Genomic DNA, 144,179 nt, shown 5'->3' on the forward strand with positions numbered 1-144,179 from the left:
TAAGCTTTTATAATTTGGGATATGTATACATCGTTGCAAAGTATGTCTCTATATGAGCCAGCACGCATTATGTCCGTGGCCAGCCAGTTATCATCCTTTCTATGCCTCTTTATTACGACGTGGTGAGAAATATTATCGAACTTCTGTATTTGCTCGAAGAAGATACTGCAAAGCTTATCTGGTGAATAAGAATAAGTTATAGCCATTCAATTAAAACTGCTGGTCATGCTATCTGAGACTCTTTGGTCAGTTACAGTGACCAAATTATTGAGTGTGGTGGTTCGAAGGGCGGTTGGCAAAGGAGAAGATCGTGATAAAGGACAGACGAAAAGATAGTGGTCCACAAAAGCAGAGAAGTAGTTAAGAGCACGTAAAGCGATGTGGTCTAGAAAAGACTTTGGTGAATGATCACTATTTCTTCACAGGCAGGAGTTCTTATTCTATTTGCAACACCATACGAGTACAAGAGGGACGAATAATCGGATAAGGAGCCCAGTGTAGGCCACAATATTCAAGTCTTCTACTAAACACTTTTGTTCCGTAGAATTCCACGAGTTCAACGTTTCCTAGAGTTTCAACAGAAAAAGAGTAACAATAATGCAAGGTGGCCGATATAAAGCTACCAAACATAAACACCGAGCGCGCCAAGTTATCCTCAGTGCTTTGCTCAGCGCGTCCCGCATTAGCAAAGTTCTCGTCAATGAGTGCAATATCAAACGTGTCTCCTACACAGCGATTCCGCCCCCTCATCGATGAGGCCGCGTCACATAGCGACAGTGATAGCCGGTTGTTAAACCATGCGCAAATAAGCGCCTGTAACATTAATTTCTCTCAAGACGAATACGTTCGCCGTGGTGGATCAGTAGCTATGGCCTTCGGCTGCTGGCCCGCAAGACGCAGGTTCGATCTGGACCGCGCCGGTACAATTTCTATGGAGGCGATATGCTAGAGGCCCGTGTAATGTACGATGTCGGTGTGTGTTGAAGAACTTCAAGTGGTCGAAATTTCCGGAGCCTTTCAATAAGGCGTACCCCATAGAATCAGTCGCTTTGAGACGTTAAGCCCCCATAAACCATAAACCATAAACGTCAGGAAATTCGATTCCTGGTTTGTCATCGAGCATAAATTCCTCCAAGTATTTTCAGAAGCTTCGTACAATTGTGCTTATGATAGTGAATTAATTCTCTAAACTCTGACCAAATGTATCTTTGAAAGATTTGAAGTTCGGGAGCTGGCAGCACGTGTTGGCCATCGCAATTAGAGAATTTGATTAAAGTGTGCTGGTCTAATAATTCACAGAAGGGACGGGCTTTCGATCTTTTTCACATTAATCTTGCCACGTTTAACCGACGCGCACGTCTACTCATTTTGTTTTGCCTTTTTCCTTGCACACCAGAAAATATCTTGTTTCAGTCTTGTCAATATGTAGTTGAGAAATGTGGTTCGGCTCTTTCCAGGTTAGCGAAGAATTCTAGGCTTCCTGCGGGCTTCGAATGACCTTTATCTGGAAGCAATGGAAGTGAAGGGCAGAGAAACCCTACGAATAGAACCATGTTTCCAAGGCAGCCGATGGATTGCTTGAACCTCCGTCAGTTTCTTCATTGAGACCGTATATTTACATGTTTATGTTTCCGCTGCGTTGTTCACTGCCATTTAGTTCAGCTCGTATCCATTCTAGCAGTTCGGTGTGCATCTGGACAGTTGTTCTTAGGCCGTATACTTCCCCATCTCGAGAAGTCGCTTGTTTCATAGCTGCTTTAATTTCTTCAAGAACAGAATCGTACTCTTCTTATATGAAGCTCACCGAGCTCCCCAATTCATGAACTGTTTCTGTAATGTGGCCACTTTGGTTCTCAAAAGCAGCAGCGAATCAACCTTCATATGAATCGCTGGTAAACATTGTAGGCTCTTTTTAACGTCGTGTAGTTGTAGCAGTTATTGTTATCATGTGTGATAATAAGTTACATTAATAAAAATATTGATAATATAGATATTGTTTAAAATAATAACTTTTATTTCCACCAACAAGGGCACCACAACAGAAACAGGCCGGCCTAAAGTTTCAGTTTTCTTTTATCTGTGTGTACACCCTTTGTCAAAACTTTAGAGCCCAGGTGGCCTGCTTCCGAGCCAGACCGTGTGGCTGGTTATGTACCCCAGAGTTCCGAGTCGCCTGAAGGTAGGGAGATTTATGGTCCTGCCCCCTGCAATGGGTAGAAATGCCATGAATGCAGCAACAGCCCCACTGCATGACTCAGAGGGAAACGCCGTGGGCTCTAAATTTCTCACAAAGGCTGTACAATACCACAATAGCAAATCAGCATCTTTGTGTGTACTGTACAGATGGTGATCTTAAATAGCGACCCATCAGTGTATGGACCGAGCAAAAAATACAAACTACAAGAAATGGAGAACACGATAGAAATGGGTAGACCTACACAAATTAAAACCTGAAAAACACTATATAACCACGCTGAAAATTTTCTGTACGCGTTAACAGTCATTTCAACCTTCATTCTTTAACAGATATTTCAAAATGCTATTACAAGTGGCAGAAAAGGTTTCATTTCGTAGCTTCTTGAAAATATCCGTGATAAAAATAGAGCGTCTGACAGCGCCATACCCTGTCGCTGAACTGGGAACAACATACTGGCAGTGTTTTCTAAGTTCGTGTGCACTGGTGTTTTCGGGTTTGAAACTGAGTTCCGACAACGTTTAACGACTACAGTGTCGATGCTCAAGGATTGGAAATTCGCGACCAAGTTCGTCCAAAATATTTAAAGTGTTAATACCGGAGAATTTCGGACAACAATTTTCAGAAAGTTTTTTTTTATAATGCTGTCGACCCTGGATCTGCAACGCCCGGAACAGAAACCAAAGACAGTAAAGTCATATCTCAACACACTCTAAGAAAAAGCATGGGCAATCATTTTCTTACAGACAGCGGCACACAAGTTTTGATCTTCAACAACAATCATGCCACTGATCTGACTTCTGAACAAACATACAATAACTGGTGTTACCAGGACCAGCTACTATCAAAAGGTGCCACAAGTTATTAACAAAAATTCATGTATGCAATAAGCGCACAGTCACAAAAATAATGTGTAAGAAGAGAGGCATTTTAATTATGGTAGTCTTGAGCGGCGAGCTGAAACAGAAAGGTTGTTTTTGGCGGGCATTGACAACAATTCCTTTCGCAGAGAACCAACGTATTGCATTGTGCACGTCATGTTGCAACATATTCGTGGTCTTTTTATAAGAAAGATGTTTTGCCAGCAACACAGCGTTGTGAGCTTGTCCTCTAGCGACCCCCCTAATCGAGTTTCGAAATACACCGTTAGATTTCGTGTAGACTTCCACCCCGAAGAAATACGGAGCACTTGCGGTTGGCGAAGAGAGCAGATTTGGTGTCTATTTTTACACCAAAAAATACGAAGCACTTGGGGTTAACAATGAGAGGTTTCAACAGCGGATATACACTGAGTGGTGGGTGCGGCGTTGTGTGTATGCAGGCGCCGAGATTTCGCAACGCCGGCATCCAGGAGGAGGAGGTGATGACAGCGGTCCGTTTTTCTGTATTCCATTTTTGCTCTTTTCTACAGCGCTACTAGAACTGCTAGCGACATAGGCAGAACGGTGCTAGTACGTTGATCACACTAATCAGGTTCGAGTGCGTTTTGTAATCCAGAACAAAGCCCAATCGAACCTCAATAGTGAGATATACCAACTAACCCCGTTCCGTCCATGCCGTTACGAAGTAATACTGTAAGGAACAGGGCAAAAATGCTGAATAGAAAGTGCATCGGACCGCTGTCTTCACCTCCTTCCCCTGTATGCCTGCTTTGCACGATCGTGGAGCCAAGCATACACACGACGTCGCAGTCGCGTCGCAGCGTATTGCCGGACATCGCGGAAACAAAACGAGACGAGGGGCGACGGCAAGGAAGCGTCTTTAATCTCACTCGGCTGCGTATACGGCACTACCGTAAAAAATACACAAACCACTGCTCTGCGCTAGCCGAAAGAATTTTGACGGGGTGGTCCGCAATGGGCAAGAAAAGCAGAGGGGGGAGACGGCATGCAATGAAACTGAAAACAAGGCCGTCTTAACGGATCTACGTACCAAATGCCTGCAACACATTCTTTTTTCTTCTCTGAAAAGTCTAACCTCTCTTCACTGTGGTGCAAAAACCGAATCTCTGATGTTAAAGATCCTTAACGGTTCACAAGGAAGCCACTTGCGGGCATCTCCCCATTGGACAAAAAATGTTTGCTATCTCTCTGCCCTTAGGAGTTTATAAAAGAATACTGTTGTATATTTTATGTGCAAAATCCGTTCATTACTGTCACTTATTTTTGCAGTCCTTAATGGACCTCTTTAAAAAAATAAAAATATAAAAGCACAAGCATTTGCAGTAAGGATCACACAAAAACATGGCATATAGCTTGTGTTCCGTGCTTTTATTTTCGAACAAAAATATAGTTGTTGGAATTTACCTTCATAGTGCAAGGTATCTCTGTAAGTTTGTTAGACATTTTTTTCTCCGAGACTGCAGTTTTAAGCACTTTACAAAACTTCGCTACTAGCACGCCCTCAAAACACTGTTCAAAATTTCACTTGTGCATGCGACATATATTCATTCCATTGGATGTTAGAAAACACTGGATAAGCCAGACCACTGTTTCAAATAGCACTGGATTATCACAAATGTCATTTACTAACCTACATATATACCTGAAATATGGACACCTGAAGCATTAAAAGGCTGCTTAACTATGGCATGTAAATTTTTTTCAATTGAAACGAAATTGAAGAGCCTGCGTAAAGTAAACAAAAGGTCACGAAGACCTGTAGATTACAATTTCATTTTCTTAAATGGAGGACAATAAACAACATTTGCAACAACAATTCTTGGACAGGTATCAGAGATAGGGACGAACTTGAAATCAGCCCCTAAAATTAACCAAAACGATAGAATAGCAAATCTTGAAAAATCATGCAGAGATGACTTCAGAACTTCTTCCCTACATTTCAAGTTAACTGGTGCACTCAGAAAAGATTAGCTACAAATATTTCAGGCACCACAAAATTATTAGTGGCTAATTCCAAGTGTCTAACTTCAAAGTGCATAATCTACAAACTACAGTAAAAGGAATACTGAACAGACATCCCAAAGCAGCCCACGAAACCTAGTGTAAATTATCACAAGTATCCGACCTCTAACTTTTGCGTTTGTTCTTGAGAAACACATAGGACGAACAAATACTTAGAAAATATATAAAAATACATTCAATTTAACACAAAATCATATAAAACACCATAAAACGAAACTTTACACTCAATATATGGAGGCCTAAGCTCTAGCGAAAGTTTATGTGCCCCGAAAATTATGTTAACCAACCATTTCAAGCAGCCTGTCGCAAATAAAGTGCAGCACTCATAACTTATTTGAAAAAAATTAGAATACACAAACACATGCACACATGAATTTCAGTCTAGCTAACAAGGGCTGACTAATGCTGTAACGCAAGGAAGTAGTCAACCTGGTATTACTTTGACAGTGGGAACTACAAACAAAGCAAATACACATGGCCAAAGGTCAAAGCGATAAGGGCACAGGCATTCTGTTTGATCAGGAGAAAGGCATTCATCCCATTCACTTCAGGACGAAGTGAAGTAAAATTCCAGAAAAGTTCCCATGGGAACTGATAAGACTAAAGGCAAGTAATTACCTTGTGATTAAATAAGTAATTGAATTTCTTAAAACCTGTGTCTAAGCAGATTTTTCCATGAAAACTTGGTTGTTCACCAAATCCTTAATCACTATTCATTTTTTTTTTCAAATTGCGGGATGTGTATAAATGCTAGCAACCAAGCCTATAAAAGCACTCTCAAGAAAGGTCGACAGACGGAGTGCCTTCTTTAGATTTCATAAATGGAACACCCAGAAGGCAGCAACCGCAGAAACCCCACAGAAGGGATGAAGTTTTCACTGCAAGGTGCTGGCCAATGAACAGGAAAACTGCGCCTTGATAGGTGAAAATGCATGCTGTGAGTACTTGGTCCTGCAACATTAAAAACTAACATTTACTAACACTTGTAGAAGTGCAAAAGAAATACAGTAGCATTTCACATGCATATTATGACTACACTATCCTAGAGATGAATTCATAAGGGGGTGGTCTCCCCTCCTCAAAGTGACAAATTTTACATTAAAAAACCATGCTCAACCCAATTTTTTCATGAATAAAGTCATAGAAATGCAAGGTGCAAACATATCAATTACCGATATTTAAAGACAATGGCGACCAGGCTAATGTACTCGGAGCTATCAACACTGTCTAGCTTCTACTTCGTTGCCCACCACTATGTGCAGGAGATCTTGGCGACAAGTTTTATATCAAAATTTTTCCATTCATGATTCATTATTATGAATGAATCCCTTTGTGGCAATTTTGCTTGAAAACCAATGTGTCCATATTACAGAGGCGCGACTGTACATAAGATATATCCATGAGAGCCATGATCACATTTAGTGGGCCACCACAACTATCCAAAAGTTAAACAAAATGCTGCAATGGCCTCCCTGCCAAAGATTTGAAAACTATGATCTAGCTGCAAGACAACTGAGCTGCTCAATCTCATTTAATTGCAACCAGTGGAGCAACAGCCTAACTGTAATCGAACTAGAGGCTAAAGAAACAAAGTTGAGCCACTGCCAACTGGGGAGCGTGATACAAAGTGCGTATTCGAAAGGTACAGCTGCACACGATAAAGATACCACTCTTGCTTTTTCTCTGACATTTCATACATATGGCAACTACAGGAATTTTCTCTGAGCATCGAAGAAGCAAATGTTCTCTAGGGAATCACATTTAGAGCAGCTATAACAGCCCGGGAAGCAACGATCAGTAGAGGCCATGAATCATGTTTGCTTGCGTAAAATGAAGACCTAAAAATACAAAAGTGGTATGGTATTGTTCAAAATGTGCATCGCCATTATACAGAGCTTGTGAAAAAGCACTCCACAAGGATTGGATGCCATCGAAGACTACAACACAAAGCACTCTTCACCAAATGAAAATAAAAAATAGGTGCACCGTATATAGACCCGATTACCATTCCTCATTAAAATGACAAAACCACAGTCGCAAAAGCAATTCATGGTGACCCCCTCTCCATAGTTTCGTGCAAGTCTAAAGAAACGACATGTGTCTCAACATTGGATTATTGGTTATTTGAAAAGAGTGATAGTGAACACGCTTGAAAATGAGACAGTAGCAATGCAAATCCCAAAATTGCAGCCTGTCAGTATGCTGTATCTGGCTTAGTCATCAATAGTACTCTATTTTCAGAACTGTGCATAGTTGCAGCAGTTACACTGGCTCCTTGTTCCTACTATTTCCTTTTTTTAATTGCACAAGTAACTTCGGCTAAATTTTAAAAAAAATCTCTTTGGAGTCAGCAACTCCTTACTGTTGCTGTTTACAATCCGCCTTTTTGCAAGACAACGAAACACCAGGGGTTTGTGCCAGCCTCATTCATAAATAAATAATCACAAAACCAAAACTTTGCTGAAATTTTTGACATCAATATTTAAATTTCAGTAATGTTTGCGCCAAATATGCAGTCATAAGATGCTCAGATAAATACTGAGCTGCTATTTTCGTAAAAAAATTTCAGTTCCTGGCTATGCCCACCAACAATTTGCACAAAAATACCTACAAGTATTGCAGGGAGCATCTTTCTTTGCGACTTAACTATGAACTGTTTGGTACTGCTAGTAGATTAAACTGATGGTACCTTGGAGTTCTTCATAGATTAGAACCTGGATATAACTATGCCCAGTCAGGTTTGATACCAAACAATTGATTATGAATAAAATGTATGTCGTTCGAATGACTGACTCCAACAGTGATAGGTGAACAAGGCAATGAAGTATGTGATGGTTTGAAATTAAAGCAGCTGGTATATTTTCACAAATAGTGACAACATGTTTATACTGCACCCTTCGAACTTATGCCGCAACAAACCGCAGAACATGAGGCAAGAACTGACAGCCGTTTCTTTCTCGCTTTCACTCGTGTTCCAGTCACAAATTGATTGCACCATAGTGCTAAAAGCAAGAAGTAATCAGATTGGAATTCTAAATGTGGCGGCCGATTGGCACATTCATTTGCTGCGACGCGCACGATGAGCAAAATTATGGTTTCTGCGGGGAACCGTGGCATTTTAGAAAAAGCTACCTGATTTTTTTTGTGTTAATAGCGATGCCGCATACCTCGTTCTGCGAACACGCACGAAAATAACAGTGGCGAAAAATGCTGCGCATATCCGAACTAAAATGAGACAAAATCTTCGGAGAGCACTAAAATAAAAATGCCGAAAAGCTACATCCACTTGCAAGGTGCACTTCACTGCAGACGTAAGCAGACTTGTACAGAGCGCTCGTGCGGTGCTTTGCGGAATGAAGGCGAACTTATAACGCAGGCAGTGGGATTGACTGACAATGCAGGCGCTCAAACGCTGGCGCATAGTCATATAAAACGACCCATACACTAGCAACGCGTCGTTAATGAAAATGCGCTAATATTTTGCTCCATTGCGCAGCACGTTGTTCCAGCGTTCCACACAAGCCTGCTCACGTCTTTATCGTACAACAATATTTAAGACGCAGAATCACTTACAATGACAGCGAGACGGATGTGAGACGGCAGGCATTCAAGAATATCCTTCCGGGCAGAAGTGTCCAGGTAGAAATTTCTCTCCCGCTGGCCAAGGAAGCGGCAAAGCCAGCGCTTGTCTCGATTCCCTCACAACGGCGCCATACCGCCATTCGCAAACCAGACCGAGGGACAAGCTCAGCCGTCGCTTAAGATATCCACTCCAGTGAACTCGGTTAAGTAGGCGTCTTTCCTTTCTCCGTCCCACATCGAAAAGCAGCAGCGGCCAACGCGCAGTCGCCGCTCACGATATATGTTCCGAGAGAGGCTCCATACAACCCGCCGTGCTCAATTCTGAGACGCAATCCGAGACGGCCCCACTGGTGCTCTTAGGCCTAGCGCCTACGCCGCTCACAGTCGCAGCGTCTGCACTCACGACTGTCTCTCCATCTTCTGATCGTTTGCGCCGCCTGCTGTTGATTGCATCTCGACCGAAACCAAAACTTGCTGCTTCGATCCGGAACTAAGCGAAACAGATAAAAGTACACAGTTCCACTGGCGCGTACTTTTGAACAGCAGCAGCAATTCTACCTCGCTCCGTCTCAGTTGCCGTAGGGTGTCTTTTTTTTCTACACCGTTCGGAAGGTTCGGAATGCCTGATAACCCTCCGTGAGAGACGGCTGATGAACGACTGCGGACCTCGTTAGCACGCCGTCCGTTCAAGCTGCTGTTACTTTGGTGTTTATGGTATCATGTGCGCCGTTTTACCGGTGTTCGCGTGTGGAGATGCGCAGTTTCAATGCGGACGAACACCGAAAAACCTCTCATATCGTGTCAATCGTGTTTAGTGTGTACAACAGTGCCACGCCCAGAAACAAAGCCAAAATTGCGACTTGTCAGGATTGAAAATTTGTTATGAACTGAAGACATTGTGTAGTAAAAAAAATTTTCTAAGACCTGAGCAATTCAAGGTAAGATAAAAATTGGCCCGTAGTTCTTGATCTTACTTTTCTTTCCTGCATTTTGTAGTCGTAAAACGGCCGCAGTTTTTAGGCATTCAGAAGCTTCATCACCCTCCATAAAACTATTAAGTATGCAAAGGATAATATCTGACTAAGCATTAAAATTGCTTCCGAGGATGTGTAATGATATTCCATCACACCTATGGGTTTGTTCGGACGCAAAGAGAATAAAATTTTGCCACTTCACACTTTGAAATTCTTGGAAAAAAAGCTGCCGCAGACATGAATCGCGCGTTGGAGAAACAACACCTTGGGATGCCGACACAAAAGTCGGCGCGGCACGGAAGGTATCTTGCCCGTGCGCGCCGTGGACGATTTGAGAAGCTTGGAGAAACAATCCCAGATTGTCGACTGAGAGTGAAAAACATTGAGCGTGCTGAGTGATACCAGCTCAACTTCGCTTGAACGCAGCTGCGCCGAGTCAGAGAAGTGACTCAAGCTTTCTGGAAGCCTCTCTCCACACTTGACCAGTAGAGACGCGATACACGGCGAGGGGGTGAGAGAGGGATTCTACTGTGGACCACATATGCAGGAAGTTTAGCGACGTCGGTCAGCCTGTGCCTTGGTCTACGCCTCTGCCGTCCAGCCACGGACCAGCGAGGGACGCACCCCCCTCTTGGGTACGACAACATCGTGATCCTCTGGTCGTCGGACTGACGTAGAGCATGGTGAACAAATTACTTTTATGTGCTTGCCTCTCTCATGTATTACAAGGCTGTTGCTGTAAGAGCTCTATAGTATTGCAGCCTCTGTTGAATATTGTGTCGCATTTGTTGCATTGTTTCAGGAAAGGCTGCGCATGTTTTATGAGCACTACGAGCGTGTAAGTCCTCTGTATCATTTCTTTGCTACATTAAGCTTGTTTTATTTTGGAACCTTTGACTGTTACCCATTCTCTGTCTTATGACCGACGAAAGCTTGGCACCAAACCACCACTCCCATTTGTGATTTGGTGATTGGTTTCTTACAGAGCTTGGCACGTGGACTCGAGGGCATCTTATGAGAGATCGGAAGCGGTAACCCCACAGGCTCTAATGGTGTCTGCGAGCACACGCCACCAGTTTACTTGGTGATAGGCGCCCTTAAAAAGTGCGTATTGAAAGCACCTGCCACTGTTGGCTGATGCAGTCGAAAAGAATAAATAAGAGAGCTTTTACTAAAACTAAACCCTCTGAAATGTTTTAACAAAGACTACGTTGGGGATATATTATTTCAAGGTTGCTGCAGTTTGCAAAAAAAAAAAACAACCGTAAGGGCGTATGGAGCCAAGCAAAAGGATGACAGCCCTATTTCTTGCAGACTTGTATTCTGATCGCAGTATTGGTTTTTCGTACTTCTGCTACGTTTCCACAAACTATATCTATACTAACTTGAACTAAGAATCTCCGTGTTCATCCAGCAGTGACCATTTCTCTTGCGGTTTAGCTACTAACTTGTCGCAAAGTAAGTCAAAATTTTTCACTTGCATAAATATCCCGTCATACGCTCTGCCCGCAGAATGTTTATTGGTCAAATGGTGCTGAATAAAAAAAGATAAGGTTATCTAGATTGTATTCATTAATTAAGGGGGAGAAGGCATTTGCTCAGTCCAAAAACAATTTCGACAGACGGAGTTACAGACGTATTTGGTGATACGAGACAGCTACGAAGTAGTGGTCAGCCAACCTTTGTTAAATAGTGCATGACTTAAATGAACATTTGGGAGGTCTGACCGCTTTACGATCTAAGCACGATTGCACTAGTCTGTAATTAACTAATTCCAACCTAGTAGGAGCTCCGATTCTACATTGTGGACTATAAGCGGAGCGCATTGATAGGTAGTCACAGTCAGATACTTTTGAAGAGCTTAAAATGCTAATATAAAGGTCCAAAATCAAAACAAAATTGGTTCACTGACCTCCCACGCCGAAAAATTTCTTCAGACTCTACGAGAAACCATGAAAGGCTGCAAGAGGCTGGTAAATAATGTGACAACAAATTCACAAAAACGACACCTAATAAAACTCGACTATCAGCTATTCAGCATGCACAATAGGTGCATCAGTGTTGAAACTTCACAGTCGTGGTTTACAAAGTGAGCAATACCTCCGCCACAGCGCCCACTCTGTGTAACAAACTGGGCGGAAAAGCCCTGTCATGAAAATGAATCAAGGCAAGACTGCGAAACATTGATATATGTTAGTACTAAAACGTCTTAAAGCCCGCAGCAGACCGACCTAGAAACATACTCTTCCCAGTATTTAGGCAGACATGAAATATTAACACTCACAATTGAGAACCTTTGGTCCATGAGTTGCATCCAAATACTGTTTTTAATGAGCAAAAATCTGATAGTTCACAGAAAAAAAGGCAAACAGTGTTTTCCAGGTCTGCTTGTGAACTAATTCCAATAGATGACGCAATCATCAGCTTCCATAAACTTAAAAACTGCGCAAAGAACGAGAAGAAAGAGAAGCAGCACACAGAATGAGCGCTCGTCACGTGTGCTTCTTATTTCCTGTCCTTAACGCAGTTTTTAAGTCTATTAAATATCACAAACTAGCCCCCTACCTGCACTCTTCATCAGCCTGCCTTTTATAGCGCTTAGAATTTTTATTAGTTGCAAAGTGTCAAAATGTGAGTGGTGAAGCATGTTTGCTTACCTTCTCTACGCATTAAACAGTCTCATATCTTGGCCTCGAAAATTATTGAACATCTATGACTTTTTCAAAAATACACCGAGCGATCACTCAATGAATTTATTCTGAGGTGATTAGTTTCGCAATTACAAGTATGCTGATTTTTCGCTCACGGATTTAGACCTAGTTGATATACCGGAACAGCAGTACTATCTCTAAAATATACAATCAACTCCTTTTTAAATGGTAATAAAATAGTCCTAGGAATTTTTTGGATCTCAAGAAAGCATTGGACACTGTCGACCGATCATGAAATTTTACTGAGGAAGCTAATGCATTATGGATTTAGAGGGATCAGCATAGCATTCTTTAGAAGTTTTCTTAATAACTGGCGCCAAATGGTCTAACTGGGTGGTACAAGGTCTACTTTTGAAGCAGTTACTGTAGCCGTGCCTCACGGTTCAGTCCTTGGTCTGATTCCTTTCTTATTGTATATAAATGACCTACCACACTTCACCAAAGAGTTTTGCTGTCATGCATGCTGACGACACAGGTCTTTTGTGTGCACATGAGTGTGCATCTGAAATACTTAGTTTAGATAACCGGAATTTAGAAATTTAGAGTAATTGGTTGACATCCAACATACTTGTTTTTAAATCTTAATAAAAGCAAAAAAACTATATATAAGAGCCCAACAAAAATCATTGTTTAAAACATTGGATTGCAGTGCAATGGCTGGGTAATCCTATTGAACCACTCAATAGTCACCTATCTCGGACTACTTGTCAACGAAAACTTGCACTGGAAGGCCTAAATTCAGGCAGTTAATTTCTAGAAACTTTGGTGCTGAATGCTTTTTACTGTATGAATGCCGTGAGTACTTGGACAAACACACCGTCAGAACTATTTGTTTTGCTATTTTTCAAAGCCAATTGTCATATTCCACTGAATCCTAGGGTCACCCCTACCAGTCTTATTTGGAGCCGCCCAGGGTTTTGCCGAAAAGGGCAATTTCTTTCATCATACAGTCGGAACTACAACGCGTACACTGCTCCTCTTTTCAAACAATGAATATTCTACCACTAAAACCACTTATTGAATATAGGACTCTACTGACGGTACATGCATGTCTTGTGGAGAATTACCCGTTACACTCATCCATTTTCACTCTGCCATAACATCGCACTCGTAATGCTATACATGGGAGTTTCCTTTTTCCGAAGACGAAAATATGTACGAAGGAAGGACCATAGCTCTTGTGGGGACAAAGCTGTGCAATGCCCTTACAGATGACGTGAAGCAAAGCAGTAATTTTCCAGTCCTGTAAAAAAAACATTATAAATCAAAGTGATGAGATTGTACTTTCTGTGTAATTTGTTTTTCTTTGTATGCCGGATTCTGTAGACACCTCGTATTTGTATATGTATATGTACATACAAAGACCACGGTGGGCCTTTCTCTGAGGAAACAAAGGAACGACACACTCGCTGACACAGACAGGCATTTATTGCTGCAACAACAATAACGCCAGCTAGCAACAAGACACACTAAGGAATCGAGATTGTCCGACTCACCAGCAAGGTTACCAGCGAATGTTAACCCTCGCTAGACGCAGGGGAGACTCCGCAGCCGGACGGGACGAAATTCGTGAGAACGGTCCTCCCCGGGAGGTCTCGCCCCGCTGGCCGAGAGCGGGGCGCCGCAAGCGAAACGTGCGCTCGCAACGATCTTCCCCAGCCCAGAACAGTGCTGTACCCGCGCGCGCGCAGCAAGCACTCTCCCTCTGCGACGCCATCGCCCTCTCTTGTTAGTTAAGTTAACCAGCGAGATTCACATGGCGCGCCCCGCATCGAGGGGAAGCTGTTGCTGCAAGGGTGCATCACGGGAAAGACAAACAAATGGGACGGCGGAGCAGAGTCCCCAGAGAATATATATATATATATATATATATATATATATATATATATATATATATATATATATATATATATATATATATATATATATATATATATATATATATATATATATATATATATATATATATATATATATATGTGTGTGTGTGTGTGTGTGTGTGAAGGGAGCCAGCAGTCACCGAAACCAAGGTGAATAGGGGAACGTTAATTTTTTTTTTAATGTGTTATGCTTATCAGTGGGATAATAATACTTAAATTAATAAATCGCTTAAAGAAAATTACTTATAAAGCAGCAGAAAAAACAACCATGCCGCCGGTGGGATCCGAACCCACGACCTCTGAATATCGCGTCCGGTGCTCTTACCAACTGAGCTACGGCGACGGCTGTCCAACCTCCACGACCTCCTGTCCACGACCTCCGAATATCCCGGGTTCGGATCGCACCGGCGGCATGGCTGTTTTTTCTGCTGCTTTATAAGTAATTTTCTTTAAGCGATTTATTAATCTAAGTATTATTATCCCACTGATAAGCATAACACATTAAAAAAAATGAACGTTCCCCTATGCACCTTGGTTTCGGTGACTGTTGGCTCCCTTCATAAATTTGTCAAACGGACCCCTCATTTCCTTTAACTTGACTGCTAATAGCTTAACGAGGGTCTCGGTTCTGGCAGTCTTGACGCGATAGGTAGCATAAGAGGGCGGTCGCACAGTTTTCACCCTCACCGTTAGATGACGTTCTACGTCACGCTCGCGGTATTACAGGACGTGCTACGTCCGCCGCTATGGTCGAGGGTGGCGCTGGTGAACACTCAAGGCTCGCTTACACCCAGTAAACAGAAATACCCACGAGAGCAGCAGATTGGACAGCCGTCGCTGTAGCTCAGTTGGTAAGAGCACCGGACGCGATATTCGGAGGTCGTGGGTTCGGACCCCACCTGCGGCATGGTTGTTTTTTCTGCTGCTTTATAAGTAGTTTTCTTTAAGCGATTTATTAATCTAAGTATTATTATCCCACTGATAAGCATAACACATTAAAAAAAAATTAACGTTCCCCTATGCACCTTGGTTTCGGTGACTGTTGGCTCCGTTCATAAATTTGTCAAACGGACCTCTCATTTCTTTTAACTTGTCTGCTAATATATATATATATATATATATATATATATATATATATATATGTGTGTGTGTGTGTGTGTGTGTGTGTGTGTGTGTGTGTGTGTGTGTGTGTGTGTGTGTGTGTGTGCGTGTGTGTGTGTGTTTTAGTTTATAGCTTCATTAGATAAGTAGATTTCAACCTTATATTTCAATGCAAGAGACTTTCGCACGTGTAATGTAAATAGTTTGCCCTTATGCCTGCCCTTAGTTTCACTAGATATGATTTGCATGGATCCCAACTAGCTTTTATCTAGGGATGCAGATGTTGTTTCAAACATGCTCTGTATAAATCTTCAGAAATAAAACTCAATTGAATAGTGCCAGTTGCATCTCTTTCACTCACGGATTCACTCAGACGCACTGTAGCGTGGCAATAAGGAACCGGGGGGAAATGTGGCACGTTAGGATTACAACTATAACTTTAGGATAATTTGTCATATTTTACTTGATGAACGAACTTTCTACTCACGCTTAGTGAAGCACGTGAAAAGTATTCTACAATATGATGCTAACACCTCATTTTTTAGTGAGACTTTCATTAGTACCGCATTCATTGCTAAAGTGTTCCATTGGCAATCAATAAATGAGTCCCGCACACGAACTGGTACTTCAGTTCTAGGTAATAAAGGGTCAAGAACGCAAGCTCATCTACACGCTCTCATTTTGAGCTGGGTAGCTGTTTGCCTAGTAGTAAATAACGATTCTAGGAACATAAAACATTAAAAGGTCCAAACACCTCCAATATCTGTTTAATTCACATTTCGCAATTGACACTATCAACGCACGCGCGGATGAAATTCAATAGTGAAGGAAATTTCATCTTGCGGCGACTCCAAGGCTTCCTGGGTCCAACTGCTCTCCCCTTCAGGACATATCCACACTCCCAAGAGTGGCCAGTTGCTCGGCCTACAGCGACTGCGTTAAGAAAAAGAGTAAGGAACAAGGCAGCAAAACCAAAGCCTGCATTTTGCATTCCAATTAGGCCAAAAATGCCTTTCCAACCACTTATCTTCCATGGCACCAGACAGCTGGTGAGTATCACGGAACGCGACGGAGATATTCGCCATATGTGTCAGTTGCCGTCGGAAGACTAGCTTCTCAGCATTCCGCATTGCTGACAGCGTTAAACCATGCTTGCGCCCTCGTGGATGAGTCAGTGGCGATGATTGTACTCTTCTGCACTGAAAGTCCCAGGCTCGATTCCTGGCTGATGTTGGCGCATTTCGATGAACACGAAATAGATCACTAAGCAAAGATTGGCATGGCATGGTAAAAAAAAACGATGACAGTGGACAAGAATTGCTTTGAGAACTCTGCTGTGACCCCCTTCCCTCCCCTTTAGAAGGTGTTCATAACACTCGTCCCTAGCAGTCGCAAATGTTTTTCTTATCTGAAAAAAAAAGTAACAAGCAGTGAAGTCGGTGTTTATTATGTGCTATCTCACGTATTTTGATCTGGAGTGCCATGATCCTTAATTTAAGTCACATTCTGAGAAAACAACTTTTTTCGAAGTTTGGAAGCATTTTTCTAAAAAATTGCTGTGTTTAACAATTTTATTTTATCTTCATCGTAAGCTACAGGGACAAAGGAAAGCAGGAAAAATTAATTTGGCTGAACATTTAACGACGTTTATGAAGAAATGGCTTAAAAGGCCATGCTTTTGCTTTTCTTCTGGATCAAGTACACAGAAAATTATTGAATAGCTTCATTAACGAAGTCAGAATAAATAACACCGCAAGTAAAATATTCGAAAGTTATGTTTGTCATTATACCCTGGTTGAGATCTAATTTCGCAAATGTTTTACTCCAACCAACATTTGCTTCTTCGCGGAAACATCAAAGAACGCGCACGTGAAAAGAACATTTTTTTTTCGAGGAAAACACTTCACGAAACTCCATTCGCATAATTACTAACTAGCCCTTTTTTTTTTTCAAAAAATCGGCGGTGGTCTCCTTTGCGGTCTGGGGCATTCCGCGTGGAATGACCCATTACGCACATAAGTCATTACCTTCAACATGAAATTTTATGTGTGAACTCGCGTGAACCCTGACGACATCCAAAAGCCTTATGAGTTAGTTTCCGGGTGCTCAACATTGTAATAGGCTCAGCCTGCGTGAGTATATATAGCTTGGACATCTTGGGGTTTGGCGAACCGCATAATAGCTTGGAAGCTCAACCTTACTTGGCGGAGCTGGCACGCGAGGTGATGTGAAGCTCCGCTCAATACCTGGCGGGAGCATTTTACAAATTCAATTCATTTTCTTCATTTCAATATGTATACGCATAAGTAATTAAAACCCCAAGTGTGCCGAAAAGTCCTCCTTTTGTCCTGCGACGACAAATCTGCAAGTGGTAAAAACGCATTTGCGTATCCTGAGTCACTACTGGATAATAAGAGACGCCTTGCTACATGTATCTGAGAGTACCTGGGCTATTTGTTATGCAGTGTACTCATATAATACCGAAATATCAAAAATATCTTCCTACACCGGTAGTCGAAATAAATATTTATGTTCATTTGCAAATATCTTCCCTAAGGTGAGCACAAGACACATCGCCCTGACCCAATGAGCGGTTACACTTGGAGCGTCAGCTGTGCATACACCACGCGTGAACCCGTAGCAGAGAGCAACCCATGACAGCAGCTGAATCTGCTTTACAGACACGACTCCTCTCCACATGGCTTTAAGTCTGCACCGATAAGAGGCACTTGTGTGGCAACTGAGGTGTATGTAAAAAGTCTGTTGCCCTTAGTTTGGGTCCAGCCTATCAGCAGAACATTTACATGTCGCTTTCACTAAACAAAACGTCTTTTACCTCCTAAATGAATTTCTCTATGAGCCAAACACAATGGAATACGAAGAAAGGTTTCGTTACATGTCATTTCCTTCTAAACAAGCAACTCATAAGCGCGTTGCAAAAACAAAAACAGCATTAACACTAAAGAGCCTGTGAGTCTTCAAGTGTATAGCATAGATAAACAGTATAAAAACTGGGACTGACCCGGAAGCACAATCTGTTCATCCTCACGCTTGCGTCATGCTTGCGACATTCGTTCCGGAGAGGCTATCGATGCTATCTCTCACCCCTTGTAGGTATTCACATGTGCTCTCCTAGGGTGTGTAGAGCCGATACACTTACAAATCCCCGTCCACGCCACGCGAGGACATATCGTCGGATCCTAAGGAAAGCAAAATTACTGTTTCTACATAACTAGTAGGCGAACTTAAAACTCGTAAAGCTTCGACGCCACTTACCGTACCATGTGTGCTCGAAAACGGAAAGCAGGTATGGACCTTTCCGCTGTCTATAACTTCTCTGAGCGCACGTCCTTTCTGGACTGGACTTTATCGACGTGGTTTCTGCCACTGTTGAATCGGCCAGTCGGAACGCTGCTGACACAGCGCCGTGGCACTATGGCTGCGCCCGGAAGGGTAAAGTTGAAAAGATATACTCTAACGACGAGCGCTGCACGCAATCTGGTGGGTTCTCTTCTGGATGCTTAGAAGATATGAATCCTGAAGCGAAGCCCACCTTTTTCGAAAATGTTAGATCGTGTGTGTTGCCTTCTTGGCAGTCCAGTGTCCTTCACTGAATTTTTCCATCTCGCTGAAATTTCCACGGCGATAGTAGGTTCCCAACTTTTTCGGCAATCGAAACAGACATTAACAGGGAAAGACACTGCAGCGCCAAGATTCCAACTCCTTGGGGATTAACCGAGACAAGGGCTTCAGCGCTCGTTGGCCGGAAATCGGGAATGACTGCATCTGCTTGACCGGCTGCGTACGACTAAATTACTGTCGCTAGCCACCTCCACACCACTCAACATATGCCATACGAGAATCAAGCAGATGATTAACTAAGCTGGAGTTGACGGTGACTCTAGCTTCGTTGCATCGCCCCTAAAAGACAGGATACCATATGCGCGCTTATGCGAGGGCGGTGTTCTGCACGTACTGAAATCTGGGCTGTGGCTACATGTTTGTGAGGTCATGCAATAAATGTCTGTTGCTAACTTTATGCTACAGTGAAGGCCATCTCCCAAGAACTTGGGAGCCCTCGATGCCTAAAGCACCAACACTGAGCATCGATATGTGGACTGCCTGAATAAATTTTACGTCCAGCGCTGGTCTTCTCCATGTATCTTCAGCGCATGGCTAAGGGTCGTTCAAAGAAAAAGTTAGTAGATCTAATTTTACATGCTTCAAGCATAAATCAGATAAATTCTATAAACTTAAAAACTCGTCAAAGGACGCTCGTCTCGTGTGCTTCTGTTTCCTGTGTCCCGTCCTTTGCGCAGTTTTTAAGTTTTTAGTATGTCGCACGAACGAGCCTCCAACCGCACGTTTCAGGAATCAAAGAAAGCTGATTGGCATTAGCAGCCTAGAGGTCTAGAGTGGCAGGCCGATGTTGACGTCTCACAGCCGACTGCACGGTTGGGCGCCTCACAGGCCCGTTTCGGTGTTTGTACGCTCATGCGCATACTCGGCCTTATGCTTGCGCTCCTCGGTTTGATAGCGTTGCTGGCACAGTTCATGGACTCCAGGGCCCGCTCGTATAGAGGAAACATACTGTCTAGTACCTAATGTTCTTATTCGCAGCGTAAGCCCTTCATTTATTTTGTGGAAAGGAAAGGTGCAGAACTGGCTCACTGACTAAGTGGCCGCCTTAATTGCGCTATGAGGTGGTTGTGGTGTGCATCTGCAAAGCCAGGCAGTTATACGGCTTTCGTTATCTTAAAACCAAGAGAGCGCTTAGACGGCGAATAAGAAACGCGTTGCACGTAATGCGTTACACGGCTGCTGTCGTACCCCCTTGGTGGCTTGTAGAAATCCTATGCAGCTTTCGCTGCAAAAACGCTTTAGTAATGAGAGAGGCGTCACGACAATGTCTCCGCATTCTGCACTGCTAGGCCCTTTACCACGAATGTTCCGATGGGAAGAATCAAAAGGAAAGGGAAATTGCGCAAACAGGCCGTGGCCCGGCTAAAAATATAGCCGCAAATTCAAAGAACTCTATTACTGTTGGGATGCAATAACATTCACCTTCGTCTCCAAGTGGACGTCGCAGTTTTCCGTTGCTGCACAAGGCGACATCTGCTGCAGCGTCTCTACAGCCTCCTGCGCATCTATCATGATAAAACCAGTGTCTGTTTTTATGAGCCTTTTTGGAAATTAACGCAATCCACAGTTCCTTTAATGCCAGGTTTACATCTCCACTAAATCACAAGCCAGACATGCACTTCTGCACAGATCTAATTAAGTGAAGCCTCTATGTTGTGCGCCACTTGAGGTGGAAAATAAGTTCAGGAAGGCTGTTCTTATCACCTGCGCATATTAAAACACACCAAAGATAAAAGGGAAGGGCATGACAGTTGTACGCAGCACGCAGCCGAGCGAACCTCACAGCGCAGGCTTAAACTAGCGAAGGCAGCTTGGAGTGTTCGCAAACTGGAAGCAGTCGCTGACGCTTGTATCGGATGCGGAAACATTACCTATATCTATGTAATTGCCAGTAATGGCGCGTTTGCTTTCACATTTCTATACCTCTGTATGGTGAAGGCGGCAGTGAGAAAAAGAACACAGGCTTGAGGAGTAGTCACTCACAAAACACTGCGATGCACTGCAGGAGCTCCCCACCAAAGCGCTATCTCCATCGATCAGCGCACTAAGATCGAAGGCCCGCCAGGCCCAACAGGTACACGATGCACGTGGAAGGTGGCCGCGTCGGCCGGAGTCGACGCCTGCAGGTTCGTCACAGTTTGCCGAGTGACCTGAGGAAGTGTTGGAAAGGACTCTGCAGCTTCGGCAATATGCTCCTCAAAAATACCATTCGTTTCCGGGCATACACACTGTCAGCTCCCAACGTTATGGCTGCTAGTTCCTTGCGTAAGCGACCGTGGCTCTTGAAATCAGTGCTTCCGCAGCTATTTCAATGAATTATCTCATGTTCTCTTCAAACAAGGACAGTTTAGTTGATGAAGTGGCCATCTGCGTTCCTGAGCTGTGCCTGAGAAGCAGCAACGCTGCTGTTCTTGCGTCAGGAGCCAGTAGCCATACACATTGAATGAGGTGCCGCTGTCGATCGCAAAGGTTTCCGCGAAACAGAACAGCAAAACTAGCCTCAGCGGAGACCACTGGAGAAAGCGAGGAAGAAGTTTGTCAACTGGGCTCACCTTTACCATTCCTCACAAAACAGCAAGGACTATGCCAGCAATTTTACTAAAAACAAGGTAGCTATGGGCTATTCCCTTGCAACGCACGGCGAAAACAACCTAAAAGTCGCCTTTTAGTTTTATCCTCCGTCTGCCTTCTCAAATAAACCGGTGTTTTCAAGACAAAAATATATAATAAAATGACACCACCACTACGCAATCAGGCGATATATTGTGGTTTTGCAGGTGTCCAGACAGTTCGGTCATCGCACATCTTGGAAAGTTATGACATGAGAAGTCTTAAGAAAGTAAATTAACTTAAAGGTTGCAAGATGCATGGTTAAACGCTGATACGGTGCACTTCCTGTTCCTGAACCTTCCGTGGCCCTTGACTTCGATGGCGTGGCTCGCAGCCGTCACAGGAACCGACGGGTCCGCATCCGCTTTTGCAGCATCGGACCCAGGCGACGAGGCGCTTGGCGAGCTCGGCGACCGGCGGCAGTGCGGCTGACGTCGTTGCAGGAGTCGAGGTGAGGCCGCAGCTCTCGCCGCAGAAGAGAGCTCCTTGACCACCGGCAGCGAGCAACACATGCTATAGTCTGTGCTGTAATCGAATCAATTTGCTTGAAGCCTCGGTGGTGAGCCTTGGGCTGATTCAAAGATGTCTGGTGGTCAGGATAGAGCCTCACACTGTCTCAACAAACGGTCGCTGGCTCTCAGTGGTCTTGGTACGAAATACGAGAGACGCGATCGAGCGAAGCTCCTGCCAAGAAAGTGCGCGAGCGATTGTTCTCTTTACTTCGTTTTCTTTGCAAGACGACAAAGCGAATCGCGTGCAAAAAAGCCACCAGGCCCTTGCACTGGGAAGAGTGAAGATGGAGATGAATGCAAGCATGGAAATAATTAAACGCATGTGCCATCTTTTGAAAGGCTAACAACAAGAAAAATGAACGCAATTCACAAAATACTGCCACGAGTAGATGTCGCCACTTCGCGCACTTTTGTGTGCGCTCCCAGGCACCCTTAGAGCGTGTGGAGGGTAGCGGACTCGGTCACAAAGAAGATGCCCTCGACTAAGCGTGGCAAGCTCAGCCGGAGACCAGCTACCAAGTGACAAGGGTCGTTTTGTGCCCGGCTTTCGCCGGTCGCAAGCTAGAGAATGGTTCGGAGCCAAAGGTTCACAAAACAAAACATTGTTTATACAGCGAAGAGACGATACAGAGGATTTCGCAATCACTCGTACGAGCGCATACAAAGTGATTTACAAATACAATGCAACTCGTGCAAAGTAACACTTGAGAGAGATTACAATTCAGCATAATCTTTGCACCTAAAGTTCACTAACAGAGAGAGAGAGACAATCAAACAAAACTAAATTTGTTGACAGGGCACTGCGACAGTCCGACGACCAGAGGAGCACGACGGGGCCGATCCGCAGAATGGCGCACGTTTCCTCGCTGGCCCGTGGCTGGGCGACTGGTTTTCTCCCGGGAGTCGAGTGGGGGCGCTTCTCAAAAGCTTAAACAGCGGCTCGGGCTAACAGACAGCGGTTGAAGCCCCTCATTTATAGGCGCAGTCCGCGTCTGTTTGTTCTTCGCGCTAAGGCAGGCGCGCACATAGACGCAGTATCAACTGCACAAGCTCCTTCTCGCTCTCGAGCCGGGCGCGCGACCCTATCGGTCGAGCGTGGAAACCGCCTTTCTAGAAAAATCTGGGTCATTCTCGCGACGCGAAGTCATCGGCGCAAGAGCGAAGGGGAGAGGGTATATCTTTAGCGCGGACAAGGTTACCCCTTTCCGTCGACAACGAGTAGAAATTACTCCGACATTATGGAACAATCGACGGCGCGCGCGGCCATGTCTCCGCTGGCGCCGCGCAGGCGAGCAAAACGGAAAGAGCAGCAGCACACGCAAAGTTGTGCGCTCTCCGGGGTTCTTTCGCCGCTGTTTTTCTTTTAATTTTATAGCGCGCGGGCGCGATTGCTTACGCGCAGCGCCGTTTTTTGAATATGTGCTGAATTTTGTGATACTGCCCCTTCCATTAATAATATTGTGCAACAATATTCACAAAACACAAAATTCGTGCGCTCACGAAGTCAGTGGTGAATGCCAAAATACACACATCGCTACAATGATGTCTGCACGCACATTACACTTAAGAACTGTCAAGATTCACTTCAATACAAGCCGCACTCCGGCAGCACATTAACATAACATTACATAGGGAGCACACAAGTACGATGTATACTTTCGCCTGTACTTCCACGTTGGGCGTGCATGAGTGTGTGACGGGACGGTTTTCCTCAAGTCTTCGATCGCACTCTTGATTCTCTTTCACACGCGACTCTGCTCGTTCTGCCAGTCGCGAGCTCTGCTCTTCTGCCTTTTACTGAGGCTTCTCTTCAGAACGCGGTTCTGACTCCGCATTTTACTCGTACTCCTCTGTGTGTTTCTGCTCGGACTTCGAGCCCTTCCTCTTTTCCTGCGGCTGGCGCGTCTGTTGCGAACAGATTTTGCGCCAGTTCACTCATGGCGGCTTCGCTTCTCGTTGTTTCTTTCTCGCAGTGCGCCCTTGTGTTTGCGATTGCGGCTCCAGATCGAGTCCTTGCTAAAGGCTGGGCTCGTTCGTCTGAGGTTTTTTATCACTTTGACGCGATGTTCGTGCAGCTCACTTGCAACCGACTTAGCTGCCTTCAGCTTAGTTCTCTTTCTTCCCAGTTTCTTCCTGAATTTTCTCTAAGGCTTCTGCTGTTCGGGTTCACCCGTTTCGGTGGAGTTCGAATCGCTTCTCCTTTTTTTTTACTTTCTTCCAAATTCTTCTACGGGGCCCGCCTGATTCATTTTCACTCGCATCATCCGAGATGGGTTCTCGCGATGAAGCCACTGGTTCAGTCCCCTTTTGTCCTTCGAGCACTGAACTTTTTTCCTGAGCTCCTCTCTTGAGCTCGTCAATTTCAGCGCACTGGTGCTTCATTCCTTGCACTCCACGTTCGACTTCTCACATGCAAAATTTCCATGACCTTCGTCATCGGGAAAGGCCTCCTCGCTGCTCAAGGGTTCACTCGAAACAGATTCCGGTTCTTCACTGAGGGTGCTCTCCTCAGCGGCAAGTGCGCCGGAGCTTTCGCCCTCTATGACATTCGACCACTCTGCCTCATGGTCGCTACTGCAACAATCAGGCGTGCAACACCCTGACTTCTCGGTGAAGCTCCTGCTTTTTTCCACAACGTCAGGCGCCTTCCTTAAGGTCTCCTCTGACTCAAGTGTCAGGTTGGCCTGCTCCTCACTGCCTATTGCCTCGGTGGCAGCTACTCTCTCACTTTCCATTGGAATGCTCGTGGGCTCCACCAGTCCCGGATTTCCGATTTACGGCACTACGTCTACGAGAATCACTTCCCCATTCTTTTGATTTGTGAACCGAAGACCCCGGCAATTTTGCGAATATCCGGTTACGAGGCATTTTCATCACCCACGTGCAACAGATCCAGCAAAGTCATCGTCTACATTCGACGTGAACTTACATATGTGCAACCTTCAGTTCCTCTGAACGAAGACAATCAGTACGTTTGCCTGACAGTGAAGGGCCGTGACCTGACGTTTGCGCTACCGGCGGTTTAATTGGCGCCATCAAGTCGTTTCGACGCCATAAGGTTGAGTGGTTTGATGGCAGCTACACCTGCTCCGTGGGTTATTATGGGTGACTTCAATGCTCATCACACCATGTGGGGAGGCGTTAGGATGGACGTTAGGGGAAGACAGCTTGTGTCCTTCGCCTCTGACCATGACCTCCAGTGCCTGAATGACGGAAGCCCGACCTATATACGAGGGGTGACTTATAGCAGCTGGTTGGACTTGACATTCGTTTCAAAGTGCCTTAACAACAGCGTCCGGTGGTTTTGTGATGTAGAAACTCATGGAAGCGACCATATTCCAACCTATCTGATTATTACCGGCCATTCCACATTTTCCCCAGCCACGTGTAGGCAGCGCATTGACTGGACAGTTTTTAAATTACTTATGGAGGCTGGTTGCGCAGAGGGCTTCTCTACCGGTCTTGAACAAAAAATTAAGGAGGCCATGGAACACGCCACCTGCCCCTTTCACCCTATCGCTAACAACACGGATTTTGACTTCAAATTGCAGCGACTGCGATCACAACGGCGCAGGGCAGAGCGCAGATACCGACGCACAAAGTCGCGCCTAGACCTAAGAGATGCTAGGCGCATACAGAAGATTCAGTGCAGAATTCAGGCACTGCAAACACAACGGTGGAGGACATTTTACCAAACACTTGATCCACGGAAGCCTTTGTCACGCGTTTGGAGTGTAATTCGGGGTCTTCGCACGTACCCTCAACAGCGCTACCCGTTCAAATCCGTAGCGCTCCACCAAAGGCGCAGTGTGGTTGAGGTAGCCGAAAATTTCTGCGAAAGAATAACAGGCCCTCCGATCCAGGCGCAACGCTGCACTGCAATCATGTTCCACCCTCATGGGATTCTCGGATGGATGCACTATTCTCCATGGAAGAACTTGATGCTGCGCTGGCTTGTTGTAGAAGGTCATCATCACCAGGGCCCGATGGTGTGACGTACTCCGCACTTGCCAACCTTGGCCAAGAAGCTCGACGGGCTCTTTTGGACAATTATAACAAGTCATGGACTGCTGGCATAGTTCCTCATGATTGGAAGACCAGTCGTCTGGTTCCACTTCTTGAGCCGGGGAAATCACCGCTCGATCTTTCATTATACCGTCCAATTGCACTCGCCAGCTGCGTCGGCAAAGTCATGGAAAGAATGCTGCTCACACGCGTGGAATGGTACTTGGAGCGATATCAGATTTATCTAACCTTCATATCTAGATTCCGACGGGGCCGCTCTTCTATCGACAACGTGATTGACCTTGTAACGTCGGTGCACCACAGCAAAAGTTTGAAAAGATTGACCGTGGCATTTTTTTTTATATCAAGGGCGCGTACGACAATGTAACGCATCAAGCCATTTTGGACGCAATGGAAGCTGCTGAGATCGGAGGCCGCGCGTTCAGCTGGATAGGCAGCTTTTTATCAGAGAGGTCGTTTTTATGCGTTGCATATTGCAATCACTCAGTTCAGCCCTTGGGCGCGGCCGGGCAGCGACCATTGACCTTTAGCGCAACCACGTAACGTGACGTCACGACAGCCGGAGGAAAAGCTGGGCCCCAACTCGCGCGGTCGCGCGCGGCCGCAGCCACCACCTGACTCCCGCTCCTCCCGCTAGGGGTGCTGCGCCGGCGCGTGACGTCACGGAGGAAAAGCTAAGCCCCAACTCGCGCGGTCGCGCGCGGCCGCAGCCACCACCTGACTCCTGCTCCTCCCGCTAGGGGCGCTGCGCTATGATTGACGTCACGGCATATGTATAAAAGAGCTGCGCTCCTTCGCCGGGACAGTCTTATACCCCTGTCACACGGGCATTTCGAGGGCCCTCGAATCGATAGTCTATCGACTCAAAGGCGATCGACCGCTGCTACACGGGAAGTTTAAATGGTGATCGAGTCAATAGCCTATCGAGTCAACCGAGCAGCACGGATCTCCATCGAGATATGGAACGCATTCTTGGCTTAACCAAGCTAAGCCTGGCCATTTTTTGTCCTGACTGCGGACGGACCAACGTCCTTACACCTAAATTCGCGCGGAGTCCCTCAGGGTGGAGTGCTGAGCCTAGTTCTCTTCAACCTTGCTCTCATCGGCCTGGTCGACGTATTGCCACAATCTGCTCAGATCTCGGTATATGCAGACGACATCTGTATTTGGGCATCAGGGGTTACCCGTCCTCAAGTTCGTGCAAGACTTCAAAAAGCGGCATCGATATTGAAATCTTATATTCGCTTGCAGGGCCTGAACATTTCGACCGAAAAGTGTTCACTTGTGGCGTTCATACGCAAAATAATGTCACATTGCACCATTCGCATCAATGGCGAAGCCATTCCCTATGAGAGAAGCCACAGATTCCTTGGTGTTATCATCGACAGGAATCTCTCGTGGAGTCCACATATCTACGACATGAGAAAGAGACTAGTTTCGATTGTCCACGTCCTCTCCTTCCTCAGGGGAAAGTCCTGGCCGACAGCCCTGCCTGTGAGAGCTGTGGTTGTGAGGAGACCATCGCTTATCTTCTCTGTGAGTGCCCTGCATTTGCGAGTGCAAGATATACACTGTGTTGTGCCCTGGACCGCCTCGATCCTCGCCCATTAACAGAGCAAAAGATCCTCGGTCCGTGGCCACAGCAGTCGACAGCCCTCAAGGCATTCAAGGAACTCTTCGCCTACTTGAGAGCGACTGGACTGAGTGACAAATTGTGACAGCGTTGTGCGTGTGTGCGTGTTATGCCTTTTTTTCCTTCTCTCTTCCTCTTTTTAGTCCCCTAATCCCTCTTCCCCATTGCAGGGTAGCCAACCGGGACCCCTTTCTGGTTAACATCCCTGCCTTACCCGCCTCCTCTTTATCTATCTATCTATCTATCTATCTATCTATCTATCTATCTATCTATCTATCTATCTATCTATCTATCTATCTATCTATCTATCTATCTATCTATCTATCTATCTATCTATCTATCTATCTATCTATCTATCTATCTATCTATCTATCTATCTATCTATCTATCTATCTATCTATCTATCTATCTATCTATCTATCTATCTATCTATCTATCTATCTATCTATCTATCTATCTATCTATCTATCTATCTATCTATCTATCTATCTATCTATCTATCTATCTATCTATCTATCTATCTATCTATCTATCTATCTATCTATCTATCTATCTATCTATCTATCTATCTATCTATCTATCTATCTATCTATCTATCTATCTATCTATCTATCTATCTATCTATCTATCTATCTATCTATCTATCTATCTATCTATCTATCTATCTATCTATCTATCTATCTATCTATCTATCTATCTATCTATCTATCTATCTATCTATCTATCTATCTATCTATCTATCTATCTATCTATCTATCTATCTATCTATCTATCTATCTATCTATCTATCTATCTATCTATCTATCTATCTATCTATCTATCTATCTATCTATCTATCTATCTATCTATCTATCTATCTATCTATCTATCTATCTATCTATCTATCTATCTATCTATCTATCTATCTATCTATCTATCTATCTATCTATCTATCTATCTATCTATCTATCTATCTATCTATCTATCTATCTATCTATCTATCTATCTATCTATCTATCTATCTATCTATCTATCTATCTATCTATCTATCTATCTATCTATCTATCTATCTATCTATCTATCTATCTATCTATCTATCTATCTATCTATCTATCTATCTATCTATCTATCTATCTATCTATCTATCTATCTATCTATCTATCTATCTATCTATCTATCTATCTATCTATCTATCTATCTATCTATCTATCTATCTATCTATCTATCTGCCTGCCTGCCTGCCTGCATTTGTTCTTGAACCAGGTGGGTAGAACAAAGCTATGTCTGTATATCATGCTTTAGACCGTGCTGCTTTCACACGAACGTTGTGCACGTGATGAGATCAGCTTAATTTGCTTTGGAAAGTAACACAGAAATGAATGGTCTTCCACTTGTTCTAGTGTAGTCGGAGCATACAACAGAGTGATATTATAAGCAGTCGGCTTATGTTTGACGCGGAAAAGAATAAAATTTGATTTCTTAGTATTTAGCTGGTTTATTCAAATATAACCAGGTATTTAGTACTTGTAGCTAAGCGTTCGACTTTCCTTCTTTAAATGACGGGTAGGACGCGACGAAGAAAGGCAAGAAAGTACGAGCACTAACTGACAACAGATGGCTGTATACTAATATCATGCACGAAGAAAAGCAGTGCGGAATTGTCTTTTTTGTCCCTTCCTTGCACGCTGTTTTACTGTGAAATGCAATACCAACAAGCCCAAAGTTCAACCTTGTTGTGATTCATCTGCACTTTGTAGTGAATAAGCGAGCTAAAATCAATATTATAAGTATTAAATAGTAATCCAAGAAGCGAGCAGTTAATCCTGGTTTGGCTGGTAAGTTTTATGTAAAAAATCAGACAAGCTTTCGAAAAGCACGAGGATACCTCTCTCCGCAGTGAATTCATATTCAGAGGACATGAACATGCTATGCTTCTCAGCGAAACTGTACAAAGCATCTGAAGCATGTTTTTTTGCTCCTTGAGGTAATATAAGAGGAACAGCTGTGGGACGATTATTTTCTGGTTTAACATGACCAAAAGAAATAATCATATAACTAACAATAGTGCTTTTTGCCATAAGAGACTATAAATGCAAATTACTGCGAGTCAGTCAGTGCCTCCAATGTTTTCCGCGACTAGGTACGGAAACGCCAAAAACTTGCTGGTTCAAAATCCTATCCGGCTATCTGGTTCAAAATTAGCTGCTATATAGCGCATTATATACGATATGGCAGAACAGAAAAATCGAGCAAATAAATCTCTGTTTCGTGCATCAGGCACAAAGCAGTGCAGCTATAAATAGAACATCTTGTATATTTCCTTCTAGCTTACATTCCCACTGGCGTATAAACCTGATTACATTAAAGAAATAAAATTGCAGGCTACACTACGCTACCGCTGAGTTAAACAGAACAGAAAGTTCGGCTAGTCAAAACCTGAGCAGATAGCCTACTTCCCTTCTAGATAGCGAGAGCAACGGCTTGATCGCGCAAGTTCCACACGAAACCATGTGGAATGCTTCCATCACTTCCCCGGTTCTTGGTTGCAGGTGGGGATGCAGGAGCTGTGTGGCCTCAAATATAGGCCACCAATTGTGGCCTCCGAGGTGTAGACTCACCCGTGGAGAACTGTCATTTTTGTGCTCGCTAAGGCGAATGTTCAGACACTGCCAGGTTTGGCCTATGTCCGCCATTCTGGAGAGAGAATGAATCTTATATACCACACCAGATTCACAGAGCATGAATTTCACTCGATGATTAACTTTGCAGGATTGAGAAGCGCTATCAACATTTTCTACCTTTCTTTGCACTAGAGGACAAAGTCTTCCTAATCTGCGGGGGGTCGATAGGACTGCTGCGACATAACTTTTCGCAACGTCTCTTAAGCCATGCGATAATCGGCAGATATAAGGAATGACAGCAAGCTTCTTCGAGTTTACTTCAGTGGGGAATGAACGTCCTTTGGCCCATTTCCTTAAAGAGACTGTGAGAAGAACTCTATCAAATTTTTTTTTGTTAGCAAAATCTGATAGTTCGGCACTTCATGGCTTTGTTCCCGCTTGTCCGGGAGAGAAAGATGCATTTATTTTAAAGAAATTTGGATGGGAAGTTGAAGACGTTTTTCTCGCCCTTCGATTCAAACTCGGCGCACTCTTATGACGTCACGGCGCCCTCTTATGACGTCACAGGACGGAGTGACGTGAAACGTGACGTAAGTGCAGACTCAGTGATTTCTGGCGGCTAGCGGTGCGGCCTAACAGCAGCAGAAATGAAAGCTACCGCCGCCGTACGTTGAAGGCATCTATCGGGGTCGCTACCGTCGCTTCGATTACGTTTGCACCGGCGTCTTGCCAGCGTTACGATGGATCCCGTTCACGAAGCCGCCAACGAAGTTCTCGCAAAAACTCCGGCCTACATTTCAGCGACCTCAGCCCCACAGAGCGTGCGATGCTTTTGAGGGAGCACGGTTAGGTTAGGCGCCGGCGGGTCGTTTCCCCCTTCCTCATTGAGCAGCCGTTCCTAATTAAATATCTTAACCCCAGTGCGGGGAGTCGCGAGGGGCGAGGACAAGGTCGGCACGTCGCGCCCATCGGAAGTTGGCCGAGGCTTTGGGGCCGATGGATTGTGATTCCTTGAAAGGCGCTGTTGCACGGTGCAGCAGGCGGCGTCGAGGAGGTTCCTTATGGTTGCAAGGGCCAGGTTATTTTTTTTTTGTTTTGCCACAAAAAAACGGATGGGTGCTCAAGAGAGCTCGTGTTTAAAGTTGGCGGCTTGAAAGTAAAACCGATGCATGACGCTTCAACGGGTTCCGCGCGTTTCCGGAGGTACGGTGTCCACTGGATCAGGTTCTCTCGCCCACTTTCATGTACCTTCAGATGTGTACTGTGAATGGATTAAATTAGCCGACAGCTCGAAGAGAACAGCTGCGCCCAACTGCCGAAGCTATTGAATGGAGCCGCAAACAAACGAGTTGGAGGAGAGTGAAGTCACGGTCCCCGTAGGTTCCAAATCTCTTTTAAAGCGAAAGCTTTACTGGCCGCAAGCCTGCGATTTCGCCTTGGTGGTGCTTCGAGGAGGCACATGAGATCACAAAGCGCGCCTCGCCGCGGAGCCGAATCGGTCTCACCTGGCCGGCGGCAGCTGGCTCACTCGGCGCGAAATAGAGACATGCTCCAAGTCTCCGCCAGTGCGGTCAGAGTGCGCCGAAGACGCCGAACGCGTCGGCGGTCAAGCGCAGTTGGAGTATAGAGGGTCGCGTTTTGGTCGACGTGACGTCGCCGTGCAGCGCGTGCGCGCGCGTTACGCAGGAGTGTAAAAGCGCCTTAACAGAGCCTGCGCTTAACCGCTAACCAACGTATTCGGTGGCGGCATCTATGGAAGCTGAGCTTTAGTTTGAGAGGACTAAACTAGGAAAGAAGCACAATATATCTATAGCCAAATAACTGAACTGAAAGAAATAGAGGGTAGTGTAATAGTGAACACACTGATGTATTGCAAGCAAGATATATGCATGATATATTGTAATATCCAACACTGCTATCACTGCCTTAGCCAACTACTTCATAAATAACAATAAATGCAGTATCACAAAAATACTGATACCGTACTATTAGTGTTAATGGTAGCAGTGCAGGTTCCATGAAAAAAAAGGGCCCAGTGCTGACTGTCGTACCCACAGCAGCCTTGTGACCAATGGCCGGTGTAAAGGAAAGAGGAGGAATGACTGAAAAGAGAAAGAGTCAGGGGGAAGGAAGATGGGTATAGAAGGGCTTAGGATATGATAGGCAAATAATGTTGTTTAGACAGTGAGCACAAAATAAACATTACCACACAAGTAAAGACATACAAGACCAACCATATATATCATTGTGCAGAGCGGCAAACTTGATGCCATTTAGCCCAAAATATGTTTTCAATAAAGTGATTATAAATATTAATAGCATAACTGACCAAGTGAAACCAAAACAGGGATGAACAGCGAATTTGTAATATTATGGCAGAAATTAAAAGAAGAAAATGGATCTGGCCAGGGCATACAATGCAGAGAATGAATCACCAATAGTATCTTAGGGCAACAGAATGAATTTGATGGATTTTAACGGCACAAGGGCATCTGTGGCCAAAGAGTGCCTTAGCACAAGTTAATTTTGTCTACTCAAGGTGAGATCAGAGACCCATTTCCCAAGCACCACAGGAGTTGCCTAGTGGTGTGAGGATCTGCCTCGCAAGCGGGAGGTGCGGAGTTCGATCCGCAGTGCCACCGGGTAACCAGCGGTGATACAATTGTCGTTTCAATGGCCAGCTTAAAACTTGAAATAACCATGCTGCCATATATACAAAAAATGATTTGTGTGCTCTCTCTTACATGACATCTGTTAATCATATCATAGTGTTGGTAGTACACAGAATGCACGTGCGGAACTTGTTCATATCTTACCTGCTATGTGCTGATATGGCATGTTATATGCTGGGAAAGCAACAGGTAGTGAGCAATGTTGTGTTGCAGCCTTTCTTCTGGTGGAATTTGAATCATGTGAAGTGCAGCTGAAAGAAATTGTTTCATACATAAGTATATTTCATGCAACACAACAAAAAGTGCACAGCCCCATCATGAGTTGTGGTTTAAACTAACAGCGAGCATTATACTACTCTATTTAACATATGATGCAAGTCAGTGATGCTATAGGCACAAAACTAAATACTGTGAGGTAACAAGAGCTAATATGAACAATCATGCCTTTAAGAGATATTGTCAATATACATTTTCCTGAATGAACTAAAGTTATCCTTAGAAGCATTCAGAGGAAGACAATTTTGCTAAATGCCTTTTGCCAGAATAGGCCTTTTATGAGCCAGTTGCAAATGAAAAGAAACTGACTTCAAGACCATGCTATGCATGATCTAACGCCAAAGTAGTTGCATACAAGCAATTTGTATACTATGCCCCTAGTTTTATGGTGGGCCTGTACTACACAATTTTCACGCAAGGTAGTGGAAAGTATGTGCCATGAAACAGACCCTTGCTTGCTGAAACTTACAAATAAATACTGAGTTTTTAAGGCAGGAAAGAAGTTACAAAGTTCCTTCTGCAGGTTTTGAACTTCAGGCTAGTTATTTGAAAAATATAAATCACTGACCTGCAATGATTGAAGTTTCAGCAAATAACATTTCCATTGTAACAGTCAAAACGCTCTCTTATTTGAGGAACGACTTTTCAAAAGCCTGCGTTTCATGGCGGCTGTCAAGTAGCCCTGATAAAGAGAAACCAGTCACGACACACAACCAAGCCCCTGTAGCACATTTTCAACTATACCCTCTTGATGTAGCTTTAAAGTAAGTGTTAAGCAATACAAATACAAATCCCTTGATTTCCTTCATGATTTACCACTGGTGTTACATACAAAGATAACCGTACAAGATGTAGAGTGCATGGTAGAGAGAGAGTAGGCAGATGGTTTCTTGACACAAAGTGAACAAGGGAAGGAAATATCTCAGGGTGCTTGCCAATGTTTCGACAAGACGACTTGTTTTCGTCTAGGGTCAACAAATACAGAGGTAACTTAGAATCTCTCAAGTACAGGGTTGTCCACTCTTAGTGCGAACACGCGAGCACATGGCTGTGCTCTTTGGGCCACTGCGTCTGACATTGCCGCAAATCGAAGTGTAGCAGATGACACGAAGCACCAGATCCAGGTTCATCTCCTCCTGCGCCATTTTGCAGCGATGAGTGGCTGCGCCGCACCGAGTGGACCTCTAAAGAGTGCGGCCATGCGCTCACATGTTTGCACTAAATGTGGCCAGCTCTGTACATTCCTGAATTGGCGTAATTATTTGAAAAGGCCTTGCACATGGTCAGAGGTTTCCAAACCCATAATTTTCCCCTCCTTTCCTGATTTTTTAAATTTATCGTTATACTTTAACCTTACGCCCTGCACCTCCTGACGTCACTTCTCGGAGCCTTGGCTCCCACACTCCTCCCCCCCCCCCTTGTTTTTGCCTTTTCTCCGAACCTGCCCTCATTTTCTCCCTTTCCTTGAAATTGTTTTGCCCCCCCCCCCTGGTATTTTATTCTGCCATGCTGCTTAATTCCTTTATCCTATTTTTTTCATGAAAAGGCAGCCAGCCATACAAAACCACCTGTTGCGGCTGGACATAAAGCCTTTCAAGCCCACTATCTCTCCACGCTCCATACCCTGAGATTCCTTTCTACTGAATTGGCCTTTTCTTTTCACAGTTTTGCACGTCAACCGGTTAATGTCCTTTAGCAGCCATCATGCCTGGTCAAGGTTCACGCTCCCCATCGTAACGCCCTTCCCATATCGCACCCTCGTCCCACACAACAGGCCTTTCTCCTCGAAGTGAAAATCTTATTTAGACCCCACCAATGATGAACGCTTTGCCAGGCAAAGACAAGTCCTCTTGTCGAAACGTCGGCAAGCACCCTGAGGCTTTTATCTCCCTTATTCAGTTTGTGAGATACCAGGGTCAGGTGTTCAAGCAGCCATACCACATTAATACCCCTGTCACACGGGCACCGCAAAGGCCTTTGAGAATCAGGTCCTTATATCCAAAGGCGTAAGGAGTGCAGCTACACGGTACAAATGTTGCGCCCTTGCCGCTATGGGCCTTGGAGGCGAAGGCGCTCAACCGAGACTTTCGGAGCCCGAAGGCGCGGCCTTCGAGAACCTGTGATCGCAGTGCCATCCAAAGTCAAAAAGTAAAAGCAATAAAAAAATATATACAGCTAATAATGTTTGAAATTTTTTTTTTCTAATACGAAAGGTGTGTCTGGCTTTCGTTTTTGTACGGGTGTTTATGTTTTATGTTCAAATTTCGAGACAGTGAAAGTGTTGCGGCTACACCGAGCGCCCTTGGTGGCCAAGGCAATACACGTACAAAACCTGCTCCTGCTGATGAGAGTAGCTGTTGCAGTACTTTTAAGGAAGCAATCAGAATTTAAAAAAATTTCAAAGCTCAACGAATGAACAGAACACATCACGTTAATTTTAGAACACTCACTTCAGCCACCTCGATTATAGAAGCGTGTGCTAAGACTGAACGACTTTCACCTTTGGGCTGCACCGTGTAGCTGCATCGCTGCCCCTTTAAGCTTTCGCTCCTTTGGTGAAAAATGGTGCCTTTGCTGGAAAATTCTTCGAGGAATGCCGTGTGACAGGGGTATAAAGCACATTTTTTTAGTGACACGAAAGGCTCAGTGCCTTTAGCTCTGACCACATTCTGAATCATGCTTTGGTGGCTTAGCATATCTAAATACTGGACATGACAAAAACAGCTAATTAGTGAGGGCTATTATTTGCTATAGGTGAAATTATATCATTCTCCTAAAATAATAAAAAGAAACCTCCAGCACTGACATCAATTAACAATTTGGCTGTAACATACTGACATGACAATCTAGTTACACGTAAATTCTCTTTTCGCACTTCAAAACTGCATACATTATTTCTAGAAAGCGCGAGAACAGAAACTCATACATAGTGCCAAAGAAAAGAGTGCATAGCAGTACCACTTATGAGGTGTTTATCGGCAACTGCAATGAGCAAGGCTATGTAAATGGCAATCCACAGTTATGTGTCTTACGAGCGCATGCACTTGAGAGGTGATAGCAGCTGTGGACGCAAGTGTCCATCGCCGTTTTGGGTCTGTCGAGATAACACATGGGGTAAGGTATTCCGTGTTTTGCTGCCGAAGGCAAAATCGTCCGCGAGTGGAGTTGCCTTGCTGTTCACTGAAAATATCTACTGCTCAATGTAAAGGAAACTAGGGTATAAAAAATACAGCATTTCCTATTATGCTTTGGCCAAATGCAGTGACAATGAAAAAGACTAGAGACTTGTCTTATGATGTTTGCACTCTTTACTTTGCACCAGAGGAAAATAAATTTGTGTACTGTTGACCTACTGCTAGCCACTGTCCTAGAAGAAATGAATCCAGGTCTCAGAAAGTCTACCGAGAGAATACTGATGCTGCATGTGCATTTCTCTGAACTGTTCTGAAATATGCCGATGTTACCCATTTTTTACTACCTGATTACATACTGTAATCTTTGCAAGGAATATGAGGTTAACGGACTGGGAAAAAAAGTCAGGAATGGTACTTTTGGTACTCGGCACTTGGACAAACAGATGACCCACTGGGCGTCCCCAGGAGCTCTGCTACCAGGCACCCGTAGCAACAGTAGTCAATTGTCCAGATCCAAAGAAGCCATGCGAATTATTGCCGAAAAGTCAAAATTAAGGACAGCAGATGCATGAAAACAAAATAGTTTTCCAACGTTGTTTCAGTGTGATAAATGATTTCAAATCTCTAGACTATATCTGGTAGTACACAAATTATCCGAAGACCATCTCCTGCGCAGAATCATCTCAAAACAATATCTATTAAATTTATATTTAATGCTATTTAATAGATATGCACCAACTAGCCCGTCAGAAAGTTCTACTACATCTCAAAACACATTCGACACGCAGTACCAACATGGACAGTTTGTGCTTAATTGAACCCAAAAGTTTATGCTGATCGACCAATGTTACTTCAAATAGAGACAGAAAGCGCATGCACGTTGTACTGATGTTATCGTGAACATAACATGCGACGAGACGCAGGGTTATAATACAAACAAAAACAGCTTTAAAAATTTGAGAACAAGAGGCTCACCTTCTCACAAGTTCACCAAACCGGAGACGTAGCCGAGTGGCTGCCGCCAAAGTCACTCGCAATGCACAGAAACAATAAAAATGCAGTGCCGCTGACTTTCCTTGAGCAATTTCAGTCGATTAAACTTCCAACTGTTCGCACCGACTACCTTTGCAAACATGTCTACAAGTTAGCGGCGCAGCCACGCCATTTGCAATTTACAGAGCTGCACGGGAATTTCATAGCTCCATTCGCGTATTCGCGTTCATCCTCACGTCGCTGATGTCGCAAAGGCGCACAACGGCAATAAAATATAATATGTATATAATTTTACGGTAGCTTTTTTACCTGACAACCTGAATGGTTTGATATATTAAGTTTTTTTTCTTTTTGTTGCATGAACGTTATCACCACCAGCGGCAGCGCAGCTTGGCCATGGCGAAGTCGAAGCGCTAGCCGAGCCCGCAGTCGGAAACATGTGCGCAGTTAGCGCAGTGTAGAGTTGAATGAACAGGCGCTATGGAATGGGTTTTTGTTCTTCCGTGTTCGCTGCGTGCGTCCTGCGCGTTTTGTCTTTAGTATGTGTGTGTGTGTATGTCTGTGGCCCGAACGCTGTATTGGAGTGTATATACAACCGCTTGCTGTCCCGTGCGGCATCGGTGCGTAGTAAAACGATCATGCAGAATGTGCGTTACAATGCCAGTGGCCCTGCACGAAAGAGGAGACTTGAAGCCGACGGAAAAGCTGCTCTCCCTCGTGGGACTGCAAGAATCTGGCGAGTAACAGTCGACGCGCGTTTCGGTGGATGATTCCGTTTACCACGCCAAAAAATTCAGCACTGGCCAAGAGCAATGATGAACTGCTGCTGCATCATCACCTGTGTGATGTTTGTGACAAGCTTGTTGGATGTGAACGTGGCCATGAATGGTATTCGCCGAGCAGCGGCCCTCAAGGCGTGGCACCAGTGGATACCTGAAGACGATTACTGTTTGCCCGCGCCCTGGCGCCTCGCATTCAACCGAATGTTTTGGCGTTAATTATTTATGTCTGAATTTCACACGTAATTGAACTGTCGCAAATATTACAGTCGCATCGTACAAACGTACCGTCGGAAGAGCACCCTTTTTCATTTTTTTTTAGGGAGGGGGTGAGGGGATTTACCGTCTGCTCAAATTTAATGTCACGAATATTTTGAGCTTATTTTCTAAACATGTGCCGTGGTGGCACTGTAAACAATAAATTTATTGAGCAGAAGTTTATTTGATGTTGTGTTGGCACAAGGTTAATGATTGCCATTGTATTGTGGTGCCATCTTCAAACAAAACACATCATTGTACACTCTCCTTGCAGAATGTCTAATGAGGTAATAAATTACTGAGCAGCGAGTATGCACTGCGGTAAATGCGAGGAACGTTACTGAATTGCTTCACACTTGTCATGTTCTGTTGTCGTTAGTGATTACGTATGCCTTGGTGTCTGCTGCTTTCCAGTGCAGGGGCGAGAGGCATGTCGAGCTCCACTCAGCAGCTTTTTTCCCTCCACGCTCTACTGGTCAACATGGTAAAATAAACTCAACATAATGCGTGATTGCTCAGACCTAGATTAGACTACATTTCACTTATTTTTTACTCTCAGGGCCGATTGGCATTGAAGAGAGGAATGAGTGACTAACATGAATACATGTGTAGGCAGATTAATTAAAATGATTATACACAGCAGACTTGAAGGCATCAGATCCAGTGGTGGACACGACGAAGGCAGGGAAGATGTGACAGTTGGAAACGTAGAAAAGTGAAGATCTGCGTGAGTTTGTACGCGACATAAGGTGAACACTAGCAAAAAATTAAGAAGGCGCAAAGGACTGAGGCCAAGGTCAAAACTGTAGTTTAAAAGAGGAAAGCACCTCCCAGCAAGCCAAAATGTGCACATGCAAGCAGTTATGTGAATGCAGAACATAGAAAATGAAACTCTTTTTGGACAGAAGGAAAGCTAAGGCACATTTCTTATTGTGATGTTGCTTAAATGTTGGTGCCTAGTTGTTCCCCTTCATATCTGGTCCTTCCACACCCAGCAACTGAAATGCTATCAAAAAGGAGCATCTCCAATCACTCTAATTACATGGGGGTACACATCACCAGATGTCAGAGGCTTGGTGTCTCATCTTGCAGACTAGCTAGTTTGGCAGATATAAACTTTACCGCATGTAAGAGGCATGCGGTAGCCTTGTAGGGGGAGTATTTCACAAGTTTTACAGCATATTGTACAGTTCTGGCATGCTTCATTTTTACATCGCAGTAAAATGCTAGCACAGGCTAGAAAGTTTGTAAGTGAACAGAAAAAAACAATGTTCATGCTGTATCTTAGCCACATTCTTAGTTTTGTATAAAAAGTGCAAATAAGGAATTCCTCAATTTTTGTCTGCTTTTTCTTTCTGAGCATTGATCTCTTGCAAGTTAGCAAGGTTCTACAGTCTTCTGTGCCTATCGGCTGGCCCCCTTGTTTGTCAAAGCTGCCGAGTACACAATGCGTTGTGTCAGTGCAAGCTAAGTAAACGATGGATAGAAAATTTGTGCTTTCAAAGTATTTCCAGAAAAAAACTGCTATTTCCTACTCAGTATGGGGGAACAGCATCGATGGTGCACATCCTCCTTGTCACTGCAGCAATTATGGCTGCTCGCTGCTTTTTGGCGGCGTTTCATTTATCTGCAGGAAGAGCAGGCATGAATGGGTGGCAATAGGTACCTACTAAATTAAACATTGAATGAGGAATATTTTGTTGTGTCCGTGCTTTCGTTATCCATGAAGGAGTTGGCATTTTTGATTGATGATTGTGTAGCAAAGATGTAACTACTACATTGCACTGCATTCACAGATTTGTTTGCCCAAGCTTTTGGTTTTCTCGGTGGTTCGTTTCCTTTCCAAACGGCAGATGGAAATTCGGCTTTCAACTTGTGCACTTTCATCATGTTTGCATTTTACTTTCAGCTGGTGTTCGATTTCACTTTTGGAAAAGTCCAACCATTACCTGTGTCTAAATGTTTTCTAACAGTTGACCTCATTACGCAGCATTTCTGACAGAAAGCAAATGTTGCAGTAACATTTTGATTAAATGTTACTCTATCATGTAGCTAGCAACGTAGCGAAAACATTTTTTCATCAAGTCAGCTTTTAACATTATATTAAATTATGTTATTTAACGTTGCTCACAATTTGTACCAATCACTCAACCTTGAAGCAACGTAATGCGTTATCACCCTTCCTCGGCTCTTCAGCTTTGCACATTGTGTTAATTGCATTAGACGTGCTCACGGTCATTCGCCATGCTAGTTTGCGGACATTGTTGGCTAAGAGTAAACCAGACAAATAAAAAATGGGACGTCATGTGACGCATATAGTAGCGGGCCAACGGTTTTTCGTGTAAAAGTGGCGTCATATCATATGCATCTTCTGTTTTTGCTGCCTTTAAGCAAGTTATTAGTGCGTTTGGTGGCACACAGTCGATGGGGTCAACCGTCCTGTCGTGTTAAGTTTTGATTCCTAAAATTGAAAGTTTAGTATTTTTCCCTGAAACGACTACGGAGGAACACGGACGTTTCTTTTAATACTGGACTGAATATACGGTCATTCCCTACGTTTTGTTCAAAGCAGAAGTGGTTCATTTTTTAAAACGTACATAGTCTACGTTATAGGTACGGAATTTTTTTACAGTGCAAAGTGGGCACCTAATAACGGTTCCCACCGTAAGAAGTGAGGAGCTGGAGCGCTGCGGATCTGCCCAGAATATTTATGATACATTTATAGACAGCTCAGTCAAGTTATTTCCTGAAACTTAAAATATATATGTGGATATGTTCTTAGTGACCTAAGCACTGTCATACGTCCTTATGCATTTACATTTTCTTATACATATACCGCTAAGTTTAAGCGCATTACAGTACGTTTGAGTTTGGACCTGTGGCAACTTACGAAAATGGTCGAAAATGCAGCTTGCACCAGTTTGCAATGCTAGTTCCGCTGACCGCCGCTACAACGCGGTCTCTACACCTTCGATGTGATGAAACGAGCTGTCCTTAGGTGGCTTTTTAAATGCTACATGAGCTGCGTGCGGCCTAATTTGTGCCTTCGAACTGTACTATTTAACGATGACCATGGGTGCGGTTGGACGAAAACGGCGACCGGGAAAGGTGTGGCAGGCGTCAAAGTCGGGCCACTTAGTCCCGACATTATTGTAAAATTTGTGGCCAAACGTTTGCCGGAGAATCTTCCGGATGGTGTCACACGATTCAGTTTTCGTGCAACATGAAATTACTAGTTAAGTTATTGCTTAGCTCGAAAAAGGGAATCGCAACGGCGACCTATGAACCCCAAATTTCACGCCTTTACGAATCTTCATATGAAAACTGCGGCTCGATCGTTGGTTGCAGAGTGTTCGGGGAGGTGGCATACTATTTCGCGTTTCGTGCAGCATCAACTTACTAGATAAGTTAGAGTCTAGCTCTGAGTATGGATTCGAACAGGCGACCTATGTTAGATGTGTAAGCGCTCGTTATTCGACCGCAGCCTCAGCGTGGGCTCATTGCTTCTGTTCGGTCTCTGTAGTGTTTGAAAGTGTGTGTATATATAATGACAAGTTGCTTTCAATACAATTCACTTGCAATATCATCGATGACCTCTCCCCTACGTGTCGTCTTGTTATTTAGCAGTCCTGCAAGCATGAAATCATATGGGTTGGGTGGATAAGCAGTGCTAGCAATGTGATGGACAGCGTCTCAGCTCATTCTTCTCTCAAATTGATACCCGCATCAGAGTGGATGCCTTAAAATTTTCTGACGCTGTACATGTACTAATTTTCGGTGCAAAAAAATGTCGTTAATATTTGTTCGTCTTCAAACATCCCTGACTCAGATATTTTTTTCTTTGACCTATTATACAACGCTTTTTAGTCCCTCTTTTCGTTTAGGTGCTGCAAAGCGACAAAAGCAGGCATTAATGACCGCTTCAATAATGAAAAGCCACGGCTGGCTGGCAACACGTGTTTACATCCTTTATCGTTGTTTGCCCGATTTCGAAGTCTGTCACGGCTGAAGCCACTACAAAGGAAAACTGAAAGCTTCCCAAAATAATATGTCACCAGGCTAGCGGGTGCGTTTCGTTTAATCTGTTTACCTTCATGTACGGTAAACAGATGAATTTTTGCGCTTTCTGAACTATCTATAGATTCTGAGTACAAAAGTTTTTTTTCAGTATCACTCAGGATGACCGAGATATGTACACAGACGTAGGCCAAGTGGGTGGTGGAACCCTGGAAAACGTTCTCTTCTCAACTTATCGGCAATATATTCGCTGAAATCGGATTGTGGATGTCTACACTCAATGGAGAGTAAAAGTGAAGACACTGAAGACAATGACGAGCCTTATTTCGAAGCAGAAACTACCGACATGAGCTGCTCTTAACACCAGGCTCCTATTAATTAGAGTCTCCACATAAATGTTTATGCCCTGATTGCTCGACTGGCCCCTGCGGGATATGCAGCGGCTGCGGATAAACTAGGGAAAAAAAGTGAGCCAAACTTTAGTACTGCTGACTATACACCAGAAGAAAAGTCTATAACAGAGACAGGGCCGCTGTTTTTCTGAAAATTTCTTCATGCCAGCAGCACACGCCGTCTACCACTGAATGCGGTTCGGGGCTCCTGTTCGCAGAACTGTGTAGAAAAATGTAACGTCAACATCGTCAGAATTCAGTCATAGAGTTGGGTAACTGTGGGGGTATGGGTGGCTGGGCAGTGCTGTACGGTGTTGTGTCCCAAAACAAATATTTCGCAGCGATGGCGTTTAACGCGAAAGTCCCTGAAATCGCGCAATCAATGGCCGCATCCGAGTTTCCACGACAGAGGAGAAGGAGAGTGCGAGGGCGAGCACAAGCTCTTTGCTACGTGCCTCATGCTAGCCTCGTTGTCGCTAGGTGGGGCGGGCCTCCGAAACAAGACGCCGCCAAACACCGAGAAACGAGAGTCATGAAAACATCCCGAAATTCATCAATTCCTCCATCGCCCTTTAAGATCATACTCCACCATGTTCCCTGGTGGCGACTTCAACGTTCAGATCATGACGCACAACCTGTGAGCCGTCCACGTTACATTAGAAGCCTTCCCCCTCGAAATTAATCCAACCCAGTGTGCAACTTATGGAGCCAGTGCAGCGTTCATGCGATTACGCACACAAGCACCCCTTTGCCAGATCGCAAAGCAGGCCTAATATGGAATATAACAAAAGCCACCACCATAAAGCAACTGGTTAGACTGTTCGGTTTATGCTGTATGAAACCGATAAAAGCGTCCAGTTCATGTTTCGAAATTCGGTTTTTACTGAAGGCTTCTATCTTTGACATGCATGACGCGGCTACCTGGTCCAAAAGTAGTAGTTACGCTCAGTCAGATGAGAAAATTAATCATGTGCGGAAGCCAGGGGGATAATGATATGGTGGTAGGGTTGGGCGTTTTCTCCGCTAACCTACAGGGCTCTGCAGACGGGGAGACTCTACCTGCACACTTTCTGCTAGCGAAGCTCTGTTTCCTCTCTGTCATCACCCGCTTAAGGCGCGGTCACTCTTGGCCGACGACGGCTGATTGCCGTCTGACGACGGTCGGCGGTAGCGATTTTCGTGCCGTCGGCGCGTCTGTCGACTGCGCAGACGCCGACCGAGCGCCGATCGTCGCCCGACGAGCCCATCGCCATCGCGTCGGCGAGCTAGCAGCCGTCGGCCGACCCGTGTGTCACACTCTGCCGACGCCATCCTATCCCGACAGCTGGACGCTTCGTGAGCGCGACTCGCATGGTCTCTTTGTGCCGTGTACACGGACTGGCCGAGGCGGAGCAATTTGTTCCGTATTTGCAGAACTGAAAAAAAAAATAACGACGGTACATCGTATACACCGTACGGGCACTCCGTGTGGAGAAGTGGTAATTCGTTGCGATGACGTTTCATATGCGGGCTGCAATCCGCAGACCCAATAGCGCTGACAGGGTGCCGCCGTCGCCGGTCTCTCTTCTAAATTTACCCAACATGACTAAATTCGAGAGTGGGAGAGCAAAACCCCACTGTAAAGCGCAGCAAAGGCGCATAGAATCGGTAGAAATAAAAAGTACCTACCGGTGAACTTGTCGCCAAGTGCGGCTGCTCTTTCGCTGTATACGTGACTTCTTTCGAATCGCGTCGATGATAGCGCTTGCGCCGAACGTCCCAAATCGAGCGCCTTTCTTCAATGAGCCTGATCAGCTCAGCCTGCTCTTTGGTCGAGAACGACGCCGACTGTGACGTGATGATGATGATGACAACACTTGGTGGAGTAGGGCACGACTCGTCAAGTCGTTCGCATGTGCGGAGCAATTCTAAAAACGGGCGAATCGTGATAATGGCGATGGCCATATGCCTCGATGAATGTTGCTGCGCGTGCATTATTTGTTTAAATAATGATTGCACTTTGCGCTCCGACCTCGGTACTCGCTTTTGGTCGGCGAATGTTTCCGCTCGGAGACCGATTTTTCCAAGACACGTCGGTCGACGGGTCTCGTCGGCATATATGGTTGGGGACGTCGTCACGCAAGGCCGGCGTTTGGTCGTTGGGGGCGTCGTCGTGGTCGTCGATGCAGTGTGACTGGCTAGTCGGGGAACGATCAGGTTGGCCGACGCGACCGCCGATCGTCGACGTCGCCGTCGCGCCGGCATCGCGGTCTCGTCGGCCTAGTGTGACCGCGCCTTTATAGCAGTTACTCTTTAAGAAGGTTTCTTTGTTCCGTATGCAAGGACACTGACGCGAAAACATGTATAAGCGTCACGAAAATATGTCACGTCCTGGCAACCGCGATGGTTCAGCGAAAGTTCCGTAGCTGCCGTTAAAACGAAAACCGTGTGATGTTCAGTCCCCTCGCTCAACACAGCTCTACAATCCGACGTTAGCGTCTGAACGGAGGTGCAGAATTTAACATGGTTTTTTTTTTCTGACGGCTCCATCATTGAACTTTCGTCACTTTTTTTTAACTGCGCTAGCACTTTCGCAAAAACAGCTCAAAATGCTACCATTTGTGCAAACAATTATGGTAAATCGACTGCTGTTGCTGAAAAAAACGCAACATAAACTCCAACTGAAATTTCACAACACAAGAAAGCTACATTACATCAATGCAAAAAATCAGTAACAAGCCGCTGTAAAACAATACTTGCCGGAAAAACGAGAAAACTGCGTTCTGAAATAAACACCGCAGGAAATCCACCAAAATATTCTAAAGATAAAAACCGAAAAATTCGTCCACTACATACTGGCAATAAACACTGCTACTAAATGTCATACGATTTCTGGTCATTGCAATGTTCACCCTGAACAAACGCAGAAAGAAAACGCACCAACAAGCTCCTTAAGAATAAGTAGAATGAGAGTACTCGCTTTATGCACCTCCATTAACTTCTGACTTTCAACGCTAGCACTCACAATCCCAGCTCTTTTTGACTGCCATTGCTATTTTTTGATGAAATGAGAGTAGTTGTGCACACCTTTACAGAGAATCAACTATCACTGCGAAACAGCAGCACGAAGGGTATGACTTTTCTGAATGTTTTGCTGCCGTGAGAAGTTCTTCATTCTCGTTTTCTGCATGTTTTTATTACCTTTTTTTGCGATATCAGTCGTGCATGGCAAGTTTTTCTTGAAGAATAAAGATGACATATCCATAGGAATTTTACATATATATTTACTTACGAAGTTTTCTTCACAGCCAACTTTTTTCATTTCTTAGTACTGTATCAGCGGTTATTCATGTTGGCAGAAATTGTTGAATGTAGTATTTAACCTTGTAGTGGACCAAAAACAAAAAACAAAGTTAAAACTCTGCGTAGCGACTACTATACCTTTTCCCTGAAATAAAGAAAAACAAGATAGCAGAAGGCAAAGCACTACTGAAAGGCAAAAACACAGCCACGAAAAAAAAAGCTGCCCCTTATAGTTTTTTTTTTATGTTGGACGCACAAAAAAGAAATGCGCAATGCGAATATTGCTTTTTTTTCATTTTACATAAAAATATGAAATGATGCTGAAGCAAAAATTTTCCTGTGTCCGCATGTTTGATTCATCTTTATTCAGCTATCGCAATCCTGCAAGCATGGTTACTGGTGTTTCTAAATATCAAATACTAAATTCATCTTCTGCCGTAAAGTATACTGTCCCAGTCATTTTCCTATACTGTTCAGAATAACGACGTGCATTGCATTCAAGCGTCCTGAAGGTTGCGTCTTCCTGCTTATGGGGGAGCTTATTTTATCCTGGTTTGTTCTAATTCCCCGAGGCCAGCAGGAACCCGACCAACAACAAAGGAGGAGGCTAACCTATTTTCAGGTCCGTCCAGGGTCACATACGGCACCATCCAACGAGTCAATATTTGCCCGAGCGCGTGCGGCTAGGCTGAAGCGCGGTGTCCCCTGTCTCTCGCGTCCCTGAGCTCTGGTTTCACGTTTCCTGGGTCGCATTTGTTCCTTTGCCCCAGATTGAGATCGAGCCCCCTCTGGCGAGCGCAGGCCGATGCTCGGTGCTGTAGAGCGAACGTGATAGCCACAACTCCACGCCGCGTACTGCCGCGAGGCGATTGATTTTCGAAGGGAGGTTGGGTGAAACGGACTGAAAAGACAGGTCCGCCAGCCGTGATGCATTTCCAGGGTGAACCATATTGATAGAGCGTAATATCTGTACTTTGCTGGGCGCGTCAACAGCCGCAGTACACCCGAAAGACTTCTCGCAGGAAGTGATGAATATAACGAGAAATTTACAGATGCTGCTGACATGGCCGCTGATGTGTAAACCTTGCTAGTATTGTAGGTTGGATATGACTGAGGCGCATCTGCGCCTCAGTTTCATTAAAAGTTGTGCTATTTTTTGCTTCGTGCTATGGTTTTAACAAAAAAGCGTTAAGTCTTCCGTTGTTGTTATTTGCATTTCGTAGAGTGGCGCATACCGACACTGGGGGATTCGCTAGGGTGCGTTGAAAGTTCAAACAGGAGAGACGCATTGACGTAATTAGGTCAGACACTCACTGATTAAATTTCGAGTTAAAAGTGAATAATTAAGCAAACTACAACCAAAAAAAGGGATCTCCCAGACGGAATGCAGTAATCATGAAGAGAATCACACTCTGTGTTTAGGATATATCCCCTGGCGCTCGCCATAAAGGAGAGGAGAGCCAGAATAGAAAGAGGCAGCCCCAGTCGAAAGTGGGCGATGAGAAGCAAACCGCCGACAGGAAAGGAAAAGTTATCTAGCAATTCAATGCCCTCTGGTGGCTCTGTTTGAAACAGTCAGCTTCTGGGACAGTGGGGCATCGCTAAACTGCTAGACCACTTACCGAAGATTAACCGCGATCTATGAATGTAAATTAAAGAATGACCAATTCTGCATTTATATAAATGTAGGCAGAACCTAGGCGAATTGATACGCAAAGATGAACACAGGCCGCTGAAGGGAGCAATTACTGCATTCGCTTCATACCCTTAGGACGGAGCTTAAATGTTACTGCAAGTTTTTGTTCGTGTGATACGGTCTTATTTTTCTCGCGCCAGGCTGCCTGCTAGAATTGAATTTAACCAACGCTGGTCTGAGAGGCAGGCATCTCTCGCTGGAACTGACAGCCTTGCAGCAGTTTCAGCATTTTGAGTGTCCTCCGTATAAAAAAAAAAACAAGCAGAGTTTAACCCCAGCTATACCCCGAGGTCGAGCGATAGCTCTGGCGTGGCAGGAGAGACGGTCGCGACTCCGCTTCTTGAATGGCTAATGAGGGAAGTGCGGCTACGGGGCGCTTATATACGCGGCATACGTTCACGTCACGTCATTAGATCTGACAGTAGCGCCACCTCGACGAAAGTTAATTAAGGTGAAATGTCAAAGGTCAGTGTCAGAGGGCAAGCCGCCATGGTGGAATGAGGCAGTGTGCTGCACGTTCGGAAGTCAAGGTACACCATAGCGTTTCAACTTGGTTAAACCTATTATAATGCAAAAGCAGTCCCAAATCGCCAAGGTAAAATTTTGGCAAAGGCTTCGGCCAAACCTGGAGGTCGTCATCGTGTCAAGCACGCTCAATTAAGGTTGGGCAGCGATAATCGGCCAAGGTCAAATCTCGTGGGTGGCCCGGGTGAAATTTCAGAAATGACCCGGGCCAAATATGGCGGTCGCCATCGAGTTGGTCATTATCAGTTATGGTTGGACATTGATTTTCATACAAATCGACTTAAATCAAATCTCAAGAGTGGCCCGGAAAATTTTTTTCAATGACCCGGGCCAACTTAGGAGATCGTCATATGTCAGGCGTGATCAATTATGATCGGACATTTGACGTTTAACTTAAGGTTGTTGCTAAGCGGCTTATTAGTGCCAGTCAAGGATCGCACCGACACGGAGATCGACCTTTCGTGATTCGGCAGCGAAGCCTTGATTTGTGCGCGGTTTGCTGTCTCAGTGGCAGTTGACATTGTACGAGAGAGCATAGTTGGATAGACGTTAATGTATGCGAAGCAGCATGTTCTTTTTATATGTTTCAAGTCGCCAGCGTCACTTCTACTGGTACATTAAATACGTGCAACGTAGGTTGACCAACATCTATTCATTATTCATCGAGAATTCCAATTTTCTTTTCAGGAGCTTCATCTATAACTTTAATTTCTAATAATTTGTTCTGTTGTCACTTCTGCCTTCTTCCAGAAACGGATGTTCTGTATACTTTTTATTCATCATTGTAATGTGCGTGGTTTTACCGTATTAAAAATGTAGTGCGTTACAGCAGAACACAACAGGAGCCTTAACGTCGCAAAGCTGCCCGAAGGCTACGAGGGATGTCAAAGTGGACCGCTTAGGACTGTTTTCCACTGCCTGGGGTTGTTTACTGTGTATGGAATCGCACAGCAAATGGTGTTTTAGCATTTCGCCTCCACTGAAGTGTTGCCGTCGGAACCTGGAATCATTCAAAAACTTTGAAACCGGTCGCCGAACAAGAAAGCCACTGAATTACCGCGGCGGTTTGTCCTCTAAAGCGATCACCTTGTTAACACAACACAAAAAACTCGCCTTATTCAGCAAAGACGAGCTTGCTAAAGAGACGTCGCTTTGAAATACCAGTGATATCGGTTTTTAAGGCGCTAGGATTTCCTCCATAACTTATCTTGACTGGGGTTCATCAGACGCTTAACAATTACCACAATAGGGGCGCTATGCAGGGTGCCTCGAGTTTCGCGAAACTCCGGGTCTGCCACCAAGATCTGGCGACACCCTCAGAAGAATGATAGTATCAAAACATAAAATTCGACCCTCGCCATGTCTCGAGTTTTGTTCGGTTATCTATAGCCACTCCGGGTTTACCACCACTTGGGCGTCAGCTCATCTGTTTCCCGCGCGGCCTACAAAGTACGACACGCCTGATTACACTGTCGGAGAACACGGCCGGCTACCGAAGCGGGCCTGCAAATCTACTTTCCACAGCACCATATTACCTACGTGTGGAATTTCATCAAGCCAAACTACAAGGAAGCAAGTGGCACATCGTGTTTCTTCGATTTTGTCGTGTGGAATAACGGAAAGAAGGGCTTTCCGTTTCGGCTCGAGATCCACACCCAAATCATCAACCACATGCATCCTGCCCTCTCGTACCCTAGTCGAAATCCAAAATGTGAACATCAATAGTGACGCGCGGCTGGCAGCAGGCGTGTCCAGTGCAGACGCGGCGAGGCGCGAACCAGCGTGATCACGTGACCAGACGCAGCCAATCTGCGTCGCGTCTCCGAAGAGGAAAACAAGAAAACGAACGCTGTGCTGTCGCCGCCCCAGCGATGGCGCTCGCGTCATTTTTTTCCTTTATTTTTTTCTTAGACAGTGCCTAAGAGGAGGCCAAGGCTAAAGGCTAAGAGCCTGACGAGGCCTTGGCCCCTTGTACATGCGATTGTATCGATGAACAAGTCTCGCAGATACACTTGGATCAGTACAACGATTGCGATAAAAAAAATACAAGTTTTCAAAAGGCAGAAAAAAATAGTGTACCACCCTGTACAACAGTCCGAAAAATTCAATCATGAAGTGCAAAACAAGACTTCTCGTTACGCACGCAAGTCGTCAAAAAAAGCAAAATCAATATTATGCATCAAATGCCAGACCCGCAATAAAATGTCAAAACTATATACACCACGAAAGGAAAAAAAACAGAATCTCAAAATAATGTGCTTTTGGAACAATTTAAAACGCAATACATGTACAGTGGCAATACAATTTTCATGTACACATACCGAAAAAATCGAGACTATGGTTATTCAACCGTTAAAGCAAGTCATTGAGCCGTGTATGTAATTCCGGAGTTAACCAAGATGCTTCTACAGTCACTTTTAAAAATAGCAAAGGATTTGTTGAAATTGACGTCTATTTCAGAGCGGTTCAACAGTTTAGTGGACTGAAAAGTTATTGTTTGCCTACCGTAATTGGTTCGTATCTTTGGCGCCCTCCTTTTAAGATCGAGGATCGGGTATGTGCTCATATAGTCTATCAAAACGTTCATTTGGGCGAGTTGGTAGATATTCATGATTTGAACAGCGCGAACTACAAGGGACAAGAAAAGAAGGGAAACAGGACAAGCGCTGACTCGCAACTAAAAGGTTTATTCAATGAAACCTTCCTATATGAAGAAACAATAAAAGGGAAAAAACAACACAAAAAAACTAAAAACCATGAAACGCAACATTCGTCAGGTGCTCCCGAGATAATTCATCTCCCTATCGCAAAGGAACACAGAAGGTTTGCTGACGCACTTCAGTTGATCCCCTGCGATGTGAAAAGCCTCAGGAAAAAGAGCACAGGAACAACTTAAACAATGGTGATGACCTTTCGCATTTGGTCAAACATTGTCTAGAATGTAAAGTCATGAAAAAGAAAAAGAAAAAATGCACTGCATTATTCAATCAAACCCGTGTGCTATACACCCACAGTGATCAGACGACACGAGAAGTTGTCGAGGCTTTTCACATCGCAGGGGATCAACTGAAGTGCGTCAGCAAACCTTCTGTGTTCCTTTGCGATAGGGAGATGAATTATCTCGGGAGCACCTGACGAATGTTGCGTTTCATGGTTTTTAGTTTTTGTTGTTGTTTTTTCCCTTTGATTGTTTCTTCATATAAGAAGGTTTCATTGAATAAACCTTTTAGTTGCGAGTCAGCGCTTGTCCTGTTTCCCTTCTTTTCTTGTCCCTTGTAGTTCGCGCTGTTCAAATCATGAATATATTCTATCGGAGGGACATTCAGTTTATTTCCGTAGATCCATTGTAGTAGTTTGAAGTAATAGATCTGGTTTGCTTTTAGCATGCTGTATTTAATGAAAAGAGGTCTGGTTCGCAGGTTACGTCTATCGCCTTTGTAATTCTCACACAAGCGCAGTATCTTTTTTTGAGCAACAGTTAACTTATTATAGTTATAGATTGTGGTGGTCCCCCAAACTAATATTCCATAACTCAATCTGGAGTAAAAAAGGGAATAATATAGGATCTGTTTTAAAGTTGCAGGTATACGGTTCCGGATTTTGTAGATGCGGCCAGTTATTTGCGCCAGTTCAGCTGTTAATTTATAACATGCGTGGTCCATGAAAGCTCTTCACTAAACCATATGCCCAAAAATGTTTGTCTTTTTACCTGCTCTATCAAATAACCGTCATTGGTTATATTTATTGTTGTGTAGTCTAGCCTATTTATGGGCTTGAAAACTATGTACTTTGTTTTGCTGTGTTTAACCTCAGTTTGTTGTTTGAAAGCCACCGTGATAATTTACCTAGGTATTCATTAGCAGCCTTTTCCAAGCTTCCTTTGCTTGCTCCTGTGAAAAACACATTCGTATCATCCGCATATAAAACTATATCAGAAAATCTAATTATTTTATTAATATCATTTATGTATACTAATAATAAAAGCGGACTTAAGATAGATCCCTGGGGCACACCGTATAGAATTCGCATTTTACTGGATGATACGCCATTCATGTCAACATACTGGCAGTGTTCACTTAGATTATTTTTTTTAATAAATTCAATGCTACGCATCGTACGCCGTACATATGAAGCTTTTTCAACAAAATGTCGTGCTGTACAGTATTGAAAACTTTTCTTAAGTCTAAAAATATTACTAGGGTCAAAAGGTTGTTTTCAATATTTTCTGCAATCTTTTCTTTAATATGAATCAGGGCGATTTCCGTTGATTTTTTTCCTTTGAAACCCATACTGAGCAGAGGTTATAATCTGATACTTTTCAAAAAAAGACACGAGTCGGCCACTTATAACACCTTCAAATATTTTTGAAGAAACCGGCAGGACAGAAATCGGCGATAGTTATTAATGTCTAATACTCCACCACCTTTATATTGGGGTGTGACTTTTGCAATTTTTAGTTCTTCAGGATACTCTCTAGACTCAAGCATTGTATTAATAATATGTGCCTTTATTGGACTAATAATAGATGCGGTGTATTTCAGCGCCAGGGCTTTCATTCCGTCGTCACCAGCTGTGGCACCATTTCTTAGTTGCGTGATTTTTCTCTCAATTTCAGCAGGAGTAGATGGCAAAAGCATGATCGATTCTGGCAGGCTATGTCCTTGCGGGTGGTTATCTGTGCACGTATTTTGCCCATCACAGTGGCGAATATTAACAAAGTGACGATTCATTTTATCTGCCACTTCCTGTCCATCGACGTGCTCGTTGCCGCTCAGTATCTCTTGCACACCATCCCCTGTCTGCTTTCTGCTCATAAGGTGGTTAACCACGTCCCACATTTTTTTCTGGTCTCCATTAATCTGAGTAAACTTTTGCTGATAAAAACGGAATTTTGCTTTTTTCAAATCCGAATTCAGTCTATTCCTGAACTCTTTATACTCAGCAAGCAGAGTAGGATCACGATTTTTTATTAAATCATGGTACGTTTTATCCCTGTCTTTTATTCTTTTATATAGATATTTTGTTACCCAAGGTTTTCTCATTTTTCTGTTTATTGCTTACTTTCTCGCAGGGGAAAAGCTGCGTTATAGCACGAAAGATACTGGAGAAGTAACTTTTTATACGCTGATTTTGGGTTGGTGTCTTTAAATATGCGGTATCAGTCTGCTTGCTCTAGAAGAGAACGGAAGTCTTCCAACGTGTTTTCGTTCATTGTACGAACAAGTAACCTGTTACGCTTCCCTTTGCCATATTTTTTTCTCCGCGACAGAGACCAGGCAAAAGATTGGCATGTGGTCACTGATATTGCTTGTTATCCCACCAGCAGACAGATTCTCGACTTCAATGTTCGTGACGCAGACATCAATACACGTGGCTGTTTTTGAAGTAATCCTGGTTGGTAGCGTCATCATATTTTTGCATGCATGCTCATGAACAATATCTAGAAATTCCTTTGCGCGTGGTCCATCAGATAGTGTATCAATGTTCACATCGCCGAGAAAAACAAAAGAGGCAGCTAGATTCCCAAGTGATTCGACGGCGTTTTCGAAAAAAAATTTTAAAATCGGCTACAATGCCGGATGGCCGCCTGTACAGTGCACCGATAACCACATTAGATATCTTAACAAAAAGGCTTTCGATATTTTCGTTCATCTTAGTTAGATGATAAAAATTACATATGGATAACAAATTTTGAAGTATTCGGCTATGCCGCCGCCTCTCCTATTTTCTCTACTAATGATTATGCTCTTATAACCCTGAATGTGTGGCGGCACATCGGCGTTTGTTAACCATGTCTCAGTAAGGATTATTACATCAAATTTTACCGTTTGTGAGTCGAGAAACATTTCGAAATCATCTATCTTGTTTTTAACACTTCTCATATTCAGATGCATCGTAGCAAGCAGTCGATCCCTATTTGTGTACGTTTTGTTGAATGTAGGGCTGTCATAATAGGAACAACAATTTCCCTGCCTGTCCATTTTACGGGTTTCTGTAGCACATAGAAATGCAGGTCATGGTATCTAGCTTGAAACCTTCGCAATATGTGCCATATTTGATATCCTCACAATGTCTGCCTCCTCCTCCTTCCTAGCCAGAATTCGGCCGCGAGCAAACCACACAAACTTCCATCCGGACCTTTTCTTTTGAGCATTGGCTGCACCGAGAAGTTTTTTTGTGCCAGTCAGGTGTTCGTTCACGTACACAGGAATGCCTTCGCCGCCATAGTCAAGGTCTTTAGTGTCAATTTCCTGCTTCTTACATTTCAACAAGAGTTTGTCTCGCTTTGTGCGCTGCACAAAACGGACGAAAATGTTCTTCTCGTCAGATTTGAAGGTACTGACGCGGTGGCACACATCGATATCAGAATCAACAATCGACTCGTCTACCAGGCTTCCAATACTTTTCACTATGTCTGCCGCATCGCCTTCCTGAGGTACACCTTTTATTTCCAAATTGTTCGCTCATCATATACTGCTCCAGTTCTTCATTCTTTTCGGTCAGCTTTCGGTTTTCAGCAGTTAGTTCGGGAGGTTTTGGAAGTCCTTATCCCTATCAACTGGTTCAGTGCGAGGTGGCGTTAACCGGCGACACCCTGGAAGACCAGCAAATGCTAGTCGCCACCGCCAAAGTGTCTGCGGAAGGTACTGGACTATTCGACTGCAGACCGCATCCACAATGATCTTCGGTCTCCTTTTATAAAACAGAAGTTTAACCTCTTTCTCTGATCCTGTCTAAAAACGTTGATAGGGATAAAGACTTCCAAAACCTCCCGAATTTCCTCGAAAACCCGCATAGGTGCCCAGCATGTTGTTTAAACGTCACGAAATTTAATGCCTCTCGTTTATTATGAGGGTTCGCTTACATCTCGATATACAAGTTAGCTCTGCAATTAAGCACAAGTTCCACTTACCATGTATGATAACGACGATGTGAGGTTGCATACCCATGGGACCACGAATGCGATTGCAGTGCTGCGAATGTGGAGCAGTGGCAGCCATGAAGCTTACAAATTCGATAGCGGGGAGAGAGGGATCGCGGTACACTAAAATTTTTCGACTGTCTGTACGCTGGATTTCTCGCATACGCCGCGCTGAGCCGCTTCATTTTTAGTGACGGGCAGCCTTTCCTCACCTTTTACTGTTTGTACAGTAGTCGCCCGATCTTGAGCCGCCTTAAGAGATATTCGGGGGCGCAGAACAAGGGGATGAACGATGACAAGGATGACGATTTCCAACACATAAGCTTGACAGCTATCAGTTGCAACAAATAACGCAAGAGACTGCGGCAGTGGTTCAGTGCTCAAAACAATCTGGAGATTAAGGTATTCTGAAATGGCGCTCGATCGTGGTTATATTATGTTGAAATATGTTTCTGCTACACTCCATTATGACGGAGAGCTCCTCAATGTTACGAATAACGTCTCAGTAAAGGTCGCCTTCACGTTCGCCATTATTTCTGGCTTCATGTTCGTTTTCAGGTTCGTCGTGGTTTCCGACAATGGTTCCTTGTTAAGAAAGGGAGCTGAAAGCGTTCTTTGAAGTCTAACGTCTCGCTAAGCAAACAAATAATAAGCTAAGACCGATCATGTTGAAAGATACATAGGCGGGGACAAAGTGACCTGTGCCACAGGCAGATGAAGTCCCCTACTTCCTCTAAGCGCCACAAGATGACTAATCATTAAGCGGCCCTATTTCGCTCCCACGGGTAAGCGCCGGAGCTTTGATGACAATGAACGAAAGCTTGGTCTGTATGGAGGGTTTTTTTGCACGCGAGAAGGCACAGCGTATGAAACGATGGCTGCCGGGCCGCCGAACTTGCCCTACCATTGTTTTTTTTAAGGCGAAAGCCTGTAATGGTTCATACTAGCTATGTTCGTCCGTCCATCCGTCCGTCAGTGGCACTCTTCAAATTGATAAGAAAACAAAACATTTTGCACGATGTGATTCGAACCACCAATCGCTCTGTAGCTGAGTGTGCTAACGACTACGCTATTTCCTGCTAACAGATATGTAGTTCTCCTTGTCTAGGACGCCGCTGAGTGTTTGCAGAAAGGCGTCGAATCAGATGGATGCCTCCCAAATGCCCTCCAGTGTCTGCAGCATTTAGGATTCACAAACAATTGTGTACTTAATTAACACCTTAACCCGACATCAGTGACACGAGCAGCAACACTGCGCTAAAGGGTTTCGCCTCACTGCACTTTAGGTCAACCAAGGGCCGCCTCAACTTTTATCCCACTCGCTTCTTGCTCCCATGATAGTGCAAGTTCGGAGTGACTGCCAAACGCAATTCATAATCGGCGCGTTTTCGCGCTCAAAAAACGCTCCATGCGTGCCAGCGTGAATATCAAAACCTATCACCGCTCCTTTGCATCCCGCCACTGTGTGCCTGGCCTTTTTTTCACATTGCAAAAAAAAAAAAACTTCCCGCGCATGTATGCACGGCGTGGTTCCGCTGAACGGTGGCTGGTCGGCCAAACACAAATAAACAAGCGCCGCGCTATAGCTCCCGGTTTCTATGGCAACGCAATAGTTCATGAGCGTTTGTTTCTACCGGCTCGGCTGATAGACGACGCTGAGATTGTAGGCTCAGTTAAAGCGGCATCATTGGCACCTTATCTGACCTCCAGCGCCCAATGCATGTCAAATGTGTCCTGACCTATACAGGCCGTCCCAACTTAACGTAAGCCAGAGTTTCAAAATATGCCGCGGCACTCTAAGACGACGCAACCAAATGCATTTTGCTGTCTAATGTATGAAGCAAGTCCCACTATTTTGTATTGTGAAGCTTGAGAACATAATTAGCCGAGATTAATTAACCAGCTTCGGAAGCGACGAAGAGACGCCAGATTCAAATGAGGAAGTTGTGGAATGGTCTGCAAAACGGCCGACTAAAGTTTCTAACTTTCCTTTACATACAAGCATTTTTTCGCTCACAGCAGATGTCCGCGAAATAAAAAAAAAATACCGCACACGTCCGCTTGCGCGACGCGACTGCAGTGCTCGGAAACGTTCCCCCTACAAACGAACAGCTTATTTGGCCGGGTGTGCTGCCGCTGAAAAGGTTACAGGCCTGCGAAGCAGGCGTTGACTGTGCGATTTCCGCCAGAGCAAGCGATAAGAGGTGCGTCTGCTTATCGCTATCATGAACCGCCGTGAGGGAAGCATACGACCGGCGTAAATCGCTGAGCCACCAGCTACTGGGTCGCTAGCTACCCTGTCCCCCTTTAAGCGGCAGCACATCGGGCTAAATGATCTGCTCGTTCCTACACGAAACGTTTGAGAGCATTGCACTCGCGACGCGGAAGCGGGCCTGTCACGTGGTATTTTTTTGTATTTCGCGGGCATCTGCAGTCAAATAAAGCTAATACGTAGGTAATGGAAAGTTAATAACTTTTCGCTGTGACGTTTTGTGGACCGTTCTACAACTTTATCATTGGAATTTTTCGCATACGTTTGTTTTTTGCTAAGTTGGATGATTGGATTATTAATATCGACTTTTTGTGCAATTAACCACAATACAAAAAATAGGGCAGCAACATGCATTTTGTCACGTCGTCTTAGAGCCCTGAGGCTTATTTTTAAACCCTGGCAAAAGTTAGCGGGACACCCTGTATATCTTACACCGTGAGACCGACTCAGAGTGGATAGCAGCGCTAATATGACCCGTCCTGCAATGTACTACGCTGCTTCCGCAAAACAGCTTGTGCTGCACTTACCCTCTACAAGTATATAGACTAAAGTATTTTTTTGTCACGTACAGCTTAATAAGCTTTGTACGCACACCATATGGTTGCAAAAACAAGCTTAGGAAGTATTGCGTTTCCCTCCAGCGTCGCACTGTCCTTCGCCGTCGTCCGTTGTGCCCACTGCGTGGAGGGCCAGCGGAAAGTGGTCGCAGTGGCACGGACGTCACCTTCATTACTTATGGCCGTCTACTCTGTCATTGGTAAGTATAACAACCTTAGCGCTCCCGCCACGTGTCCGCAACCATTAGGTGCAACTTGAGCTGGCAGACCGTTACTTCGGCATTCGATCCGGCCAGGCCTGAATTCCGGGCCGCCGGTCGATGTGCGGCACACTGTTCGCTCTTGGGTGCTGCTGTGGCGAGTCTATGGGGACCATCGTGACCTGCACGCTCCGGTATAGCCAAGCGCTCCGCGCACTTTTACCTGAAAAAAAAAACGTGATTACTACTTTTTCAGTAATCAGTTCAGTTCAGTTTATTACCTTAAGGACCCCCGTGGGGGTATTACATAAGGGGTGGATTATACAAAAAAAAATAAGTACAATGGTTGCCATGTGGGTTCAACATACAATATGATCTGTTAGTGCTTTGGAAAAGTTGGATGGGCAGGTGATAGCGGCGATGCTGTGGGAAAGGCCGTTCCAATCTAATGCTGCTCGGGGGAAGAAGGAGGCAGCGAACGTGGTCGTATGGGTCCGAGGCCGGGCAACTTGAAGAATGTGACCAGTGCGATGCGATATGCGAGCTGGTGATGTGATATAGCCTGCGTAACCGTGGGTGCTGTAAAAGAACTTATGAAACAGGTTTAGGCTGGCAATGCGGCGACGAATAACAAGGGTTGATAAGGCGGATTCTGCTTTTAAAGACGACACGCTGACTTGGTATGAATAGGTATTGTGGATGAATCTAGTGGCACGGTTCTGGACGGATTCGAGGGCATTTATGAGGTATATTTGATGTGGATTCCATATGGGGGATGCATATTCTAGTTTCGGTCTGATTTGCGATTGGTAAGCCAGGAGTTTAACTTGTTGGGGAGCGTGACGTAAGTGGCGTTTCAAAAAGCCTAGTGTTTTATTCGCGGATGATATTACATTAGAAATATGTGTGCGCCAAGATAAATCATGAGATAGCGTGACTCCTAAGTACTTAAATGAGTTAACTGCTTCTATTGGGATTTGAGCTATATTGTACGAAAAAATAAATGGTTTAGTGCGACGGGTGAAGGATACAATCTTGCATTTCTGAGGGTTAAGTGTCATCATCCACAGGTCGCTCCATTTCTGAACGTTAGTTAGGTCAGTCTGGAGGGCTTCTTGGTGGGAAGAGTTATTAATAGTACGATAAATGACGCAATCATCTGCGAACATACGAATGTGACATGATACGTGGAGGGGCAAGTCATTAATGTATATTAATGTTCCCGCATATTCCCGCATATTAATGTTCCCGCATATTCAGCATTGTACAGACTCATTTAAACAGTGCTAAAGCATTTAAAACAACTTTGTGGCGCAAAACACACAGCAGAAGGAGAAAAGTCCCCGTGCGCTAACCGTCGTTTCAAAACAGAAACAGTCTTCGTCTGTCAAGTCCTCTTGCGAAATGCTGGCCAGTGTAGGGAGTCACTAGGGACGCTAGCTTCCTTACCGCTCCTTGTTACGTTTGTGTCATAGACAATACCACCATCGTTGCCCTCTTTCTGCTGATGAAAAATGCAATATGAATACATTAGGCCTTTCATACTGCTTCTTAGGGAATAGTGCGTAGTATTTGTGCAAACGTTACTTTCAGTGGAAAAGCACTATTCCGATGGGTAAATCCTGAGCAAAATCTTGCGATGTTTTTGTGTTTGTGCCGTCAATACTGAAGGTTCTGTCATGCAACAACATCGTTTACGCCCCTAGCGCCCCCGCCTGTACGATACTCCAGCCCACACCGCATCGCCGTTGCGCCCCGGCATCACCGCTCGCGATGCGCGAGAGCCATAGACGTCGGAATCGCGCGAGCAACCACGCGGAAGCGATGGGCGCGCGCTGCTCTTTCCGTGTTTTTTCATGCAGTAGCAATTAAAGCGGTGTTGCTTCAATTGGTTTCGCTCGTCCTACTCGGTTCAACTACGTTAAAATACTAGCATTTACTGCATCAATAACAGCATGATAAGACAGAAATAGAAAGCCATTAGTAAAGTAACAAGGCAAGCCAACATTCATGCAATTCCGCTTTCGCATGATTATAGAATTTAGGCGAACATTCCCTGTGATTTGTTTGTTTAAGAGCGTTAGGTCTTACTCATCACGTTTCGAGATTTCGTGGGGCCTGCTACCACTCTGAGATGAAAGCGCCATCTGCGCCAGGAAGTAGAAAACAACACATCTCGCACTGAGACTTGTAACGCCACCTACAATAGCGTTTAAGAAACAACCACCTGCGGCGTGCCAGTGATGACGTATACATTCGTTCCGCTAACATTTTTCACAAAAGTGCACGAACACTCACGGCTATAGAAGAACACAGATCTGTGACGTAATCAAGATGCGGTGGCGCTGTTGTCGCTGGCTAGAGGAAGTTTAGTCATTTTACACCGAATATATGGTGCCGTTCTTTCGAGAAAAAAAAGGCGAGTATATAAAATAACAGATTGTGGAAGTACGAAGCGTAATTCCAAATGCGATGTATTTTCAAAACATCGCGCTAAGTAAGCGTGGGAGTCACCTCCACCTCCTCGGGGTAGGGCGCGAACCACAGAAACACTTACAGCAAAACATTGCGCAATTTTACGAAGTACCCCAAGAGGCGGCCGTTCGTTCACATTGGCAACTGCTTTGAAGAAGTCAACCATTAAGTATGCAATTATCTTTTTTAAAGAACCATGATACATGCATGTTGTGAAGCCGGACAAGCCCCCAACAGGCGCTCATTCCTTAGCTGTTTCTTCGCATCACAGAAACTTCTCGTGGAGTGCGACATGTTGCCTTGTGCGCAACATTTGCTCGTTAATACAGTGGTTCAAACTTGTAATCTAGACAGCTCGACATGAGATCTCAACGAGCGAACAAAAAGCGAATCGCGCACTAACAGCAGGCGACGGCGCAAACGATACCACCGGCTCACTGCGGCATCCGCGAGCGTTCCCTACACTTGTAACAGCGCTGTTGCTCTATATTCGACTAAGGGAATGCAGCTGCAACATGCACAACAGCTGCCAATGTCGGGCGTGCATGCCCCAAACGGCTGAGAACTACGAATTGAACATTGCCATTGTCAAAGGTAGACGCGGGAGTTCACAGTTTAGACATTTTTATACGACGCTGTTTATCGTCGTAAACAATCGCCCACAGAACTTTTATGGTCCGCGGGCCATCACACGCTGTCCATCCGTGCTGAATTGCACCGTCTCAGATTTTTATACTTACTACTTAAGAACTCATTAATGATGTCTTCTACAGACTTTGTTCACAATAACTATTCAAGTGCTTCTCAACAAAAGCATGAACAGAGTCTTGAAGAAGTTTTTTGTTCCAGTAATACCTCCCGATGTTCACTTTTTCACAAGTAGCCTGAGATTGGAATCAACTGCACCCATTAATTACAGTTTAGCCAACAGTGGTCAAATTTATAAAGCTCGCTGAAAGCTCTGTTCTAACATATACTTTGGCATGAATCTATTTTTTAGTGGATAGCACTTCTAGCCGCAATCACGGATTTCGCCGATGTCTGTCCGAGGCCTCTTTCTCTCTCTCTCTCTCCCTCTCCGTGAACTTCATGCGCGAAATAGACGGTGGGGATGCACGCGTCACGCGGCGCAGTGAGGAGGCCGTGCGGTCGCACAGCTGCAGCCAGTGAGAGAGAGTGGCGCACATCGCAGCGGCGGCCGTCAACGGGCGGTGCTCTACATGCGCGCGTTACTCAGGACTGTCGCTCGCAAGCCCACGACTTCAGCCTCTCTCCCCTCGCGTCGTACGCCCCTCAGCCTTCACGGACAGCAGAAGTGTACGCGCGGTGCTCCCTATAGACCTAGGTTCCGCGCCACTCGCCGCATCGTGTGCATGAGGACCTTTAATACCAAAGCATAACAAAGTGTAAAATTACAAATAAAAGTATAGCTGGAGTAAGGAGTGCTAGATCACCTACTTCGGATTTGATTAGCTGTGCAAATCGGCTGTATTTTTTTCTTTTTCCTGCAGTGCTTTATTCCAATGTATTTATGACGTGCAAGTGTGATTCTTGTTTTATGACTTGATTGCTTCCTTGTGTATCCCCAGGTGTGGCATGTGTATTTTCAAGGTTCTTGGACACTGGCCGCGGCGATCACCGGCGGTGAGGGCTTGCCAGACCCGCCTGCGGTTCTTAAGAGTGTCGAGCCTTCGCAAAAGGCTGTGACTTTGTAGAAGCCTTTTCACCGTTTGCTTTTTCTTATCATTCACTTTACTCCCTCACCTTTATATCCCCTAATCCCATTGCCCCAGTGCAGGGTAGCGGACTGGTTTGATCTACCAGTTAGCCTCCCCGCATTTCCTCCTCCTCCTCCTTCTCATTGCTGAAGCGGAAAACTTTAGCCCATGAAACTATACTTGTCCATACCATATGTTCTTGTCCATTCCTGTAAATATCTGAAAAAGAATTGACTGTATTCTGAAATATAATAAACTAAAGATTGACCCATGCAAATATAGTAGGAACGTAAATAACAGGCAACAATAATGAGGTTGTCTGAAGTTTTGGTTTCTATAAAGCGAATTTTTTGCCTAGAGGATCGAAGTAAGTAGAGCTCACAATGAAAAGAAAATAGAAAGAACTAGGGCCACTGCGTGTAACGATTCAATCAGCGTACCATTGAGCAGTCTTCGGCAACAAGCTCTTCCACCCACGAATTTTAAATGCGCCGAAGTTTATGTTACATAGTTATTTCATTAATTAACATTTCATGGAAATGTGAACTTAGCCGCACATGCTTCAACATTGCCATGAAGGCTGACGTTTCCATCTCTTCTTAGATTTAGGGTGTTAAGTGCTACTGCGGGAAATATTTTACTTCATTACAAAATCGCCACACTGCATAATCAACAAATAGCAATGATTAACAGCGAACAGTTCACTTTTAATCCCGACAATTCCTGCATGAACACAGACGTGTGCCGTCCTTGCCAAAGGTAACCAGGGCACGGGGTTTGCTAATAAAGCATACTATACAGCCCTTACTGCGCCCCTTTAGACTGACGGTCTTGAAATGTCAGGACAAGGGTTCTCCTTATATTACAGACAGTTTTAAAGCTTAATAATTGATATAAGTGCTCAAATACGCGTCTAAGACACAAACCAAGATCCTTAGTTATTTTTAGCAAAGCCGGTAAAAAAGCGCCTTGATGGAGCTGAACTCTTTGCTTGCCGCCAGTGGGAGACAATCTGCTATCTGCAATGCGTAGTCAATAAATAGCTGGTATGTCCAGGATATTTCAGCAAACTCTTTTTTATTGCACAAAAGAAGATGGATAGTAAGAAAAATTATGAAAAAAACGCATATTACACCACATCACGAAGCATCCTATGCGTTGACTCTGGGGACGGAGACAATAAGTTAACCGAGCGCAAATGTTACGCTTTAGCCCTGATTTATTTATTTATTTATTTATTTATTTATTTATTTATTTATTTATTTATTTATTTATTTATTTATCACATACTGCAGACCCTTGGGTCCAAGCAGAGGGGCATTAGTATATATACAGATATTAATGAACAAAACAGGAACAAACAAGTACCCTTTTATACAATTTTTAGTCACACTGTAGTCAGCAAACCATGGTTCCAGTCCGGTACTGTCCGAGGAAAAAAAGGAAAACTTAAACGTATCAGTTCGAGCATAATAGAGTGTGGGTGAGTCAGGATGATGATGTCTTGTGAGGCGCGTTAATGCAGGCGTTATATAATGCGCTATATGGGTGTGAGGGAGGGAAGAGGGAAATTTATGCACTGCAATGCTGCCACACTAGGAAATAAGAAATGGTGGGTGAATAAAAACTATTGCCCTAGTATCCACTCCATCGACAGGGGCAGTCACGTGTAATGGTAATGCAGCCTTGCGCTAACACATGGAGATGAGCCTAGGATAATTGGCGTTGACTTTAAATCATCCTACTGAAATTTGATCGTTATCGTAGGCCGGGATTAGACTGTCTGTTGAACAAGTAACTAGTTATTGCCTTTTCCACATTGAAAAGCTTCTCCAGAATAATTAGCGATTTTATTGTATTGATTATATTAGCGGTTAATCAATCGCAGAAAGTCCACCCTCTTATAACCCGGGTTAGTCAGCTGGCGTAGAGATGATCATCATAAAATGAATGAAAATAATTCGAAATATTACACTCATGCTTGTCAAGAATGTGCCACCATAAAGCGCTTTGTATCCAGTTGTGTGCATACCCACACAAAATAAGATGTGGACGTTTGATATTACAAATCATGTTGAATAGCTTTCCTTACACCTGTATAGGTTATGAACAACGGAAAAGAACTATTTTTCCACATGCAAATAGTGAGCGGTGCCTAAAAGTTTTACCGCTCTCTTGAAAATCGCATGGAAACTGTCGTAAGTTGTCCTGATAGCTGAATGGTATTTCACTGTGTGGCACTTAATTTTGCCTTTGATAAGTTAATGGAAGTAGGACATGGTCAAAAACAAGTTCGGAGGCTTATCCACCTTCCCTCCTTTTCCTTCCCACCTCAAAAAAAACAAACACGCGCACAGTTTCTAAGTGTCTAACTAGGGTAACATCTTCCGGCTTAAAGACTTGTTGAGCGGCAGTGCAATGGTATTGTAAAGAGGAAGATGGGCAGCGGCGGCAGCCGCACCGCCAGCGCACGGTGCGATATCATTGTGTTGATTGAAGAGCTCTGACTGCCATTTTAGCTTGCAGTTCTTAGGCTGTGTTCATGTGAATTCTATTACAGTTTGGTGTAGCTGTGCTGGGTACAGCCTTTGGCCCACGTCCTGGAGCTTCGCAGCAGAACGATCGCGTCAACTCTGTCCACAAGACGCCAGCCAGTCAACTGCCCCTCCACCCACGCCCGTCGTTTGCTCTGGTGTTCTTCAACAGCGGGACCCAGCGGTCATTATCGGGCCCGACGACCACAACGTGGATGATTTGCTTGCCTGATACGAGTGGATAAGCGGCCACAACCGGCGGGACGATGCCATGACGCTAAACATCGTGGTGTTTTACCAACCTGTGGTAGACACCACGAAGTAGGCTTCACCACCTGGTTGGCCTTTAAAAGCGCCTTTTCTGATATCTTTGGGCGCCTTGCCGTACGCAAGCTATACGCTGAACAGCGGTCACGAGTGAGAGCCCAGCTGCAGAGTGAATCGTTCCCCAGCTAAATGGAGGATGACGTCAACCTCTGTACCAGGGTGGACTCATCTATGTACAAAGGTGGACTTATCTATGTCCGAGGTGGACCGGATCAAGCACGTCTTGAAAGGCATCGAAGCTGAAGCATTTGAAAAGTTCATCGCCCGGAACCTTACCGCCGTTGACGACGTATTCACTCTGCGCCAGAGCTACGATCAGCTTCGCAAGCAGCGTGTTTTGGTGCCATCATCTTCCGTGCAGCCTGACTCGCTTTCCAGCCTCGCTGTGCCGACCTCTAACTGCTCGCTGCTTCATCATTCCCCTACGCCCCAGGAAAACTAGTTGCCGCAGTTCCCGAGGCAAGAACTGCGTATTCGGCGGCAAGTTTAGGCCTCGTTGGTCCCCTACGAATGTGCTCGACGTTTCAGTGGAGGGCCTCACCGCCTTGGCTGTTGTCGATACTGGCGCTGCTGTGTCAGTGATGAGTGAGAAACTGTGGCGCAAACTTCGCAAAGTGATGACGCCGCTATCTGGGTTTTCGCTTCATACAGCTAATGTGCAGCGATTCTCGCCTTTGGCTTTCTGCACAGCCAGGGTTATCATTCACAGTTCTTTATATACTGTCGAGTTCGTCGTTCTCCCATTGTGCTGGCGTTTCATTATTTCAGATTGCGACTTTCCCTCCCAACATGAAGCCCTCATCGACTGCACTCGTGCCGAGCTCGCACTTCTCCTGTGTAATGCTGCCTCATCTGATACATCTTGTTCGTGGAGCAAACTGTCTGTGCCTGAGGGGATCCAGATTCCTCCATGCTCATCAGTTCCCGTCCCTGTTTCCTGCCTGACTGCACCTGGCGGCGCCGTCGTCTTTACACTATCCAACGTCTTCATCTCTCGTCGCGGCCTGCCTCTGCCATTCGTTGCGCTCACTGTCCAAGACAGCTGTAGCACGATCCCTATCTCTAACCTATTTCTGAGCCTCTGCATATTTCTCCTTGACGAATACCTTGGCCATATTCAGCTCGTCGTCTCCTTGTTGAAACCCCTTTGTTGCGCCGACTCATGTTCTCATCCTTTCCATTCTCTGACTTTGCCCGCATCTCGCGCTCCGGCCACAGTTCACGCCTTTACAGATTCCGTCGACGCCACTCTTGCCACACCGCAAAGCGCCCAGCTGCATTACTTACTCGACAACTTTCGCTCAAAGCCGACTGGGTCGCACGCCTACCGTGACCCAAGAGATTGACACCGGAGACCACATACCGCTGCGTCAACGCCCGTAGAGCGTTTCGGTGGCCGAACGCGAGATCATTGCCAGTCAGGTGGACGACATGCTTGAGCGAGGCGTAATTCAAGTTTCAAGTAAACCGCGGACCTCTCCTGTCGTCCTCGTGAAGAAAACAGGTGGCACAATACAGTTTTGTGTCTGTTATCGGCGCCTTAACAAGATCACCTGCAAAGACGTTTAACCGCTGCCACGAATCGATGACGCCCTTGACTGCGTAAAGGGCGCGGAATTGTTTTCATCTTCAGAACTGCGATCAGGGTATTGGTAAGTTCCTGTAGCTGAGGCTCACCGTGCCAAAACGGCTTTTATCACACCAGATGGCCTGTACAAATTTTGACGTCAAGCTTTTCAGCCTATGTAATGCCCCAGCAATTTCCTAGCACATGATGGAGTCCATGTTACGCGGCTTGAAGTAGAAAACGTGCCTGTGCTACTTAGATGGCATTGTCGTCTTCCCTCCCGATTTCGAGACACATTTCTCCGCTTGGAGCACCTGTTGAACTGTTTAACTGGAGCTGGGGTATGTTACCTTCGTCCAAAAATACGCCCGCTCGTGCCCTATCAACGTCGCAAGCCCGGTTGTCACCACTCAGGTAGCCTGATCCAGCCTCTCGCTTGCCCTTCCCGGCATTTCGACTGCTTTGGGATTGACGTCTACAGACAACTTCCTTACAGTGCTGCTGGCAACCTCTGGGTTATTGTAGCCGTCGACCACTTCACGCGTTGCGCCGAAACTGCGGGCCTCCCTGCTGCTACAGCGCCACGCCAGGCACCTTTCATATTGCATCACTTCATTCTTCGCCACGGAGCACCACGGGATCTGCTGAGCCGCCACGGGCGCGACTTTCTGTCCGAGGTCATGGAATCTCTTCTCAAACAACGTAAGATCGCTCACCATAACGCAACGGCCTACCATCCGCAGAATAACTGCTTGACGGAACGGTTTAACCGCACCTTGGGTGATATGCTGCCCATGTACTACGTGTCTTCCGACCATTCCGACTGGACAGGATCCTGCTCTTCAAAACCTAAGCCTGCAACACCGCCACGCAGACCACCACTAACTTCTCACCATTTTTTCTTCTCTACGAGCGAGAACCTTCCTCACCGCTAGACACCGTACTTCCTTATCTACCTGACGAGTCTGAGTGCAGAGTGCACTTCCATTTTCAGAAGCTTCCAAGCATGCCGAGGAGTGCCGTTAGCTCACTCGGTCGTTAACATTCGGCGAGCAGGGGCTTCCAAAATTCTCCTTCGACACCACCCACACTTCTGACAGTTTTCTGCCCGGCTCTCTCGTCTGGCTTCGCGTGTCGTCTACCACCACCGGCCTCTTCTCAAATCTTCTCCCCAAGTATCACGCACCTTACCGCGTCGTAGAGCGCATTTCCCCGGTAGGCTACATTGTAGAGCCAGTGACACCCGCAACAGAGCAGCGACGACGTAACAACGAGACTGTTCATGTGTCCCGCCTGAAGCAGTACTATGACCCGTGTGTGTTTTCTCTATGACTCGCCACCGTGGCTTCACCTTCAGCCGGGGGTCATTGTAAAGAGGAACATGGGCAGCGGCGGCAGCTGCGCCGCCAGCACACGACGCGAGATCGTTTTGTTGATGGTCGAAAATCGGATAGCCATTTTGGTTAGCTCTCCTTCCTGTAAATCCCGTTAGAATCTCTACTTGGCGCTGTATTATTTTTCATTTATGTAGATCGCATTACAAAAAACATTGGTGATGCTACTTTAAACCATGTACCGACAACTGCGCAAATTTCAATGTTGTTCAAACGGCCTCAGGCGAGTCTTTAAGGAAGAGTGATATCCCTATTCGGGGAGTTTTCCTCTCTGAGATAATTTTCGGTTTTAAAGCAAACCCCCCACAAAAGGGAATCATCCCGTGTTTTCAACAAATTTAAAGAATAAGTAGAGAAACGGAGAAAAATTTCCGGGCTAAATATATTTTGTCTACTTATCGAGACCAAGGCCAGGACAAGGTGGACCACCACCTGCAAACGAAAAAAATAATGAGGGCATTTATGACTACTTACGTGCTTTGAATGAGCAAGCATTGTTTTCTTTTTCTTTTATTTTAATCGTTTATTTATTGTTATATTTACTCTTCCGTTCTATCGACACCGTGACTCATTAGCATAGAGTCCTAAGCAACGCACATATTAAGTACCTTAATTAACCAAGAAGCAACGCCGTTTAAAGCGCATACAGGCACAGTGAAAACTATTCGAAGGATCGCGTATCGGTTGTACAGTGCTATGCTCAGGCATCTGTCCCATATGGTCTATTAATATTCGGCAAAACTTGTGCCTGTAACTGGTTTCTAGCAAAATAATTTATTACGTTTTGCCATTATTCACTGCGCCAAGATTTCTATTCATAGCTTCCACAGTGTTTTTGCAACCTTTGTGCGGGATTCTTCCATAGAACATATGCGACGTGATTATCTCCTCCGACCTCTCAATTCGGGTGAGCTATGTTTAGTCCATCTTTATGTGCGGCAGACTGTTGTCCGCTTTATGCCTTTTCGTAACGCTCCCCACCCGAAAGTTCGAGTGTTTTTGCAGAAAAACCGACTTCCTGCTTTGCCCAATGTGATTCTGTCCTCTAACTTCATTGGCCGTCTTTGTTTGTGGGGGATTTATGCATGAGGTATATTTTGCAGCGTGTTTTCTGGCAGTCCGTGTTCAACAGAGTTCTTAGTTCAAGCAGTAGGATGGAAATAGATTATTATGAATTTTTATGGCGCAAGAGCCTCTGTGGCCAAAAAGCGCAATGACACAAGGCCTTTCTTCTACTCAATGTGAGGGTCGAAGACCCTTTTTCCAAGCTTTTCACCCCAAGAAGCCGAGCACCAGGCAGGGGAAAGCTTGTACCGATTATATCATCGGTGCGTACCCGACGGCACTGGGGATCGAACCCCGCACCTCCCACATGCAAGGGACATGTACAGAGGATTAGGCCACTGTTGCGATAGTAGGATGAAAACCGGCAAGTTGGTATAGTTGCATATTGGGTGAACAGCGCAACCGGACGAATGACAGCCAGAAAGAACAGCGCTGATCTGTGTTTTTTCTTCATGACTGTTTTTCGGCCGGCTACGCCGTTCCACCCAGTATGCATATTTTTCAGTGGCGCGAAAACGCTTTTACAAGCGCTTGACTTCGATGCTTATCCCTTCTTCGATTTACCGCTCGATGTACTTGGATTGCGAGGACATGATATCTTAAGTGGATGCGAAAAACGTTAATTTAGCTTTTCACTAAGACTTTCTGCAAAGTGTTCCATATGGAAACATTGCCCATGAAGAATTGGCTTCAGAAAAAGGTCATCTGTGAACTGCCGCCGCCGTGATGTTACTGAAGCAATTGAAGATTGCTTCAGCAGATGGAAGGACCAGTTCCATTCTGGGATGTCTTCCAACGGACCTTGGAAAAGCGAATATACTTGACTTCTCATACCATTCGATACCTTATCTGAGCGCAATATGTTGATGACCTCTTGATATATTTTTTCCCCGATTGCACTAAACAACTTATGAAAAACTAGAATGGTGGACCGGCACTGTGAACCGGTTGTTTCCACGAAATCTTATATTTGCCAAATGAGTGTTCAACTGAGAGAGGTGTGTGAATAGACCGACTTAAAACCGGGGTGGCACTCCCTCCTTGGTGATGTGGTCAGTCTTACTTCCCGCCTAGTGCTGTGTTGCTGTGTCGTTTTGAAATGTATTTAATTGCGGTTCCTAAAATATTTGTAAACAGTTGATCTAAACAGAACAAATTTTTCGTATAATAAATGCCATATTCAAAAAAAGTGTGTGGGGAGGAAGGGTTGTGGGCAATGAGTTGCTTGTCTGTCTCGCTGCCTGAAAGTCCTGGGTTCAATACCCTGCTGTTTAAAAACAAATTTTATTTTTCTTTGATACCTGCCACATGTAAAAGAGACTTTGAAATAGAAGTATGAACGAAAGAGGTTAGAAGAAGACGACAAGAATGGCGATAAGAATCACTTGTATTAACCGAAGAATAGAGAAGATGAAGTATCTGGTAGGGTGAGGGGAGGTGATTGGTGGAGAAGAGAAGACGAAGACGACGACGACAAGGATGGCCTGTACCTATGCCAAGGTTATAAAAACGCGAAGGAGAGCGAGGCACGGGGCGAAGAACAGAGAATCGGAGGTTTCGGCGAGTCAGGAACACATCGGATGGAAGAGATCAACGGCGGCTACTGCTCTGGTGATCTTACGTTCTACGGCGTCGCACCTTACACATTCTGCCGTTGCTGCGTGCTAATTCCATATTTATTTTGAATGCCTCCTGAGAGAATGCTGAAAGGGTATGAGGCAGGTGAAAATGCTTCCTTCTTTTTTTACAGAAAACGCTTGGAGAATATAGTCTTCTATAGCGCATTTTGTTAAGACAAGTTAAACAGGTCGCAACTTGGAATTCTTTGAGCTTTTCCGCACACCGACGCCGATTACGGGCATAAAAGGCCTTGGAAAGCACTTATATCAAGAGCACTGCAGACGAAAAAGAAACCCCATCGTTCTGTCAAATATTTCTAACAATGCTCGCTCTGCAGCCCGGCTCATTCTGGTCTGTAAATAATGCCGCGTGTGTCCATTCCCATTCTGCAAATGTTCAGAGTAAGGGGCTAAGAGTTGAGCTGCGAATGACTGAAATTTTGGATGTGAATAACAAGTATTGGGTGAAGAAATCACGCGTCTCCGCAGTGCATCGAGCCCTGCATTTTTCGTCCGGATCCTTCCAGCGTGGGCCACGGGCTGGCGCATATTGCGACACGTTGCTCGAGTTCGAGCTAAGCTGTAGATAGCGCCATATGGGGCTTTCAAGCCATGATACTCCACCACTTATGTGGCAGTTTATTTGGAGTTTATTATGTCGAAGGGCTGTCGCTTGCTTTTGGAGTCAGCCCACTGTCGCGTGCAACTGTTTTCTACTGCTTCGTAGAATATAACCACGGCCGAACTTGATTTCAGGACGACGAGCGCTTTTTGGAGGTCATCGGCGTCGAGGACGGAAAACAACATCGATGCTTATGGATGCCTGTTGAGAAAGCACATTTTGATGACGTATGCACACATTTACGCGGCTCTGAACATTGCTAGACGGTTTTTAAACCATCTTTCAAGGCAGCATTCTTTTCACAAAAGAGAGATGCCAACTCATGCCTCACTATTTCGCGCAAGCTGAAAGCGGACAAGTGTGCAATGTTGCAAACAGGTGCCCGAATGATTCTAGTACAATGCCGACTCGCGGCGTACAGGAAGCATCACGGCTGAAAGATTTCATGTGCAGGTGTGGTGCGGAAATCAACAGTGTTGTATTTAGATCTTCTCTGCGCATCCTAGCAGGTGAAATTAAAAAGCCTAAAAAGTCTCAGAGCAAGTGATTGCAACTAGTTTTCAACAAATGGCCACATAGGTGGGGCTGGTTTAGATAATCTGTGGTAAGTAACAGAAGAATGAAACAGATAGCGTTTGCCTTCAGGAGTCTTTTAAAAAATCCAGAACTAACCCACAAACTCGCTGCGGAAAATGATATTGCACCATGAGATTTCCTCGACTCCCGCTGCTAATAACACGGTTGTATTCCTGAAATGTCCTTAGTAAGGTTGATCAATCTCTCCCCTTATACAGAAGGCCTTCAGAAAGATGTTGTGGTTAAATACGAGCATTACGCTATTTTTTTCTCAATAAGGAGCCTGAGCTATTCCTGAAAGCCATGGTGACCATGCGTTTATCTCCTTTCTAAAAGACATGATTTGAGGTTTGCAGGTTTAGAACGTGTCCTGCTTATGCCCGCACTTCAAGTTAATTGCTTGGAAACCAATTAGGCAGCGACGAGGTCCCGGAAGTCACAGGCCAGAGTGTTCCGTGGCCTTTGACGTAGCTTTTAGACGGAACGGCGTGTCTCCGCGAGAAACATACATGCTCTCAAGCTGGAGCTCATCAGACGCCTCTCAGCAAAGGCGTTATAGCGGAACTGCGCACTAAACCCCTGACCAGCACTTCTACCTCCGCGCTCGCAAGTCTCAGCAAAGCCCTTTATTGAGGGTTGTTCCTCCCGAAGTTAGATGCTCCATGCGTTATTGCTGGCTATTCTCCGATTGAGCCTTCTCCATTTGAATGCGCAGTTGCACTCTGAGAAGTGATTCCTACTTGAAGATCAGGAACTCGAATACCGGGCGAAGTACACGTTGCCGCCGCTTCTGGTTTAGTGCAAGGAAAAATAAGCGGGTTCTGAGTACATGGCAGCGTGCGTTACATTAGGCTTACCCCCTTGCGGGTAAAAATTGTTCTATTTTTCTTTTCTTCCACACCATCGAAGAAAACTCCCGGAAGGACAATACGCGAAGAAAACGCCAGCTTAGCTCAAGGAAGAGGCTCCCAATCATTGGTTAGTTGTTTTTAATAACGGGAAGCAAAACCTTCATTATACATGCGGGTCTCGGCCGTATAATTTCTGCCATTGAGGGTTTCGCTACCTGCCCCTACGGCTCTGCAGAAAGTACATCTGTTCCTATTTTAGTGACACGTACCTACAGAATATCACTTATTTTTGTAATTAGCCTTACCAACTGAGTTCGAGTAAAACTTCCTACCTTTCCATCAGTTTTCTTCTCCTCGTGAGACATTTAAAGTTATCCATGCAAAGGAATTTTAACGTCAAGCAGCAGCTGGTATCCTGCGTAGCAGACAGTTGTTAAGTTACGACCCTTAAAGAGTGCAACAGCGTCTGCTCCCTAGTTAAAAAAATAAGATCGACTCGGGCAAGCACGTGGGAAAAACCTGCAGGCATCCTAATAGTGCTTCAGGTTAAAAGTTGCCTTTTTTATATTGACCCAGGCTTTCGCCTCCATTTTGGGTTATTTGACCTCACGCGCAGGAATCGCGTTTGGAACATTGACGCAGGTGTGCTTAATTAAGTGTCTGCTTTTTTATGTATCCCGATCGCTTAAAACATCTCTCTTGTGCGCGTCTCTATATTGTTTATGGATTATGTGGGTTTAACGTCCCAAAGCGACTCAGGCTATGAGAGACGCCGTAGCGAAGGGCTCCGGAAATTTCGACCACCTGGGGTTCTTTAACGTGCACTGACATCGCACAGCACACGGGACTCTAGAATTTCGCCTCCATCGAAATTCGACCGCTGCGGCCGGGCTCGAACCCGCGTCTTTCGGGCCAGCAGCCGAGCGCCATAACCACTCAGCCACCACGGCGGCACGCGTCTCTGTACGTTCTTATCGTTTCAATCTTCTTAAGGAATGGCTTTCAGCCTTCGCATTTGCGGCAATGAATTATCAGGTTGCTTCCCATCCTTCCTTTTAAGGAACACAACGGAGATATTTGAAGTGCTCGGGATGCATCCAGAAGGAAACACTTGCGTCAGCACAGCTTCGGTATCGCTAAAAAAAAAGAAATGAGCCACCTTGGAGGCTAGGAGTGTTTGTGCTGTGGTTTTTCTTGTTTTTATTCCGTTGGCCCGTCACTATTAGCCGCTCTATTATCATTTCAAGACGTAGTGATTTTGTGATATGGATTAGTGTCTTTCCTGAATCCCCTTTTTCTCCATCTTTCTTTGCTGCTTTATATTTCAGTGCGCTCGAACAAAAGCGATCAGTTGTTAGTCAGCGCTAGTCCATGCCGCCTTCTTCCCGTCCTCGTTTTTTGTGCGCTGTTTTCCACCCAAGTCATGCACCAACTACCCAACAACAAGTTTTATTACAATAAAAAACGAATAGGGCAATATTTTTGTCCCAAAAAATAGCGCAATATTCCCCGAAAGATAATTGATTACAAATTAAACGCACAGAGAAGATGTGATCAGAAACCACGATATCCGCATATTATGTACACTACTGCACCATATGAGCTACGGCGGTGGCTGTTCGACATTCTATTTTTGAGTGCTGTTGCAAATGGGTCGCAAGCCCCAAGGGTAGCGTCGGCCTGGCGGCCTGGGGCACAGCTGGAAACATCCGAAGGTCCTGGCAAAGGATGAGTCGACTGCCAACAGAACAACTTGTTTATTCTAGCATCGCAAAAGAGCAGCCGGTCAGGGCGACCACGTTACTCGACGGAAGAAATCGAAGCCTCTCTTTGGCGTCCGGGGCAGCTGCCTTTATACCCTCGGAGTCGAGGGCAAGAAGGAACGGCTCGGGATGAGGCGCACGAGACGGCGACGCACGGACATGTTGAGACGTGACGTGACGCGTCCGCCGGGCCGGCGCCGGTCAGACCTCCTCGCCTCCCAGTTGGGGAGCTCCTCTCCCCGGCTGCAGCGCTTTGACAAGCGTGGGCACCAACATGCACACACACACACGCACACACGAAGACACGTGGCATTGAAACCTGCCTGGACGCGCTTGGCGGGAGGCGTTGCGGCAGCGCTGAACGGGCCAAAATGACCGCCACTTTGAACGAAGCCCCGGCGTCCGTTGCATTCGCGCCGGCTATACCGCGCGTCGTATGCGAAACGTAACAGACCACCCCGCCGGGAGAAGGAGATCCCGATGGTCAGGGGACTGCATCCGCTGTCCGCAGGGATGTCGCTCGATGATGCTCGTAATCGAAATCGGTCGTCCCTCGGCGTTGCTTGAGCGCAGCGCACAGAGAAGGCCACGTTCTCAGGTTCAGGTTCACACAGGACACTGCAAAGTGACTTCGGGAGAGTTGCCATTTTTGTTCTCGTTCCCAGCAAGCGTTAGAACTACGCCGAAACGCAACCGCTCAGTCAGCAAGCACGACACAACCCTCACTAAGCTCTGCCAGGCTCTTTCCCCTTTTATACTACCGCCTAGTTCCTTACAGTAGTCAAGCAGCACTCAGAACGCGTCCACAAATGGGAAAATTGCACTAGAAAGCACGTCATCACTTTGAAAATATTGTTGCAAAGCGAGGCTCCAGCGCAGGAGGCGGCCATTTTTGGGAGAGATGGTCTGCAGCCATTGGAGAGGGCAGTGATCCGTCTCAATGATAAACCTCGAGCCGGCTAGGTAGCATGACAATTTCTGAACGGCCCACACGAGACACGCACACTCTTTCTCGGTGGCGCTGTACGCCTGCTCATGACAGGTCAGCTTACGACTAGCATACAGGACGGGGTGTTCCACTTCTCCATTTTTCCGTTGGCACAGTACAACGCCCATGCCTCGCTCACTAGCATCGCACTGAACAACGAACCCTTTTGTGTAGTCTGGCGATCGTAGCACAGGCTGGCTTGTTAGGGCGCTCTTTAGGGCGCTAAAAGCTCTTTCCTTTGTCTCGCCCCAGACGACTGTTTGTTGCTCTGTTTTTCGTAGAGCATCCGTCAGGGGAGCCGCGATATCGGAGTACCTGGGGATGTACCTCTGATAGTAGCCGGCGACACCTAAGAACGACCGAATATCGGTCTTGGTGCGCGGTTGCGGGAAGTCTCGCACAGCGGCCACCTTTATTTCAGAGGGGCGGTGACGACGCTGTCCAATCACGGGACCGAGGTAGACAACCTCGGCCTGTGCTAATTGGCACTTGGGAGCCTTGACTGTCAAGCCCGCTTCGCGCAGGCGGGTTAGTACTGCCCGCAAGTGTGCCATATGCTCAGACCAGGATGCGGAGAATATCGCTACGTCGTCTAAATACGGTAAAGCGAATTCTTCCTGTCCCTGCAACACTTTGTCCATGAGGCTTGAAAAGCAGTATGGCGCGTTCTTCAAACCAAAACTCAAAACTTTAGGACGGAATGTTCCCATTGGTGAAATGAACGCCGCATACCTACTAGCCTCTTCTGTAAGTGGAACCTGCCAATAGTACTCTTGCAAGAGACGGTCCTTAGTCTTCTTAAGTCCTAGGTGTCCGGACCACGAACCGCCATGCGACAAGCGCAACAGATCCTGACGGTAGCACTGAGGCACGATCAGTTGATCGAACTCCACTCCCCTGCGGTCTAGATACTTCCGGTACAGGACCCCACCTCTTTCCACAAAACGAGCATTTTTCTTGGCGATACCTTACTTGACATTGCAGCGCATGTTTTCTAGGCTGCCATCCTTTTTTTGCTCGGCTATCAAAGCCGACAGGCTGACTTTTAGCAACCTATTAAGTCCATCTGACGTAGGCGCGATGAGCAAATCTGCAGATAGCTCTTCTAACTTTCCCGTGTCGGGCGTTTCCTCTCCAGTACCTGGTGCCTTCAACGCTACAGGCTCAATTTTATTCAGTTCGGACGTGCTCTGAATATCAGCTTGCTGCGCCTCCGACCCTTTCTCATTGTTCGACAACGTCGGCCCCGCAACTACCGCCTTTGCAGCGAGCTCCCGAACTCTCGATCTGGTTAAGGCCTGAACGCTAGCCTCACCAAACAAAAGCCCCTTCTCGCGCAGGAGGTGATCGGACCTGTTCGAAAATAGGTACGGGTACTGGGGGGGGGGGGGGCAGCATAGATGACACTGCGGCCTCCGTCTCAATTTCTCCGAAAGGTCCTTCAATAAGCACTTTTGCTACGGGCAGACACACGCTATGAGCTTCCACGGCTTGCTTGATCCATGCGCACTCGCCCGTGAACATATCGGGTTCTACGTAAGAGGGGTGAACTACATCCATTGTAGCTGCGGAATCACGAAGCACTCGGCACTCTTTCCCTTTCACGAGGAAGCCTCGCATGTAAGGCTCGAGAAGCTTCATGTTCTCGTCAGTGCTACATAATGACAAAAACACGACTTTTGTTTTTGTTTCTGGACACTGCGCCGAAAAGTGACCGGGCTTCTGGCACGTATAACACACGCGCGCTTGCCTCGTCTCGAACCGCTTTCTGCGTTCGGCTTCGGCTGCCGCCGTTTCCTTACGTTCGGTCGGACTGCTTTCACTCGCATCCGCACTACGTGTGTCCCCCCTTGCTCTCATGGGTGTGAACTTCGGCCTCTCAGACTTGGAGCGAAATTCACCCTTTTGACCGTCCCTAGCTCCGCGAGCCCGACGCGTCACAAACTCCTCGGCTAGCTCGGCGGCTTTAGCCACTGTACTAACGTCTGGCCTATCCAAGACCCAGTACCGCACGTTCTCAGGTAACCGACTATAAAACTGTTCCAGCCCGAAACACTGCAGAATTTTCTCGTGGTCACCAAACGCTTTCTCTTCTTTGAGCCACTCCTGCATGTTTGACATAAGCCTGTAGGCATACTCTGCATATGACTCACTTCTGCCTTTTTCATTTTCCCGAAACTTCCGACGGAACGCCTCCGCTGACAGCCTGTACTTTTTTAGCAGATTAGATTTCACTTGGTCGAAATCCTCTGCCTCCTCTCTCTTCAAGCGAGCAACTACGTCGGCCGCCTCGCCGGGTAACAAAGTGATCAAGCGCTGGCGAAAATAATGAAGCGCCGACCAAAAGGTGTTGTCAAGATGGAAGGACGTTTCGACTTCCACACGGAAGTCTTGTTCACTGATGGAAAAATTTCGCACACAAAGCTTAAGTACGTTGTGCTAATCGTCGCAGGCATCTAGCGTACGAGGGCGGTAGATTGCCGATGTTACGGTTGAGCGTCTGATCTGTTGTCTGGATAAACAGAGACTCCAGATATTGGCGTGACATCCAGTTTTTCTCACGGCCGATAATTGCCGCTTCTTCCCAAGCGATATCATGCTTCGTGTTTTCAACATGTTCAGCCAGTGCGTTGGAACAAGCCTTCTTTTTCTTGACATCATTTTTCCATCAGTGAACAAGACTTCCGTGTGGAAGTGGAAACGTCCTTCCATCTTGACAACACCTTTTGGTCGGCGCTTCAGTATTTTCGCCAATGTATTCACCCGACCAGACGAGATTTCGTCGAACCTTAGATTTGATCAAGCGCTGTGGCCACGTTTCCCGAGAGAACCCCTGCTTCTCGCAAGTTCGCTCAAAGTTAACCAGGAACAAATCAATGTCCTCTCCAATCTTAAACGGCCGCATCAGGTGAGTCATTTTGAACGATACTCGTCCTCCTGCACCGTGTGCCTGACTTTCAATACGAGCGCGTTCCATCTCTACCTCGAGACGCTTCATTTCCAAAGTGTGTTGACGGTCGCGCTCTTCTTTCTCTTTATCTTTTTGTTCTTTATGTTCGCGCTCGTCTTTCTCTTTTTGCTCTTTACGTTCGCGCTCGTCTTTCTCTTTTTGCTCTTTACGTTCGCGCTCCTGTCTTTTTGCCCTCTCCTCAATGGTCTCAAGGCATTCCGACAGCTCGTCATCCTCAGCCTCCAACTCAAGAATAGCCCTTAGCAGTTCTGGTTTTCTGAGTTTTTTCTGAGACATCCAGACCCAACTCTCTTGCAAGCTCCAGCAATTTCGGTTTGCGCAACGACTTCAAATCCATGGCTGCTCCGAATGCTGCTTTCTCTACTGCCTACTATTTTCTTGCCGCAAACTAACCCGGCAGCAACGACAACCACAATTACCAGCTCTGTTTCTGACACTAACAAAAGCCTGGCAAAACTCAGAAGAAGAAAGTCCCGCACTCACCAAACCTCGCAGCCAAGAATTCAGCGCAGTCGTTCCGCTGCAGGCAACCAGTCATCACACAGGGCTCGTTGCACTGCTCCCGGATGGTCGTTGTGCTGCTCAGCATACAGTTGACCGCATATCTTCGCTGCTTGCTTCCGTTGTCGCGATCTCACCGCTGGCAACCAGTTGTTGCAAATGGGTCGCAAGCCCCAAGGGTAGCGTTGGCCTGGCGGCCTGGGGCACAGCTGGAAACATCCGAAGGTCCTGGCAAAGGATGAGTCGACTGCCAACAGAACAACTTGTTTATTCTAGCATCGCAAAAGGGCAGCCGGTCAGGGCGACCACGTTACTCGACGGAAGAAATCGAAGCCTCTCTTTGGCGTCCGGGGCAGCTGCCTTTATACCCTCGGAGTCGAGGGCAAGAAGGAACGGCTCGGGATGAGGCGCACGAGACGGCGACGCAGGGACATGTTGAGACGTGACGTGACGCGTCCGCCGGGTCGGCGCCGGTCAGACCTCCTCGCCTCCCAGTTGGGGAGCTCCTCTCCCCGGCTGCCGCGCTTTGACAAGCGTGGGCACCAACATGCACACACACACACACGCACACACGAAGACCCGTGGCATTGAAACCTGCCTGGACGCGCTTGGCGGGAGGCGTTGCGGCAGCGCTGAACGGGCCAAAATGACCGCCACTTTGAACGAAGCCCCGGCGTCCGTTGCATCCGCGCCGGCTATACCGCGCGTCGTAGGCGAAACGTAACAGTGCATATACATGGTGTGCAGGCTAACCTTGAGAGTGTTCACCTGCGTCACCCTAGACTACAGCGGCGGACGCGCAATGGCCTGTAATACCAGAAATGCAGCGTGGAACGATATCAAACGGTTAGGATGGCAACTGGGTGAGAACCGTCTTCTGCTGAGGGAACGTTCTAGGGGGCCGAGCGGAGCGGACGCCCTCGGCACGGGCGCTGCCAGATTTCGAATTTTTAGTGAGTCAAACCAAATGACTAGCAGAAGTTTTGTATTGAGGACCTCCCTAAAGCAACCTGGTGTGACCGTGAGTGCCCATTATTTTCGCGTTTTAAACCTCTGAAGACTCCCGACGTGGCGCCGGCATGCTAAGCCTAGCGCCGAAGCATGCAGCGCACAGACGAGGCCGCGCACCGTATGGACATTCCATATGGAGCACGTTTCTTGCTCCCGGGCGGGAACAAGCAGATTCTGTCAGCTCATGGGAGAGGCCATCTCACGACAGCCCCAGCACAGATTAAGATGAACACAGCTCCCGGGACTCCACTGAAACAACAACGGACGCGGACCGTTCGCAAGGAACGCTAACGAAAGGTCCTTATTTCAACTGGACCTGAACCGGAATCAAGTAACAAGCGCAAGCTCCTCAAGAGCGAAAAGGTGGTCGTGGTGGAACCACCCTCTCTCTATTAACTGCCTCCACCCAAAAAGCAATACGTACCGCCAATGCGTTAAAAGGTGCCCTAAAAGAGACGTCGGCTGCCGCCATTGCCGCGCAGCGACTTTAAAGTTAATGTGAGACCCAGATAAGGCCGTATCGTGAAAAACCGGACAAACCACCAAGATTCATATGGGAGCCTTCGAGGAAGAAATGGAGGGCTCCGAGTTTATCGTACGACAGCGACATGGATTGAACATCGTCGTGAGCACTCCGCACCATAAAATTGCTGGCATGGCAAGCAAGATCCCTCAACTCATGGCAGTAGGAACGGCATACCAGATCAGTGGCTGTCCCAGATGAAGCCTCCCAGAAGTCATACACGGTTTGTTTGGACACCAAGATCCAATCAAAGAACTCATGGCCCACATCAGGATGTGTACTCAAGGAGTCGAAATTCTACAGGCTCGCTTGCTTGGAAAAACCAAGGCAGCGGTCATTACCTGCAGCTTGCAGATTGTCACCGGTTTGCGTTCTATACGGCGGGGGGACAGAATGATTTCCTTACATACGCAAAAAGCAAATCTTCAGCGTGTTCCAGCGCATGGAGCATCAGCCGAACATCTGCCCAACCACCAGCGCCAAAGTATGCCACACCTGCGACACGCACGACCAAGCTGAAAACCGCAACCACAACTGCGCCATCTGCGGAGAAGCCCATCCCAAAGGGGTGAGATTGTGAAAACAACGCCTCAAGATCAGCAACCTCAGGCTCCTCCCGCCCCATCAGCACCAGGCTGAGCGAGTGCAGCAATTTTCCTAGAGGCAACCGGATAGCAGTCCGTTTCAGCCGAGCATACCAGCCCCCGCAGGAGTGGCTCCACTTGTTCAGGTTGAGCCAGGAATCCTCCGAGAGGTGCTCGCGGTCGAGATCGGGATCCAGATGAAGGTCCAGATGCAGATCCAGACCTTGGGCGAAGGACCCACAGAACGGACCTTCGTAGCCCAAGCAGAAGCCGGAGACCCCAAACGCCAATAACGAGATAAGCTGGCCTAAGTTTAGTGCCTCCGCTCCTCTACATAACTCTTCCAAATGCAAACAGCTAGAAACCGCAGACAGCTTTGCACACAGGTTAGCGAATTTTACCAATGCCTATAACATTGCAAGGCAGCACTACTGTGCCACAAACAACCCCCACCACAGGCCAACTAGCCATCCCTCTCACTGCCCAAGTCCCCCCCGCCAAATGAGCTTGCGCTCATTGATACAGCAGCTCATTGCATAACAGCAATATATATGAACACCCAAAGACAAGTGCTGTGGGGACGACCTGCCCTGCAGCCCCTCTGTTTGCTTTCCCGCAAGGCACCGTTCAGCAGCAGTCTCACCCCGAGGATGAACGCATTCCCTTGTCAGTTGCATTAACTGGCAAGAGAGGGCGCCAGCGTCGCTGCGCGGGAGACTGCTGAAGCCCGCGCGCGGGATATGGGGTTTCGGCTGGAATAGTCAGCGCGAGCGGACGTGTCGCTCGCGACTCCGCTCTTTCCCGGATGGGCGAGGAAGCGGCGGGGAGACTGGCTCCCGTACTCGTCCCGCCCAGGGGCGCGGAGGATCCCTTGCCCTAGCGCGGGAGAACATTCGCTCGGAACCTTGCTGGTGAGTCGGGCGACCTTGATTCATTAGCATACCTTGTTGCTAGCTGGCGTTATTGTTTCTGTAGCAATAAATGCCTGTTTGTGTCAGCCAATGTGTCGTTCCTTTGTTCCCTCAGAGCAAGGCCCGCCGTGGTTGGCGTGCGTTCGGTAGCGTACGCGATCACGGGGTGGGGTCCGGGCGGCTTTGAACCGTGTCAGCCGAGATTGAGTGGGGAGAACGTATTTATTTACCCCCCCCCGTGTCAACCCCACAGTGCACACCCACTTACTACAGGACCAATATCCGGTGTAACGATCACAAACCAAGGTCCAGCACCAATAGCTTGCAATTAAAGAAATCTAGCGCAACCAGAGAAGGATTAGAGTATGGCCCTCGTAAGAGCAAAATAAGTGAACAACCCACATGCCAAGTCATTCCTACGCACCACAGGCGATGTCAGCGATGCCGAGAGTAAAGATGGTGGTAACTTCTAACTCTAGCATACACACCCAAGACCACCTCAAGATCTGGTACTGAAGTTGTCATTCCTTCTACACCAGAAGTCGGGAAACAACCAATACATGTACGATGATACTGCTTCGTTGAACACAGCACCTCACCTTGAGTAATCACACGTGTCTCCATATCGGTAACGGCGATAGGCGCTCACCTCCCATACCCCGAGAATACCAACATCTACTTGGAGATACTTTCACAGTATAGAGGGAAGAGAAGCCCTTTCATTATCAACCTGTAGAGTCCTCCGAGAGCCCAGAAAGAAAAATCCGGCCCCATTATTCACAATTGCGCGACAACTACCGGCTCCAACTCATTGGTGATAGTGGGAGATATGAACGCCCCACACGCTGCCTGTGGCTAGAAGAGAGACCCGCGAAAGGGCACCTCAATCCTCGAAGACGCCGAGCAAGTTGGTCTAGAGCTAACCACAAACATAATTCTTCCCACTCGAATAGGAAACAGCCTTAATAGGGACCCGGTCCCCGAACTGTCCTATACAAGAAACGCTATAGAGGTCACATGGATATACATAGACGAAGCGCTAGGGAGTGACCAGAGCATCCTTAGCACGTCGGTGTCTACGCCGAATCTTACATGAAACATACGCGGTGCCAAAATTACGGATTGGAAAGTATACAGAAAGTGTCCCCCGCCAGAAGCACGAGTAGAGGACACCTCAGAGTGGACACAGTCTATCGGGAATGCCCATACCGAAACGACTAAAATAATTAAACGCACTAAAACTATGTGCGTGGTAGATCGACACCTCCACCACCTGTGGGATACCTGAGAGGAGGTTCTGAAGAGGTGGAAACAGTAAAAAGAGAAAGCTCAGGCTGAGAATGTTGGACATTACGGAAGAATCAAGAAAATATGCCATTCTGCTCATGCAGTAGAACTGGATCGTGTTCTGCGGCTCCCTGAAGGATACCCTCGTTATGGCCGAAACATGAGCCATCATTAGCTACCTCACAGTACCCGACAAAGCCAAACTGGCCACTAACAAAACCCTTCAGAAAACCGCCTACAAAACCCACTACATAGTGGACGGTCCAAAATCATCATGCCCCATGAATACAATGAAGGCCCCAATCCCGTGCTGGACGCTCCAATAACGGTGGTAGTGGTGCTCGGCCACGCGCGCCAGGCGCCAAGGAAATTACAAACACCATCATTATAAACCTGTGCACAGCCCAGATTCAATACCACGCGCAATATTTATGCAATGAATTATGGGGAAACGGCCGCGTTCCAAGGGATTTGAGACAGGCTAAGATGATCAGTATTCACAAACTCGGGTAGAAACCAGCATTGGATGCCTTGCTCCCCATCTGCCTAATATCCTGTCTCAGAAAATTATACAAAAGAATCATCCAGACCCGTCTTCAAGACTACTTTGAGGACAAGGACTTACTCCCCCTTACCATGGTAGGGCTCAGGCCGGGACTCTGCGCCCAAGACATCTTTCTGATACTGAAGGAACAAGTTCTCACCAGAGTAAAAAGAGGCAGCGAACATCTGCTTCTCGCTATTGACCTAACGGGCGCCTTTTATATCTCAAATGAGGCCATTCTTCGGGAAGTCATCGCCCTGAACAGCGGGAATGGGACCCTTGCTTACGTCGAAGCGTTCCTCACATGGCAAACGGAGACCATCGGAACAGGGCAAACACATTCTGACATGCTGGAATGCCAAACAAGAAAATACCGCAGGCAGCAATCACCTAACTGCTACAGTTTACCATTCCACTGCTCAAATTGACAAAATAGCCTCGATAACTACCGCATATAGGACACACCGTATAAACGATATCACTGTATGGACCACCAAAGGTTTCCTCGGCCAAAAAAAAAAAGCCGCGCTCCAAAAATCAACCAGAGTAGTGATACATTTGCGGCCAACTGGGGCTTACGCTGCGCCCCCAATAAATCTGATATGATTCGAATGCATGGAAGAGGCTACAGGTCACCTAGGTCAATTGACCTATAAATTAATGGACAGAAAATTAAAAAGCCAACCGAGTCTGAATTCCAGGATTATATATGCAAAGCATTCTTTGTGAATCAGGCACTATTCAAAATCTGAAGACGACCACTAGTCAGATTTTGGGGATGGTAAAGCGCATCACCAGACATCGCCAAATCATGGAAAAGGACGCCCTCCACCTGGTCCAAGCCACAGTGATGAGCACGAGGAGGTCGTTCGTTGGTGTCCTCTATTACGCTCTCAAAAGGAGGCAATTCTAAGAGAACGTGATCATCAGTGGGGCACAGAAGACGGCTCTGATTCTTCCCATCAACACCTCAAACGAGTACTGTCGGAAGCGGGTCTGGCCTCACAAAATGCCAGGCTGCAAAGCACAACAGTGGCTAGGGCCACTTCTATAGGGCAGGTGCTGCGCAGTGTCTGCACACTTGAAACATAGAGATCCCTCCTGTAACAGCCCACAAGTCACAAAAAATGGACCCGATACCGAAACACATGCACCACGAACTGCACGCTAAAAGATGGCAAGGCCGACTCCCGTGGCTGAGAATCCAACTGCAATAGAATCCCCACGTGGTACCTTTTTCGCGCACTTATGAGTGCGCTCCCAGACATTCTTAGAGCGCGGAGGGGGGGGGGGGGGGGGGGAGTAGTTGTCTCGGTCTCAAGAGAGGTGCCCTAGACTCAACGTGGCAAGCTCAGCCATAAATAAGCTACCACGTGACAAGGGGGCGCTCTTTGGTGCCCAGCTTCGCCAGTCTAAAGCTAGAGAATGAGTCGGAGTCGAAGGCCCACAAAAAAACCAAGCTTATACAGCAAAGAGATGATACAGAGGAATTCCTACTCACTTGTACGATGATGTACAAATTGATTAAAATACAATGCAACTCGTCCAAAATAACACTCGGGAGAGTCTATACTAAAGATATTGCACCTAAAGTGCACTCCCACGAGAGAGACAAACAAGCCTAAGAAAATTTGTTCACCGGGCACTGCGACAGTCCGACGACCGGGCTATTCGACGGGGTCGCGCCCGAAGACAAGCGCACGCTGCCACGCTGGTCCGTTGCTGGGCGAATGGTGTTGACCCGGGAGTCGAGCAGGCGCGCTTCTCTGAAGCTTAAACGGCGACACGTGTTGACACACAGCGGTCAACGCCCTGGATATATAGACGCGCGCCGCGTGTATTCGTTCTTAGCGCCAAGACAGGCACGCACATGCACACATTATTAATGTACAATTCTCATTATCGCGCCGGGAGCCCGTCCGCAATGGTCAGGCGTGAAGACCGTTTTGCAGAAAGTTTGAGTTCTTCCGATCCACCGCTCGCGACGCGCGAGAAAAGTGGAGAGGGCATCACTCAGTACGGTCAATGCTACGTCCTCTCCGTCGGCAATGAGTAACATTTACTCCAACCTTTTCAATTCTTCGACGGCGCGCAAGTACGTACATTATAAGGTGAATCCGAGTAGTACACCTTTTTTAAGCCGAAGTTAATATCTTTAATGTATTAATTGTATATTTTGTGTATGTTTAATGTAATGTATTTAATGTGTATTTTAGTATAGTTTAAAAATATTTATTTCATATTTTAGTATATTTTTTATGTATAATAAATATACTAGGCGGGCAGAAAATGTATTTTTGATGCTTTTCTAAGAATGTTCAAATTATTACTCCTGGCATACTTAGAATGCATACGTATAGCAATTTAAGCATAGAGATTGAAAAATTCAAAATAAATATAAAATTAATAAATGTGTTAGAAGCGCATTTTTAGCAAAGCCTTGTTTCGCCAAGGAATGTTTCCTGCGGCGCCGCGCCGGCGAGCGAAGCGGAGAGAGCAGCAACACACACAAGGTTAGGCGTTCTCCTGGGCTCTCTTTCTCCACTGTTCTAGAATTCTCAACAGCTAGATTGCTTCCGCGCCGCGCCGGTCTTCCGAATGTTCGCCGAATTTTGTGACACCATGACATACATGTGGACGTGACGGCGTATCCGCAGAGGGGTGCATACTGCGTGGCACCCGTCAACGATAAACTTGCTTTCACTTTCGCAGCCTTGGTGGCGGCAGAGACCGCAGCTGCAGCTCAGACCAAAGCCGTAGCTCTGGTCATCAATCACCTAGACGAACATGGTAAGACAGCGCACTTCATGACGAACTCGTAACAAGCTTGTCGCAACTTCACAACCGACAGACTAGCACTTTAGCAAAAGACAGCTACCATAATAGGTCCCGCCCTCACCAAACACAAGAAAATCACAGGAACCCCAGGACGTACGTAATTGAAAAGGAATGAGAAGGTCAATGCTCTGCCTCAAGCACTAATTAACAGAGCGAGCATCCCGCCCCACCCTCTCTCACAGCCCTCTCCTCCGACTGCAGTGCACGGCTTGAGACTAGCGCCTCAGTTGTAGGCTCTACTCCTCACCACACAAAAACTGGGCCGAGAAGATGTCTGGAGGCCAATTTAAACAAATCCATTCCCAAACCTCTTTAAATACAGCAGAATGTGTCCTTCACAATATCCGCGCACCTGCCTCTGCTGTAGCGCCTGCCCCCCACTCTTGCACATCTCGTGGGGGCGCGGCAGGGCGCCCACAGAAGTAGTGGGGTTTTAACACAGTTAAACCGAGTAGACGTGCGAAAGCGTGTTTTAACACGTTTTTCTTTAAGCGGTCGTTAACCTAGCTGGCTCATGATTTTGCTTTGTTTACTGGCCAGCGTAGCCCTGCCCTGGCAATATTTATTTATGCATGGGTTCTTGCTATGCTAGGTTTAGCAACGGTCGCCCTCAAGGTCACCCTCCCATTTGGCTGGGTGCTGGGAGCCGGCGCAACCTTATTCGAACTTACTCGAACTTACTCTCAATGACTGCAACTTGCGCGACGCTCCTCCGAACTAACCTCATCTTAACTGTGTTACTCCGAGGCTTCACAGAACATTCTTGGTTGGGAGTGCGTTAAGTAGTGCTTTCGCACTGGAGCCTTAAGTCCCCACACATGTAATTAGGGTAGTGGGAGGCACAGTTGAGCAGCGATACCGTGGAGGGCCAGCAGGACCTGACAAAGCAGGTTACCCAGCCGGACAATACAAGTGGAGTCCTGGAATGAAGAAACTAACACCAAGCTCAAAAGCAGCGCCACCATATGGTCCTGACAAAGTTTCTGCTCTCTCTATTCTGCTACCTATGACATCAAGATTGCCAGAACAGACTACCTTGTTAACCTTTTCAGCAGACTAAGTCAGGAACGAAAGGGAAGTTTGGCAGTTTTGATGCCTTAGGTGCCGTATGATCGAAGGTTTTGCCGCTGGTTGTTTTTGCTTTCACACTCAGTTGCATTGTTCACGACTAGGAGTAGGAAAATCAACGCTATGAATCTGAGACATTCTTCACTGTCGTCAGTTAGATGTAGTCCATTAGAGACGAGACATAAACGCTTTGGAATCTGAAGTTCTTGTTAGATACGTGAGTGCAAGTGAAAAAAAAAAAAACTTACTTTTGTCCGGAAGCGAAAGGCCCTGTAAAACTTTTGTGCTTAGTTGTGGCTGCTTCTAAGTATTTTCTGTAGTCGGAAAATGCTATTTCAACATGGCTGCCAGGAAGTAGTTCCGCCAAGTATACCGGCATCCTTCAGAGCAGCAGCTGCACAGAAAAAATTCAGTGAAATTGAGCTTATGTACCTTTTCTTGTTACAGAAATTAGAAAACTTTTCGACCACCTGTACGCGACGACAGAATTGTGGTTCTCCCCTCTTGTTAATGGTCAGTGATCATTTAAATATTTTGCGTCTCTCATAGCCTGAGTCGCTTTGGGACGTTAAACTCACATAAACCATTTAATTATTTTATATATTTGTATGCTTTCATAGAGATATTATTTCACTGAAACTAATTATAACATATTAGCCAATGAAACCTTTCGACTGGTACTGTAGTCATTACATATAAATACTGTTAAAGGGTTACAAATAATTAATTTCTTTGTGCCAAGATTCTAATGAAAACCTTTCATAGAACATGCATGCATTAAGCTTAGTAAATGATTTCAGTAAATCGGCACAGTGCCTTTGGAAAGTTCGTGATTGAGGGTCTCGTGTTATGTTTTTTGTACTTGCAGAATAATCCATAATAGAGAACCAGCGCATCTGGAAATTTTTATATCTTGCTTATTCTACAAAATGGTTATACCAATTGGTATGCCAGTGGAATAGAGTGCGTCACTTGCCCACAGAAAAACAGAGTTCCATCACATAATTTAAATCTATAATTTTCATTTATGCAGCATATTCTAAGTAACATATTGAATGCAGCTTTTCTTGACATATAATACCGTCCATGAGCAGAAAAAAAGATCTCATTCCAAGCAATTGTGGGAAGCCGAAATTAGCTTTTCAATTACCTTTAATTATTAACAAACCCTAACGAAATAGGGAATTTTTAAATGCACGTGAGGGTATTTAGAACCAGTACGAAACATTACGGAACACGCACGACTAGAACCCAAGCGCCTATTTGACTCGTACTTCTCAAGGAGGAATGAATAGCCATGTATTGTGTGCTCTAATAAAACTAATGATCTCTCTGTATGGTAGCAATATTTAAAGCTCCATGCGACCTATAACATTTATAGCGTTTCAAAGGAAGCGTTTGGCACCTTTATGCTTTCTGGTGTTCATTTAGAAAAGGTGCAAAGCGTAAAACATCCGCCTCGCGAAAGATGCAAGCATTCGTGGTATTGAAATAGTTATATTAGTACTTTTCACGAAACGGACACCAAAAATAGGCGCCCACCATTCGAAGAAGAATCGTTGCGAACCGAAAGTTGCCGATAGCTGTATGAAATGAATAGACAGCAAGCACATCGGCACTTTCTTGTCGGCGCTTCACTGTAAAAATGAAATTTTGAAGGAGTGGTGATGCGTTTCAAGTGAAACTACTGAATAATTTTAGCTACGAGAGAAAGGCCCGTCAATAATTCTTTTGACGTGCATTGCGTTTCCCTGAAGCGGCTTTTACTCTTTCAGTAACGTCATCATCGTTAACAGACAAGGGTTCAGCAAGTAAATAGGTATGCAAGATACCAAGGCTTCACACAAAAAAATGCGACATACTGAAAAAAAATACAGAGAGCCATAGCGATTTACCATTTCTTTTAGAACCAAATACTGTCTCTTGCCTTTTGGCACTGACTGCGATAGCGCCCAAATAAATGTAGCCAACCGCAGTAACCCCCGTTGAGTAGAGTACACAGCGAAAGAAAAGAAGCGGAATAAACGATTTCAGTTATTGAGATCAAAGTGACGTACCTTGAAAGAGCAAGCTTGGTCCAGCAGAATTCGGTGATATATAAGCTAGCCATCGGTTAGCCAGGCGCTCAAGACCGATGGATGTGCAGGTACAGTCAACTGAGAGTTTACTTTGAAAATATCTTCATCCCACAAATGCGTAGCCCTCTTCTAAAATTTACTTTCTTCTGGAGTGAAAGGCGCTGGGATGGTGATGATGGTAGCACTATAATTTATGATGACGACAGTATGATTTGGATGATCCAGGAGAAGATTAACCAAAGTTTTCAATGGCAAACTGGTTGTGTCTGGGAGAGGTTGGCATCCCACAACGGCGGAGACCTCTTCTCAAATCTACTTCCTTGTCCAGTCGAGGTGCTGCAATGATGATGATCATGAAAGCAAGATAAATATGATGACGACAGCAGAATTTTAATGTTTCAGGGGAAGAATGGCCAAAGTTTTCTATGGTAAACGGTTCGCTGCTGGGAGAGACTTTTTTTTTAGCAGTTCGCATCACAAACAGAGGAGCAGCAAGCGATTGGACTTTAAGCCATTGGAAAAGAAGAGGGTACGAGGTGACTCTAGAGATCTAATTTCGCACCACCCGCTTAGGAGATGACTGCTAAAAAAACTCGGCCTGCTCTTCAAAAGCGCGCTAAAAAATTCAGCGCACCTATTCAGCCGGAGCTGGTGACTCCCGAGCCATCCCCCCGATGTATACTCGGTAGTAAGAAAGGAAGTGATTTTTATTATCCGCTTATTACAAATAATAATTTATTCGTCATTTCTTTATCATGTATGATTCATTAAACACTCGCTCTTCTTGGGAACATTAAAATAAATAAATCTTGCAACTTTCTGCAGAATCAAAAGTAAAATAAGCTGATTTCTAAATGCTCACTGAGGTATGCATCACCACAATATCAAGTTTTGGAGGTGAGTAACCAAAGACTTTGGCGAACCTTCGGGATAAAGAAATACGGCTGGTTTAAAAATGCCGAACTTACGTATGTCGGCTGCAGACTTCACGCTTACCATACTGTGGTCTACCGCAAGCGTGTTACATTCGCCTCATTGGTTCTGTTGGACATAAAAGATATTTTCTTGCCTCTGTGGATTCCTGCTTGGAAAAATGCCAATACTCAGCAAGAGATTTCCATTGCAGTGGCTCTTATGCACGCCAAAAGGAAGCTGCGACGCTCTTTCCACAATGCGTCTGGAACGATTCCAAGGGAAGTATCGATTACCATTTGAGCTTCGCTGGGAGCACGAAAGAAAAAGGTGTCCTAAAAGGGCAAATAAAGTCAATAAAAATGCTTTCTGGAGGCCATTCTTCTGTACAGAATGTGCATACCTCATTTCACGGTAGTGTCAGGCCTGGAACAGTTTTAGCCGTCGTACACCAAGCTCGTTTCTGGTATACGTATACAGGAAAAAGAACGGCACTATAATACCACTAAAAGTAATGGTAAGGTGATGCGTTAGTGCTTTACTGCATATCCTCTTCTAACATCACAAAAAGTTCTGTTTTTCAAGAGTATCAGTATATATACATGTATATTTCTGAAGTGTGCATGTTTTCATAACTGTAGATGCAAAACTCACAGCACAGATACTATACCTGCAAATGCCTTATTACAGCGCAGCTATTAGACGTGATACCTGCGATACACTGAAGGCGTTTTGTGGGTATTTATGCATTTATCTTCGCGTTTATGCTCTCCTTCGACTGCTTTGAAGGCCGAATCTTGGCAGCACCAGCGTTGCACTTGCTTGTGTGCGGCCTGTGCGCGTGCGCCCCACAAAACGATGAGAACAGTAGAGTGAAGCACGCACAGGAGGAGCTGAATGTGAGCACTGTGGCATTGCCCCCCTCCTTTCAATAGGCGTCGCTTCGATTCCGCCGGCAAGGGGTAAAACAGTATGGAGGCACCGAAAGCGCGCAGGCGCGTGTGGCGTCAGCACTGAATGTGAACCCCGGCAATGGCTAACGGGCGTAATACGGTTTCAGGCGCAACACGTGGACGACTTCAGACTTGCGCGGTCGTAAAGAGCAGACAACTCTTTGCCGGAACACTTCACAGTTCACATAGCTGAGTTAACGTAGCACCTCGTAGGGGCCGAAGTAACGGCGCAGAATATTTTCAGAGAGCCCGCGCAAACGTATAGGGCTCCATACCCCGACGTACTGGCCGGGTTTGTAAATCCCCTCCCTGTGGCGGTGCTTGTAACGCCGGTCGTTGGTTGTCTGCTGGTGACGAATTCGTTGTCTACGAAGGTGGCGAGCGGCTTCTGCATTACGAACGAATTGGCCAGCGCCCGTGACAGACGCGGGGCAAAATCCGGGAGCAGCATGGCGTCCAGCATGGTCAGGGCGTCACGGCCATACGCTAAACGGAACGGAGTGAAGCGCGTCGTTTCTTGGAGGGCTGTGTTTGTTTGTGTTTATGGGGGTTTAACGTCCCAAAGTCACTCAGGCTATGAAAGACGCCGTAGTGAAGGGCTCCGGAAATTTCGACCACCTGGGGTTCTTTGACGTGCACTGACGTCGCGCAGTGTACGGGCATCTAGAATCTCGCCTCCATAGAAATTCGACCGCTGCGGCCGGGATCGAACCCGCGTCTTTCAGGACCGCAGCAGAGCGCCCTAGCCATTCAGCCACCGCAGCGGCCAAAGGGCGGTGTTGTATGCAAACGTGATGTAAGAGAGTATTTCGTCCCAGTTGTGATGGTCAGCATCGACATACATAGACATCATATCTGCAATGGTCTTGTCCAGCCTCTCACTCAGTCCATTCGTTTGAGGATGGTAAAGAAGTTTAGTTGGAAGTGAGCGCTCGTGTTGCCCAGTTCTTCTTTGTCCCTGTTATTTGCGCTTGTACATAATTGCAATGCACCAACTCGCCCAAAGGTCTGTGCTCTTGGGTAAGCAGTCGTTTCTCTTTGACTGGTGCCACTAAGACACAGGACCTCATGTGTAAGAGCCGACGTAAACGCGGTTCTCCGGTCAGTTAATACAACCGTGGGGGCACCGTGGCGAAGCACAATGTGATGAACAAAGAACAGGGCAATTTCAGCCGCGGTGCCACGGCGAAGAGCGTTGGTTTCACAGTAGTGGCTGAGGTAGTCTGTAGCAACAACAATATACCGGTTACCCATGCAGGACACTGGGAATGAGCCCGGCAAGTCCATGACGACTTGCTGAAATGAGATTTGCGGTAGATCAATTGGCTTCAGAATGCCGGCCGGTTTCGTCGGCGGTATCTTCCGTCGTTGACACTCACGACACGTTCCAACGTAGCATTGGAATACCCCAGCAAGCCGAGGCCAGTAGTTCTTGTGGCGGAGGCGTCCCAATGTTCTGGAAGAACCGACGTGGCCAGAAGAAAGGTCGTCGTGGCATGCAGCGAGAACTTCCTGACGAAGCGCGGTTGGGACAACGAGGAGATACGCAGTTTCGGTCGGGCTGTAGTTTTTCTTGTAGAGGACTCCATCTCTTAAGCAAAACCACGAAAGTCTGCGCGAGAAGAGTCAGGGCGCAGACGGAGCGGTTCCTTCGAGGTATTGGATTAGAGGCAGCCGTTCGCATTCGGCCCTCAGGTGGTGGGCAAGATCGGATGTGGTGACAGCGCTGAGGAAAGCAGAATCGTCGTCGGAATCATCTGGTGGGCACGGAAGAGGATCTCGGGAGAGATAGTCTGCATCGCTGTTTGTGACCCGACCTATACACGATGGTGACGTCGAGCTCTTGCAACCGAAGCCTCCATCGTGCAAGCCTTTGAGATCTTTGAGGTTCGCAAGCCAAGACAAGGAGTGATGATCGCTGACGACTCGAAACAGGAGGCCGTACAGATACGGACGAAGTTTTGTGACTGCCCACACAATAGCGAGGCACTCCTTTTCTGTGGTTGAATAATTCACTTCGGAACGGGACAAAGTTCGACTTGAGTATGCAGTAACGCGTTCTACACCGTGTTGCCACTGCACAATCACCGCACCGAGGCCAACATTGCTGGCATCTATGTGTAGTCCCGTGTCGGCCTCCTCGTCGAAGTGGCCAATGATAGGCGTAGATTGGAGGCAGGCTTTAAGATATGTGAAAGCGTTTTCCCGAGCTGGGCCCCAGAAGAAGGGTTCGGCGTCTTTTGTCAGGCGAGTTAGCGGCTCTGAGAGCTTGGAGATGTTTTGAACGAACCTCCGATAATAGGCGCAAAGTCCCAGAAAACAACGCATGCTTCGCTGATCTGTTGGCTGGGGGAATGCAGCAACGGCGGCCGTCTTTTCGGAGTCGAGGCTCACGCCCTTAGCACTCACAATATGGCCAAGAAACTTGAGCTCCCTAAATGCGAAGTGGCACTTTTCAGGCTTCAGAGACAGACGTGCGGAACGAATGGCCTCGAAAACAGCACGCAAACGTTTCAGGTGCTCCTCAAACGTGTCGGAGAAAATCACGGCGTCGTCGAGATACACAACGCAGGACTGCCACTTCAGGGGCCGTATTCAAAGTTTGTGTCCAAATAAAAACCGTCATAATCTGCCGCAATGGCCACACCTGATTGGTGAAAAGACCAGAAGCGGATGTCGGTTTGGTTGCGACTGTGAGCGGCGGCAGGATGTCACCGCGGTGCGGTTACCGCAGCGAAACGTCCAGCGGCGCTTTTGCTCTTTACCGAGAAAAAGAACACGACCAATGCGACAGAAGAAGCATTCAGCGACAAGTTTGGTTGCTCATCGGATTCCACTGTAAAGGGGTACTATCAAAGGTGTTTTATTTACTCAGTTGAATTCAGCAAATAAAACCAATATAGTTCAGGCACTGTTTTCTGCACTGTAAAGCCAGAGGTGTAATTAAAGACGAAAATATTGTACGCAACCATGCATGGCTTTTCAGTGACAAAAAGCGGCCTCTTAAATAAAGTCAGCTAACTTGTCCGCACAACACGGCGTTTTATATTTATCTTGAGGAAATGGGAACGGAGAGGAAAATTTGTTGCCTGCACTCACTCGTTGCACAAGGCGCGCTTCGTGCTGGGCTGAACCAAGACGCCGTGATGACTTTCTGTCTGCAACATCGATGAATGTAAATTGGTGCTGTGATCGGACGGTTGTTCAGAGGGTAATGTACATTTTTTATTCATTTTATGCAGGTACTGCAAATCACTAAAAAGATGAGCTAAAAAATCTTCTTACTGTGTTTCTCTTGATGTACGCTTAGATAGACTTCGCAGACGAAATTTTCATAGGTTCGCCGTGACACGGAGCGCACTAATGTCAATTGACGCCTTAAAACTATCTTGCAAGCTAATTCGCGAGCTCAATCATCCACAGTCACACCACTGCGGCTATCAAGAACCGTAAGGGACACCAAAAAAACCACCCCTGGCATGTCAAACGCTTCGGTGTAGCAGCGCGTCGCTGGCGACTGACCATCCGTGCATGTGAGTGGTTTCACGCAGGGAGACATTACACGCGATCATGCTGCAGGACGCTTCAACAGCTAACAGAGAGCTCTAGAATAGAAAATTCACGTTTTTACGCAGTAAACGCAAGTATTTTGTGAGTCATTCTGCTTTAAGGTAAATCATTCAAAATACGCAGACGAGAAAACTCGGTGATAGTGGCGCCATCCAGTTGGAATGAAGAGAACAATTTCTGCAACAAACTGGTGCTCGTTAGGCCTAGGAGCAACCGAATCGTCCAACGAAATAAACAACAGGCCGAATTTATTCTCCATTAAATTTTTTTATAGCAAGACAAGACGAAGCGAAAGTGCCGTACCCAGTTTATAGCCAGTTCACGGGCCGAAAAACGCAGTAACATCGACGCGTTCACTTCGAAGCGAGAGGCTCCACTTCAGAGCTCGCCGCCATGTTGGCTGTCGAGAATCTGCTGCGTATGCTATTTGTTTGACGTCACCGCCCGGTTTTTTCGACCCTTTTCGATGCATCCGAACCACCACATCCGCTTCCGCCGTATCACCCAATCAGGTGTGCCCGTTGCGGCAGATTATGACGCTTTTTTTATGACACAAACTCGGAATACGGACCCAGGTCAGTTAGTATAGTGTCCATCATACGTTGGAACGTTGCAGGGGCTGAACGCAAGCCTAAAGGAAGGACCTTAAATTCGTACAATCCGTCAAGAGTAATGAAGGCGGTCTTTTCTCGGTCACGTTCGTCGACTTCGATTTGCCAATAACCGCTACGCAGGTCGAGTGACAAAAAGTAGGTAGCATGGCGGTGGCGGTCTAATCAGTCATCAATGCGCGGCACAGGATATACATCCTTTTTGTTAACGTTGTTTAGAAGTTTGTGCTTTACGCAGAACCGTAGGCTGCCGTCTTTCTTTGCGACGAGAACAACAGGTGATGCCCAGGGGCTCTTCGATGGTTGTATGACGTCATCGCGGAGCATTTCGGCAACTTGGCGGCGGATGGCATCACGTTCCTCCGACAAAACACGATAAGGACGCTGACATAGCGGTGTCTTGTCGCTATCGACGATAATGCGGCGCTTAGTTAATGGCGTCTGACGAACCTTGGATGTTGACGCAGCACAGTCGCGGAAAGAGTCAATAAGGCTTTCCACGTGGCGTTTCTGATTGGTCAGAAGGGCAGGTTTCACGTCGGTCTTAATGGCTGTTGCCGTGTTCTGTTCCGCTGTTCCGGGGTCCGTTGGGGGTAAGACACGCTGGCCGGCATGGTCGCCAAGTTCTTCAAAATGGGCAATAACTGTGTTTTTCGTCAAATGTTGGGCTTCGCAACTAAAGTTGGTCACTAGGAGCTCGGTACGCGCGTGAACAAGGTCGACAAGGGCGCGAGGAACGCAAACTTGCCGAGCCAGTAGCAGCTACATGTTCGCTTCGGCAATGTCCTGAGTACTCAAGCTGGTATCACACAGGACCGTGACAAACTTGCTTGCTCTCGGCGGTATCGTTATGTGGCTGTCAGAGATGCATAGTTCTGCTTTGTGCGGCTCAGGGTCGATATGAATGGCTCGCTATGTCAAAAATGTACCAATTGCTCCTGCAGGCTGATGTGCGCCCCTTACTCTTTAAGGAAGTCCATGCCGAGAACAGTTCTTTGGAGCACTCTCGTAGCACGGCGAAGGAGCCAATGAAAGTTTCACCACGTATCTTTATACTGCAGGTGCAGACGCCAATCGGCGTTACCACATGGCAACTAGCTGTGCGTATCTGCGGCCAAGGCCAAGGTGTTAGAACCTTTCTGAGGGTCGTGGCTAGCTTGCTGCTCATGACAGAAAGTCGGCTCCGGTATCCACGAGTGCCGACATATCATAGCTGTCGGCGGCAACAAGAATTTCAGCGGCGGAAACAATTCTTTTACAACTCGTCGGTCAGATCGTCGGTGAGGCCGTAGATGTGGTCGTCGCTGTGGTCGCCGGTGTGGTTGTCGGTGGGGTCGAAGGTGGGATTGTCTTTGAGGTCAGCGGTGAAATCGTCTTTGAGGTCGACGGTAAGGTCGTCTATGAGGTCGGCGGTTGGGGTCGTCGGCGTTCGGGTCGTTGCATCAAATCGTCGGATGGAGTCTGTTCACTCTCTGCGGCAGCAGCGCTCCTACCCCCGGAGGACGCCGTCTTCAGTTTTCCCGGCGGGGGGGACGTGCCTCTGGATTAGCCAGATGATGATGCGTGACTAGGCGAAGGAACCCGTCTTGGAGACGGCGACCTAGACTCAGGTCGTGGAGGCGTTGAGGCAGCACATGATCGGCCAGGTACTGTTCAATGTCGCGCGGTCTCTCACCATAGAGCGGTCGAGGTTCGCTTGGTGGAAATCCTCTTAAGCCCATACGCCGGTATGGGCAGTTGCGGAGGACATGACCTGGCTGCCCGTAGTGGTAGCAGAGCAGCCGGTTGTATGGTGTGCGCCACACGTCCTCTTTTTGTAGAACACAGCACGGGTCATGCAGCTCGACAGAGGGAATGTACCCCTGCATTGGTTCAGCAGCAGGACGGTATGGATGCGGCGCCGACGCTGGTTTCCTTAGGGCTTCGCTGTAGCTCATGATGTACGGCTCCGGCTGTAGTGTCCGTAGGCCTTAGCAGTAGCTGATGGTGTACGGCTCCGGCTGTGCTGCCGGTGGTGGCTGGACCGCTCACCGAATTTCGTGCCGGACGGCATTGGCTACAGCTGCAACACTGGCCGGTGGAGCACCTAAGCGGGGGTTGCGCAGTTCTTCGCGAACCACACACCGCACAAGCGCTCGAAGCGCCTCATCCGCGGCGACTGGCACTGACGCACTGTATTTAGTGGTTACAACAATTCCCTGACGACCGTACTGAACACTGTATTTCTGCAAGGAACGTTCCATAGCCGTGGATTCTTTGGCGAAGTCAGCGACGGTTCTTGGAGAGTCGCGTATAGGCCAGCGAAGAGCTGCTCCTTCACACCACTCATGAGGTGGCGTACCTTTGTTGCCTCGGCCATGGCAGGGTCAGCACGATTGAAGAAGCGCGTCATATCTTCTATATACATGGCGACGATTTAGTTCGACTGCTGTGACCTGAAGCGAAGAGCGATTTCGGCGTTTTCGTTTCGTTTGTTTGTGGTGAAGGTGGTGAGCAACTCACGTTGGAACGCTTCCCAGTTGGTTAAGGAAGCCTCATAGTTCTCGAACCATGTTTTTGCCGAGTCTTGAAACGCAAAATACACGTTGTAGCTTTTGCTCGCCGTCCCACAGGTTGAAAGTGGCCACACGGTCAAAGCTGGCCAACCAGTCCTCGATGTCCTCGAATTTATCGCCGTGGAAGAATGGCGGTGAGCGAGGTGTAAGGAGTACAACCGGAGGGACAGTGACAGAAAGCTGACCTGTCTAACTGCCAGTAGTGGATGTCATGGTACGGACCGGCTTCGTCAGTGGCTGGAACTCAGGTTCCAGGCCTCGAAGGCGGCGGCTCGCCTTGTGGTTGGGGGTTGCTTCTAAGCGACGGGGTTTAGCGTCAAAATGATCTCTCGGGGTTAGCGTGCAGGAGACGATACCCAGCGGCTCCACCAAAATGTCGCCGACAAAGGTAAGGCGACTCAAAATGGGCTTTTAATCGGATCGCCAAGAATACCAGCCGCGCGCATCCGAGCGGAAACGTCGTCTTCTTCGATCCATCGCGAGTCAAGTCATGCAGCTCGGCCGCATGGCGGCGCTCGCAGAATCTAAGCGGTGTGGCAATATGCATATTTTGCTAAATATACGCATGGCGAAATGCCTATTTAAAGAGATAGAAACCGGACCTTTTTCGCCGCCTGGAGCAGAAACATAATTTCGACAAGGGAACCAACTTGCAGGCGCGCTCAGAGCACCCATGTTGTTAAAGAATTCTTGAAACAGCAACTCGGGTGGGAGCACAGTGAGTACTGTGAGTACTCATAGCACCGTATAATATAAGAGCATTAAATAAATTCAAAATATCAAGGCGTGTTCTGATGAGGACAGCAGTCAAGGTGCCAAGAGAATTTCTTTTCATTTATAATTTTTATGTGATGAGCCAACATGTGAACAGAAAAGAAATAGTGTTAGTTTTGATGGAAACGCTGGAGTTTATAGAGAAAAAGTCCTCTATCACTCTATCACCGCTGGCGAGAAACGCCGTTTTGGCGCTTTCGCCGAATGACTGGTTAGAGCCATGTCGAAAAAATGATAAATCTTTGTTCAGTCCAAATCATTGTTCAATAACTATGTGCAAACTTGTATGTATGAATGAGCGGAGGGAACTTAATCGCAGTTGTGATTTCGTTGAGAAAAAAAATCGCAGATTGGTATAGAAACTATGCTTTTGAAGAAGGAGCAATTCTGGATGAGGATTGAAAATCAGAAGTGAAAAAGATGCCTAACCTTTTGCTAGGTATTTTTGTCCTTTCCTATTAAAAAACCGTGTATTACATGTGTAGAGCATTGGGTAAGAGGGAATATTGAACTGGAGGACCATTATAAAACAGGCGATTTTGCGTTCTACAGGAGAGCTCTGTGTTCCTGGCCGGCCCTGGCTGCTCGGTGGAAAACGGAGGGTCCGAAAGAAATTTAACTGCCGGAACAAGACTAGGGGGCATTTCAAGGAAATAAAAGTTTAAATGAGTAAAAAAGTACAGTCGATAAATGTGATTGATCTGGAGGGGAATGGTTATCGCGTGGGCTATGATTTAGTGAGCGCTTTGCGTTTAATAACAGAACTGATTCACATCAATGGGAAATTAAATTATTCGTTAACGTGCTGCGATGGTTCAAATCTCCCGCCTTTCCTTGTGACTTGCTCTATGCTTGTCAGGTGGCGCTTCCTTGTGCCTTGGGCCCTCCTGCTCTTCAGTTGCGAACCGGATGAAAGTTGATGAATACGAAGATAACTAAACCGCCGCGCGTGAGGCTGGCAGTTCAATACGTGGTCATAAAGGCTGCTAGAGGCATCCCTCCCAAACTTACCTCGCCGCCGAACTTGAGGCCATCCAAAACCGCGCGACCCGTTTTATCATCTCTGAATACTCAAAAGAAATTAGCATCACTGCACTCAAACGTTCTATCTCCCTCGCCACACTTGAGTCACGCCGCATTATTTCACGCCTTTGCCTACTACACAGCTTTTTCTACCATCCGACGTCAAAGCACCCCCTGCTGAAACCACCGATCCGAACTTCCAGTCGCCTCAGCCACAGACACCCCATAGCCAGCATCAAGAGCCGCACTTTAGCAATGAGCATTTCTTTTTTTTCCTGACGCTATAACCGATTGGAATGCCCTGCCAAACGACAGTTTCTTGCAACGATCGCAAAACATTTCGCGCGAAACTCACTAGTCATTTTCAGAACACGTGAACCTGTAGTTGCCCTGTACTTTTTCCTCTATTTTTCCCTTAATTTTTGTGCTTTTTTTGCTTACCCTTTTTGTAACCGCTTGATCCTCCTTTTTTAGTGTTTAGAGTTCCAGTGTTAAGTTCATTGTGCCTATGTTTTCATCATGAGTATATATACACGGAACCATTTGTAAGCCCTCCTTATGTAATGCCTTCGGGCCTTTAAGGACGAAATAAATGAAATGAAATGAAATCAAATGTGTGTACCTTCCAGAATTTTAGTGTTTGTAATGGCGGCAAAGTGCGAGAGTATGGCGGGCTCGTATTCTGCAGCCCGATGAGTACGTTCGAGTTTTTCCTTTTTCACCACTTTTTCCTCTTAACAAGAACAAAAAAAATGCAGTGTTTCCCGATTTATCTAAAACAGCGGCAAGCAAAGCTAGTATATCGACCCCACGCCGGATTCGAATCCTGCTCGAGGTTGTATGAATGGCAAGATTTTTTTTTTGTTGCCCCACTTTCTCAGAGTCTTCAGAAAAGACAGAGTACATGACATCACGTCTTTATTTACTCCTCTCTCGCCAAAGGTACCCTCTCCAGTTCAATTACACAACTTGTAAAAGAAGCTACCACAATAACAGATTTTGTTTCAAATACGCTCGACCTGGTCCTTACAACGCAACCTTCCTTTGTTTCGAACATTACTTACTTGCCATGCCTGAGCAACCATACCCTCATAACCTTTGGAAATTGCATCTCTCGGCCGAAAAATGTCAAGAAAATGAAAACAATTTATAACTACAATAAGGCCAACTTTGCGCCATAAACAGTGAGCTGCGTGTATTCCTGGACACTTTCTTTGACGGTTTCATCGATCACAGCGTTCAATCGAATTGGGACTTGTTCTTTGCGAAAACTAAGGACTTAACATATAAGTACATACACACCCGTATACTCACCTCTAACAGCACAACTCCCTGGTACAGCACTAATATGAAGCGGTTGTCTAACAGGAAAAAGCGTATGTACAAACTTGCAAAACATTCTTCTAACTGTGACCAATGGACTGCGAAGAAAATCGCTTCACGTGAATATATTGCCGCGCTAAAACAGGCGAAGAACACTTTTTTATAAGTCACAATACCGTCCATGCTATGCACTGATCCGCGAAAGTTTTGGCGCACCATCAACCTGACTGATAGCAATAGCATATCTACTGTTAACAACTCTGGAGCTACCATTCCCCCCGAACTGCAAGCTTCCGTATTAAACGACGTTCACGTCCAATTTTTCTATCACCACCGATCCCCCGCCTCCTATCACAGTGTCATTCGATTATGCGCCCATGTATTCTGTCACAATAGACCTTGATGGTGTTGCAAACCTGATAAACTCTAAAAATATCCGCTGCTTCAGGCTGCGACCTAATCAATGCCAAATTCTCAAAAAATGCAAGTGTTTATTCTTCCGTCATAGTAACAAAAAGTCACTTGACCAGGGTTCCTACCTGCCGCCTGGAAGGTGGGAAAGGTGATTCCACTCCACAAATCAGGTAACAAGCATTCTCCACTAAACTATCGGCCAATTTCTCTCACCAGCATTCCTTATAAACTTCTCGAACACATCTTGTTTTCTCACCTAGCTAACTTTCTAGAATCGAAGTCTTTCTTCTCGCGAATTCAACACGGATTCCGAAAATCATACTCATGCGAATACCAACTTGTATCCTTTACTAATAAGTTGCATGATATCCTTGATCGTAACTCACTAACTGACTGCGTGTTTATAGATTTCGCAAAAGCGTTTGATAAAGTGTGTCATAACTTACTACTATACAAATTTCAGCAACTTAACCTGGGCCCAAAGATTCTAACCTGGCTTGAAGCTTTTCTTATAAACCCTGAACAGTTTGTTTCTATTAATGACCTCACCTCAGATCCGAGTGTGGTTCATTCCGGTGTACCGCAAGGCTCTGTGCTCGGTCCGCTTCTTTTCCTTATTTACATTAACGACCTACCCTCCTGCATTTCATCTCACATTCACCTATTCGCCGACGACTGTGTAATATTCAGGGAAATAACATGCGATAGCGACATAGTAATGCTACAATCTGACCTCGACTCCATCTCAACCTGGTGTAAACCTTGGCTAGTGGACCTTAATGTTAACAAGTGCAAATTCATGCGTGTGTCCCGAGTGACTAATAACTTGCCTTCTTACCACCTTAACGGTTTGTCTCTAGACTCTGTACACTCTTATAAATACCTCGGTGTTCACATTACTAATGACCTTACCTGGACTGCTCATGTCACACATGCCGTTAACAACGCCAACAAAACACTTGGATACCTTTGTCGTAACATTCCTATTGCACAATCATCGCTGAAGCTTTTACTGTACAGAACACTTGTTTTACCTAAACTCGAATACGCAGCATCGATATGGGATCCTTATCACCAGAACTTAACGCACTCACTTGAGATAATCCAAAGTACATCGGCTCGATTCATTCTAACTACAACAGAACTGCAAGCATAACCATCATGAAATCTAGTCTCGGTCTGCCATCCCTTACGTCCCATCGTCGAGCACTTCGTTTTCGCCTTTTTCATAAACTTTTGTGCGTTGCATATTGCAGTCACTCAGTTCAGCCCTTGGGCGCGGCCGGGCAGCCACCATTGGCCTTTAGCGCAACCACGTGACGTGACGTCACGACAGCCGGAGGAAAAGCTAGGCCCCAACTCCCGCGGTCGCGCGCGGCCGCAGCCACTACCTGACTCCCGCTCCTCCCTCTAGGGGCGCTGCGCCGGCGCGTGATGTCACGGAGGAAAAGCTGGGCCCCAACTCGCGCGGTCGGGCGCGGCCGCAGCCACCACCTGACTCCCGCTCCTCCCGCTAGGGGCGCTGCGCCGGCGTGTGACGTCACGGAGGAAAAGCTGGGCCCCAACTGCCGCGGTCGCGCGCGGCCGCAGCCACCACCTGACTCCCGCCCCTCCCGCTAGGGGCGCTGCGCTATGATTCACGTCACGGCATATGTATAACAGAGCTGCGCTCCTTCGCCGGGACAGTCTTACAGCCAGATGCCGCCCACGGGTAAAGCAGTTCGAAAGAGCGCAACTGCATTAGCTTCACCGGCAACCACGTATATAGCCGCTACAGCACTTCTCGCCTCACTACTCGTACTTGCACACAGAATGACCAAGAATTAAAATAGCTAAACCAAGTATTACCGAATAAATCCAAGTATAACCAAGTATTGTCGAGAAAATCGAGTGCCGCCAAGCAATACCTCGCCCTCAAAAAAAAAAAAAGACCGCGCAATATGCAACGCATTCTTGGCTTAACCAAGCTAAGCCTGGACATTTTTCACAATCCTTACCTACGCGAAGAACTTATTTCATCCCCGGACATCCGACGAGTGGAATCACCTTCCCGCACCACCGGCACTGACCGATGATCATCGTTTATTTCAAGATGCATTAGCTAACACTGTATAACTAACAACCTTCTGTAATAATGTGCTCATATTTCTATGTTTTTTTACATTGTATAACCACTCTCCTCTATAATGCCGTATGGCCCTGAGGGTATTTCAAATAAATAAATAAAAAATTCGACAAACATCGGACGTTGGGCCTTTATTCACATGACCATTCTTAGTTTGGCTACAGCCAATGCAGAACAAATGCCTATTACTTATCTCTCTAACTAACCCTGACGTGTGCCAGCCGCGGCCACCTTGCCCGCGCAGGCTTCGTCCACCTTACTTTCTGCCTCCCTCTGCTACGCTTCCCAATCCATTGCGTTATCCTTCACTAACAACGGTTATCTTGCGTTCGTATTACCTATAGGCTCTGCCTAAGCCCATTTCTTCTTGATTTCGACTAGGATGTCATTACCCGCATTTGCTCCCTAACGCACTCGGCTCTCTTCGTGTCTCTTAGGGTTACTAGAGTCACTTTCCTTCCGATAGCTGGCTGAGTTTTCTTCAATTTAAGTTCAAGCCTTTTCGGTAGCCTCCATGTTTCGGCTCCATAGGTGGGTATCGGTAAGACACAGCTCTTATAGTATATCTTCCTCTTCGGGGGTATTGGTAAACTGCCATTTATAATATGAGTGCATGCCAAATGCGCTCCACCCCATTCACATTCTCCGTTAGTTCACTCTCGGGGTCCGGATCTCCGGTCAATGCCTGCTTTGAGCAGAAGCATTCCCTCACCACTTCCAGCGCCTCGCTGCCATCCGTAATCTGCTACTCCCCTTTCGTGACTACAGAACATTACTTTTGTTTTCTGCGTGTTGATTTTTCGACACACCTTTCGTATTTGCCTCTCTATGTCATTGATCATGCTTTGAAATTCATTCCCCGAGTGACTTAGCAAGGTAATGTCTTCAGCGAATTGCTGATTACCGAGATATTCTCTATTTACTCCTACACCCCAGTGTTCCCAATCAAGGATGCTCTCGCATTAATAAAGAAAAAGCAGTTGTGCGTTACGGCTCGAAACACCGACTTAACGGACCTCATCTGAGCACGTTAACACTAAGAAACGGCGGGACACACAATTCACATATTATTTACGCTCATGTAACATAACTGCACTTTTCTGCATTTCGGGTATTTTACTCGAGATAGAATCGCAATAGTAGCCAGCCGATTGACGTGTATGTATGCTCAAGCTTTTTGCGAGCTCTCTTGTGGTGCCACTGATATCCTAATTCTCCAATAAGCAACCTTTTTGGTCGAAACATCTAAAAAAATAATTATTTTCTCACTGCTGGCTGTTTTCTCATGCTCTCACAACGCACATTATTCAGTTTTATTTGCTTTTATGGCGGTTTATTGTCCCAAAACCACTCAGACTCTGAGGGACGCCGTAGTGAAGGGCTCCGGAAATTTCTATCACCTGGGCACGCGTAATTCTTGCTACGTACAGAATTATCTGGCTTTTAAATTGTTGACATAATGCGCCGGTTAGCTTCACATGCGAGAAAAGCAGGAAAGGCGCCGATAATTCACTTCCGACAGAAACTTCGTTTGGTGTAAACGCTCCATGAAGCACTGAAATATTGACACCTCACGTGTTTCGTATTAACTGGATAAACAAAGGAAAGCAAATAAATTGTGCGAAACAGACCTTGCTGTTTTCTTACCTCTTTTCTTCAACGCAGCATGGTTCATCTTTTGCTAGTCTTTTTTTGTCTATGGTTCACTATTTTTGACTGCTACTTCCGCTACGCCGATCAAGAAATATACTGTCTTACCAGTAGCTACGGGCAATCGGCCTCCTGCTATCGAGCTGCCCGTGTATACTTCGGTGCTAACCGCTGTGTTTCAGTTACCTTGCACATATTTTTCATGTTACTGACGAATCACTACTTTCTTGCTGTCACGCGTTGCAAGCTCGTCAGTCAGTGATATGAAGGTGCAGTGCTATATCAAGCAAACTGGGTAAAGAAGACATCGACTGAAATAAAAGATCGAAGCAATAGGAAACTTTGTTCAGGGTGCGCATTAAGTCCCAGTTAAGTACCTGCGCTATGAGCTCTAAACTACACCAGTTTAGATCTCAGTTTAGAGTCGATAGTCGGTCGAGAATGATACCTGTTGATTCCTACAAAATTTGGTTTTGTTTCGAACAGGAGTTTTCATTAGGGTGCCTACTTTCGTCACAGAAAATTGTTATTCGTACAGGAGTGTTTTTGTAGTGTCTTGAAACTCTTTGGGGTTTAACCCAATTGAAAAATTCTGTATACAGTGAAATAGAATTTACGCAAAGAAACAGCTTTCATACCTATACAGTTAGCTGCAAACAATGTGATGACGGGCACAAACGGCTTTGTAAGCGTCTGGTTTAGCGCTCATACCGGCGAGACCGGTACTGTTCGGAGCTCAGACATGTTTAGCCAGATAGAACCGAAGAGACCGGTACTGTTCAGAGCTTACGCGGGTTAATCCGGGAAGTTTAGCGCTTATAGTCATACCGGAAAGTCCGCAGCCGTTCATTGCTTAAACAATTTTACTCTGGTCCGGCTTAGCGCTCGTACCCGAGATACCTGACTGGGACTTGCTACAAAAAGGGAAATCATTTTGTTGTTTGAAGTTCGAAGGTAAATCGATAACTTCTATAGCCAGCTCGATCGATGTAGCGGTACACCTTCATATGACAAACGAACAAGTTTCAACGCACAAGTGAAAGCAGGAACGCTGATTTTAATCCCCAACACAAAAATTATGCTCCAGGGCAACTAAAATACAGCGGTGACATCGAAATACACACGGGTAGCCTCATAGAAAGCGTTGTAGTGCGAGAAGTAGCTATGACGAATGCACAACCTTTCTCGAGTGGCCACGTGTAAGCAGCAGCGCAGAAATACATGTGCTAGTAAAACAAGAAACATGGCAAATGTATGACTAACAAGGGATGAGCCATGCAGTGTGGAAAAAGAAAAAAAATGGAGCACAAAGGGCCTGTTTTCGCAGTTCCATCCGTGTATCCTTCGTTTTTGTAGTTTTTAATATGAACCAGCAGAGCTGTCGTTCGTTCAACTCTTCGTTTTGCATTTAAAACTGATATAGGCATTGGGAAGCGCATAATTGGCAGCATTGCTCCACTAACCACATTGGAAGTTAAGTGATGCAAAATGCCAGGAATTGATGAGTCAGATAGCGCTCGGTGTAACACGAATTACGTGCGTTCTGAGAGGGTGACAAAACAGGCAGCATTTATAAATTAGGATATTAAGAGATGTTTCTACCAAAACCTATCCTTTTTAACATGCATAACATCGGCGACACTTCCTGAGAGCCCTAAAGAAGATTCACCACACGTACAGATCAATCACTAGCGACAGCACCAATTTCTAACAGATGTTGGATACATGAAGACTCCGAGAAAGCGCTGTTATACTACACAAGAAAAAATAATGCGCGCAATTACGGGGCTCGCCATGGCTTAGTCATTATTGTGTGCAGCTTACGTTGCGAAGGTACGTGGTTCTGCTCCTGAGGAAGGATCGATTTTGTAATTATTTATATTTGCGAACATATCTTTGTTAGTTTATAGATATGACCATTTTTCCTGCTCTCCTCTTCCGTCCAAACAACCACGGCTGCCCAGTAAAATACAGCCATCCTGTACAGTACAGGTCCATCCTGTACAGTTAAACTGTATACCTAATTCTGTGTAAATCTCTTACCGGATTTTTTAGTAGCAAAAACTTGGAAAAAATGGCCAAATTTGACACGTGTTTAAGAAGTTATCTTCTTAGAGTTCGTTTAAATTTTCACTGAAAGCCCTTCTCTAGCTGTCAATATTGGCGCGAAAATAAATAGCCACAATAGCTTTACCTATAAAATAAATTCAAACTGTAGACCATGCTTCGTTCCTTTACCTTAACCGGATAATCGAGATATTGAGAAGTTGAAATTCACACTTTGTGCGTGCAACCGGGTTTTAACTAGCACAACATAATCTCTGCAAATACTTCGGAAGTTTCTTATTGCATAACGCCTTCGGTGCTGAGCCGAAACATAAATTAGTGCGTGGCTTGACGTAGCATCCACAGGTTCCACAAATGCAAGGACGGAATTCTCATGTATTCCGGTTTCTTTTGATAGATTTATTTAAAAAATAGTGCAGGCCCTTACCCTATGGCGAAGCTGGGGGAGCATAAACATGTTCACAGAAAGCAATGCATCAAATAGCGAAGGAAATATGATGTAAAAGTTAACGAAACCACCGGAGCTCTTAAAGTTGAAAATGAAAATGGCAAATACCGACTATTAAGGAAAAAAATGCAAATTCAAAAATACGAATCCAGGGGAAAAAAATTGGAGGGAACATTTAATCTCCGCTTAAGGGTATGACGCGATAGCATTAATGGGTTTATGCACATAATGCAGAATTGGTCATTCTGTACTTAACATTCATAGATCACTGAAAGTCCTCATACCACACTTGGGCCAGTGGTCCAGCGGTTAAGCGATGCGCAACTCTCCTGCGATGGCATGTGCTGCCATCGGTGTGGCTTAATGTGCGACCCGGGTTGCTCTTCCCGGGCAATTTCTCGCGACCAATCATTAACTGCCTCCTGTCAAAGTGCGTATTTTGCTCACAACCTGGTGGGCAGCTTGTGATGGCACCACAAGGTTACGTGACCTAAGTGGCCCACCTGCCTCCTAGGTTGCTTATCTGCGGATTTTTTTGTGAATTTTTCGTTTACGATCAACGTTGCTGACCGACGCCGGATTTCCTGCGACGCGATTTCCTTAACCCTATGCCGTTAAAAAAAAATGACCCACGAATACGCTTCTCGGCAATTCAGTTTTTGAGCGAAGCTGCCGCGATATTTGAACCACATGGAAACGCAGATGCAACACGCAGTACCGAACGGAGGGTCTTTTGGGTTCAGGCTTCGGCAGCGCGCACCGCGATCCGCTCCCATTGAGCCTCTCCTCGGGTGAAGCTTTTAGTGGACAACGCCGCCGCCTACAGCACCGCTCTTGCTGCACCGCTTTCGCCGCAACATCCTCCTCAAATTTCCTCGTCGCGTTGTCCTTACTAGCGGGCAGGGATCATTTTTTCTTAAATTTTTTTAGTACGAAAAAAAAATAGTTTGTCCTTGCTGTCGATATGCTTTCACCTTCCGCTGTGCCCTTCGTTCGTTCTCTTTGCAATGCAAGCACCATACCTTCGTTCTCAGCTCTGCTCCTATTTCGTTCTGCCGGTTACGCCAACGCCGACGCGGCCGTCCAAATCAACGAGTGGGCGTTTAAGAGCTTAGATCTAAGATATTGTTACGTGGTGACCAGGCTAAGAATGCGGTGAGATGAACGATGGCGGTGAGATGATTTTAATGGCTGCTGGCCTAGCGCGAGCGCTCCGTCACGCGCCACTGCCAGTTTCATCGTCTCCGTGACAATATGTTGGATATATTAAGGTAATTTGGCTTGGGTACAATTTATAACGCACTTCAGTCTAACTATTGCAACCTTTTGGTGACGTGTAGCTGCTTTAATAACACTTGAATCAAAGGAGCACAAACTCGCAAAATTGCGTTTCGTGGGCATGGTCCTGCAGAATGCTCCAGATTGGCCCCTTCATCTCGAAAATATGCTGATTTTTTGCATATTTAAGAAAGTACTGCTGTTTGTTCTTTTGTGAAGTGTGAGCGCTGCCCAGACGATAAGATGTTCCCCAGAGAAAATTCTTAATTGACTAGTAACCACCAAGAGCTGATGGAAACTTTATGTCGGATGATACGCTTGTAACGATTTAACCTGTTTATTATGTTTAAAGGAATTATGCAGGAATGCCAATAAAGCTACTTTAAGAAACTACACCAGATCTGTGCAAGCAATTTCTGGGCATAAAAATTCAGTACTGTACAAAGCTAACATCTGTTTTGAATTTTCACTTCGCGCAGAATTAAATAGGTGGGTGTCGAGATGCAGTAATACTGCACCACTGGCAAAAAGCTAAAACTGGCCGACTGTTGCGACGCCTATGTAACAAAATATTTTGTGAAAGGTGCTTGCCTTGTCGAGTCGAACGGTTCAGACACCAGTTCGGGCCGCTGCACAGAGAAGGCAACCAAATTTGTTCCGGCGTGAATGGCACTGCTATCCTTCGTTCCTTGTTGCTCCCCAGCGTTACGCCGACGACGCCGAATAACCGGGAAATGTGTCCTTAACTGCAGCCGTAGTAAGAATTCGGCAATAGTTACGCGGTGCTTCTTAACCCGCTAAGCATTGATCTCTTGCTGCATGCAATATAAACGCATTTTCTTGCATTGCATTACAGTGTGCCTTTTAACAATCCTGGCTGCCCATCGAGATTAACTAAAGCCAAAGTGCGGAATTTTCCCACTTTTACTCACTTCCCCTGTTGGAAGACTAGCGCGTTAAAACGCACGAGACCTTCGCCCATCATTGATGCCCTGGGGCAATAAATTTCGCTTTAAAAAAAAAAGAAGGCGGTTGCTGGAACCGTCTTATTTTTTTTCCGGCAAAAACCGGAATGCAAATAGCGTCATTTGCACTCTACATGAACGAATGTGATTTTTGGAACAGTTTGCAATATATTAAACTGAGAAATTTAACAACTTATAGTTATTTCCCTAAGCTCCAAAAGAAAAAATCTTTTCGAGCGACAGCCGTCAAAGGTGTGCGTGCATGTACCTTAACAAAAGCGAACAGCGCGCAGCAGACAACGCGGGGCGGGTATGCCCTTGTGATGTCAGCGATCAGGTGTTGCCAGACCAGCAGGAAGTTCCTAAAGGAAACGAAAAAAAATTGCTTTAAAAATATCTACCGCACAAAATCAACTCAAACTTCGAGGAATTGTAATTTAACGTGTTGGGAATTAAACGCATTAAGGAGGGTAACCGGGAAAATATTCTGACATGGCCCATTTAGGCAAGTGCACTAACTTGACCTGTAAGCTGCTTTCATTTTCAGGCGACACGCGAGCAGCCTTAACGGCTCTTAACCTCAAACTCAATCTCTACCGCACGTATAGCACGTTTGCGTATTGTAACACGCGGGCACAAGCAGCTAACAAGCAAATGGACCGGCTTGTTTTAACCAGTTCTGGAAACAAAATCAATCAAAGTTACGAGGGGTTGTATATTTATTAGTGCGGTCTTATTACAAGGCTAAAAGCGTTTGAAGGCAAAACATGTGCCAGTAAATATTTTTACTAGTGCTCGAAGCTACGGCAAAAAGTGGCTAAAAGCCTGCCTAATAAAAGCTTTTCATTGCGGCCAAGCCATACCGAGCTCTAAAGTAGACAGTGACGTGCTGATATCTTCTTACGGCTTATCGGAAGCTCATTCTGAGCCTTTGGCAGAGAGCGAAAAAAAGCCTTTAATGCAGTTTATGCAGCTTCGAACTCGGCACCGTCTCAGGTGTCAACATGCACGTGGCCGCTGCCGCTTTCCTAAAAAGCCATGGATATTGATTTAAACTTGCGGTCTTTGAAAGTGAGATAATCTAAAGGGTAGTTACAAATTTCCTAGGTTGGTTACCGTCCCTCATTTTCAGAAACGTGAATTTCGCAATAACGACCCTCGGGACTTTCACTCAAGAAAGTGGCAGTGGCCATGCACGCGTTGAACTGACCCTTGAGACACTGCTAAATTTAAACCAGTCCGGCGTCGAGGAGCGGCTCCTTCCCGCTGTATACAAGCACTGCCCTCCGAGGCGCGCGCCGGGGCGCACCGCTTGCGCATAAAAGACTGCGAGAGCGGTCGCCGGCCTCTCCCTCTTCCTTTCCTTAGCAATGAAGTCGCGAGAAAGGTAAAAGTTCCGCTGCATTGTGGCTCTTGACAGAAAAAAAATAAATTTGGGATGTGGTTTAACACGGCTAACCTAGTAAAACGGGCGAAAAGCTCGGCTACGCCTGCTTAAGCAAGGTTACATTCACACACTTTTCGACGACTCTTCTCTAGTCTCTGCTCTCGTTCTTCATCTGTCTCTATATCGTACGCCACATGATGTCGTCTAGCGAGGTTTTGCCAGGCAGCCAATTTTTATTTTGTCCTTCTCCGTTCTGAGCACGTGATTCGGCGAGAGGTGGCACAGGGGTTACTCAAAGCCAGGGATGCAGTGGCGAGGAGCGAGCGCAGCTGCGGCGCGGCGGAGAGGGAGGCACATGATCTGACGTCACAGCCACACATCCGCTCCTCCTTCTGGTTGAAGGTCATTGTCAAGTGGTATAGCCCTTAAGCTTCGCATGCGGAGTGTAGACCTTTGCGCTCTAAGAGGTGTTTGGCTACTTCAGCAGGCAAAAATTCTGAGCACGAAAAAATAAATAAACCTAATAGAAAGGAAGCTGCAGTGATATTAGGACGACTGGAGCGTACGACAATGACATGCTGCAGTAAACCGTTAAAAATAATCATTAACGCTGGTACGGCGTCCTAAGTAAGATGCACTGTTGCCTAAAACATTTAAAATGCAAAAACGTGCGTTCATACAAACGCTCCGACTCATTTTTTTTTCCAGCTGCAGGGACTCATTGATAAAATTCTGCGGTCTTTTGTTCGTAAGTGCTTAAAGCGGCGGATTTCGCTCGGTATTTTTCTGTTTTCTTGTCGCCGTTTATCTCTGACCCTGTAAGGGGAGACATAAAACGAACATAACAGTGATACTCCCGACGTACTCGCGCCAAGGGCACGAAATAAATGCCGCACAAAGGCACAACCAAAAATAAACAACTGAGCGTAGTTAGAGCCTGCCTGGGCTTAAATCTCCGCGAATTATACATCACTTTCTGACCGCATCGCATCTGAACGCAGTTCACTGTGCAATCAAGCTGAAGGCAAAAAAAAAAGAGCTACAGGGCTTTCATCCTCAGCAAAGGGTACAGAAAATAAAGACGGCATGCGTGCACGGTACCTTAAGAAAAGACGACGTGCGAGCCAGGGGATTCCCTTTGTAACGCTTTATTAAGTACACCATGGCATCATCGTGCACTTCACTCTTCCTGATATCACTTGTATTTCCTTGATTAATATGTTTATTCGTTGACTTGCGGTCACAGGCGTTCGCTTTGGCGAAGGATTAGCGGCAAACGGTTGGCTAGTCTGATCATTCTGCTTTCATGAACAAAACCTTCCTTCTCACTGGCGAGTGCCATAACGCAACAGAATTTGGGGGCATACGTATCAAGGTAGACGCGTCATTCGCTTTTTCGGGACTTTACTACCAAGGAAGCAAGGAAGCCAGTGAGCCGTCCGCCCTAGGAGCGTCTATCCTCGTTATCGGCGGGCGCTGGCGTAGTACATTCCGATGTCCGCGCTGTGATAGTGCAGAGGAGGCGCTAGTGTCGCCGCCGCGGCGACTTGGGAGCATTTGGCCTACTCCGTAACTCCTTCACATGTTTAAAACTCCAAGATAAAACACTAAGCGTTCATTGAAATTTTCACTCACTAAACGTAAGTAATGTTCTGCTTTAAAAAATATGAAGGTTATTCGGCTATCGACTCATGGGATCATGCTCTCAACTGCCATGATGAAACCTGCCTTTCGGCAACAGTTGTTAAATGTAATATTTATCTCTGAAAAATGTTTTGACATTATTCACTGTAACAAGGCACAGAGGGGGATGAGGGGAAGCAGCGCAAGTATCTTCTTACCGGTTGTCTGAACCTTGCTTTTTTTCTTTTCATCTCACTAACAAGCTAGATTTCAGAACATGGCATGGCATTCAAAAACTCACCTTTGATGTTTGCACAAGTGCAGCACCCTAGAGTGCAAATTTTCAGGAGCTTCACGCTGCGGTTCACGATACATAAGGATAACTTTCGGGTGTCTAGTTTGCGTCTTGTTCTCTTAAGTTATTTCGTTTACACAAGCTTCCCGTGGCTTTATTTCCTTTCTTAACCCACAATTTTGTTATGCTATCTGATTTCTTTGCGCTTGTGCCCGGATTATAATCGGTCGTAGCTTTTATGCAGCCTATTTATGAGACATTTTCGATATAAAAAAAACTTGTTTGAGTTAGTTCTCATTGCTTTTTTGACCTCATTCACTGTATCTTATGCCGTGCTTAAAACCGTTTCATACTTCATTTATTGTTCAGTATCTTAACAGCCCAATCAAATCCTGCGTTAAATTTATGATGCTCTACAAGCAAGCAAATATCCCGCTATTTATAGCAAATTTTGCTTTTCAACAGGAGTGGTTACTAGCGTTTCCGCACTGACCAATAACTGCTAATTAACGGCCAACCAATTCAGGATAACGCTGCTTCGGTGGGTGGTATCTTTCTTGTGACGATCTTTCTAGCCTGTGCTAACATATTACTGCGATGTAAATAATGAAACATGCCAGCACTGTACAACACGCTGTAAGACTTACGAGATACTTCCCATACAATACATGCCTCTTACATGCGGTAATGTTTATATCTACCAAAGTAGCTAGTCTGTAAGATCAGACACCAAGCCTCTTACATCTGGAGATGTGTACCCCCATGAAATTAGAGTGATTGGAGACGAACCTTTTTAATGGCATTTCAGTTGCTGGGTGTGGAAGGACCATATATGAAGGGGAACAACTAGACACCAACTTTTTAAGCAACATCACAATGATCAATGCGCCTTGGTTTTTCTTAAGTCCAAAAAGGAGTTTCATTTTCCATATTCTGTGTTCACATAACTGCTTGCATGTGCTCATTTTGGCTTGCTGGGAGGTATTTTTTTCAGTGTTAAACTACAGTTTAAACTCTAGCCTCAGTCCTCGGCACCTTCTTAATTTTTGCTAGTGTTCACCCTAAGTCGTGTACAAACTCATACATATCTTTACTTTTCTGTTTCCAACTGCCATATCTTTTCTGCCTTCGCCGTGTCCATCACTGCATCTTATGCCTTCAAGACTGCTGTGTATCATCATCTTATTTAATCTGCCTATTACACGAGCATTTTTGTTTTATTTCTTTATTTATTTAATTATTTCAGAGTACTGCAGGCCTCTGCTTGGACCAAACAGGAATGAATTTACAATGTTATATAACCAAAATAAAAAAATTTGCAATATTAGTAGCATACGAGTACCAAAAGAATAAACCAAAAGAATAAAATTATATAATATTAGCAGCACACGCATACAAAACATACATATAAACAATAGTAGCACGTAAGAAGCGATGTAACGCATCAGAAAAATTTGCTAAGGAAAAAAACAGATGCTGATAACGAATTCAAATTTCGCACTGTTCTAGGAAAAAAAACTGTATTTAAAACTAATAGTTTTGCCGGAAAGGGGAGCAAGTCAACACTCATGAACGCTCTGAGTCCTTCTCACTAGAGGACGCTTATTGCACTCTGACAGAGCATGAAAATATGTAATGAATAACGCTAGAAGGAATGCAGCTGTCCCCAAAAATAGGGCACCGTGGAAAGGGGTGGTGGTTCCTAGCCTGACTTTCGGTAATGCGGTCCTCTGCATGAGACCAGATGTTCAAGCAATGTTAGAAATTAAACAACGTGGCGTAGGGAGGCTAGCTTAGGGAGCACATAGCAATACAACAAATCAGGGGGGTACAGGGTGATATGAGATGGGCGTCGTTAGAGAGCAGAGAAGCTAGCGGTACGATAGCATTTGAGGAGCGATTGAGAAATATGGGGGAAAAGCAGTGGGCTAGGAAAGTTTTCAGGTACCTGTATATAAGGAATGTTGATACGAAATGGAGAAAACGAACGAGACAATTGACAAGCAAATATCTGGATAGCGGCAGGGGGGCAAATCAGATTATCGGGTAAGAAAAAGGTTAAACAAATAGAGAGAGCACTGGAAAACAGGAATGCTGACGAAATCAGCGCTGGGAACATACATAATTTTTAAGCAGGAAATTGCCAAAGAAAATATCTATGATAATTGTAGGGGAAGCTCTGTGTTGTTTGAGGCCAGGACGGGAGTTTTGCGGAATAAGAGATATAGAGTCAGGTACCACGAGATAGACATGTGCGTTGCGTGCGGAGAGGAGGAGGAAGCGTCTGAACACTTTATACTTTTCTGTAAAGGGCTTCACCCTACAGTGGAAAGCAGCGGGGCTGATTTATCCAAGGCATTGGGGTTTAAGGACAGTGAAGGGACAGTAGATTTTAAGCGGGTAGAAATAACCAAGCGAAGGTTATCTGATTGGTGGCTAAAATCAAGAGAAGAGTAACATTTCATAAGTCAAGCTAGGTGGCTTATCCATCTTATCAGCCGCATCCATCCATCCATCCATCCATCCATCCATCCATCCATCCATCCATCCATCCATCCATCCATCCATCCATCCATCCATCCATCCATCCATCCATCCATCCATCCATCCATCCATCCATCCATCCATCCATCCATCCATCCATCCATCCATCCATCCATCCATCCATCCATCCATACATCCATCCATCCATCCATCCATCCATCCATCCATCCAACCAACCAACCAACCATCCATCCATCCATCCATCCATCCATCCATCCATCCATCCATCCATCCATCCATCCATCCATCCATCCATCCATCCATCCATCCATCCATCCATCCATCCATCCATCCATCCATCCATCCATCCATCCATCCATCCATCCATCCATCCATCCATCCAAAGTTTGAGTTTATTTTTTCCTGTTATACTATTAAACAATAATGCCAACCTATTATTCCTTCTGCAGGTTTCTATTGTATGAATGTTATTTGAGATCATTAACTTCGAGGGAGAGTCTTTCCTTTCATATTTTCTGTAAATATTCGTAACCGCTTTCCTATTGACTTTTTCAAGTATCACTGCCTTTTTCGTGTATGGGTCCCACACTACTGAAGCAAATTACAGCAAAGACCACACACAAGTTTCATAAGCCAATTTTTTTTATGTGTGCTGGGGCAGTTTTTAGCTTTGTTCGTAAAACCCATAGCTTTCGTAATGCAGCTGTAGAAATGTTACTAATGTGTGCCGACCATTTTAACTTTTTCTGAAGTGTTACACTTAAATATTTATATTTCGCAATTCCCAAAATCATATTGCTGCGAAGAAGGTAAGGAAGCAGACTGAGAGACTTTTTTCTAGTTATAAGTAAGAGGACAGTTTTTCACTATTAAGTTCTATAGCCCATTTCAGACACCATTCTTCAATGGCAAAAACTGCTTTTTGTACAGAGCTGTGGTCACGTTCGGATGAAATTTCTTGAAACACAACACAGTCGTCTGCTAATAACTTAACAGAGACAACTTCAGAAACAACCATAACTAAATCATTAACATATATTAAAAACAACAATGGTCCAAGCACACTTCCCTGAGGAACTCCTGAGGGAATACTAACAACACAAGAAGCGGTCTTATTAATTTCCACATATTGCCGTCTTTCTGTAAGGTAGGCCTCAATCCATCGAATTATAAAAAGGCACACCTATACATTCCATCTTAAAGAGAATTTTGCCATGTGGCACCTTATCAAAGGCCTTGCTGAAATCGAAGAAAACCACGTGCGTTTGCCCGAACATATCAAGCACCCGCGCAATTCCGAGCACAGACAAAACAGTCTGAGCAACAGTGGGCAACCCGTGCCTAAACCCGTGCTGATTATCAGACAAAAGATTATGATCACTCAGAGACTTTCGCAGGTAGCCGGCTACATATGCTCCAACATCTTACAACAACTGAGTGTTATAGAAACAGGCCGATAATTTGAAACTGACAATGGAACACCTTTTTTATATACGGGGGCCACACGTGCTATTTTCCAATCTGAAGGGGTTTTTCCACTTGCTAGTGGCAGGTGAAAGATGTCTGTGAGGCAACCTGATATTTGTTCTGCGTATCGCCTCAAAAATACATTAGGAAGACCATCGGGTCGAGCGAATTTTTTTGTGTCCGGTTTCAAGACCATCGCTAGGGCACCCTCACGAGTTACTTCAATGCCATCCTCAGGTGCAGCCGCTGCTTTTATACCATATTCATCTAATCCTGAAAACACCTCGTAGAAATACTGATTGAAATTCTCTGCTATCTCGACAGCGCCCGTAATAATCCTGTCGCTAAATTTATTTTAGTAAGTGCATCTTTGGGTTTACTAAAGTGCCGCCAAAATTTCGGCGGATCAGTCTTTAGAAACTCTGCTAAAGTGTGCGAAAAATATTTAGCCCTGGCGCAGCTTACTTTCGGTAATAGGTGATGTTTCATTTCTTTACAGTGGCATTGACGTCTCATGCTTCTTACCATATCTCTTAAGTCTACGCTTAATGTGTATAATTGCACGAGTAATCGATGAATGTTTCCGCCTTGTAAATATTTTTCTGTCTGCAACGTAAATATTAATGCAATGCGTAAGCACATTAGCGAACCATTCCCATGAGCTTCCCACATCACACGTACTCGCAAGATTTTCAATATAGTCAATAATCGCTACATCGCCAGCTGTACTAAATTCCTTAACTGAAGAGACATCAAGCGCAAGTGTTTTTTTATTTTTCAACGTTCCAGGAAAAAGAAATTAACTTATGATCAGATATGCCGGGTTCAATTGTACCAGTTTCTTCTCTAAATCCTTCGCTAATGAACACAAGGACAAGAATTGAAGTTTTGCGAGTACATTCAGTAAATATTTGATCAAGACCAAGAGCAAGCATAACATCAAGGATAATACCGCTCGTATGTGATAATCAAAATGACATATTGTTGCAATTTAATAAAGGCAAGTTAAAATCACCCGTCAGAATCCCATTCTTGTCTCATAACAACAATCGATCACACAATTTATTCAAGAAGCTTTCATCAGCATCCGGAGCACGATAAACCGCACACAAATGAAACACCGTTTCCTTCACTTTGATTTTAAAAAAGGCTTTTATGCTCAGCAATCTGGCTTTCGGCGTCAACATCGACACAGGATTCAACAACAACAGCAACACCACCCCCTCTAGATCCTCGGTCCCGCCGACATAACTGATAACCTGGTGGGACTATGTCGCCGTCACTGATTTGCTCGTGTAGCTAGGTTCCAGTTTTGACACACACGTGCGGATCCAAAGAGTGCAAACATTCTTCAGATTTATCTGTTTTGTTCACAATGCTTGTTGCATTGAGACAAACTAACACATCGGACGTATCTGGCCATTAACTTTCATATAAAGATATGGTGTTGCGTTCTATCAATCTTCTAGAGTTTAAACAGCATCCCATTCATAGTACAGCACATCAATATTCAACTTGTCATAAACCCAGAAAACCTTACTTCCAGCCTTTTATTAAAGTTTTGCACTTTGCAAAAGATGCTTGTGTTTGCAAAACGTTTCCGCGCAGTAGTCATTATCGATTCTAATGTTTTCTCCCTTTAGTTTAGATACATTTCTTCAGACTGCTTGCTTTTCCCTACAGTCATGATAGTACATTATGATAGGGCGATTAGCAGAACTTTTCCTTAGTCGATGGATTCGAGGTACACATGAACACTGCAGTTCCAATTTAGCAGAAAAGAGATAATCGATAACTTTTATGCGCAAATCCGACTCTGCTTCAATAGGATCTTCCTTCACGCCAAAAACAATTAAATTTCACCCTCGACTTCTATCTTCTAAATCTTCAAGCCTAGCTTGATGACATGTAAGTGCATCCTGCACACCATTAAAAGCTATGCTTATGTTTTCACTTTCATCTGTTTTCATGCGAAGCTTTTTTATTTTTGCCCCTGTGTTATTTAAGCGATCACCAAAGTTCTCCACTGCCCTTTCTGTTGCCTCTAAGCGAAGCCTAATGTCTTTCTGCTCCTCAGTGAGTGTCTGAAACATTTCATCAACTGTTGGGCTTGGATTCATCTCTATATCTTCACAATAAAGCAGTATACGTGAGCAATAGCAGTTATAGGCACTGTTAAGACGTGCGTGGGCACGGCAAGAGAACAAGAAACCCATCGTCAGATCATATGGTGAAACATAACTAACCTGTACCAGGAAAAGACGAAGCATTTTGAGCACCTTGCTCGCAGCGCTTTCGCCGCGCCCACTGAAGACGGACGGGTATTGTGCCGAATTTATAGGGCCAAGGTTCGATGACGTTACAGTCGACGACGTCCAATATTCATGTACCTGTGGCGTCTTCACGGTGACGGCGCTGCCAGATGTCCCATTTTTGATGACCAATTCTTCTGTTGTGAGTTGATGAAGCTCAGTGATAGTCTGCGAAGGTGCATGCGTGCTTGACAGCAGCAGGACCTGTACTAGGAAAAGACGGAGCCTTTTTAGCACCTTGCTCGCCGCGCTTGCGCCGCGCCCACTCGTCTCTCTGAAGCCGATCGGCCCTGAGAATAAATAAATGAGTTTAATTTAGTTTAGTCTATGGGGGTTTAACTTCCCAAAGCAACTAAGGCTCTGAGAGACGCCGTAGTGAAGGGCTCCGGGAATTTCGACCACCTGGGGTTCTTTAACGTGCACTGACATCGCACAGTTACACGAGCCTCTAGAATTTCGCCTCCATCGAAACTCGACCACCGCGGCCGGGATCGAGCCCGCGTTTTTCGGGCCAGCAGCCGAGCGCCATAACCGCTCAGCCACCGCGGCGGCTAGTAAGTAACTAAATGAAATGTAGTCTAACCTAAGTCTCAGCTAGCACGTATTATGTTCAGTTTATTTTACCACGTTGACCAGTTGAGAGTGGAGGGAAAAAATCTGCTAAGTTGAGCATGACAAGCCTCTCGCCTCTACACTGGAAAGCAGCAGGCTCCAAGGCATACGTAACCACTAACGACAACAGAAGATGCCAAGTGTGAAGTAATTCAGTAACGTTCCTCGCGTTTATAACAATGCATGCTCCCTGCTCAGCAATTTATTACCGCATTAGACATTCTGCAAGGAGAGTGCACAATTATGTGTTTCGTTTGAACATGGCAGCACAGTGCAATGACAAACATTAACCCTGTGCCAACATAATAGCAAATAAGTTACTGCCCAATACACATAGCTTACAGTAAAACAAAGAGGCGAGAATGGGCCACCCTGGCACGTATATAGAAAATAAGCTCAAAATAATAAAGAATGACAGTTGAGCAGCCGCTCACTGCCGCTGTCTCTGACAAAAAATGTGAAAAAATGGTGCGCTTCAGGCGGCACGTTTGAACGATGCGGCTGTAATATTTGCGACGGTTCAACTACGTGTGAATTCAGATATAAACAGTCAACGCCCATGCATGCGGTCGGATGCGAGGCGCCAGGGCGCGGGCAAACAGTAATCGTCTTCAGGTATCGACTGATGCCACCTTTTGAGGTCCGCAGCTCGACGAATATCACTCATGGCCACGTTCACATCACACAAGCTTGTAGCAAGCATCAGACACAGACAGGTGTTTATCATGATGCAGCAGCAGTTCATGAGTGATGCTGGCCAGTGCTGAATTTTTTGGCGTGACAGACGGAACCATCCACCTAAACGCGCGTCGACTGTTCTTTGCCAGATTCTTGATGTCCCGCGAGGGAGAGCAGCTTTTCAGCCGGCTTCAAGTCTCCTCTTTCGTGCAGGGCCAGTGGCATTGCAACGCACATTCTGCATGATCGTTTTACTATGCATCGACGCCGCATGGAACGACAAGCGGTTGTACACTCCAATGCGGCGCACTGGCCGCACACATACCCACACACTAACGACAATACTACGCGCAGGACACAACGCAGCGAACAGGGAAGAACAAAAACTGTTCCAAAGCACCTGTTCATTCAACTACACAATGCGCACATGGTTGCATGGTTCCGAATGAGGCCTTGGCTAGGGCTTCGACTTCGCCATGGCCAACCTGCACTGCTGCCCTTGTGGTAACAACGCTCACGCAAAGAAAAAGAAAAAAAAAATCAATATATCAAACCATTAGGATTTTTAGCTAAGAACGCTACTGTTAAATTAAATAAATCTTTTATGTTTTTGCCGTTGTGCGCCTTTGCCACGTCAGGGACGTGAGCATGGACGCGAATACGAGAATGGCGCTAAGAATTCTCGCGCAGCTCTGTAAATGCTTGCCTGCGCGGCTAGCTACCTTACATGCCTGGAGAGGTGAAAGGCAGTCGGTGCGAACAGTTTGAAGTTTAATGGACTGAAATTGCTCTAGGAAAGTCAGCGGCATTGCATTTTTTATTGTTTCTTGCATAGCGAGTGAATTTGTCGGCAGCCACACGGCAACGTCTCCGGTTTGGAGAACTTGGAGAAGGTGAGCGTTTTGTTCTCAAAATTGAAAGCGGTTTCTATTGTGCCGTTTTTTGTCTACAATGGCTTGGTTGTGTGTCCTGACTGGTTTCTCTTTATCAGGGCTACTTGATAGCTGCCAAGAAACGCAGGCTTTTGAGAAGTCGTTTGTCAATTAAGAGAGCGTTTCCACTGTTACAATGGAAATGTTATTTGTTGAAACTTCAGTCATTGCAGTTCAGGGATTGATGTTTTGACGTAACTAGCCTGAAGTTCAAAACCTGCAGAAGCAACTTTGCAACTTCTTTTCTTCCTTAAAAACCCAGTATTTATTTGTCGCTTTCAGCAAGCAGAGGTCTGTTTTACAGCTTATACTTTTCACTTCCTTGAGGGAAAATTGTGCAGTACAGACCCACCATAATACTAGGGGTGTAGTATACAAACTGCCTGTATGCAACTACATTGGCATTGGACCATGTACAGCGTGGTCTTAAAATCAGATTCTTTACATTTGCAACTAGTTCATAAACGGCCTATTCCGGCAAATGGCATTTTGCAAAACTGTCTTCCTCTGAGTGCTCCTAAGAATAACTTTAGTTCATTCAGGAACTTGTATATTGACAATATCTCTTAAAGGCATGATTGCTCACATTAGTTCTTTGTTACCTCACAATGTACAGTTTTGTGCCTCCAGCATCACTGACTTGCATCATATGTTAAATAGAGTAGTAAAATGCTCTCTATAAGCTTAAAGCACAACTCATCATGGGGCTGTGCACTTTATGTTGTGTTGCATGCAGTACACTTAAATATGAAACAATTTCTTTCAGCTGCACTTCACATGATTCAAATTAAACTAGAAGAAAGGCTGTAACACAACACTGCTCACTACCTCTTTCTTTCCCAGCACATAATAGGCCATAACAGCACATAACAGGTACGATATGAACAGAAACAGTGCATGTACGTGTTCCGTACGTGCATTTTGTATTCTACCAACACTATAATATGATTAACTGATGTCATATAAGAGAGAGCACTCAAATCATTATTTTTTATATTGCAGCATGTTTCTTGCAAGTTTTAAACTGGCCATTAAGCTCACGACTCAGTAACTGCTGTATGTGCAGAAATCTTATAGGTCAAGTGATTTAATTAGCCTTCTTCAAGCGTATTTTGTGTTCCTTAGCTTTTTATATGCATTCTTACTGCATGTGCGTATAGTCTTAAGTTGGTTTGCACATTTTTCAGTGTACAGCAGGCACATTCAACATAAAATCTATGTTAAGCGGACGTCGATGTCCTCTACCGAGACTGTTTTTGTGCTGAAAATTTATTGCCAAATTGTTCTCGTACCAGTCAAATTTGACAAATCTGCAATGCTTGCTGTCCAAGACTTCCTGTTAATGAGGTCGAGTTCATTGAAAGTTGATGGGCAAGCTCCAGTGGCGTGGATTACGAGCAAAATGATCATGGACCTTCGCGTCCGTGTTTAAACTTTAGACGGAGTGGTGCAATAGACCAACATGTTTTCAAGTATTAAAAAACGCGTGGTTTGACAGAAGTCCAAAAGAAAGGCAAAAGATGGGAGCGTTTTCTGCTGCTGGTGGCAGCTTGGAAGAGAACATAGCTGCTCGTGCTCTTTGAGAAAGATTCTTTTCATGGACTCTTGTTTCAACGCCACAGCTCTTGTGATCGCGCCTGGAGGTCCTAGCATGCTGTTTCAGCCTGTGAAGCTTCTGGTATTCTCCTCCGCCACTTTGTTTTCTTGATAATCATCACGGGACATGCACGCGCTGCTGGCCACACTGATGTTGATGATTATGATGAATTTTTATGGCGCAAGAGCATCTTTGGCCAAAGAGCACCATGACGCAGTTTAGTTTCTTCTACTCAGGGTGAGGTCAACGACCCATTTACCAAGCATTTCACCCTAAATAAACCGAGCACCAGACCAGGGTAAAGCTTGTACCCATTGCATAGCCGGTGGGTACCCGGTGGCACTGGAGATCGAACCCCGCACCACCGGCTTCCGAGACGGATGTTCAGACCACCATACCACCGCTGCGGTCTCCACACTGATCTTGCTTACACCAGGCGCTGTTAAAGCCTCTATAAGCGTGTTAAATACATTTTGCAAAGCCACTCGCTTCCCAAGTACCATTTCATCTTTAGAGCAAAAACCACATTTATCTAGCTGGACAAACCTGCTGCATACAGGTCAGCAGAAGGGTTGCTCGTACAGGCGCCCAAATCTTTAACTGGCGTGCGCGAGCGACGACTTTTTTGTGCGTCAGCACCGTATGACGGGCGAGGCTGGAAGCAGTTTGGGACTGAACGCACGCGGAAAAAGCGCGCTCAGCTAGGCCTATAGTCTGCTAGGCTGTTCCTTCGTAAGGAAGTCATCCTCCATTATCGCACTTGAGACGAATAGGCAGCGTGAGTAGGCGAATGGTTTTGCTCGAATTTTATGTTTCGAAGATCAGCGTCGTAGCAACCAAGCAAAGAAATAAAATATAAAGATCGACCGAAAACGCTCAATCACGCGAAAAACCAAAGAACATGGATCGTTTGTTTGTTACTTCCTGACGTAAACGCTTTTTTCATGTCTAGAAGAAAAAAGGGCGTTTATCGACACACTGCGTTACTTATGGTTCCGAGCGGAGGTGAATCCATAGAGAAATAAAATTGTGAAGCTATAAAACCGGTGTGAAACTTCAGTGATGCTGCTCTGTACGACGTGTTCAGGGCAGTTTGCGACAATTATCAAAATCCTCCCCTTATACCTCAAGGCGAAGGACAAAAAAATGGGATATAATCGCAAAGGGAGACTACTAAAAACTCAGCCTGTCTGGCGCATTTTTTTTGAAGATCGTAAGAAATATTCTGCGCTAATCTCAAACTATTGCAGCACTTTGCCTGCATCTCAGTTAAACAACGGAAATTGAGGTCGTAAATCATTTTGCTATGCGCTTCATTCTTGCTGAAATGCTAGGAAAAAAATGGCATGACCAATAATGGGCGCAGAGAGGTCAAGTCTACGAGCTTATTGAAGTCAAAAACAGGCACTTCATAAGTTATTTTGAGTGCGAAGTAACGTCTGAAAAAACACAGCAAATTTTAGTCACCTCTTCAGGAAGACTTGCCGGCTCACATTCAAGTACAATAAGGTAATCGTTTACAAAGCGGAACACTCTTGCAACATTTGATTCCTTAAGGCGAACATTGAGAGCCCTGTTATGCTTAGTTAATTATAAATCGCTGATTAATCAAGCAATATGTGCTCCTATGCACATCTCTTTTTTCTACATAAAAACACGCCCATCCCATTCTGCATAAGTAGACTCCAGGTAGGTTTGTGTAAATTCTAAACAGTCTCCTACAGAAATCCCAGAGGCATTCTGAAAGCAATAGCACCATAATCATCTAAGACTTCACTAATGCCATTAAGAGTTTGTCATGAGGGATGGAGTAATACAGGTTTTTGATGTAAATTGAAAAACCGCGCACCTGATTGCTGCTATGTTTAGTTTTTAGAAAATCGATTACATCGTGCGATTCCTTGACCTGATAAGGTTCGTCAACGGTTAGGAGCGATAGGCTCTTTTGTAACAACCTACGAAGGCACTTTTGCCACGCGCCATTTTCTGAAATCTTCACCCCTAAAGGTACATCTACTTTATGCGTTTTTGTTATAAAAAGCATGTCGAGGCTCAATATTTCGCATTTGCCTATTGAGGACAACAACGGCTCGAAATTGAGCCTCTTGCACAACCGTTTTGCCTTCCTTTTGGCTTTTACAAGGCAGCTGCTTGTTCTCTCTTGGAATACAGTGCAAACTGCTACGCCTGCTTTCTGCTTAAAGCTATCTTTTAAAAGTACTGCAAAGCCCCCTTCTTTGTCAGCAGTTAGCAAAACCAGGTTGTTGTCCCTCATAAATCACAGTCTTAGCAATCGGGAGGTTTTTCCCACGAGGTCTCGAACGCAGCACAACATCCAGTCCGTTGGAAACACATCTGTTGGCCTGCGATTCCTCAGGTCGTCGGGCAACCCGTCTTACTTCAGCTACTTGCTCAAGAAAAGCAGGAAGTCTTTACTCCCATAGAGCTCTTCACACTCTAGGCTAGTGAAACAAGCCATTGCCGCGCCTTGTTTGAACAATGCCATGAAAAATCTTGTGGGCATAAGACCGCACAATGTTTTTCAGGCCAGGTTGAAAGGCTTGTTGCTGCAGGATACCCTCCTCACATGCTAGGTTCGGTGGCGGAGGGTATGCTGAAGAGGTTGAAACTTGGAGCTACTTTCAACCAAGGCAGCCGAGAAAAAAATGCATCCGTAATTCCATACATTCATGTTCTATCTTCTAATCTGCAAAGAATAGGAAAACGAGCTGGAGTGGATGTTATTTTTTCAGCACCCTTTAAAACTGAGGACTTTTTCCGCGCGTGTAAATCGGCCTGAAAAAAAAAAACGTCACGATATTTCTGTGTGTACCACGAAGCATGAGAATAAATATGTTCATTGCCGATACAACATGATGCATTCGATTTATTTCTCCTGTGGTGCAGTCGTACGTCGGCCAAACTGGTCGTTGTTTGAATGAAATACTTATGGAGCACAACAATTAAGGGAAGGATGCCATCCGCCATATCGAGATCTATTGTCGTTATTGTTCACGCCGACCAATGTTCTAGATGAGCAAAATTCTAGCAAAAAGCAAAGGCCAGCTCACCAGAGAGATCATTGAGGCGTCAGAGTTTTTGAGGCTAGGTACGGAATGCATAAGCACCCCTTCTGTTGCTGTCTCGAGGAAAGAGCACGAATACTTGATATCCTAGATTTCTTCCATCGACAATGCTGCCGCACGCTCAGAATGATTATCTTTGAGGAGCATTGTTTTCTCTGTATTTGTTCTGGTTTTCTGCGATCCCAGCATGTATTTAAGCACTCTGTTTTGAATAAAACCATTCTGTTGTTAGTTCAGCGCTGCGTTTTTCCCGTCCTTGTTTGGCTTCGAGCTGTTCCGCTGGTTTACAAGAACCATGAGATATACGATTACTGAATGTTAATTACTTCCTATCTAGAACCTTTCTTTTAATATTCGATTGGCCGTAATTATTGCTTAGGGCTGACTAGCATGCATACAATTTTTAACTCATTTCAGCTGTAAAGCTCAACAATTTTTCACGATTATGAAAAACCGCGACGTGTTGAATGACAGGAGTTTTGCCAAATTCTTCTCTAGGGAAAATTTGCAAACTAAGATGTTAGCCGTTTTCACGATCCCTACCATCATGTGGTCGTTTCTGTGGTTGCGAATTTATGTACAAAAAAATAGCTGTACCTCAGAATTCACCTTCATAAAAACATATTGGGCTTGCAGCGCAAAGCTATCAAGCTTAGCTGGTTTAAACAAGCCAGTGTTTAATGGTGTTCGATTTCGTATCTATGCACCTTTCAAACGTTTAAACAAGTGAACGCACGGTGTTGGTCACTTTTTTGTAGTTCCCTTGCTCACGCAAGATAATGTCGCCCGCTCCTTGATCCCGTCTATGTTACGCTAACCTCACACACAAATTAAACGAGTTTCCATTCCGTACTGACATATTCAAATACTCATTTTTTCCTCGAGCTACACGAGAATAGAACAATCTAAACATAGATATTACTAACAGCTCATCATTAGATGCGTTCAGTGGCCTGGTTATAGATCACCTGTTTGTTTCCCAGTAGCTGTTCTCATTTTCCACACTTTTCTGCTCTGTTTATTTTTACCGTTTTGTTTGTGCCTAGATTGAAAATACAACACTAACTGCTGCCGATTTCATTTTTTGGTATGCTTGTCATCATGTTTGTCGCCTATTAATTATACCTGAACTTGAATTCTCTAACCGATTTTGTAACTATTTTTGTCATATGTTATTGTTCAAATTGTTTACTTACCAACATATGCACTACAACTGTATCATTCAGAGCCCATCCTGTTACAGTCCTGATAGGACTTACAGTATTAAATAAAAAAATTGCTTTTATTCCAATATATGTCCCGTCGACACAACCAAAGACGCCCGGGAGGCTGACGCGAAGAAGGAAACGTCCCTTAGTGTTCGCATGGTAGGCCGCAGTCTAAAAAAAAAGGCAGCCTCCACTTCAGCGCAGCATGTTTCAGAGGATGACGAAACGGTACTGTGGACCATGCGCCATTTACCAACAGCATCGTATCGTAAAGGCTCTGTCGGTTGGAATGGCCGTGCTGTCACCGAAAGAAGCTAAAGGGTTGGCGAAAAAATGCACCGCTAGTGCCCTCTTCACCTTCGGCCATGTAAAGATAAATTATTCCCGAAATAGGATACAGGTCTTTGACGCGGCATCGAAAGCCATGACAAACGGATTCCGGCAAGTGTTCAGAAAGATAGCAAATAAGTGATGGTATTGCGATTAAGCTGCTCTACAGCTCTGCATTGCAGTCTGATGTTTGTAACGTGGATGCAGCAAGCATAGGGTGTGCTCGCGTTGAGGCATGTGGATTTGTCTCAAAATTTTATTGTGTGTTGCTTATGTGCGTTGAGCGCTATCTTCGTTCACTGACTACCGTCTTGCAAATTCGGGGAAAACTCGGTCGAGCGCAGAACTCGGGGCACTCTGCATAGCCGTTGTGGTATAGTTTGAGTGCTTCGTTTATGCGCTTGTCTAAAATCAGCAGGTCATGATATGTTCTCGCTAGAAGAAGAGAAAAATGATCGAGTTGGAGGTGGTTCATGTTACCGCAGCGCGAAGCACAGGGACACTTTTCAGAGTAAGTTAAGAGGAGGGCTTAATATCTACAGGATTTTGTTCTTCTGTTCACAAGATAATGAATTATGGCGGTCTCAGGTAGAACCAAAGAACACAAAGAAAATAAAAAATAGATGCCAAGAACGACGGCTTAACTCGTTTCGTTTTGAAGAGCCACAAAACGCTCATATGTAACTTCACCACAGTGTGACCTCCTGGAACCTAGAAAACTGGTCAAGAAAAAATGTCTTGTTTTTCTAGCGGCGTAAAGAAGAGGTTGGGGGGAGGGGGGGGCATATGTGCGCATCTTTTCAGCAAATATTGCTCAACTAGGTTTCTAGATATCTGATTACTGTCGGGGAAGATGACCCTCAGTCCTGCCTAATATAGAGAACCATTTTTTCTGGCATTCGTAGTAATGCTCGGTAATGTTAGGCGAGATCGTACCTTTCAAAGAACTGTTATGCTTTCTAAGCCGCTCATAAGGCATTGACCGCTTTGGCTTATGCATTTGTTGTCAGATGAAATGGGAACTTCGTGTAGGGCCCTCGTCTTGCATTCAGCGAACATCTGTCCACGAACAAAAGGCTCTCTGTGCGTAATACGGGTGCCGTATTCGGGGTTCCTCTTTCTTGCTGGAACCAATGCATTAGCCAGAATGGCTGTTGTATTAATGAGCGGCGTAGCCAGCATAGCAGTTTATTCAAAGAAGCGGTGTCGTCTAACCCTGCCACGCATTAATGGGAATGCCCAAAAAAAATGTTTCCTGCATTTGTATAGGACTCGAGTCATCTTCACCCACAGTAATAAGATACGTATAGAAGTGATGAACGCATACATAGTAAAAAAAATAAAATAAGGAGGACTCTTAAGCTTAGCCTTAAAAATAGACGCGATAGCATCTTCTCCTCCTCCTTTTTCTCCATTTCATTACTTTCAATTCTCATTTCTCACCGATTACCAATCCACAATCACATTCGGTCATAGATTACAACCACAATTACAGATTATGCTACAAATTACCCATCGCAATTATCAATTACCAATCACTAGTGACAATCTAGGTTCCACTGCAAGGCATAATACGCCACTACATACTCATACACACTATTTGTTTCAGTGCAATGAAGCACCATAAGACAGCCTTTTGATCCCGCGAAAATTCTGACGCCTAATTAAAATATTTATATATTTTTAGTACTATAAAATCAGTACAACATCTCAAACACATCTTACCAAGTCATACACAGTACAATGCGTTCACAAGGTGCCCCTCTAACAGGCTTGAACCAACGACCTTTCAAAACGCAAGAAACTCTTTCGCGCCTTAGGTCTATACGTTGCGTGCCGGCCTGGCACGCAGACGGCCTGTGTTCAAATCCAAATTCTGACTTTTTTCTATTTCTATATTCTTATTTTAGGGATTTTGGGACCTCTTCCGACTGACGCTGGACGATGGGGGACGCCGAGTTTTCAGCAGAACGACCTCCTTACACTAACGCGTAAAAAATTTCGGTTACGTGTGTCGCGATATCTTCTCTCGCCCTCCAAGATAGCGACCTATTTTTCTTGCAAATTTTTTTTGTTTCCACGAGACAACATTGGGTAAGGTTATCGATGAATGTTTTATAGCTGCTGATAAACAATGACAAAACTGATCTGCGCGGGCAGCTTTTTTTTTAAATTTCTTCTCTTTATATGAAGCATATCAAATTCGTTGCTCTCTGCATAAATATTCGTGTTGTAGTCAGCGCTCCTGTTGCGGATAAAGGTTGGGAAAATTTTATTGTCCAACAGAAAGAGGGTAGCTGGAGGGCTGCCTGACTACACGACGGCCGAGAGGTCTTGGCTGTCGGTGGCAGCCTCGTCCTGTCGCACATATCCGACGCTTGATTGCATGTTTTCTTTTGCGTGAAAATGTATTCTCGCTCAAGTTCTTTAAGCGTGTGCAAAGCGATGGGAAAAATTTATAAAAATGTTCCGGACTTCGGCAATTAACTTCTTCGCTTGGGAATAAGGAATCTGGAGCATCCATTAGAACCCTCTTCTTCAATCGCTTGCGTCTCAGCTTAAATTCATACAAAACCCCGCACCATATTTCATACGTACTGTCCAACTTCCTTGGTAACTCCAGCGTCACCGTTATGAAAGTTACATTATCATTACCACGCCTTTCTCATAGCAGCGCAATGTTAGTAGGAACCTATTTCGTAGAATACATTACTTTTCACGAGTCATCTGCTTTGTCTGGGTCATCATCTTCTTAACAATCACCCCCGGGGCGAAGAGGAGCCATCCTGGCGACTTACGGCGACTGCAATATGGAGGGGTTGTAGTAAGGCTTGAGACGCTGGATGTGAACTGTCTCGCGGCCGCGGCGGCGGAGATCGGGAAATGGCGTGAGGGGTTCGACGACGTAATTAACGGGAGAAGTGCGCTCCAGGAAACGGTAGGGGCCGTGATACTTGGCGAGAAATTTCTAGGAGAGTCCAGGAGTACTTGATGGCATCCAGAGCCACACAAGCACACCAGGAGAGAAGTGCGATGTGGTGTGAGCGTTGTCGTGGCGGAATTTCTGGCGATACTGGGCGTCAGTTGTGAGTGACCGGCCGATTTGGCGACAATCTTCTGCGTGCTGCGCGGCTTCGGAGACAGGGGTATATTCGGAGGCGTCAGGTTGGTAAGGCAGAATGGTGTCTATGGTAGCATATGGATGACGGCCGTAAAGAAGAAAGAAGGGAGAGAAGCCAGTAGTAGACTGCTGGGCGGTGTTGTAGGCGAAAGTCACATAAGGGAGGATGAGATCCCAATTCGAGTGGTTGGATGCGACGTACATAGAGAGCATGTCCCCTAGGGTGCGGTTAAATCGCTCGGTGAGGCCGTTGGTCTGCGGATGATAGGCCGAGGTGGTACGATGGATTATGTTGCACTGGCGGAGCAGGGCGGTGACGACATCGGACAAAAAGGCGCGTCCGCGGTCGCTAAGCAGTTTACGAGGTGCACCGTGACGAAGGACGAAACGTTGCAAAAGGAAGGAGGCAACGTCTGTCGCTGTGGCAGACGGAAGAGCGGCGGTTTCGGCATATCTCGTGAGATGATCAACCGCAACGACAGCCCAAAGGTTGCTGGCCGCAGTGTACGGAAGCAGGCCGTAGAAATCAATTCCGATACGGTCGAAAGGGCGTGGTGGGCAAGGGAGTGGCTGCAACTCTCCAGCAGAACGATGAGGAGATGGCTTGCGACGTTGACAGGCGAGACAGGCGCGTACGTATTTAAGTACGAAGGTGTACATTCTGCGCAGTAATAGAGCAGCCGGATGCGGGTGTATGCCTTGAAAACTACCGCGTGACCGGATTGTGGGTCAGCGTGGAAATCAGCGCATATGTTCGTGCGCAGGTGGCGAGGAATAACGAGTAACCACTTGCGGCCGTCGGTGCTGTAGTTCCGGCGATAGAGGAGGTTATCGCGAATCACGAAGTGGGAAGCATGGCGGCGGAGAGCACGGGATGGAGAAGCAGCCATGGGGTTGGAGAGAAAGTCGAGAAGAGAGCGATCCAGGGGTCAGTACGTTGCGCTGAGGGCATGTCGCTAATGTGAAGGGACGACGGGGAGACGTCAGAGGTGGAAAGGTTGGCTATCTCGGCTGGAAGTGGGCAGCGGGACAGGGCATCAGCGTCTTGATGCTTGCGGCCGGAACGATAGACCACGCGGATGTCGTATTCTTGCAGACGAAGAGCCCAACTGGCAAGGCGGCCGGATGGGTCTTTCAAGGAAGAAAGCCAACAAAGCGCATGATGGTCCGTCACAACGTCAAAAGAGCGGCCATAGAGGTACGGGCGAAATTTGGCAAGGGCCCATGCGATGGCCAAACACTCTTTTTCGCTTACGGAGTAATTAGTTTCAGCCTTCGTAAGTGTGCGGCTTGCATAGGCAACAACGTATTCATCAAAACCACAGATGCGCTGGGCGAGTACGGCACCGAGGCCGACACCACTGGCGTCCGTGTGGACCTCGGTAGGAGCGGCCGAGTCGAAATGGTGCAGTATGGGCGGCGCTGTGAGGAGGCGGCGCAAGGTGTTATACGCATCGTCGCACGCCGGAGACCACATCGATAAGTCGGAACTGCCGGGCAGTTGTGTTAAAGGCGCAGCAATCGAAGCAAAGTTGCGAATAAACGTCCGAAAGTAAGAGCACAGACCTAAGAAGCTGCGCAAGTCTTTGATGGAAGTATGTTTGGGAAAGTCTGCGACAGCGCGAACTTTAGCTGGGTCGGGACGAATGCCTTGCTTAGAGACAACGTGTCCTAAAATTGTCAGCTGACGCGCAGCAAAACGGCATTTCTTCAAGTTCAGCTACAGGTCAGTGTCAGAAAGGCAGGTCAAAACGTGCTTCAGGCGGGATAGATGGGTTTTAAAGTAGGGGGAAAAGACGACAATGTCGTCGAGATAGCATAGACACATTTTCCACTTGAGTCCACGCAAAATGGTGGCCATCATCCGTTCGAAGGTTGCAGGGGCATTGCAAAGGCCGAATGGCATCACAGTAAATTCATGCAATCCGTCGGGTGTCACAAAAGCAGTTTTGGGACGATCGGCCGCTTCCATGGGTACCTGCCAGTACCCAGAACGTAAATCGAGGGAGGAAAAGAGCTCCGCCCCTTGCAAACAGTCAGAGCGTCATCTATGCGGGGGAGCGGATACACATCCTTGCGCGTTATCTTATTAAGGCGGCGGTAATCGACACAGAAGCGTACGGAGCCATCTTTCTTTTTTACAAGGACAACAGGCGATGCACAAGGGCTACTTGAAGGCTGAATGGCGTCGTTTTGAAGCATTTGGTCGACTTGCTCTGTAATAGTCCGGCGCTCGGTTGGCGACACACGATAGGGGCGCTGCCGCAGCGGCACGTGGGCACCAGTGTCGATGCGATGGGTGACGGTGGAAGTTCGGCCCAAGGAAATCTGGTGAGCGTCGAAGGAGGAGCGAAATTGATGGAGGTCGAGAAGCTGTGTTCTGTGCGGCGGGGGAAGATCGGCGTCGATGGAGCGCAAGAACAATTCGGTAAAAGAGCGATCTGGCGTAGAGGCAGGAGGGCTGAGCGCGTTCATGGCGAGAAGCGGTGTATCGTCGGTCTCCTCGCGGATGAGCAGAGATGCTATGGGCTGCACACTGCCGAGGCATTTACCAAGGCGCAGAGCGGTAGGGCAGTAAAACGGGTTAGAAACCAAAAGTATCGAAAGGCCAGCGGACACAGTCAGTACGGCGTATGGCAGAGGGAGACACTTGCGGTGCAGAAAAGTGTGGCCTGGAGTAAAGAGGACAGTGTCGTCACCGATAGCATCGCAAGACAAGTGTACAAGAACGGAAGAGCACGGGGGAATGTCGATGTCTTCGGCGGCGAGGGCTTTAACACAGGCAACAGGAGTAGCGTCCAGAAAAAGATTGGGCAGAGAAGAGAACCCGACTTCCGCTCGAGCACAGTTGATGATAGCTTCATGGACGGAAAGGAAATCCCAGCCCAGAATAACAGGATGGGAACAGGAAAGCAGCACGACGAATGCTATCGTGTAGAGGGAGTCCTGAATCACAACTCGAGCGGTACACGCTGCGGACGGCTTGATGTGCTCAGCGCTGGCCGTACGCAGCGACAGTCCAGCAATTGGCGTCTTTACCTTCTTCAACGAACTACAAAACTTTTCGTCCATAACAGAAATCGCAGCACCGGTGTCCACAAGGGCCAAGACAGTAATGTCCTCGACAGAAATTTCGATCAGATTAGCAGGGGATATGTGAGGCCTTGGAAAGTTCGACGGGGACGCAGTTCTCGCCTCAGGAACTGCGGCACCTAGTTTTCCTCCTGAGGGCGATTGGGGAGACGTCGCATAGGAGAAACGGAGCGGCGCCTCGGTGAAGGTGAACGGCGTCTAGAAAGGGCTGAACGGTCAGGATAAAAAGGACGACTAGACGGCGGCTCAGCAGATCCGGAGTACTGACTCGTGGAAGGCCAGTACGTGGGAGCTGGGGGAGGTGGCGCGTAGACTGGGAGACGGCGGCGGCAAAGCCGGGCCACATGACCAGGCAAGCCGCAATTGTAACAGATAGGCCGGTTGTCGATTGTGCGCCAGGGATTGCTGAGTCGCTGAGCCTGCCGAAGAGAAGGATCCACCGCTCGCGCAGGTGTTGGAAGCAAAGCATAGGTAGGCGGTCGAGTCGAGGTCTGACGACGACGTCCGCGTATGTCAGCGGAGCGGCAATAGGGGGCGGCGTCTGGGCGACAACGTCCGCGTATGTCAGCGGAGCGGCGACAGGTGGTGGCGGATGGGCGGGCGGAAGAGCCTCGGCAACCTGCTCTTGGATGGCATGTCGAAGGGCCGGAGCCAAATCTGGAGCTTGCCCTGTCGGGTTCAGCAGAAGAGAAAGCTGACGCGCCACTTCTTCCCGAACAAAGTCTTTGATTTGTTGCAGCAGCGATGAGGTGTCAGGTGCTGGTGTCAGTCCAGCAAGGGACTCAACCTGTCGAGGGTGCTGTCGAGTTAGGAGCCTCTGCTTCCGCAGCTCCTCGAAGCTTTGGCAGAGGGTGACGACTTCAGCAACGGTGCGCAAGTCGCGCGCTACCAGCATCTGAAAGGCGTCGTCGTCAACTCCCTTCAAAATGTGTTTAGTCTTGTCAGCTTCTTACATGTTGAGGTTGACACGCTTGCATAGGTCAATGACGTCTTCGATGTAACTGGTAAAGCTTTCGCCAACCTGCTGAGACCGTTCACGCAAGCGTTGTTAGGCGCGGAGATTCCGAACAGCAGGACGACCAAACACTTCGGAGAAGGTTGTCTTGAAAGCAGACCAGGTGCGAATGTCCACCTCGCGGTTCTGATACCACAAGTTAGCCACGCCGATGAGATAAAAAATTACGTTATTTAGTTTAGTGGCATCGTCCCATTTATTGTAAAGGCTCACCCTCTCGTAAGAAGTGAGCCAATCTTCGACATCCTGCTCATCGGTCCCACTGAAGATGGCCGGGTCCCGTTGGCGAAGGAAGCCGGCGCAGGTAACAGCTCGGCCCACTTGCACGGCTTGATGTTGAACGTCGTGACGCATCGCAGGTGGCGGGAGAGTACGGTTGCGCAATTCCAGGGCTGTACCCAGCAGCTCCACTAAATGTAAGGTGGGGGTTTATTTAAAAGAGCTGGGAGGAAGGGAGCAGCGGCGAGAACAATCCGAGGGCAACCAGGTCGGGCACAGACACACGTGGCGATAGCAGTACGGCTGACGCGCAGGGCCATCTTCTTCGTTTTCACGAGTCATCTGCTTTGTCTGGGTCATCATCTTCTTCACAGTATTTATTTTATTGGAGTAGACTACTTATAACAATTTCTTGTTCTTCACCTTCAACAGACACCCGCAACATGGTAAGGGTATTGCTTGACGTCTAAAAAGCCTTGTTACGAGCTGAACCTACCATCTGCGACACGAAAAAGACGATGTAGATAGCAGCGCTTTAAAAAATATACAATATCTTTTCATAATTCGCTGTCAACATCTTGTGTTTTGTGATTAAGCAAGAACTGCTTTTAGCTCCTACGCTCTGCAAAAGAAGGCGAACATCGTCCAGAAACCGCGACGAACCTTCAACCGAGCACGAGACCAAACTTACCCGAAAGCTTCTGAACTTATCCATCAGAATGGTATCATACAAGAAAATTTGACAGTAATATAGCCCTAGTAAGATACCGAACAGCGCCGATGCAAGCAATGCAGTTTCGTCTTTCAATGGTTTGCGGCGCACTCGGGTTCGTGATCCGGAGCACTTTTCAATTTTTTTTTTGTTACGCGAACCGAAAAGCGCACGGAAGTTGTCAATTTCGTTCCAAGTCTTCAATCCTTACTTGCTGGTACCGATTCTCTGTTATCTCGCGCACTCGGGGTCTTCCTCCGGGTCGCCGATTGTAATAGGCCATTTTACTATACCGGGACATCGCCTCAGACTGTCTCGAGACGCGTTCTTGCTGGCAGCCTCTCGTGCAAATGGGTTGGCAATCATCATCTTTTTCATCACTCACCCCTTTGTTCTAAAGCGCAAATATTTGATAAGGCCGCAAATCCCTTCCGCGCGCCAAAGGGCACAAGCAACGATACATCGAACACTATACCCGGCTCTTAAAATACCGGCCGAATGCGGCGGAACTGGAAACACCAAAAGGGGCAAAGGATGCCGAGTGCGCCTTCTACATAACAAAAGTAGCTTACGACGGAAGCATCTCAGGTCACGAAAGCAACCATAGGAACTATGCGCGCTGCCCAGTTCGAACAACACAGCGGGCCAAAGGCAGGGAAACGTTCATCAGGTGAAATACTTCGCCCACATCCCAGTGCGCATATCACCATCCAGGAGCACCATCTTTCCTGCAAAGCGTTTCACTCTGAGTACTTCTGCTCTAGAAGACGAGATATATACTATAACTTTCTTTATCGTTTGTTACTGTGGCCTGTTATTTTCCGCTAAAAATCTGTCCCTGTTCATATTCTTTTCTGCATTTGCTCACAAAATTTTCAAACCTACCTCACTGCCCCCTGAAACACTCATATCTTTGCGGGTCAAAAAATTAATAAATTAATAGCGCTACCGAAGTAGTAGAGTTCGCGCTTTCTACAGTTGCTCCTCTTATGGGCCGACCAGTCATTTATTCTGGCTTCCGGCCGTGCTGAAAAAAAACGTCACGCAGAAGCGACGTCGCTAACAGTATGAAACTGATTCGCCTCAATCTGAACGGCTTTCGAGAGAAAACCAGGTCACCTGAGGCTAGCTACAAGGTTTTCTCAGCCTATTTTCTCTCCTACGCATCCAGATTTCATGAAATTTCACTAATATATAGGGAAATTTTAAAGCACGTGACACTGAGAATTTTGTCATAAAAGCGCTGTCTTGTTGCTCAAAACTTAAGATGTATAGCATTGGTTCCGTGTGTTGCAGAAGTTCACATTCCACATCGTCGTTCACCTGAATGCCGCGGAGGACTGTGAACTTTAGCAAAAGAGAGTACATGAAGTCAGTGTAGAACAGAATTTACCAGCAATCAGCATGTGTCTGGTGAACAAATATGTGCGCAGAGAAGTAGGAAACGCGAACAGATAATGCGAGCGACAGAAACCAAGGAGCGCTGTTTCTTTCCGAGTGTTTGCTGCCAACCCATGTCATTTTTGAGTCGAACTGCACTTTTAACGAAGCCACCCGATTCGTGTGCTTTGTAGCTAAAACTTGCTTTGAAGCTGCTTTGTGGACCAAAATATTTTGGTCAATGAGAACAAACAATGCAAAGATTCTTGTAAGTGATGTGACTTTCAGAAAAAATTCAGTCATATAACAACGTCTTACCCTTATATGTATTCTCTAGAATGGTCTTTCCTGGTACAACAACTACGTCGAGTAAGTGAACGAATACAAGTCTTTTTAAAATTAAATTTTTCTAGACTCGTCCTGTTGCCAACTCGTTTTTTGATGAGAAAGATAAAATAACAAAACCCATGTTAGGGCCCAATCTCAAATGATACATCATCCCCGAAAACTTTACGAAACATCGGCGCATCATTTTGTACGTTGATCATTGAACCCCGTATACCGCATAACTTCGTGGATGCTTCCCGATGCTGCCGAGTGGTAGGCAGAAATAGACGCATGGAATAAAATCCACGTGCCATAAACGGATGTTTCAGGACAGAAGAAATAAAAAAAATTCAAAGAAAAGTCTCCGTAATATACTGGGACGACATTCCGCACGTAACTCGGGGCATAATATTAGCAGCGACACTCTTGAGTCCGCCTTGCAGACGGCTCTGAAAGGTCGCGCCATCAATTCAACAGTGAATGAGCAGCAGTGCCAGCCTCCATTATCTGCAAACATGGGAGCGAAGAACACAGAAAGAGCTGCAGGCTCCTCGACACCTTCGGGACATGCAAAGAAAGCGGTCAGCTTACTGACGGCTCAGCCACGCCGTCATGAAAAGGAACTGCCCGATTGAATGCGGACCGACTCGTGCAGCAGCCTGAGCGCAAAAGAAAACAACGCAACCCGGCTGACAATTTTCAGAAGCATGAAGAAAGGTCTACAGATTTACGAACATGCCGAGACTATCTCTCTCCTGTCAGAGCCTACACCCGGGGGAGCTCGAAGGTAGAGCATAAGTACTTTTCTTCTCAGACCTTGCTGCGTCTTCGGGGCTACGAACGACAGAGGACGCGGCGGATAAGACGGGACTAACTTCACTATTTACGATATTGGGGCTATTGGCTGCGACAGAAAGAGCGAGCGGGAGTAGCGCGCAAGGACCAGATTATGCTTCATAAGGAATAAATGGGAACGTAGAGGCAGAAGAAACTCAGATTCCCTTTCTGGAACGAAAACTGAAGTGTGCATATTTTATTTATTTATTGTATGGGCAATACTCGGTACTGCCTGTGAGGCAAGACAAAAGGAGTAAATTAGTCACCTCAAGAGGCTCTTGCGCCACTGGGCGCAGCAGCAGCAGTTTTACGCACAAAATACATGTATAGAGCAAGCATATGCGTAAATAAAACAAACATCGCCGCATAAACATACAAGCAAACATACAAACGAAGCATGTAAACGAAACCCGCCGCGTTGGCAAAGTGATTATGGTGCGCGGCGGCTTGCGGACCCAAATGACGCGAGTTTGACAGTGGTAAAAAGCCATACGCCCATGTAATGTGCGATGTCAAAGAACGGTAACGAACCCCAGGTGTCAACAACCTCCAGAGCCCTCCATTACGGCATTCCTCATAGCTTGAATCGCCTTGGGACTTAACCCCAGGTACCAGAAATCAAACCATGTTTACGAAGTTCAAAACACAAGCGAAAACTACTTGTTATCGGTGACACTTTCTATACATTTTCAAAATTAGAACACATTAAGATTGCAACTACATACCTGGGTAAGTAGCATATATTCGGCTCTGCATATAAAATAACGACCGACTGAATTTTGCTCTTGAAAATTCGCGAAATTCTACATGTTCTGGTGATCTCGAGGATGTCAGGATAATTAAGGCATATTTTATGACTTTTTTATCAATCGTCTGTATACAATAATTTGATCCTGGTTTGTGCACAACAGCAAAATTGCTGCGCAAATTGTGGTCAGAATATCCATTAAGATAATGACCAACAATTTTTCTCTAATGAATTGATACTTAGGAAAATGCATACATAGTTTCCTTTTGTAAATCTCGAGAAAATTTTAAATAATATGTTTGTCGTGAACCTTATAGTGCCTAAATCTTGAATAGAAAGTGTGACCGCAAAATTAAATTCGCGCTGACTGTAAACATTAGTCCGTGGTCCCGATTGAAAAATCTAGGAAACCTTGCATGCACACTCAAGCACTAACGTCTCTGTCACTAAAATTCTCCATTCCCAGGACCTTTGATCAAAATGACTCCGGCGCGCTGATCACGTTAGCGGAAAAATGAGCTTAAACAACATCCACGACAGGCTGACCTCCCTCTTGCCTTGGCACGGAAACTTTATTGGTCACACTGGCTGATGAAGTAATATATGTGCCCTCCTATTGCCCCCGTCAAAGCACGGTCGTGACTGCAGAAGTATCGAGGTACATGACTAAGTGATGCTTGATATGTGAATTCCCCAGTATACCACAAATGTTATGCCAACCTTCTTAAGGACGCCACATTTTAAAGTAGTCTCAACGGGGAACCGATTCGAAGTCACAACTAATTCGGTGCCACCAGCTCCGGTGTATCCCTGTAACTTGGCAAGAAGGCAATTACATAAGCGGCGCGATAGTAGCTGTTACATGTCGGATGCAAGTCATGATTTGCGCCGACAATGTCATTAAGTGGTCTACTGATAAAAAGAGAAGAAACCCGTCATTTACATGAGTCCTTGCACAATGGAAGAATATTCACGGACAGGAGGCCTAGTAATGTCCCCACGAAAGTCGCAATGCACACACGTGGCTAATAAAAGCGGCAGTACTGAGAGTAATGATTTGTGTGGTCCATTGACTCTGCTCCACGTCCTGTGCGGTTTTTCGCCCCTGTCATGAGTTAAAACTGGCCTACAACTATATGCTGCTAAAGAAAAAAATGAGTTGTCAATGAAAAGAGTCACATCTAAAGTTGGAAGCAAGATATTGCAATATTTAGTTCAGGTTACAGGCTTTAAACAGAGTCTCTGCAAAGGGTGAAGAAACCAGCAGCGATATTCTTCCCTCTGATAAACCGAATGTCGTCTAGAGGAGCGGGAATCCTGATTAAGATGCCAATGTTCAATCGTGCTTCAAGTCCCGGCACTCCCTAAGTTGAAGTCCCACGAATTGACGAGGCGAGGGTGGGGGGTGTTAGAAACATTAAATATAAACACCATGCACGCCAGCAAAGCCCATATGAAGCTGACAGGCTTTCCGGTCTTCCAAGCACACATACGAATGAATACATGAACAAAACTAATTGAACAAAAGGAGGGCAATATACATCTGAACAGAAATTACGCCATACCCGTAGCAGCCGGGAACAACAAGGTGGCATCTGAAACACCAAAGATGGCAGATTCCCAAAAGGCTACGACCAAGACGACAAAGCGCCGTCGTAAAAAAAATCTGTAAAATCTTAATATGGTTGACGTACGTGTAGGAGCGTGAATAGGATATTAGGACACGTCGCTCACAAAAACGAGGGGAGGGGGGGGGCTCATAAGACGTCATGCTAGAGCGACAAACGTTCAGATATGTACGAACCGTCAGCACTTGTTGTAGCCTGTAGCACTGGCATGGAGGTGTCCTTGCCCCCGCACGCGATGCTATGAAGGCTGTAGAGAACATAGAACCTCTAACAAAAACCCATCTTGCGAACCGTGTAGCTGCAATTCCTGGTAGCCGCAGCAGCGGAGGCAGCACGGGCGCGGTAGATAATAATTCCTTAAAAAATTTCTTCAGACAATCTACAGACTGTCCATAGACTTCTGTCTATAAAGTCTATAAACTGTCTAAAGACAAATCCTAGAGAATAGTCTATAGGCAATGCAAATCTGATATACTTTCTATAGACAATTTATATATTTATGGTGATACACTTTTAGTAGAATTTTGTCTACCGGCTACAAATATACAGAAATAAAAATCTATAGGAAGGCAATAGAGTCTATAAGAAGTCTATAGTCTGTCTATATAGTAATTTTTAAGGGAAGCTAAATCTACTAATTGATGTTTTTGATCACGGAAGGAAGCACGACTGTGTGACGGAATTGATGTGTCCGCCGGAAGGCCTACAAACATGAGCTCTTGAAACCTCAGTAAGATGGCTTTCCCACGTTGAACAATAATGAAATGCCATCGTTAGCAGCTTAATGACGCAAACACAGACAAGGTTTGTGTATTTATAGAGGCACTGTTAACGTAATTTTGGCGAAGATACAAAGAGCTGCGATGCCGTTTTATAAATATGCAAAGTGCGAAAACCAATTGAACTATGCTGCAAAAGTGTATTTTTGACGCTCTTGATTACGAGCAACAATGCCTACTCAGAAAGTTTAAAAACTGGGCTCGCTTGCAAAGCTAAGGACCTCAAATTTCTTACTATAATCTTGCACTCTGAAATCAAACATTACAAACATGATAAGTTAGGTTTCGTCAAAAAAAATCACATTTTAGTTTAGGTCTATCACGTACAGTACGACTTATTTTTCAATCTCTTATTCAAACCGTGCTGCATTATCTCTCAAGGTTTTTTTAAAAAAAAATTTCTTAACGTCAAAAAAATCACCTTGTATTTAAAGCATGCGCTTCAACTACGCTGTCTGCTCTTGCATTTTCTACCGCCTTTCTTTTTCATATTTTATTTTCATTAATAAAAATTCCGCTATTTTTTCATTTCAAACCGATTGTAATTGTTGGATTACCACTCACCAAGTAGGATTACGAAATAGGTTGTAAGTTCTTAATTATCACTTATTTTGCATTTTGAGGATTCTGCTGCTTTTAAGCACTTCTTCGATGTGGCACTGGCTAACAGCAATATACAGGGTAGGTCAAGTAACAAACCAAAGACTAAAGGAAAGTGCGCACCGGAGCAGCATGAAACCAACTACGTATTGTTTCCCTCGTACGGCGCTCCTGAGAGCATCTCTAAATTTCGCTTAATTAGTTAAATAGCTATGATTACTGATGTCAGATTCTCAGTATTCATTTGAGGGTCAATTGCGTTTCATTAAATTGTAGAGGTGGTTGCGAAACAACCGATTCAGTTTTCTTGCCGCAGTGTACCCCCTATGCGCTCTTTCTTCCAAGCAATCAAAATCCCGTGAAATATAAAAAGAAACGCATAATTTCACTCGTGAACACTCCGCGTTGTAGCAATACCAAACGCTTTTTGAATGAAAAAAGCGTGCGCGCTCACCGACACGAAATGAGCGCCCGCCGCTCTCTGTGAGAAGAAACCGATTCCGTTTTCTTGAAGCAGTGTATACCTTAGGCGTTCTTTCTTCCATGCAATAAAAAAGCCCGTGAAATATAAAAATATACATGATTGCACTCGTGAACACCCCGCGTTATAGCACTACAAAACGCTTTTTGAATGATCAAAGCGTGCGCGCTCACCGTCACGAAATGAGCGCCCGCCGCTTTCGGTACTGTCTCGAAAGCTCGTCAGCAGTAAAAATGTCGCATTTCCGGCATTCCCTGGGTGCTTCAAGTGCTCTATATGAAACTCACATGCAAGGTGGCGCACCTTTCTTTTTAGGTAATATTTATAAACTATATGCTTTTAAATTACGGGCCTTGACTC

Source organism: Amblyomma americanum, chromosome 1, assembly GCF_052857255.1.
Source record: "Amblyomma americanum isolate KBUSLIRL-KWMA chromosome 1, ASM5285725v1, whole genome shotgun sequence".
NCBI classification, from domain to species: Eukaryota; Metazoa; Arthropoda; class Arachnida; order Ixodida; family Ixodidae; genus Amblyomma; species Amblyomma americanum.